The following is a 142,642-nucleotide window of genomic DNA, read 5'->3' as shown; positions in this document are numbered from 1 at the left end:
AAACACCCAGAATTTGGAACATTTTGATAGGATAAGAGTGTGAGGAGGGAATTTCTCCCTCATATGAGGGGATTTCTCGCGCACATGAGGGAATTTCTCCCTCTCATAAGAGCCCATGTTAGCGCTCAACGCGGGGGAGGTCTACTGAATGCAATGAAAATTGTAATTAAAAATGTACAAATATTGAAACATCCGTTTATGTTTTTGGATTACCATTGCTTCAATTTAAAATAAAAAATTAAAGTACATATCCGTCGAAACCACCGTCTCTTAAAATTGTGTAGAGAATCCCTTAAAAAGAATTTTTGGAATCTGAGCAGTAGTCGATAAATTCAATATTTACCAAAAGTTCCTATTAAAAACTGATAATTTTGTTTTGATGTTACGTATAAGTTCAAAATACTTAACTTGCATAGCATATTGCTTCGAAGCCAGATCAACTTTGGTGTTTTATTAATTGGGGCAAGATCAAGGGCGAATGTTGAGTTCACTCCATGTACTCTTTCGATTAGTGCAGCGTTTGAAATATGGCATTGTCACAGACTTGGCTCTTGGAATCTGGTGTTCACGTACGTGTTAAGAGGTCTTATAAAATGTCGACGAACTCTTTCAATCGTTTAGACGTTAGAGACTCATATACCACAAAATAGGTATGTCGTATTACCCAGCAGCCATCCAGTGTAATATAGATGATGAGATCTTCTCATTGTCCTATCAGGTACACAATTAAGTGCAATACGATATTTTACACACGATCCCAAAGCACGATGGAGCAACCGAGTTATATCGTAGCTCTTATGAGAAGGGCTGATTCACCTACACAGAAGGTAAAATGAACACCACAGGTAAACTCAACATTCGCATTCAATCAACCTTTCTCACCATTGCTACGTTTATGTAGATCAAGGGATTATTCACGAGGCTACTTTGTACAGAGGTTAAGGAACGAGGTTACTAACAGTCCCGAAACTTAAACTTTGGTGCAATTAATGTCGACCAGTTTAGAAGAAATCGCTTCACGTTTATAGTGTAAAGACGAGAAAACAATTTTTTCTAATTTTGTTTCAAGAATTTAATTACTTATTTTCACCATTGTTGTAGTTTTATTAATTTCTTTTCATTCTACATTTTTTTTAATTTGTCGCATTTCGAAATTTATATCGTAAAAGCGTTTGTAATGATGTTCACAGTTGGGTTAAAAATAAATAAAAAGTTCAGGACGTATTTTTGAACTGACAGAGGCTTATAAGGCCTATCTTGAAATGGGCGAGGGAAATGACTAAAGAAAGGAATTTTGCAATATGATAAAAAATACCTTTTGTGTTAATTTTATTTCATAAAATTTGTTCATGGATTGTTTTTAAATGTATTTCTATTTTTTTGGATATCTATATAAATTTATCACAGCATTTCTTCTACGGTTTTAGAATATTGTATATTCGTAATATTAGTAAAAGATATAATTCTGTTCTAGCTGTGACTTAACAGTTTTTTTTTGAAATTAGTTCATAATACTTATTTGTTTTGTAGCTACTGTCTACATATACAATAAAATATTAATTCTGAGTTAGACCAAACTTCTCTAACTTTAAATCGATATGAAAAGTTCTGAAATTGTGTTTTGATTTTATGTGTTTGTGCTAATTTAAAACTTGATCCTGTTACCTTTTTTGGTAACACCACTTTGGACAGTATTTCTCCATCAATTTTTGATTTTGCGTACTCATCCTTGAATTCCGCTTCCAAATCTTAAACCACATTAACGGATTTGTTACTCGAATCCTCGGTCCTATAAGTTGGCGTTATACTGCAGCGTCTCTACACATTCATTGACTTCAACCTCGATTATGACTCCATTTCATGTACTATTTATTCCCCTTACCTTTAAGCCCAACTTCGCTGGATTGTCGATTATTTTCCGGAGTTTTCTTATCTTTATTAAGTTATATTTTTTTCTTGTATGATTACGATCAGTATCGGTGCTTGTTATAATGGCCTTTTAACAAATGACACCTTTGATACTCTTAGTACTTCCTTTCTAACTCTGGTGGTAGTTAATCATTTAACACTCAGGTTATCTCACTACAAATACAAATCCCTTTGTGCCTATATCCCGATTTATTGCAGGACTATTTCCTCTCTTGCCTTATCCACTTCCTTCTGATTAGGTCTTACTCAGGAACTTCTGTATCGTTACTGAATTCGGTAATCACTGGTCCATCGGGAATCCCGATCCAGGAATTGATGCTGGTTATATTGGTATGTGTAATTATATAATAACGAGAAACTATATAACTATTTAATAACGAGAAAATTACAGAATAAACCAAATAGTAAACAAATAAAATACATAATGAATTTTAATTATATAACCTCTTTAGTAACTTATTAACACATGTAACTGGACTTATCTAACTTTGTGGTTGGTTTCATGCAACCCTTGAACATTTCGGATTTACCTGCTAAGTCCAATGTCATCTTCATAGCATACTGATGTATGGTAGTTCGACCGTTGCTGTCAATTCACTTTCTCGTCTGTCAGTTAATTATAATCAGGAGTTGTATTTTTTTTAAAGCTTACTTATACAAAAAACATGATGCTCTGTACTGATCTTATAAAGATGTACATAGGGTATCTCAGCTTTTTGTTGGTACTTTGCTTAAAATCTCGTTGTGGATCCTATAAGATCATGTCAATAAGCAAAAATTTCAAACGTAATATATAAGCAATTAAGTACATCGTATAACAGGAAATATCAACTGTGATATTAAAACCCTAATTTAATATAATTCCTGAAAAACTGTATTTAGGCCAACGTCGAATACCTTACGCATAACTGGCTACCGATTTGATATTGTCCATGTCAACGTAATAAAAGTCTTGAGTCAGTCCGCTATAAATGTACACAATCAAAATTATCTTGAAAAGTAATTGTTACACTATCAATGGGATCGATTAGAGCAACGAAAATATGAATGGACAAATTTAACATATTTAAAATGAGAAAAAGTTAAAGTGCACGCTAACTAGTCCTTTATATGTGTGTTTACTTACTGTTCTTGGTAGTTTGTATTATGACGTGCATTTTGTAATGTTTATCTGTTAAACTGTCAATTATCAATGGTTTCCTTGGCAATAAATTGGTTGTAAGTGTAATTCTGCATTCATATAGGTACGCTAAAGTGTTACTGCTTGTTTTATTATATTCTGACTTTTACTGTGTATGACTATCCGAGCCGACATAATATTATGTTTGCAGTTTTGCATCGCATATTAGCGCCAATGACGCCGCTAGCTGGCTAGCGTCGAGCGGTGGCCAAGGCAACGTAAGGGATGAAGGTTAGAAGTTTTAATTCAAATTTAAAAGCAAACACAAAAATCATATTGTACAATAAACAGTGCGGGATGGTGCGGATGTTTGTTGGACGCAATCCGGATTCGATTGGCTGATTGGTGGTGGATAAAGAAAGGACAACGGAATTATTATGACGGAATTAGTGGACAAATTTTAATTATATAAATGAAAAAGTTCGTGTTCGTGTTCAAATATATCTTCTTAGCTTTTTAGAAAATTGTGAATTAAGACTAGTTTGGAAATTACTTAATAATTATGTTGTGAATGAACTATCTTATTCTATACTCGAGAGGAATTTACAAGTTTGAGGTTAAGTTAACCTTACTTTAATTCGCTTATTGGCTGATATAGTCCGTTTTTTCCCATGTTGTAGTGACTGTTTATAGTGCTGTTGGTAAAATACATGTTATGTAAGTCTAATAATACCATAATATTTTAATATGAGTAAAAATAATAATGTAGAAATGACTGTGAGACAAGAGGGCATGAAAAAGTGTAAAAGTGTTTCCAATTTGAAAACAAGTGTAAGTAGGTTGAGAACTTATTCTGACAGCAACAGTGACTCTGATAATCCTTTTGAAGACATAAGAACATGCAGAAACATAACTTTTAGTCGATCAAGATCGTACTTGGATGAAGAATTTCAGTTGATGCCAGTAACTCCTCGGCTAACTGACAAAGAAAATGTACAATTACAAGTAGATTTACCTAATTCCAAATCTATCCGATCAAAAGATAAAAAAATAACAAGTAGAGTAGGGTTGTCTTTTAAAAATAAATCTTCAGAGAATGTGTTGAATAAATCAAGATCATGCGTTTTTAATATCTCATCCGAGACACCACACAATCAGGGATACTCACCCTATGCTACTGAAAACTCAGATATATTTCATTTCTCTAAGAATGGAGCCAGTAAAAGTCTAAACACAATATCTAAGACGCCTTCTAAAAATTCCTTATTGGGAGATTTTAATTCAATTAATTTGAATTCCTCAGTTAGTTGTAACACCCCGTTTGATTCGAAAAGGTGTCAAAACACTTCAACTCCTCTCACAATTAGAAATAGTACACCTCAGACTTCATCTTTCAAAAGATATTCATTAATGAAGGCAGCTGTAGAAGCTAAGAAAGATTATGAAGATATGTTAAAAGCTGCCTCTTTAAAGAAAAGTGTTAAGAAAAACAAACACAAAGATTTAATGCTCAACGATTCTCCAATTATGAGTGTGGAGGACACTACTGGAAAGACGGATGAGTCAGTCCATAATGATGATAATTGTACTAAATCCACTAATCAGCTTTCGGAATATAATAAATCACCAGTTAATAAAAATTGTACTTTTGATACAACTCCAATAACTAAATTTTCAAAAAGCAACAGGTGTTGCCAGTCTATATTGAAAACACCAAGTTTCATCAAATGTGTAAGCAAATCAAATGATGATGTAGATAAGACTCCTGTGTGCAACAGAGAAAACTGCACACCATTCACAGGTGTTAAACAGTTACACAAAAGTGCATTTAAAGCAATTTCAAATAATAACAGTGTAGTAAATAATACAAAAGGTGTGGAAGAAGATGATGATGACTTGCCATGTACGCAACCAGTATCTTCCATTATTCTAAAAGGTGAGAAATATACATTTACAGATTAAACTTACATTCTAAGTGGGTTTAAAAACTATGCAAAGTATTATTTTATTTTGCTCTTGTGTATGATGTATAAAGGAAGGAATCCATTGTAGAAATTGTATTAAAATATTTATTCGTATTTGAAATAAGTAGTTTTGGTGTCGTGTAAGATGTCAGATTATGAAGGTAACACATTTGGTAAACTTTCATAATTTATCTCAGAACTCCATTTGTAGATTGATTGATTAGTTTAGTTGATTATAAAGGCCTAATTAATTTCTAAAGGTCAACACAAATGTTAACATATTGAAATAGTATATAGATGGTTTTAGAAAAAGATTGCAACTTTTTAATTGTAGGCTATGGCTACTTCCGATTTAAAAGTGGAATTAGCAAAAATAAGGCCTATTTTGTAGTTGATTTTTATGGGTGATGTATATTAAACATGACTAGGGAAGATTAAGCCTAATTTATCTTGTTTATTTATTTCCCAACGGATTACATAATTAACTTATAGAATAAATTTTATCATTTAGATAGCATTATGCTTGCATGTAGAAATGGTGTCAGTTTGATATCACTAAATACACTTTGTAATTGTAAGTGACATGTCAATTTAATAATAATTTTTAATAATCACTTAAGGTTGACATCTAAGACCTGTAAGGATACAGTACATACAACAACAAGAGAGGCATGTACTCCACATGTAAATTAATTTGGCAACAGCAACTCTCAATATTCTCGTGAGGTTGACACTGGTGCTGTAAGGGTTAAAAACATTTATCATAGCTTGTGAGATATTAAAAGTCAATACCTACAGTATATATCCAATATGCAATACATTACTTTGCATTACATGCATTACTTAAATGAGACCATTGTTAGTAGCTATTTTTGCTTTACCAGCATTGATAGTAGCTATTTGCTTTAATAATGGCTTTCCTGTAACATTTTTTAAATTTACATAAATTTATGTTTAGAGGCACACAAATTAGTTGCCGGCCTCACATCTGAAACTTGAATTTAACGTGGGCTAAAGTTTAAAACTGGATTATCAATAGCAACTTGTCTCAAACCCATAAATGTTTCACTCTGGAAACTTAGATTTGTGTCTAATATACTAATGAATTGTTGGAAATACGATTATTTGTTGATAACAGTAGTTTTTACAGCATAGATTATCAATAGCAACTTGTCTCAAACCCATAAAAATGTATCACTCTAGAAACTTAGATTTGTATCTAAATACTAATGAATTGTTGGGGTAAATACGATTATTTGTTGATAACAGTAGTTTACAGCGTAGATTATCAATAGCAACTTGTCTCAAAAACCCATAAATGTTTCACTCTAGAAACTTAGATTTGTGTATAAATACTAATGAATTGTTGGAAATACGATTATTTGTTGATAACAGTGAGTTTACAGCATAGATTATCAATAGCAAACTTGTCTCAAAAACCCATAAATGTTTCACCTAGAAAACCTAGATTTGTGTCTAAATACTAATGAATTGTTGGAAATACGATTATATTTGTTGATAACAGTATAGTTGTACAGCGTGTAGATTATCAATAGCAACTTGTCTCAAAACCCATAAATTAATGTTTCACTCTAGAAACTTAGATTTGTGTCTAAAATACATAATGAATTGTTGGAAATACGATTATTTGTTGATAACAGTAGTTTACAGCATAGATTATCAATAGCAACTTGTCTCAAACCCATAAAATGTTTCACTCTAGAAACTTAGAGATTTGTGTCTAAATACTAATGAATTGTTGGAACTATACGATTATTTGTTGATAACAGTAGTTTTACAGCGTAGATTATCTATAGCAACTTGTCTCAAACCCATAAATGTTTCACTCTAGAAACTTTACGATTTGTGTCTAAATACTAATGAATTGTTTGGAAAATACGATTATTTGGTTGATAACAGTAGTTTAACAGCATAGATTATCGATAGCCAACTTGTCTCAAAACCCATAAATGTTTCACTCTAGAAACTTAGATTTGTGTCATCTAAATACTAATGAATTGGTTGGAAATACGATTATTTGTTGATAACAGTAGTTTACAGTATAGATTATCGATAGCAACTTGTCTCAAAACCCACAAATGTTTCACTCTAGAAAACTTAGATTTGTGTGCTAAATTACTTAATGAATTGTTGGAAATACGATTATTTGTTGATAACAGTAGTTTACTGGCATTTTATTATCGATTAGTCTCAAACTCATAAATGTTTCACTCTAGAAACTTAGATTTGTGTCTAAATACTAATGAATTGTTGGAAATACGATTATTTGTTGATAACAGTAGTTTACAGTATAGATTGATCGATAGCAACTTGTCTCAAACCCACAAATGTTTCATTTCTAGAAACTTAGATTTGTGTCTAAATACTAATGAATTGTTGGAAAATACGATTATTTGTTGATAACAGTAGTTTACAGCGTAGATTATCAATAGCAACTTGTCTCAAACCATAAATGTTTCACTCTAGAAAACTTAGATTTGTGTCTAAATACTAATGAAAAAAAATTGTTGGAAATACGATTATTTGTTGATAACAGTTAGTTTACAGCATAGATTATCAATAGCAACTTGTCTCAAACCCATAAAATGTTTCACTAGAAACTTAGATTTGTGTCTAAATACTAATGAATTGTTGGAAATACGATTATTTGTTGATAACAGTAGTTTACAGCGTAGATTGATCAATTAGCAACTTGTCTCAAACCCATAAAATGTTTTCACTCTAGAAACTTAGATTTGTGTCTAAAATACTAATGAATTGTTGGAAATACGATTATTTGTGTTGATAACAGTAGTTTACAGCATAGATTATCAATAGCAAACTTGTCTCAAACCCATAAATGTTTCACTCTAGAAACTTAGATTTGTGTCTAAATACTAATGAATTGTTGGAAATACGATTATTTGTTGATAACAGTAGTTTACAGCATAGATTATCGATAGCAACTTGTCTCAAAACCCATTAAATGTTTCACTCTAGAAACTTAGATTTGTGTCTAAATACTAATGAATTGTTGGAAATACGATTATTTGTTTGATAACAGTAGTTTACAGCATAGATTATCGATAGCAACTTGAGTCTCAAACCCATAAATGTTTTACTCTAGAAACTTAGATTTGTGTCTAAATACTATTGAATTGTTGGAAAATACGATTATTTGTTGATAACAGTAGTTTACAGTATAGATTATCGATAGCAACTTGTCTCAAACCCACAAATGTTTCACTCTAGAAAACTTAGATTTGTGTCTAAATACTAATGAATTTTTGGAAATAACGATTATTTGTTGATAACAGTAGTTTACAGCATAGATTATCGATAGCAACTTGTCTCAAAACTCATAAATGTTTCACTCTAGAAACTTAGATTTGTGTCTAAATACTAATGAATTGTTGGAAATACGATTATTTGTTGATAACAGTAGTTTACAGTATAGATTATCGATAGCAACTTGTCTCTCAAACCCACAAAATGTTTCATTCTAGAAACTTAGATTTGTGTCTAAATACTAATGAATTGTTGGGAAATACGATTATTTGTTGATAACAGTAGTTTACAGCAATAGATTATCAATAGCAAACTTGTCCTCAAACTCATAAATGTTTCACTCTAGAAAACTTAGATTTGTTGTCTAAATACTTATTGAATTGTTTGGAAATACGATTATTTGTTGATAACAGTAGTTTTACAGTATAGATTATCGATAGCAACTTGTCTCAAACCCATAAATGTTTTTCACTCTAGAAAGTAACCTTAGATTTGTGTCTAAATACTAATGAATTGTTGGAAATACGAGTTATTTGTTGATAACAGTAGTTTACAGCGTAGATTATCAATTAGCAACTTGTCTTCAAACCCATAAATGTTTCACTCTAGAAACTTAGATTTGTGTCTAAATACTAATGAATTGTTGGAAATACGATTATTTGTTTGATAACAGTAGTTTACAGCATAGATTATCGATAGCAAACTTGTCTCAAACCCATAAATGTTTCACTCTAGAAACTTAGAATTTGTGTCTAAATACTAATGAATTGTTTGGAAATATACGATTATTTGTTGATAACAGTAGTTTACAGCATAGATTATCGATAGCAACTTGTCTCAAACCCATAAAATGTTTTACTCTAGAAACTTAGATTTGTGTCTAAATACTATTGAATTGTTGGAAATACGATTATTTGTTGATAACAGTAGTTTACAGCATAGATTATCAATAGCAACTTGTCTCAAACCCATAAATGTTTCACTCTAGAAACTTAGATTTATGTCTAAATACTAATGAATTGTTGGAAATACGATTGATTTTTTTGATAACAGTAGTTTACAGCATAGATTATCAATAGCAACTTGTCTGAAAACCCATAAATGTTTCACATCTAGAAAACTTAGATTTGTGTCTAAAATACTAATGAATTGTTTGGAAATACGATTATTTGTTGATAACAGTAGTTTACAGCGTAGATTATCAATAGCAATTGTCTCAAACCCATAAATGTTTCACTCTAGAAAACTTAGATTTTGTGTCTAAATACTAATGAATTGTTGGAAATACGATTATTTGTTGATAACAGTAGTTTACAGCATAGAATTTATCAATAGCAACTTGTCTCAAACCCATAAATGTTTCACTCTAGAAACTTAGATTTGTGTCTAAATACTAATGAATTGTTGGAATACGATTATTTGTATGATAACAGTAGTTTACAGCGTTAGAATTATCAATAGCAACTTGTCTCAAAGAATACCCATAAATGTTTCACTCTATGTGAAACTTTAGATTTGTGTCTAAAATACTAATGAATTGTTGGAAATACGATTATTTGTTGATAACAGTTGTTTACAGGCATTAGATTATCGATAGCAACTTGTCTCAAACCCATAATTGTTTCACTCTAGAAACTTAGATTTGTGTCTAAATACTAATGAATTAGTTGGAAATACGATTATTTGTTGATAACAGTAGTTTACAGCACTAGATTATCGATAGTCTCAAAACTCATAAATGTTTCACTTCTAGAAACTTAGATTTGTGTCTAAATACTAATGAATTTGTTGGAAATACGATTATTTGTTGATAACAGTAGTTTACAGCATAGATTATCAATAGCAAACTTTGTCTCAAACCCATAAATGTTTCACTCTAGAAAACTTAGATTTATGTCTAAATATTAAATGAATTGTTGGAAAATACGATTATTTTTTGAATAACAGTAGTTTACCCAGCGTAGATTATCAATAGCAACTTGTCTCAAACCCATAAATGTTTCACTCTAGAACTTAGATTTGTGTCTAAATACTAATGAATTGTTGGAAATACGATTATTTGTTGATAACAGTAGTTTACAGCGTTAGATTATCAATAGCAACTTGTCTCAAACCCATAAATGTTTCACTCTAGAAACTTAGATTTGTGTCTAAATACTAATGAATTGTTGGAAATACGATTATTTGTTGATAACAGTAGTTATACAGTATAGATTATCAATAGCAACTTGTCTCAAACCCATAAATGTTTCACTCTAGAAACTTAGATTTGTGTCTAAATACTAAATGAATTGTTGGAAATACGATTATTTGTTGATAACAGTAGTTTACAGCATTAGGATTATCAATAGCAACTTGTCTCAAACCGCATTAAATGTTTCACTCTAGAAACTTAGATTTATGTCTAAATACTAATGAATTGTTGGAAATACGATTATTTTTTTTAACAGGTAGTTTACAGCGTAGATTATCAATAGCAACTTGTCTCAAACCCATAAAATGTTTCACTCTAGAAACTTAGATTTGTGTCTAAATACTAATGAATTGTTGGAAAATACGATTATTTGTTTGATAACAGTAGTTTACAGCGTTAGATTATCAATAGCAACTTGTCTCAAACCCATAAATGTTTCACTCTAGAAACTTAGATTTGTGTCTAAAATACTAATGAAATTGTTGGAAATATTAACGATTATTTGTTGATAACAGTAGTTTACAGCATAGATTATCGATAGCAACTTGTCTCAAACCCATAAATGTTTCACTCTAGAAACTTAGATTTGTGTCTAAATACTATTGAATTGTTGGAAATACGATTATTTGTTGATAACAGTAGTTTAACAGGCATAGATAATCAATAGCAACTTGTCTCAAACCCATAAACGTTTCACTCTAGAAACTTAGATTTGTGTCTAAATACTAATGAATTGTTGGAAATACAATTATTTGTTGATAACAGTAGTTTACAGCATAGATTATCGATAAGAAACTCAATATTGAATATAAATTATCAAGCACTATTAATTACCTACGTAGTTAATTAACTTTGTCAATTTTAGTCATGTAACATTGACAAATAACACTCTTTTGTATATGAACAAATTCCCTTGGAGACAATATTTTTAGGATCACAATTCCAAAATATTTTATGCTTAGATTATTAATTGAAAATATTAAACACAAGTATTACCTGTTATTCAACATTTTGAAAGTACAAATAATGTCGTCTATTTATTTATCCTTAATGTCTTGGTTTGAACTTTTTCAGGAATAGTTGCGTATGTAGAAGTACGATCTGGTAAGGAATGCCGTTCTTCAGGGACCAAAGCTGAACTACAATCGCTTGGAGCTAAAATTGAAAATAATTTTACGAGAAAGGTGAGATCTGTTTACTCTACTTGTTTTGATTAATTTTTGTTATAATTATCCCATTTGTCTAAAATTTAGTGATCTTCTTATTAAAATTAGTGTATTTGAGTGATAAACCTAAATATAAAATAAATTAAACTATGAATTGATTAAAAGCATTATTAACTACTTAGTTCCAATGAGTAAAGTTATGTTAAGTTTTTTTGCTTGTTCTTATTTACTAATAACCTGCAAAAAATTGATCAACTATCAAGTTTTCTTAAAAATGTAAATTTTTCAGGTTACTCATTGTTTTTTTCCATGGAGGAAAAATGTCTACTTATAGAAGAGCTGTTGAATGGAAGATTCCACTTGTATCAACATTGTGGATTGAAGCGTGTAAACAAGAACTACGGATGGTACCACTTGAGGGTTACGAACCCTATGGTTTAGACAAGTACAAGGAGGCCCTGCCCTTGTATAAGCTGAAGACTAAAGTGACAAAGCCAACGGTAATATTTGTATTATGTAGTTTATGTTCATTAGAGGAAATAGCTTACATCTTGTATGTGGTTTTATTAAAAAGCATATTTGTAATTCAATGATTGTTTTAATTACTCCATGTTTCATGATAGTTGAGTTAACTTAACTATATCAGGATATAGGATATCAGGTATATGAATGCATTTATTGGAACAAGTAACTAAAAAATATTTTTTTGTTATAAAAATCTTAGTAGTAATTACAATTTTATTGTTTAGCTGATAAAATACTTGGTGGGAAGAGGGTTTATCTACATGAAACTCAATTCCCGAGCTGTGTTGTTCCTCTTACCCCAAACTTATTTAACAGGAGAGCAACTTTATTGTGGGTACTGAATGCAAGGAATTGTTTAACAGGTTGCATTATTGCGCTTGATTTTATTGTGTTGCTTCTATTAAATGGCAGTGCACCCAGTTTGATCACATAATGTAGTGGTGGTTCTGCCCTTTTAAACACACCTGGTCTCAGATCGCACCAAGAATTAGAAGTAAGATGGATAGTGACGGATGCTTGCAAATGGGAAAGGTCTTGGTGTAGATTGTGCTGAAGGTGTTGACGGAGGCACAGAAAGAATTTTGAGTTTCGCGCTGTGCAAAATTGTTGCAATTGATTGGAAATGATCCAGGTTTTTTAAATTCTACTCTAACCGGGGATGAATAGAATCCCCAGTTAGAGTTAGAGTAAATTCTTGTATTTTCAAGTAAGATCCAGAATCTAAAAGGCAAAGTTCCAAGTGGCACACAGTCTTCTCCTAAACCCAAAAAAGTGCACATGAGCTAATATTGCATCAAAACAATGCTTCTGATGTCCGAGGTATCATCCATTTTGAGTTTGAACCGCCAGGACAAACTTTCAACGCAGCCTTTAACTTGGAGGTGCTCAAAAGACTGAAACGCTGGCTCACGTGGTTCAGGCCTGAAATCATAAATGTTTTCATGCTCTACCACGATAATGCCCCCAGCCACAAGGTCTTCATCGTTACCAACTACGTGACCCCTGTGGTGCCCCAGTTTTCTTACAGGCCTGATTTGGCTCCGTGTGACTCTTTGTTCCCCTGTCTGTAGAGAGAGAGAGAGAGAGAGAGAGAGAGAGAGCTGAATGGAAAGCACTGGGAGTTGGTGGTGAACACCCAAGCTCACTTTACAAGGTTCCTGAGAGGCATTCCAGTCGAGTAGTTCCAGGATGCTTTCCAGGCATGGCAAAATGTATTGATGCAGGAGGAGATTTATTTTGAAGAATTTTAACCATCTATACCAATCGGATGAATAAATCTATTTAAAATCTATGTTTCTTAGAAGATATTAAATTACTTTCATGACGCACCCTCTAGTTATGAGATTGATTTTTATAGAGCATTAAGAGCTATGTAGGTTCTCAGTAAAATGAAAACTATCCAGCCAAAACAGTTCATTTTATTCTACTACAACCAGAGATATTACTCTGTTGAAAATATGTTGAATCAAAAAGGCCAGCTTTAACATTTTTGTTGTCTTCTGATTTTTATATTGTTCAGATTAGTTATTTTGTTAACCTTTAAATAATAAATCATCTTTCTTAGTTTACATTAATAGTATAGTATTTTAGAGTTTGGTATTTTTCAGCTTTAATTTTATATGTATATATACATATAAAATGTATATAATATACAGGGCTGCTGAAAAGTCCCGGGACAGTCTAATAACTTTTGAACTAATTACAATATAAGAACCAAAATTTACATCAAGCTTTTGCTCATATAAAACTATTATTTTATGTATTTTACCATGATATCCTGCTTATGGGGGACGTCCCGCTAGGGGTTGGTGAAAATTCTTAAATAGAAGCATAGGTCGAGTCGTACATCAAATTAAAGCTCTTTTAATTAGAAACATTTTGGCGAAAATCTGATGTAAAACAGTTGACGCATTACAAAATGGCGGACACTCAAAGATTATAAAATACAGAATTTTTCAAATGCAAACAATCTGGTTGTTAGAGAAAACTGAGACACTTAATCTTTTATTTTACTTCTTTTACTTCAAATCACTTACCAAAACAGTTATAACAAATGTTCAAAGTGTTTGCCTTCAGTTTGCTGACAATATCCCAATCGATTGTAGAAGGCTGATATCGCATTGTTTATCTGGAAATTCCTTATCAGCAGGTAAGGTTATTACCTTCCTTATCTGGAAGGTAATCAGCTGGAGCAAACAAGACCAAAAAGACAACAATGAAATTGCCAGCTGACAGATACAGTTGTTTTATCAACTCAGTCACTTAGAAGTCTTCAAGCCCTAATTTTGCAAGTAGTTTCAGTAGTGCTAGTTTATTTTGCTATGGCGCTTTCCGAGAGAGAAAGAATAACTTTATTAATGATGCGCAGGTTTCAGCGCTCTACAATCGATTGGGATATTGTCAGCAAACTGAAGGCAAACACTTTGAACATTTGTTATAACTGTTTTGGTAAGTGATTTGAAGTAAAAGAAGTAAAATAAAAGATTAAGTGTCTCAGTTTTCTCTAACAACCAGAATGTTTGCATTTGAAAAATTCTGTATTTTATAATCTTTGAGTGTCCGCCATTTTGTAATGCGTCAACTGTTTTACGTCAGATTTTCGCCAAAATGTTTCTAATTAAAAGAGCTTTAATTTGATGTACGACTCGACCTATGCTTCTATTTAAGAATTTTCACCAACCCCTAGCGGGACGTCCCCCATAAGCAGGATATCATGGTGAAATACATAAAATAATAGTTTTATATGAGCAAAAGCTTGATGTAAATTTTGGTTCTTATATTGTAATTAGTTCAAAAGTTATTAGATCGTCCTGGGACTTTTCAGCACCCCTGTATATAGTAAGTTTTTTTTTAATTGATTCAGTATCATCATCTGAAAGGTCATGTGACACATAGAAATAAATAAAATAATAACATTTTTGCCAACAAGAATGAAATAATTGCCACTACTAGAGTTAGTATTGTTATGTAGAATATAATTTGTGTAGTATGGTACAATGCTTTTTTGTGTCCATATTCATATTTCTGACAGTTTAATATTTTTAATTTGTAGATTAAGCGGGCTGTAACTGACAGCAAAATACTTTCCAAGCCATGGAAACAAAATAACAGTGAAACAGACAAGGCTGAAACAAACAACCAGCAACTACGTGCTTCTAATGAGGTGAGAAATGTTTGTCACCACTTATACATTTGTCTAGCGACTACTACACTGCTTATATAGAAGACAATTACCCCCTTAAATAGTTGTTGAAACCGTTATCATACTTTTTAATTTTTCTTGGAAATTATAGAGTATATACAAATTATTTAAATAAAATAAGAAACGCCTATGTGGATGGTGTAGTTAAGGAGCTGGTTCAATAAGTCAAATGTTTTAAGTAGTAATACTCTAGGAGAAGAGAGTCAATATATATTTTATAGGCCACCATGCAACTTGGACTTCCTTGAAGTTGAAGAATTTTTCTAAGAAATAAATTGATTGTCAGTCACACTAGTTTTGGTGGAGATTGAAATGGGAAAGTACCAAAAGGGTTAAAAATATAAAATTATATTTTTGCTCCGATCATATCTTTCTCAGTTTGATACACTTAAAGCAAACTGTCTACATGTAAATAATTTTTAAAAAGCATCAGATAACCAGACACAGACCCTGGAAATGGCGACTTCCAGTATCTTTTTCTAGTTGTCTGGAGGTCATATAACTAATATTTGTGTATAAATGTTGTTGATTTTAAGTGTAGAAATCTAATAAAAAAATATGATCGGAGAAAAACTTTTAGTTTGATATTTTTAACCCTTTTGATATCTTTCCATTTCAACCTCCACTAAAGTAGCATGGCTTATGATTGATTTCTTTTTTAGGAGAAATTCCTCTATCAATTTAAAGGAAACACGTTGTATGCTTATATAATCCAAATTGGCTCTCAGCTCGTAGATTATTCTACAAAATTGAATAGTGATAAATTGTCCTGTTAAAAAGTAAGTGAAACATGTCTAAAATTGAATTGTTCTAACAAATATTCAATGTAAATAATGTTTAATATGCAATATTGATTCAGTTAGTTATTTTTATTCTCCATTCAAAATTTTAAAGCTGTTAACAGTGTGTCCGCACTATACAGACATCAGTTGTTTTAGCAAATTTTTGACATTTTTCATAAAATATGTTATCTGTAAAAGAATTTAAGAAACTTATGTAGTAAAATTTTCTTTTATTTAGGCTGATGGTCTCATAGATGCTCTTCACTCAGTTGCGGGAGATTTCAGGAAAGCGGCAGACCAATTCGAGAAAATTTTGACTAGGTAAGATTTGTTTATTTTTATTTTCTAAAATAAAGAAAACTTAATAAGTTTTTCTTTTTGTTACAAAATAAAAACACTTTTTGTTAATATTCTGTTTTAACTTGTAGTTTATACAAATAGTCTGGTAATTAAGTATTCATTATTTTCTCAATGGTAGTATATATTGTAATGTGCAACATTTACCTTTTTAGAATTTTTAATTAATCATCTGAAGTAGCTTAACATTTTCTGTTTACAGCCCGATCCTCCAGAAGGGAAATACAAAATTAACTACCAGTAATCAAAAATCTTCAGAAAAGGAAAATGATAGTGAAAATATAGCAGGTAGAAAGAAACGTAATAAAAAGTTGGTCTTTCCTGAACCTACTAAAGAAAAATGTAATAATGAATCTCAGCAGTCTAAGAATGGATCTTGTGATTTCAGTTTAGTACTTAATTGTACAGATGATACAGAACAAGAAATCAGAGTCAGCTATGACTCAGATGACTTGTTGACTTACGCAAAAAAGGAAGCTGGTAATCCTAGATGCAGTGCGCCCGCTCGGCTGCTTACAAGTAGGAAGTGTAAGAAATTGCTATCGTCATGTCATAAATTAATGAAACCGCCAGAACAGAAAGATGGGGAGTCGTCCAACAACAATTTACCAAAACCCGTTCAACATGTTTTGGTACCTGTTAGATCTCCTAACACTAAGAAAAACATTCGCCGATCAACAAGAAATAAAAATACAGATTCTTCCAATACGATTGAAATACATAATAATAATTTGGAAACTCAACCGAAACCAAAGAAGAGGAAACTTCTAGTGCCGTCGCAGGTTATAACCACGTTTGAACAAGATTCTGGAGAGTCCACCCCAGATTTTACTCCTTTATGTCCCTATAAAGAGTCTCCGTGTAAAAAACAAAGAACAGCTACAATCACAAAAAGTAAAACTGTGAAAGCAATTCCAGTACGGCCTGTTGTATCGTCGAGCGATGCTGAAAGTGAGGACAGTCTGACACGAGCTGCACGAAGGGAATCTTCTGCTCTGTTCGTCAAAAAAGAGAAGAAAGTTATTTCACAGCGCAACATTCCCACTATTGTGTGCACCAGTTTACATCGAAGGTAAGTGTCGTCACCAATCGTACTTAACTGGAATTATGTAGTTACAGTTTGTGCAGTAACGTAAATTTAAACCCAGCAGGGATCACTTCTGGCTGGTTTATACCTTCCACTTGAACCTACCACTGGGCACAGCAAAAACAGATGTGTCTCTTAAATCTGGACAACTCTATGGGTGTCCAGGAGCGGCATATCACTAACCGCTAATGTTGAGATTCTGGGGTGCAAGGGTAATTCGATAGGTCTAGTCTACTACGGAAGATGACTGTTGGAGTTAGTGGGATTTGTCCCTAACCTCAGAGGTTCTTGCTAGCCTCAACAAGGGTACACCACCCCCTGCCTGCTTTGACTGGAGAGGCTGGTTCAGAGTTGGCTTCCTCTTCTTCCGGGAGAACATGACTTTGAGATTAGTGCCCTAAATAATTCTTCCTCATAGATCTCGATAGGAGGCGGCCCCTATCCCCAACCTTAATTATCCAGAATATCCTGTCACTCCTAAAGCAGTGCAAAGGTCTATATAGGACTAGGTACAATTTATAAGCTTCTTGTCCTGGAGAACAAAAAAAAATATGTAAATTTAATACAGAAGATATGATTCATTTGAAACATATAAGTTCAGTAGTGCATGGTCAGGTAGACAAAGGTTTTGGAGCTGTCCACCTGAAGGTTTTACAATGTTGAATACTTTTGTAAAATTCAGATGATTTTCTAAAACTGATTTTATTTTTAAAAAGAGTTTTTTCAATACTTGAAACTTGCTAAAATCATAGTGCCTGTAATTGAAACTTGTAACCCTTTAAGCAGCAACAACGCAACAGTCACATTGCCATTCTAAAGCCACCTACAGTAACAGTGTTACTATTACGTTTTTGTAGTAATAATCTTAATTCTTTATTAGCATATTCATTGAGAAAAGTGATGAGTCATCTTAGCCTACAAAATATGTACATTTTAGTGTGTTCATAAAATTTATAATAAGTTAATTTAGTATTTTGATGGTTGGTCAAGGCTTGTATTGAACGGACTAAAATTCTTCACAGTTCTCAGCTGATGTTAATTCCACAGGTTGGATTTGGTTAGGTAGGTAACAAATCACCATCAAATCAATATTTCTTATGCTAATTTGTTGCAGCTTACTTAACAGCAATTTCTGGCTTAAGCTGTCGAAAGCCTTCCTATAATCTAATAGGATAGCAGTTGCTGTTTCTCCTTGTTTAAGGGAATTTTTTAGGTGTTCGGTTATATTTATTATAGCCGTGGATGTAGAGCGGCCAGCTATAAATCCATGCTGTTCTTGTGGCAGGAGACTATTGGTTATCAAATGATACAGTAACTTTGATAAGACAATTTTTCAACAATATTAGAGATGGTGGGTAGAACTGACATGGGCCTATAGTTTTCTTGTTTCATTTTATCTTCTCCTTTGAGTTTTGGATGTATCTTAGTCCGTTTTAGCTGGCTTGAGAAAATTTCTTGTGCAAATGACTTGTTGATTATATTAACTACAGGATGTGCTCTTCCCCTAAGCTTTTACAAGATTTGAGGATATTTCATCAAAACCAACAGATTTTGACTTTAAGTATTTGATGACATTTATCACTTCTTCCATGTTGGTGGACTAGAAGACGAGGTTTTGAATGTGTTCATTGTAAGGAGCCTCACATGGAGTTGTGCTCTTGAGTTTAGTGCTAGCCAGATCCTGTTCAGCAGAGTATGACATTTATATTAAGTTAATCTGCAATTTCAAAGGGGTCAGTGGTCCGTGTCTATGCCACCAATTATTGTAAGCTTATGCTGACCGCTATTATGTTCTTTGGGCCACTTTTTACTTTTCATGACACCCTAAATTGCTTTACTCTTATTGCTTGCCTCAGTTATATAGGTTTCTTATGGCTTTAATATGGAGTTAGTATTCTTTTTTCTTTATGGCAGCATATATTTTACTCTCAAGACTCCCTGATATTTGGTGAGAGTTGTAGGCCAGTCAAAATATTTCCTTTTTCCTAATTATTCGATTCATGGTGTATGAGGTTGTGTTTTTTTCTTTTTTATGTTTGTCCTTTTCTTAGGAGATACTACTTCCAAGTGGTAATATTAAAGAACCAAATGCACTATATGCCTTATCACCACTTGTCTTTCAATATTGTAGATTTCATCCAGAGCTCCCCCTTACACTGGTGTTGTTGTAATTATCTTAAAGCAGTGTGAATGTATATGTTACGATCTACTTATTTTTGTTAGTAAACTACCATGCCTTATCCATCCCTTGGTGATTTCTAGATACAAATTGTTAGGTATCAGAAAGAAGCATGTTTCTTGTGTAATGAGTAGTGCTACTGGCGTGGGCTGGATAATTCCCACCAAATGCTAAGATTAGTGATCTACGTCACTGCTAGTTCGACTGTTTCACGGCTTCTAGCAATATATTTCTTGATTATTGTTATGTTTTTTTGAATAAAAGCTTTATATTTTGGGATCCAAAATGAAACGAAGAAAGCATTTAGGAAGTGTCCTATTGGATTTTGCTAAACAGTAATCTTATTGACTTATTGAATATGGAAGATTTAAAAAAAAGTTTATTTCATATAAACAAGTGTTTAAACATTTTTCTCACTAAATGTCATAACTTTCAAATAAACTTAATAAAAAGTGCCACTATATTTATATTTAATAAATAAAATAACTAATTTTTTGGGGCCTGTCGGATGTTTGGAAAGTTACTGCTCAAAGAGTTAAAGCATTAACATTCTTGAACAGATGGAAATTACACAGCACCACACTTGTTAAAAAATACTTGGGCGTGTCAACTCATCAGCAGATATCACTTGTGGTTTTTAGTTTCTCTGCTATTTCAACACTAGTCAGGCAGGTTTAAAATATATTCTTTTCCTCTTTGAGTAGAAATACATTTCCGTGGGATGGTGGGTATTTTTAAAAGTAAAAGTAAAGTAAAGAATGTCTTATTTTACCAGGCGAAGTTAGGGCTAAGAAGCCCTCTCTAACACTTAACCTGGGGACCAACGGCTTAAAGGTGACTTCCGAACCACCACCAATGGCCGGGCAGGCGGGCCGCTTGCAAGGACAGGATCGCTCAGCGGTCACCTGTCCAAGCAGCAGCCACGCTCGGCGTTGCTTGATCTGGTTATCTTGCGATAACCGCCGTACCCACTACACTGCGCCATTGGCATTATTTTTACTGTTTTTCAAATAATTTACCAAAAATTCAGCTAGTTTTGAGTAGGCTTGGGACTAATTACGAAAACAATCAGTAAAGCCATTATTAGTTAGGTTTAAATATAGATGCATTTTTTACATAGTTTGCAACAGTTATTGAAGAAAAATACTAGTTATACGCTCTGTGGATTACGTAATAGGAATGAAGAATAAAGACTGTCTCTTTTAACAATGGTAGTGTAAAATGAATCATATTATAATAACCTATGAATTCACCATGTTAGACAGGCCAATAAAATCAACTCTGAGTTGAGACATAAGAATATAAGACACGTAGTGTTGTGTAATAGGCTTCACTGAGATTGCATTTAAAATTTCAAGTTTCATTCTTGATAAAATATGATGTTTGTGTAGTGATGTGGAAGTGGTAACGTCGATAGTGTCAAGGCTCGGAAAGTTCTCTGTGGAAGGGAATGTGTCAGAGCATACAACACATGTTGTGACCAGCGGGCCACGCCGTACCATCAACCTGCTCAAAGGCATCGCTCGTGGCTGCTGGGTGCTTGATGTCCAGTGGGTATGTTGATTTGATTATGCTGTTTGTACTTTTAACCTGTTGACGAGTGCAGCAAAACATACACAAATGAGTGCGCACGGCATTTGCCGTTTGGTCCCGTATGAGGGAGCACGGCATTTTCCGTTGCAGACTAATGACTGTCAGTTCGTTCTCACTGACTTATTGCGACGTCTAGCGGAGATTTTTGGAACTTTTCAGTTGTTCCTAATAGTGTCGCTGTACAGTGTTGCTAGTCCTGTATCGTGGTGGCACCTGGTGATAACTTTTAAAACTATTTTACGGAGGCGGCACACAAGACCCGCTACGCCTCCAAGGTCGCCATTTTATAAGGCCACTCCCCCACAATGACACAAAGAAGTGTCAACTACTCAGGCAGTGCTATGTGTGCATGCAAACACACCACTCGAACTCGTCAAAGAAGAAAAGAAACCAACTATGAATGTTTAACATGTAAGGTCGCCCTTTGTATATATCCTTGTTTTGAGCAGTATCACACACTAGCAATGTTTTAAAACGAGGTTATTGCTTTTAACAATCTACAATGTGTTTTTATATACATTTAAACTATAATAAACAAGTTTGTTAACATTTAAAAGTTTTTTTTGTTTTACTCCCTAAAAGTCTGTCACTGGTCAATGAGGCACTCAGTATGGACCGTCATAGCGGCACGGCAAATACCGTGCGCACTCGTCAACAGGTTAATAGGTGGCTCAGCGTTAGTAGTAAAGCCTATCACTCGTGGGGCTTAAGAAATTTATTTTCTATCTGTCTGTCCGTACGATATCTTAAAAAACGAACTGACCTTTAGGCTTGAAATTGTGCATAATGCTTCATTTCTATTTGAGAAACACTAAGTTTGAGTATGATGCATGTCACTCCATACGATTTGGCTGAGCGATAGTAAATAATTTTACATTGGTGTTATTGGTAACCAAGATGGCAATAAGGAAATCGCAGAATAAATTTTATAATAAATTATATTTTATAATAAATTTTTGTATTATTATATATAAAAAAAAACTGGAAATAAATCATTTATTTATTTATTCATTTGTAAACATACTCAGTATACTCAGGTTTTAACATGTGATACATTAACACATGTAGACTGTAAAAGAATGACATGATTCCAGATTCCAGGAATCAAGTCTATGACAGTATCAGATTCCTGTACTAAGAGGAAGGTGAACTGGAGCGAAACTTAATATTCACACGGTTTCCCTTTATATGCAGTACAGATTTTTTTTCCAAACCAAAGTAGATGTTTCATAGAATCTGGCATAGACTCAGTAGATCGAAAGCTTTAAATATATTATGATGCTCAATCACTACATACTGTAACATTTCAGTATAGAAAGTCAGTGACGAAAATCCTTCATCATGACATTCAGTGGGTTGACTAAAAGTCCTTTATTTTTTCCTGTGAATAATTCATTTTAAATTATCATTAATTTGAAAAGTGTGATTTTCGTTGTAATAATTAAAGGTATTTACAGGTTTATGAATCATTAGAAGCAGGCAAGTGGCTGCATGAAGAAAGATTTGAACTCATTCAATTTGGACCGTCGGTTAAAGTAAGTTTTTGTTTGATTAGGTTTATGTTTATATTTATCCAATTAAAAGATTATCGATTAAAGAGGGTAAAAAACCAGATTTTAGCACGAGTTTTGATAGAATAAGAAGTGCAGAATTACCTTTACCAGATTAGAAAGTTCCTCCTTTTCATATAGAAATATTGAAATAAAAACTTGTCCATTTATTTTAATCTCTATGTTAAGAAGAAGATTGGCAATCTTTCAATCTGGTAAAGATAATACTGCTCCTCCTATTCTACTAAAAGTGTTATAATTAAAAGTGTGTTTAGTATTGTTGAGGTTTAATTTAGTGTTTTATGACATCTGTAGCTTTCCTAGAATATTCAGTTGAAGATTTTATTTAGTATAAATTACATGTTTATGAGTCAAAAAACAGAATTAGTGTAGTGTGTTTATCTTTTACTTGGGGAAAAAATATTGCTATTTGTGCTATTCTATTTTGGTTTAATTCAATGAGTTGTGTTGAATTAATGGTACAGAATATGTTTGGTACTAAACCATGGCTCAGTTATGTTCCTAAGATCTTGATATGGTGTTTTTTTTTTTTTTTAAATTAAGAAATAAAAAACTTAACTAATGCTGATTAAAAAATTGCTTTAATTCTGTTATTGCAATCCAGCTAACTGGTGGCTTTAAACCAACAAGGCTTTACAAAACTGTTAAAATACAGTGTACGGAATTTTCTGCCCTACGTTTGTGCAGTATAACTGTTAGTGCAGAAGAATTACACACCAGTTACGAGGGTAAAATTGGCAAACAAACAAGTTTATACACCTAAGTTTAAAAAGCTAAACTTAAAGGAAGGGAAATGTCAAAATCAGAATTAATTAAATGTATAACACATCAGCTTAGATTATTAAAATCGGTCTGACTCAATCTTAGATGATGAATTGATGCTTTGACTAAGCAAATATGTGGCAGACTGGACTTAATAAAAATTATTTCTGAAATTATGAAATTTTAATAATATGTCTACTAAAAAAAATAATTTGTATGAAAAGAATATCTTTTATTACATAGTACAAGTAAATCAGAGAACTAATGACTACAAGAAAAATATTTTAGGACAGAATGGATATGTTATTTTATAAAATTGTCAATTTTGGTATATAAGGAGTAAACTTCAAGAAATTTAAAGCAAACTTATGATCATTGATGTGAAAAACGTATTTTTACTGAGGTGGTGAGTAAAAAAATTAAAAAAAAAAAAAAAGATGAGAATGGCCTTTAAAACTGGTTAAATGATATAAGTGCCTAAAACCAATATAAGTGCTATATCTTTGCTTTTTTTTATAATATAGCTCCAAAACAATATTTAAAAATGTGCATTGTACAAGGAGTTGCTGATTTCTACTTGAAATAAATATGAGTCAGAAATGTATTACCATGATATTAAAAATCAAAAAGATACGAAGGAGTTTTGAATGGTATTTCTGTTCAAACTTTCATAATTCTGGCTTCTGTAGTAATACAGTACTTAATAATTTTTATTATTGTGTAAAATTAAGCTATTATAATGTGGAACAGCAAGCCAGAGTGGAGCGTCAGGCGTTTGGGGCCGGAGTTCAACCTGGAGCTGTTCCGGGGTGTGGGTCCACTGTACGTGTGCCGAGCCACCATTCCCCCTGCTGCCGATCTCATGGAGTTGCTCCGTCTGTGTGGGGGTACCGTTGTCAGCTCTGCCCGCACCGCACGTATCGTCATCGGCTCATCCTCGCCTCTGTCCCCTAACGGCCGCCGGCCACCACTTGTTGTCAGTGAGAAATGGATCCTTGACTCTATCACCAAGCTCACACAGCTGAATCCATATGACTACATCGTCGGTGACTCAGAACCTTGAGTAAGTACGTGGAGTTGTGATTCATTGATTAAGCTTTCATTTATTGATTAGTTTGTAATCTGTTCTGCTAAAATCTCTCCGTTTCGCATACTAGTATTTTCTGTGATGACATTCTGCTTTATTGGTGTTTAACTGCACAATCCTTAGGTTAAGTTGATGCTTTATCGCCTTATTTATTCCAAGAAATAATATATTAATGTACATTTATCTTTCAGGTACATTTGGATCACATTGGGGACAAGATTTACAGGTAGAGTGATGTTGGAGTGAATGGTACTGGTTAGAAATTAGCTGTAGTGGTGTGATGAAGTTTCTGTTAAACTTAAGGTTATATTGATCTTGTTAAATTATTTTTAAGTTTTATTCAACTTTTTCTCGTTAATCGTACAAAAACTGGGTAGTAAATGAAATCTTTAGTGATAATTACTTGATATTTTTAATTTGTTGAAACTAATCAAAATTACATTAATTTTAATACAATACGTAATAAAAAATGCATTCACATTACAAATTTGGTGGAATAAAATATTTTATAAAAGATTTTTTACTTCAAACAGGTTCAGTTAGTTGTGACTTCTCAAATTGTTCAAATTTTATTTTAATTCAATATACTAAAATATACGATAGAAAATTATCAATTATAAATATATTATAATATATTTTTAATATATTTTATTATAAATATATTATTAAGCAATAATATATTTTTGTCTTACTTTGTATCGTGATTGAAACAAGACAGATCTCTTATCTAGAATATTTACAGATAATGTATTGTAAATGTGCTGTACCACAGTGCCCACACCATTTTTCTCATGGGCTCTCCCCATCATTTCTGCCAGCCCATGGATTAAATTTTAATTCTTGTATTATTAAAGATGATAACTTAATTCTAAAAACTAATATTTGAATCAAGGCCAGTGGCAAAATTTAAATTACTCTAAAAATGTATCTTAAAGTTTGTAATTAAACAAAAGCACATCTTATTTAGTATTAGTTGTGTATAAACAATGGACTATTAATAATATTAGTTTTGTGGCCAGCATAATATCACTAACATTTAAATTTTCTGGTTCTTCGATTTGGTGTGAACTGAAAAACTCACATAATAATCCGAGGGTTACTAGTACTTGATGTACTGAAATAAACTGCAATTATTTAATATTATTTTTATTTTTTAATTATTTCAGCAATCAATATCTTTACAACTATTTTAGATATTAAATTATATTAGAAATTTTAAGTGAACACAATAATTATGTTGTTAGGTGAATTATAATAAATATTGTAAAAAGAACTTAGTTTTGGAGAAATATAAATGAAAAAAATAAAACGTCTGTGATATTTTATTTTTTGTAATATGGTATAAACATAATTTCTGCACAGGATCTTTGATTGCAAGGATAATTACATATATTTTATTAATCATAGAAACGAAATGTTAAACTCTCTGGCTGGACCTTAGATATAATTAGAATTTTTATATATGTCAATGTAAAACTTAGTTTTGTAACTTCTATTAGATATTTAGGTTGTGTGTTGATAGAGTAGTTATAACTTATTGTTGAAGTACATATGTAGGGTTTCATTATGTTATTTTGTTTTATTTAAACACTTTTGTTTAGTTATTCTTTAGCTTAAAAATTATTATTAAGAAAATAATAATTCAAAAAAGTACCTGCTCTCATTTATATTCAAATTCAATAATATAATATCAACATAAACTAAATATAGGTATTAGGGAAATACGTACAAACCAATTATTTAAATTGCAAATACTTGTTTAATTAAATGGTATTACTGAACAATATAGTTGTCAATTAAATTACGACATTATGTCCTATTTTAAACAATGGCTTGTACAAAGTGTCTTTTGCCAAATGATTGTTGAATATTGTTTTCATAACTTTATCAAACTGTCAATCAAGTTGTTGTCGAGGAGAATATATTTAATTTGCATATTATTTTAAATTACATGACAAGTCTGAAAAAAATCTTGAGTTGCTTAGTACAAGCCAGTATTTATTAAAACATATATGTATTTAAACTATTGCATTTTTAAAGAAACATGACTAGATAAGTTTGTTATTCACAAGCTGTCAATTACTATATTTATGTGATAATACAATGCTTAAAGCATTTATGTATAGTTTTACTGTTGTTGGTATAGAAATTTGGCATAAAACATTAATTTGTTGTACAGATTTGATTATATATTTGGAGATTAATAACTTATTTGGCATATAATGTTATATCTTGTGAATGTATAAAAAATCTACAAATATTAGGAGAGTGTATTGACGCTTTTAACTGGTTTAATCAATGTACAAGATCCTCTTGACTGAAAGAGATGCATGTTTATATAATTCTGAAAATATTGATATTTTAAACTTATTTATTTTTGTATACAGTTAGGTAGATTTTAAATCACAATAGTGGAAAGCTGGTTCTAAACCAATAATGACTGAATTACTGAGTACACAAATAGTAATCTTAAGGTTATTTTTTTATAAATTATTCACTTTATGAACAATGTAAATTATATTTAAGAATATATACCTATAAAAATTGTACTGCTTATTTTTTCATTCCCATCCTAGTTTGTATAGTTTTGCATGTTTTGCACACTTTTATACTGTTTATAGGAAAATATTTGGTATAGTTCAACTTCTATCTATACTGAAAAATGATTACAATTGTGATTTAGGCATTTTTAAACTGGCTATGTATGCAAGATGTAGAGTATGTCAGGATGGCCAAAATATTGAAGGCGCTACTCTTTATGTGTGAAGATTTCGTGTCCGAGAGGTTATTGTAGTGAATATGGTCATCGTAGCCATTTACTCTAGGCCTACATACAATACATTTTTTTAAACAAAAATTTATCTCTGACACTTGAATAACTTGGTCCATTTGAAATCTTAAATATCTTCTTTTTTCACATTTGCTCAGCCATTGATCCATGTTTCATTCACCTAATTATTTCCAGTGATAAACTGGTTGTGAATTTCACATGGATATTTATGCAAGATGCAATTTAAGTTGTTTTCCAACGAGAGTTGTAGTAATTATTATTCTCATTGTATATTAGAGTTGAGGAAAAGTAACAATTTTACCATCTATATGGTACCTGTTCTGTGTTGGTTTGACTCAGGGACCTTAGGTTAGTGGCACTACTTCCCATTTGGCATACTAGGTATGGGACTAGGGGCACATCCTTTAATATGGAAGTGAAGTTCCTCATCCTTTGAACTGGCGGCAGCCAGCTGGAGGAATATTTTTGCTGGTAAACTTTACGATTAGTAGTAGGCTACTTCATTGAATCAGTTTTTGTTAAACGGGTGGAAGTCACTTTTTTCTAAAATCAAAGTTTCTTTCCAATTTAATGTTGTCAATGGTGATGAAAGTTTTAGAATCACATTCCATCGATATCAATGATTTTGGAGGACAATCCGATGACAACGCAAATAACGACCTACAATCTCGTATTAAAGAAAGTAATCCCAAAGCTTTTTTTCCCACCAAAAAAAGGGGAGCAGAGTCCATAATGGTAGGGCCTGAGCCAGGTTGCGGGATAGTTTCCTCCAACAGCAAAGCTCTTGAAAAAGATTGAGAAAAGAGAATAATAAACATTAATTGGAGTAGAGTTTCTTCACTGGTTCTTCAAAATATTGAGAGAAATTAATACAACGCTAGGTACATAAAAGTAAAATTGTAAAGGGTTCAGCTGTATAAGGTGGTATGCTGTGAAGATGTTGCGAGAAGTTTAATATGAAAACTGAGAAACTAATCGCAGTCCTGCATACTTATCAGAATGACCTATGTGAAAAACCTCTTGTAAGAAGCTTCTGGTATTGTCAATGGCATCTATAGAAAACTGCATTTATGTTGAGGATTTGGACAGATATCTTAAAAATGTTTGAAAACGAAAGTGGAACTCTTCAAAGTTTTGATACATCTATTGAGAGAGTAAACCAATTCTATAATATGCAGCAACCTTTTATTTTAATTTAATTTATTGTTCATTGTAGAAGTGTATGTGTACAATGAAGCAAGTTGTTATTTTTTTAAATTGTATAGAGTTCATTTATTTATGTTGTGTAAAGAAATTTAAATATTAATTTGTGTAACTGCCAGCAGTTTAGTTTAGTTTAGTTTGTTATGTAAAGTTCATATTAAGAGTACATTAATTTTAGTTAGGATGGCTGTTTTGGGAATAATTGAAGGTTTTGTACTTTGTTTGTGCTATCTCATGTCCTGTAGCTGTCATGTAAAATTGAAAAAAAAAATAAATTATTTTTTTTGTGTAGAATATATGGACTTGTCTGTGATATGTTTGACGTATATGAAAGGATGGCAATGGATGAATGTGAACGGTGTGAGAGAGATTATGTATGACATAACCTTTGCTTAAAAGTTTGCTTGAGAGGAAATATCCAGATGAAGGGAAAGCAGATGAAGTTGTCTATACAAGGAAAGAGAAGTTAAAAGTAAAAATATGTTATGTTATTATTGACAGACTTAAAATCTGAAAGGCTATTACAACACCGTTGCTAACAAGTCGCAATTTAAGAATGAATGAATGGAGTATCTCTTAAATGATTTCTTACATTCTGTTAGGTCTTTACTATCCACTGCTACAAATGTGACACTGCATGAACGAATGTTTATTCATTCCTGAAAATTTTCAAACAGCCAATCTTTACCAACCTGGGTACTTAAATCTGAAAAAGTGTTCTTGAAGAGAAATGTAAGACAGGGCAAGTACGATCCGCTGGTAGATGAGGTCAAGCTAATAGAAACTATGCAACTATATGTCTAACACAGATCAATCTGTTATGAAAGTAGACCAACCGGACTCTAATATCTGAAGAATCACAAATATCAAATCAGGAAATATCTATGTTGGATGAGACAAGTAGCTCTCCGCTGGATGGTGATCGTCTTGCACCACTTACTCATTCATCTAAACAAAGTAATTCATACGCTCTGTCACAATATATTGATTCAAGGTCAAAATATCAATGTTGTAATGATTTTTGATAAAAAGTGAGATACAATAAGAAATTTTGAGTTGGTAAATTCCCTGAAACTTAAGAATAATTACCAAAATAAATGTTGCTTTTATCTGTAATGCCCCGGCCCAAATTTACGCTAGTCGACATTGACTCTACCGTTTTAGACACGCTGCTAAACCAGTCCCAGCGTGTACCCAGAGGCGGATCTTGGTGAGAGAACAACCAGCCTTTTTTGACACACTACATTAATTAAAGACACTTAACCCTACATCAAAAAATTACCAAAATTATTCCCCCTAAATCCTAGCATTGGCATACGTTACATATTTTTAGCAAATGACCCCCCCCCAGCGCAGCTCGTCAAACATCCTCTCCTAACCCATCCTAACAACCTAACCACTCATCATCATTATCCTATTGGTATCCAGATAATAATTACAACAAACCAATAAACCAACAACATATAACTATAATATACTCATTCTCTTCGAAAAACTATGCAGATAGCCAACAGGTCACCCTGCTCTGGTCTCCACCTGACGTGACTGCGACAACTGACCCTGCACGACTATGACCCCGGACACCGACCTTATCTTTCTGCTGCCCTTTGCCCGACTCCCCCCCTCTCTCTCTGTCTCATACAACAACTCATCAGCTGCTCCCTGTTCACTGGGTTACCCCGCCAACATAAAATAACCTGTGGTGAAAATCACCACATATCTTTGAAAATGTACAAGGCATCCCTAAAAATTAAATAAACTATAATTAATAAAAAAAAAAAACTTTAAGGCCAATATTGGCCTGAAGGCCATATCTAATAAAAAGGATATTATAAAAGGCCAAATCCCTTTGGTATAAATGGACTCTTGAGTAAAATTAACTATTCATATTCTTACATAAAAGAATAAACTTTGAACTATTTTGTACACAGTTTCCATCAATGTTGTCCTTTATTGTAACATGTGTCCAATTTATCCCAACATACTTCAAAGAGAATACCACCACTGATAGTAACTGTGACTCCATAAAGTTTTCAATACAGTTATCACTTTCAAAGAAGATATTGTCCATTTAAGTTGCAAACACAACTTGTAGTTAGATGGTGCTAGTTCTAATCTGAAAAGCAGCTTTAAATGTTGTTGTGGTGCAACACAATTCCATTCACACACACATTCTCTCTTTTCCACACACAACACAATTCCTTATACACAATATTCCTATCTTTTTTTTAAGTATTCAGCAGTTTTGTGTGTCCGTTTTCATCACTCAGTATCTTGTATCGGATTGACCGGACAGCTCAGTGTGCTACTGCTCAGGGTGAATGACTGAGAAGGTTGTCTAACTGTCAGATTTTCACCCTCAGTTTTCAGGATATTGAATGAAGATATTAAAACTCAATCTTATGATGCAATGAATGATTCAGGCAGAGGCTATGTGATAGAATAAGTAATAACACAGTTAATCTATACATATTCTATATTTAGGATTGAAAAATCTGGTGTTCAGAGAGTAAAAAGATAAGTCTTGTGGAGCTCCATTTATTTAACCCTTTACTGTGTGCTTGTCGGTCATTTGGACCACACAACTACTATTTTAGTTTTATAGATTTTGGTCTTTTACTTCATCCTTCTGAATACTTTTTCAGGTGAGTCTATGAAACAGTGATGTAGGATGAGGGGATGTTCCAGGTACAGTTTGGCTTTTTGTCTTTTCACAGAAGAAAAAGTGCAGTCTTTTCCATCGCATGGATCTTTAACAAAGCTCGATTCCCATGAAGACAATTTACTTCGAAATTTGATAGTGTGATAAAGAACAATGAGATAACACGGAAACCAAATTCTCAATGCTGTATCTGTGGGCCTCACATTTCCTGAGAGCACTCAAAAACTCGATAATCCTGATGTGAAGATGAAGATTTACAAAGCAACAAATAAAGGATAACATTAAGTTTGATAAATGTTGAGTGATATTATTTGAAACTAGGTTCAGGGAGTATAAAAATATAAATCCTTGATTTATATCTCTCTAACTTATATTTATTATTTCAAAATCTCCCGCAGTATCATATTTTTATAGATATTTATTATAAATACAGTGATGTACTAAATTGATTTGCCTAGCATATTACAATACTCTACAGTTCCTACGTTTTTGCCATCTTTTATTTTTAGGTTATTTGTAATATATAATTTTATAAAGATTTAATCAAATGAAGAAAATGTTGTCTTGATAGCATAAAATAAGAGTTGTTCGTTGTTATGTATTTCCATAAGTGTGATAAAAACATCTGCAAGCTTCCACTGACATTACAAACTCCATACACCAACTGGTGGGTTAAACTGGTTATAAATAATGCTGCTTGTGTAACAATGATGCTGCATAATCTTTTGGAATAATACAGGGAGTGTTTCTCATCACTGGAAAATACTACAAACACATGTAAAAACTTTACTATGAGACGGGAAAGTCGCATAATACAAATATCAGAAAGTCACTGTCATTTATCTTATAATATGAACATAAAATTAAAATATTTTGGTTACATGTAAGTTCTCTTCATACAATTAAAAATTACTAAGACATATAGAAAGTTATGATTAGCAGTATGTCAGGTATGTTTGATTAATTTAAGATAACTAGAATTAAATATTTCTAAAACAAAAATGTTAATAGTCCAAACTTTTACTCTACTGTACTTGTGTAATGTGATATTCCTAACCCATGAACAGTTTTCAGGTTGTGCAACTTTTTTGGGAGTAAAAGTTCGCTGTGCTGTGAATTTTAGATCATGTATAAACAAAGATAGGAGTATGCCACACCATGTGTTTGTTGAGTGACAGCTTCACTGTGATTGGATAAACAATGCTGTGTATACCTCATTTAATTTTTGAGATGTTCTGTGGACACACAGACAGACAATAACACAGAAAAGACATTTTTACATTCCCGGAATACAAAAGAGAAATCGGCACAATTTCCAGCAAACTGATGTGATAGGCTTCAATGATGCTCAGTCAAATCCCATGGATGGACATGCAGCATCGTAGAACTCACTCATTCTTGTCCAAGTAGAAATAAAGTTTCAAGCAAAGCTTAAAGTTTAAATGGCTACTTAAACTGTGTGCGTTAATATTATTTTCTTATCTTAAAATGTCATATTATGATTGTACTCTGTTTGTTTACAAATTCATTTATGCTACGACTTCCTCGGTGCCATCATAGTTAACAATAAGACCAATGTAAACATCTTTGCTAAAGCTCAGCCAAATTCTGTTGCTGACATGCTCCATCATCGTTCTCTATGTTTACTCTGTAGAAATTAAGCTTATTCGTGCATAATTTCAAGTCTATAGGTCAGTTTGTTCTTAAGATATTGTGCAGACAGACAGACAAAAATGGGATTTATTTCTAGTCTCTTGAGTGTTAAGCTTCGCTAATGCTCAGACAATAAAATGCAGACAGATTATGTATATCATAGTTTGTACTTCAATGTTATTTGAATTTATAGACTTAAGTACAGTACAGCAATTTTATTTTTGTGTGTACTTGATAAAATTACTTTTGTCTTAATAGAATGTATTACTATTTTCTGGGAAACCACTACTAAAACCAATATCATATGTTTATTACAAAAAAAAGCATAAATAGTTGCATTTTAAAATTATTTTATTACAGAGCTAAATCAAAAAGTAACTTTAAAATGTGCAACATCCCCTCTGGCTTAGAAGAAAGAGTTTTGTCTTGCCTTCTTTTCAAATCAAATCAAATCATTTATTGTCAAGATGTAATGTACATACATATAACAACGTCAAATAACTAGTTGTCTAAAATAATCTATTCCAAATTGTCTCTTAATACAGTATAAAAATCATTAACACTGTACAGGCAAGATTTGAGTAACAATTTTTTTACTCAGTTCTTAAAAATAGTTCTACTCAATTCTTTTATATCTGAAGGCAATGCATTGTACAGCTTAATTCCTTGATACTTGAAACTGGATTGGGTGCTTGGCAAATTACATTTTGTGTTACTATATTATTTCTATTACGTACTTATATAGTGACTATGAATATTACTATGGTTAGAAAGGTAGTTAAAATTATCTTTTACATACAAGAGCACATATAATATATAAATAGAAGGCACTGTTAAAATAGTAAGTTTTAGAAAAAGAGATTTACAGTGTTAACGGTTTCCTACAATACATAGCAGCCTTATTGCCCTTTTTTGTAGAATGAATAGCTTGCTTGCAGCTTGTGTGTAACCCCACAAAACAATCCCATAGGTTAGAAAACTGTGGACATAAGCATAGTATATATGCAGCCGAAGGTCTGAGGAAATAACACCCTTTAGAGATCTAATTAAGAAAATGCCCCAAGCAATCTTAGAAGCAGCATAATCTATGTGAGCTTGCCATTTAAGATTAGATTGGATGTGTACTCCAAGAAACTTGAGACTGAAATAATTTTCACTGGGCCTATAAGCTGGTGTTATTTGTAAATCCTGAATGTTTTTGTTATTAACACATAACTTGTTAGCTGCACACCAATCATTTATAATCAAAGTCTTTGAACTACTCAAATTGGTCTGAAACATTTTCTATTGTCATTCTTTTATTTAATTTTCATAAACTATCATTAAGAAGAACCAACAATACTTTTACATTCAACATCTGATTTAGAGCTGACTGTGAGCCCCAGGTCATCAGCAAATAAATAAGTGCTTACACCACTCTTGCCAAGATTAGAAGGCAAGTCATTTAACTTATATATGCAATAAATAGAGTTGGACCTAAAATGGAGCCTTGTGGAACTCCATAATTAACAGGGTGAGTTTCAGAAATAGAACCATTTAAATAAACATATTGACTCCTATTGGAAAGGTATGACTTATAGAAATTTACAGCAAGTTGACTGAAACCACAGTAGCTCAACTTACTTATTAGGATCCTATGGTCGACCTTGTCAAAGGCCTTGGAAAGGTCATATGATCTAAAATTAACAGCATTTTTCACTTCCAAACCCTCAAAACAGTCATTTACAAAAGACTGAACTGCATCAGTAGTGCTCCGTTTGGCCCAAAACCCAAACTGACAGTTACTAATTAACCCATTAGTTTCCAGATAATAATCTACCTGCTTGTGAACTAGGCATTCTAAAACCTTTGGCATAACTGGAATTATCAAAATGTCAACTAAAGATGCATTAGTAATTTAAACGTTTAAATTTTACTACACTGGTGACTTTAAGAGTTGTTAAACTAATGTTCTCGTAATCCTTTCAAATATTTATAAACTCCATCATATTGAAACCTCATAAGACAAAAACTGTTATAAGCACATAAACTTGTTTCTGAAATTATGGACTTGGTTTAGTTATTTGCAATCGATCAGAAATTGTGTTTGTAAACATATTAATTTTTAATAGTTCAATGTAATTGTATATTTATGAAAATTTTATGTAGCCGTTATCTTGAAACCAAAAGATATATATATATAAATACAAATATTGATTAATGTTTGATGCTCCCAGCTTGTGCAAGCGTACTTTTAAAGAGGTCCTGTTCATTTATGCATTTATGATTTAGTTGAAAAGATACCGTTGGAATTGTAAAAAAAATTATAAAATAGTTAGTATCTTGTGAATTTTATATAAATAACTGTTTTTTTTCTGTTTTGTTATTTGATTTTACAAATTTTCAAACGGCACCATTTTGTTAATAATATAGCAAATCATACAATTATCTTTTTGTCTAAAGTTTTTTATTGACGATGGAAGGTATGAAAAGAAAATAGGATTTCAGACATTTGCCATTGTTATACCTATGTTAATAAAATATGTAACATATTATTTTGAGTTTTCCTCTTATCTGTCATAGTCTACAGTATGTGCAAAGTTTAGTTAGTACTCGCACACACTCACACACACTATAACTAAGCAAATAACAGTGAATAAAAAATTGTAATTGAAAAAATTATTCAGAATGGTTTTTTTATTAATTGTTTCATGATGACAGCATACTGTGGAAGCACAATAAATTCCAAACATTGTGATGTTTTGGGATAACTAAACCGAATATCAATCAGTTTGGTTTAAATAGTTTGTAAATTTTGACTTTGTTTACCAAATAATATTATGAGTAGTATCAATAACCATAGAATGTACTGAAATTAAATACAGCTTATTAAATTTATACTTTGATGCTGTGGAGTGGTCAATTACAAAGTAGTTTTTGGAAGAAAGTTAGTAGGATAAGGAGATTGTTTTAGATCACAGTAGAGATAACATTGAGAGCTCCCTTGTCATTATAGTTGGCCATCAAGTAGGAGATGTCCTGCTGCTAATGCTAACGGAGGTTTGTTGACCTCGTCATTAACAACAGGTTCTGGGCCAGTTCTGAACTCAGTGTGAATGAATGGTGACCCGGCCAACTCACTTCAAGTTCTTCTGTCAGATTCCAAATAGTTTGTAAGTATTATTAACTTAGGTGATGTAATATTCTTTATGTTTTGGTGCTCTAATATCAAACATTGCTATTAGCCATGGGCAGTAATAATACACTACTATTCTTCTTATCACTAAAATTTACAACCATTATACACTAAATTGACAATAACAATTTATTTGTGTGAAATAGTTAACATGGTGCAGCAATGTGCCAAATTATTAACCATTAACTTGAAATTTAAATTATTCTTGGTGTAAAATTATTATTGAGACATATAAAGAAAGGTTTCTATCAGTGAGTATCCCTGGTCAATTTAAAATAATTTTTAGAATATTTGGAAGTATTCGAATTAATAGTAATTTTTTAGCCAATTCAGCTATAAAAAATATTTTCTGTGATATACTGTTTGGGAAGATACAAAACTATTTTACAAGCTATTTTTCTCTTATTGGTTTACAAATTTATGTATATACACCTGTATATAAAATAATTTAATCCCACTGGATTCCAATATTTAGTTTTTGAATTTATTTAGTGCTCTTAAAAAAATCTCTATTTTAAGAGGAGACTGTACTAGTGACCATCTTGATTTTTGCCCCCTAGTGGGGGAAGGGGATTTGATCATTATATTTGGTCAAAGAAATATGGAACATATCTCATTTTAAAGAAATGTTTAATAAGCATACAAACACATTTTTATTTTATTGATATTGTAATTGTTTTTCCAGAAAAAATCTAGGACTTTGGAACTTCATAATTTAAATATTAAAATTTCTGCTTTACAAAAAGTGATACAAATAATAATAAAAATAATTATGTGACTAAAAATAAGAGCTTAAAATTGTTTTTGAGTTTAACACTGTTCTTATGAGATAAAAAAAACATGTTTGTTTTTATAACAGCTGGCTCTAAAGTAAACAATTTAATTTTGTTATCTTTTTAGCTGTGGTACCAGAAAGAATCATGACAGCAGTAATATATTGTAGAATCCTGACAATCATATTGGCTTGTGCTATGATGGTGAATCACTGTCTCTGCAACCCATCAGCCACAGTGAGCCAAGGGAGGTTGTCTGGCTCGTGGATGACGACGAGGGGTGGGCGGCGTATTGCTGCGTTCAGAGGTGTGCCCTACGCCGCCCCTCCAGTAGGTCAACTTCGGTTTCAGGTGAGGACTATGTGTTAACACTTTCACTGCGGCTTTATACAGAGTGATCTAGAGTACTCTTACTTTAGTTCTACACCGAAAAGCATCTGCTGCAGTCAACATGTTACAACACGTATCTTACAATTTATTGTGATTTTAATTGTATATATTTTTTTATGGTGACATTGTTTGTACAAGTATTTGTGATCTATATGTTCCACCAAGTACTAAGTACATGTTTGCTACCAAAGGGAACAGTAGTGTTGTGTGATGACAGTATTATCAGGTATTTCAGTAGCTAGATAGCCAAAGTGTTAAACATTTCATTATATGAGTTCTGTTTTCTTTTTCAAATGAAAATCTAAAATAGTCAATGAAGCTATTTTGAAGGAAACATAAAAACACAGCACTGAATGTGGCTTAAAAAAGACAATCAAATGTTCGTCTTAAACCAAATTCCAAAATTAATAGATCATTTTTGAGTTTAGTCGAGTTTAAAGTGACTGCCATTTTTAAATATTAAAATTTTGTTACAGTCATAATAGGGAAAGCCAGTCACACAGTCAAAGGCATCAGACTTAGATTTTAGGTTACATATAAAATGCGTGTCTTAGAGCATTTTGTATTTGTAGACTTTGGACTGTAACAGTCTCCCATTACATAAGTCTTGTTAGGCTCCCAAAATCTATGGAGTCTGTGAGGAATAGACAGTGTAAAGAAAAAAAATCTTTTTGTAAACAAATTAAATAATACATCAAATTGTTGCAGAGCCCCAAACAACCACAACCATGGAGCGGAGTTAGACAAGCCAGAGAAGTTGGCAACAAGTGCATACAGTATAGTCGTATTCTCGGTTTGAGTGGTGAAGAGGACTGCCTATATCTCAATATATACACACCTAATGTGAGTAAAGTGTTTTTAATTTTAAGTGATAACACTTAAAAATAATTAGCTGAGCTTTAGCGAAGCCCATCTTGTAAGGCTGGAAAATCTTGTAAATAATTTCGTTTTAGTCTGTCTGTCCACACATATCTCAAAAAAGAACTGACCTATAGAATTGAAAATGTGCATGAAGCTTCATTTATACAGGAGGAACACTGAGTTATGTGATGGTACATTTCACTCAATGGGATTGGGCTGAGTGTTAGTGAATATTTCTACATTGGTATTATGTGTAACCATGATGGCAACAAGATAATATGGGAATAAATATATTTGTAAACAAATTCAATACACCCATAGGAGATTAAAACCTGACATATTAACATGTGTGGCTTAACTATCTCAACACGTACATAATTTTATAGTGATTTCTTGTATAGACTTTTATTATTTACTGCTATGAAACCCATTTTAATGAACAAAAATGTGAATTTTTAATCTGGCAAGATATGTCGAGAAAGATTTCATATGTAAACTTTAAATATTGCATGAAACTTCATTTCTACAAGAATGATTTGTATGATCTTTAATTTTTATGTCAACCTCTGTTTTGTATGATTGTCTGTCTGTCTGTATTTGTCCGCAGGACATCTCAAGAAATGAATGAATGAGCTATAGATTTGAAGTTTAGCATGTAACCTCAGTGAAGCCTGTTATAACACAAGGTGTAGCATTCTACCTTGTCTTTAGTTTTAAAAGTAAAGTAAAGTGGCTTACTTTACTTTACTTTAGTTGTGATGTGATCCACATTATTTGGATCAAAAATCAGAAATCAAAATTATTTGGTGACATATTTTGTAAGTACTTGAAATTATCTTATTCTTTTGAATTTAAAACCTATTCAGTATATGGAAATGTATTAAAAAAATACCAAATCTACTTATGATTTTTAGAATTTTTATGTTCAATTATTGTTATGGAAGGATCTAATCTATTGAAAACAGTGTTAATGTTTTATATTTTCAAACATTTGTATTAGTTATTCATAAATAATATCACACATTTGTGTACTTCCATCGTCAAAAATAACCTTCAAACAAAGAATCATTTAAATATTTCCTAAGTGACTTTACAAGAAAAACTAAAAAGTGTTTGAATGCGTATTAATTATGTTCCTAAGATGAGACATATCCTGTAATTCTAAGATAATACCACCAAAAATAAGCGTGTAAAACTGGTAAAACTCAAGGTCGTTCCATTACATCTAACTCCTAAGGCTCTATACCATGCATCGGATACAGAACATAAACATATTTGGGTCTTATTTCAGCTAGGTGGAAGTCGTAAGCTACCAGTCCTTTTCTTCATTCATGGAGGAGCATTCAAGATAGGATCAGGTGGTACTTTCCTACATGGCCCTCACTTCTTACTTGATGAAGACATTGTCCTTGTTACTATAAACTACAGACTTGGTGTTTTTGGTAAGCACAATTCAATGTAATACAATACTTGATGCTTAGGGGTTCAAAAGTGACCCCTATAGCTTAGCCACCTTGAAGTAATTTGAACATTCATGCCAATGGCGCAGTGTAGCTGGTAAAGCGGTTATCTTGTGATAACTGAACCAAGCAACGTAGAGTGTGGCTGCTGCTTGAATGGATGACCGCTGAGAGGTCCTCTCCTTGCAAGCAGCCCACCTGCTTGGCCATTAGTGGTGGTTTGGAAGTCATCTTTAAGCCGTTGGTCCCCAGGTTATGTATTAGAGAGGGCTTACGAGCCATAACTTGGCCTAGTAAAATAAGACACCTTTTTTTACTTATAAAATACTTTTTGAATTCAGTCTAGCAAGGGATCATAATGATATCACATCCTAACTGTTTGGGATTTGTATAGCAGATTTATTTTATAAATTATTGGTGTGCAAGTAGATTGAACATGCTAAAGTCTCAATTTTATTTATCTAAAAGATCCCAAGCTACATTATCAATATGTAACAGAACTTTTTTTACTTTTGAAGAACACTTAATAGATAGTGTTTACAGAGGGTTTCTTATATTATACAAATTTTTTTCAGAAGCATATTATAGTGATCAAATTAAACTTTTTTTTCTATAAATCGGGTATTATGTTATTAGCTTGCTTTCTGTTAGGAATTGATCACATTATAACGAAATAGCGAATTCTGAATCTCATTGTTGCATACATATGTAAATGATGTCACTACTCAGCTTTTAGATATCAGTAACAACTGAAAGTACATATTTAAAATTATTGACCTATGCAAAATGTTGATTACCAGGATGTACTAAATTTGTTCATACCGTATACTACAAAATTTGGTGTTCTGGGATTTTATGAGTAAATTGAAAAAATTATCAAGCTTAAAATGATTAAGTGATTTATGGTATGTATGTGTACTGTGCATTAGTTGGAAGTGAAGAAATTATATTTTATTAATTGTTTTTGAGTATTTCTAGCACACTGTAAAATCTATTGATAAGAAATATTCCTGTAGTATAACTAAAATGTGCTGTACAGTTGCAAATTATGTTAGAAACTAACAAATAATCTAAGCAGTTTGTAAAGAAAAGGCACAATGACCAAAGGATGCAGTGATTTTCTTAAACTTCTATTTAAATATGGAAAATGAACATACCATTACTAAAACTGATAACAACCAGCAGTTAAACTTATAAATTAATAGTGAAATACAATATAAGGTCATTTAACGTGCTTGTGAATGTTGACTTTATCTCCAGTTCACCTTCCTTCTTCCTCAGCTCACATTGTCAGAGATGTTCCAGGAGTCAAGTCTGTATCTTCGCTGCACTAAGTGGAAGGTGAACTTGTGCTAAAGTCAATATTCACATTGAATCAACCCTTCTCCCCATAGTTATGGGTTAACACGCTTCTTGCATCCTGTAATTTCTACTTTATAATCTACTTCTGAACTTACAAATTATTAATTTGAGTTTGATGAAGGATTCCTGACCCTGGAGGACAGCGTTCTACCTGGTAACCTTGGACTGAAGGACCAGAGAGCAGCCCTGAGATGGGTGCAAGAGAACATTGAACATTTCGGAGGAGATCCTGCAGCTGTCACATTGTTCGGCAACAGTGCTGGAGCATCCAGCGTTCATCATCACATGCTGTTTAATTCTGGAGAAGGTTTGAGATAAATTTCCAAATGCCTTTAATTAATACTTAATTTGATTCTTTTGCTAATCTAGTACAATGCTGAAGTATTACACACAATTTTGTAAGGACATTTTGTGTTTAATATATTTTATTGCATATCCTTGTTTAGATTTTACAGTGTAACTGATCTACGAAGCTATAAAGGTATACAATATATTTTTATTGTCGCTAGGCACAATCATAAAACATGTAACAGACAAAGTCAACAGATTATATAATATATTATTTTTACAATATGGTATAAGTCATTCCTGTAATGGAAGAAGAGAAAAATGAATAATATCCTAATAAACACTGGTACACAAATTTTTCAAAACTGTAAAATATACAAATTAAATTATGTAGTTATCTAATAACAAGATTAAACAGAGTTAAAACCTTAAAGTACTAATATCACAAGCTATATAGTCATTTATGGAGTGAAATAATTGAATTTTAAGTTACTTTTCCCATAAGGTACAAAATATCCCATCATATTTATGGTAACTTATTGAAAAGATTTGTTCTTAAAACTGTTTTTAGTTTCATGTTTTGTCTATTTGTAAAGCTATCAACATTTTCTTTAATTTGATGTAATAGAAAATAAATATATCAACTAGGCAAAGTCATAATTTGAAATTCTTTAAATATTGATAAACAAGGTTTTCGCTTAGACAGATTCTTCAACTTTCTAGGCCTTCTTCTGTGAAATATTTTTTTTTAATTGCACTATTTCCCCAAATAGTAATACTTAATACTATACTGTAAATAAGAATGGGAAAATGCATAATATGCTGGTACTAACATTTCTTGACTGACAATATTTTTAGTTTGGTTAAGTTTGATAACAGAGAGTTTCTGAACTTGTGTAAAAAAACTATGGCAAGAATTAAAAGAGACTATTATTTTGAGTACCAGCCTTTTTACACAATTCCATTACCTTCCTATTTCCAGCCCCTTCCTCATGTTATTTTGTTTATAATATTGACAATGTAAACATAGAAATTATGTAGAGTTGTATCTTACACATACTCGTAGTTTTACTTGTTTGCTCTAAATTAACTTCCTATGAGTCTCTAATAACGAAAGGAGAGCGTACCCTCTAAATTTTAGTTTGTGTTGTCCACGTCATAACAACAATATTAAAATACATGTTATTTTACTTATTTGTTCAAATTATCTTCATAAACAAACTATCTTGGAATAATTTTATAGATTTGAATATAAAATTATGAATGTCCACTTTTCCCTTTATTACAGGACTGTTCAGAGCAGGTATCTGCCACAGTGGGACTGCTCTGAGTGCTGGGGGCTTCCAGAGACCTGGAGCCCAGAGACCTCTAGTGAACCACATAGTGAACCAGACAGGCTGTCCGTCTGAAGACAGTACTGTTCTTGTTGACTGCTTAAGAAGAGTCAGACCTTTCAGACTGCTCAGAATCGTAAACTCTTTTTTTGTAAGTATAAATTTAACTTAAGTATGAACTAGAGAAGGTTGTCAGATGAGTAAAATGCTCTCGATTTGCATATTTTTTATTATGACTTGTTTTACACAAGAATGAAATGGATGTCAGATCAGTTAACAGTAAGCTAGTGGCTTTACAGTCTCAGTTTCAAAATTTGAGTCTGATTTGCAGGGTTTGTAAGGGAAAAAACACTTAGGTTATTTTTGACTGACCTGACTTAAAGGTAGTTCAGATTATAAATTCTGTTTAGAATTTAACAATTGTCAATAAATTATAACAATTGTTATAATATATATATATATATATATATATATATATATATATATATATATATATATATATATATATATATATATATATATATGATTAAGTTATCTATATACATAAAAATCCAAATTTACACACACAAAATTCATAGCCATAACACGTGTAATAAAAATTATGCTGGAATTGGACAATGTCTTTTAAGCAAAATCCTTAACAAAAATAATTTCTATTCCTGGCTGTTGGAGAATCCATTTTATAGCTTAGATGAATTTTTCTAAATTAAAAATATGGATTTTTAATGATTATTTTGTTTTTGTATTCTGTTACAATCACTTTTATGCTGTATAAGCTTAATTATTGTTAGTTTTCAGATTTTGATGTGGCTGTAATAATGAGCTGTATTTATGACTTTGCCAATGATGTTGTACATTTTTGTGGCAAATAAAAATGATGAAATGAAATGAAATTGTTATCAATATTGTACAACTATAACTGTGTCAACTCTCCCCCGTGTTTTTGTTCATTTAGAACAAAAAGCTTAGAAACTTTCCATTGCACATAGTCCTAAAAGGACCATTGTGATTGCTTCCTTAATGACAGGATATTCTGGATGGGTAAGGTTGGGGGTTGAGAACACCTCTTGTTGAGGTCCTATGCGGAGGGAGGGAGGCACTTTATTTCAGTCAGGTCACCTTGGAAGAAGGGGAGACCAGCTCTCTACCAGCCTAATTTTCTTCTTCAGAAAAATGTCTTCTTTATGCCGATGACACCACACTTTTTTTATCTAGTCCTGACCGAGAACGTAATGAATTGGTAATCAATTATATGAAGGAGCGTTGTGATCTTTGGTTTTCATTCATCCAATAAGCTTATCTTAAATCATGATAAAACTGAAATGAAGAAATTATCTTTAGTTTAAGTAAATCTACTTTGCATAAGACAGTTAAACTTCTTGGAATTAATTTGGATTCTAAATTGATGTGGGACATTCATACAAAGCATTTATGTACTTGCCTTTCAAGAGTTTTATTTCTGATCCGTAAATCAAAAATGTGTACTCATTTAGATTTAGTGACCCAAGCTTATTATGCATTTTTTCATTCATGTTTGCTTTATGGTATTGCTCTTTGGGGTAATTCCAGTGCAGCCCAAAAAGTTTTCATGTGACAAAAAAGTGGTCAGGTGTATAAAAGGTCTGGGGGATAGATTCATGTCGAACTATATTTCCTGAGCTTAAAATACTCACATTACCTAGTCTATTTATTTTCTACAGTCTCACCCATGTCAAGGAAAACTTAAATAGTTTTATTTCAAGAGGTTCAATCCACTGTTACAACGCCAGACTAGATTTTTTGGATTTAAGATATGCTAGACTGAGTAAAACCCAAAAGTCTTTTAGCTTTGTTTGTATACAACTTTTTAATAAATTTCCCTTAAACATTAGAAACCTTCAAATTAATGCTTTAAAAAAATTGGTTGATTAGTCAAGAATTTTATAGTGTAACTGAATTTGAAAATGGGAATTTCTCTTTTGTAAAATTGTAATCCAAGATGTTATGTAAAAATGTGTTTCTTACTTGAGTGTTTATATTTATTTGTGTTTGTAATTTATGTGTTTTATTTATTTATATGTTTTTAACTTATTACACACATTGTTATACATTTTAATTGTAGATATTGTGATTATTCACTTTTGTTGATTATAAATGTATTTTATTTGACCCATTTAATTTGATACGTAATCTTTAATAAGGTGAAGGCTACACTAAGGCTAAGTGTAAGTTTGACTATGTCTATCGCAACCACTGTTGATTAATTACAATAAATATATTTCATATCTCAGTCATGTCACTTGGGAGAAGGGGAAGCCAGCTCTGTTCCAGTATTTCCAGTCAAAGTGGGCAGATTATAGCAATCCCTAATACACAGGATAGGAACAGCTGTTGACTAAGGGAGCTCTACCCACTCCAACAGTCATCCTCTGCAGTAGACTAGACATAACGATCCACCCTTGCATCCCAATAGCTTGGTTATTGATATGCCACTTCTAGCCATCCATAGGGTATTCCAGATTTAAGTGATGTATTGCTTTTTGCTATACCCAGTGTAGGTTCAACTGGAAGGTATAAATCAATCAGAAGTGAACCTTCCTTCTCGGGTAACTCTTCCTTACTCTTCTTATTAAATTCCTGCAAAGATCTACTACATCTTTGGAGAACGTGCAGTATAAGGCTAAAAATAAAAATAGCTTGTATAATTGTAGCAGTAGTGTTAGTAGAGGTAGATCAAAATTAAATTAATAATATTTCAGCTGTTACAACATCTACTTACTTCTTCTGACTGAGTTGGAAGGACTATTTTTCTAAGGAACTAAATGTGATAAATACATTTTATTATATGAACTGTAATAACTATTGTTGTAGCCACCACACGACAGTTTGAAGAGAAATGTGGAGCTGTCCCCAGTTATAGAGCCAGACTGTGTAGAGGATGCATTTGTTACCAGTGACCCTTGGACGAAGACCTTCTCTATGCCTATGATCATTGGTACCAACAGATATGAGAGTCTTTTTACAATTGCAGGTGGGTAAATTTCAGGACCAAACACCAAAGTTATTTAAAAAGATAAAACTACTGTGAACATCTGGCATTGTTAATTGGTATATAAAAATAAACTGATACAGTAGAGTATTGAGGGACATGACAGAGCGTAACGAATGAGGTATCACACAGATGTACAGGTAGAAAGATGTACTGCCCTTTTACTTCATGACTCAGATCAATAGAATAGAATAGAATAGAATATATTTATTGCAAACTCTCCAATAATATAAAGTTTTTATTTTTGTGAGGCCTTTCGTACTCAATGAGTACATCTTCGGACTCACACAACTGAATAAAAGTAATAATAACAATAGTAACATAAACAATTTTGTACTAAATAAAAACATATGTCATTAAGAATACAAAGAGGTAATATTCTATGACAGCACAGTATGTTATATGTATATATACAAATAAAGTTTATATTTAGTTAAAATCAAATAAAGTAATGGTGAATTTTGAAAAGGCCCAGGTTCGTTGTTTACCTTTTATATATACATATAACATACTGTGGCTGTCATAGAATATTACCTCTTTGTATTCTTAATGACATATGTTTTTTATTTAGTACAAAATTGGGTACTTTTGGGATTATACCGACCACACCCAGACATGAATCGTTATTTCACATTTTCGTTTCTACTGATTACTAGATTAGCGTAGAACAATATTTCGTCAATATAAAACAGGAATTGTCTTATCGCAAACACCCTCCCCATCCTCAGACAGAGGTCAAAGTCGAGCGTCCTAGTAGATAACGTGATTGCAGAGTCTCGCCGCCCGTTCAGCTGGTGCATCGCTTTGTTGTACTTCCGTGTTTTACCTCTACATTTCTCCAAACACAAAAATTCAACAAAAACAAACATTTACCAAACTAAAACTTTTTATTAAAAAAACACTCAAAACTTGTTTTTATTCTTGATCACATTCCGCCACCCAAAATGCGAGTGCCTCCGGCATCAGCGCGGCATTGACAGCACCTTCGGTGCTGCCCCGCGCTGATGTCGACGAAAGAAAAACATCCCTCGAGATAGTACCTATCAGTAAAATATCAAATTCTAGAGGGGGCTAATCAGAAATATAAATTGAATTGTAATGGAAAGTCAATGATGTACCGTGCAAATCACGTGATGCCGCGCGGCCTGCCGTAATCAGGATTCTCGAGAAAGATAAGATAACAGCGACAACAATACCGATCACAATACCTGGAAATGCTTGTAAGTTTGTAATTTTTGTAATTGAAGAGTTGTTTTTTTCGTTCTATCATGTTTGTTTCTATAAATTTCTATTTTTGTGTTCTTCATACTGGTGTGGTCGGTATAATCCCAAAGTACCCAAAAATGGTTTATGTTACTATTGTTATTATTACTTTTATTCAGTTGTATGAGTCCGAAGATGTACTCATTGAGTACGAAAGGCCTCACAAAAATAAAAACCTTATACAGGGTGACAATTAAGTCTGGAACCTCTTTTTTAATTTTTGAACCACAATAGAAAGAAATATCAAAGTTCACACATGCTTAACTGGTGATAGTAATGCACACATCTGCCCAATTACCGACCAGATAATCCCTTTGGGGGACGGTCCCACAAGGAGTCAGACAAAATTCTTAAATAGCAGCATAGGTCAAGTTTGGTATCAAATTAAAGGTCTTACTTAGCAGAGTACAATTCCGCAAACCGGACTTCAAAAGGGTGGATTCATTCAGTAGTTATAGCTATTTGAATTTTAAAACAATTGAATAATGTAAATTTATTAAGTATTACAAGTAAACACCAATTTTTAAGTACCTGTGATCAAAGTAAGTGTTCAAAATGTTCCCCCCCCCCATCATCTGACAATGTAGTAATCAAAGCCAGGAATCAATAATTATTACCAATAACACAACTACTGTTAGAATGTGAAAGTGGCAGATTGAGTCATACACAGCATCCACAGAAACTTAAACGTTTGGGTAGGTATTATAGGAAATCAAATTATGGGCCCATTATTTTATCAATGGTAATTTAAATGGTGACTCGTGTCTAGGCAATGCTCCAAAATGAGATAATTCCTGCACTTGAAATTATTCCTGCAAGCTGCTCTTGGTCGACAATTTCAAAGAATTTATTTCCAACAAGATGGTGCGCCACCACACTTTGCTCTCCTTGTTTAGAGAATACTTGGATACAATATTCCTTCACAGATGGGATTGGAAGATGTGGTGCAGTAGAGTGGCCTGCTCGTTCCCCTGATTTATCTCCGATGGATTTTTTTCTTTGTGGATACCTCAAAGATAAAGTTTATCGTACTAAGCCTCGAGATTTGGCACACCTAAGAAATCTCATAGTCCAAGAAGCTCAAGACATTCCTCCTGACTACCTTCAAAATGCAGTGGATGGCTTTTTACAACCGCCTAGGACATTGCCAGACGATGGGAGGGGAACATTTTGAACACTTACTTTGATCACAGGTACTTAAAAATTGGTGTTTACTTGTAATACTTAATAATTTACATTATTCAAATTGTTTTAAAATTCAAATAGCTATAACTACTGAATGAATCCACCTTTTGAAGTCCGGTTTGCGGAATTGTACTCTGCTAAGTAAGACCTTTAATTTGATACCAAACTTGACCTATGCTGCTATTTAAGAATTTTGTCTGACTCCTTGTGGACCGTCCCCCAAAGGGATTATCTGGTCGGTAATTGGGCAGATTGTGTGCATTACTATCACCAGTAAGCACGTGTGAACTTTGATATTTTCTTTCTATTGTGGTTCAAAAATTAAAAAAGAGGTTCCAGACTTAATTGTCCACCCTGTATTATTGGAGAATTTGTTTAAATTAATATATAATTTCCAATAAGACAAGAGCTTCAAGAATGTATATTTATTGCGTTGACGATATATATTACATTGCACTGCAATAGTCAATAATACCAATTTTTCACAGTACTTATCTTAAAAACTAAATCCATTCACTTGGCTTTCCATACAGCTGCATGCAGGCACACATTCATACACATACAAATAAACAAAATTCGTGGGATCAACCCCCAGGATTGCAACACCCCAGCGTATGTCATTTCTAAGTGTGCTCCATAAACTCGCCAACTGAGTAACAAGCACAAAACACCAGGTACACCTGTAGTAAGGAATGCCTTTTACTATCCTATTTATATCTATCTTCAAATGTACTTCAAAGTAGTAATTCTAACCATACTCTCCGATACGTAGGTTATCATTTCATGTTGTTTAGGGTCACATTTCGAAAGCATTATTTGTTTAGTTAGGCAACAAGTTTATAGCAATATTAAATAAACCGATTCAGCTGAGTATCAAAGAATCCAACAGAATATAACGTTTTCGTTATTTAGTTACTTCCAACTTCACTGCTCTTTGACAATGTTTACTCCAAAATCACTAGTGTTCTTCTTTAACCAAGAGAAACCTATACACAAAGTTTCAAGTCTCTAGGACCTTAATTAAAAGTTATTGTGCATGAATGGATAGACAGACAGACATTGACATGATTTTAAGAAAGACCTGTTGGGTCCTTAATAATATCATTTAAAGGTTGTTTTTATCAGTACATACGTAATGAATTATTTCTATATTATTGATGTAATGATGTAATACATAATGAGGTATGCACATGTAGATTGTAAATATTAAAAAAAATGTTGCTTCAAATAGTAATTAGTAAGATCTTTGTTTATTTCAGATTACTTGAAGGATGAGACAGACAGAACCTTTGAAGAGTTTAATAGAAACTACGATAACGTACTTCCTTATAATTTAATGATTGAAGACAGTACAACAGATCCCATTGTTGTTTCACAAAGCTTGAAACAGTTTTACTTAAAGGATCAGAACTTCAATAGAGAACATGTCCTTCAACTTGTCGATGTAAGTTGTTGTTCTTACTTAAATATAATCATAACTTTTATCATTGGTTTTATTACTGTTGCTTTATTAATTCATAATGTCATTTTGCAAAAACAGAATCATGTAAAGTGGTGTTTAGGAAAATGGGTATAAGGGGAACTCTTCCTCTGTGCTGTAATGATAGAAAAATAAGATCAAAATGGATATGTTTGATCATAAACAGAAAGAACACAAGATTGGTTGGAAACCAAATTGTAGGAAACCAAATAATTTTGTTTATTAAACCTACATACTGACTTTAGTTATGGTGGGAAGGGTTATTTCAGGTGCGAAGAGGATTACAACTCTTTACACCATAGCAAGTTTGTAGAAAACTAAGTTGGTTCACCATGCTTAGAGATTATGTCTACAACATTGTAGTGCACTCAATTGTGCAACTGATGAGAAAATAAGTTTTAAAACTTTAAAAATTACAAGTATGAATATTAAAAGTTAGCTTGGAATGTTTACTAGGACGTAATTTGCTGATCTGCAACCGTTTTGGGTAGTTTCAACACATTTATAGCTATTTAAATTGGTTTGGAATTGCATGGATGTTATGTTCGACTTTAACAGTGAGAGGAAAAGTGAGAGGAAATGATAACAAATAAAAAGAAACACTTATTACTCTGAAAGCATTAAATAGTACAAATTGGTAAATTTAGGTTGAATTCATATTATAAAAATAATGTTATTGTAAGATTTGGTTGTGAAGATTTGAATATTGGAATATTCACAAATTTTAATAAATTTATCTGGGCATATGATATGTTTACATTTAAATTTAACACAGCATGATTTTATTGTATCCTTTTATTTATCAGAGCTGCACAAAGAAAATTGACATTTTGTATTTTTGAGGAAAATAACTATTTATGAGAGCAATATTTGTTATTAAAAAATGACTTTTTAATAATAATTGTTGAAATAATTTGTGGATAAGAATGGCTCTTGTTACCTTATTATATTGTAAGACAACTTTACATTCAATGTATGATTAATTGTGCAGAAAAAAAAACTTAGACATAAGACTAAAATAAAATACTAGACAACATAAGCATTCAATGTATGTAATGTATGACCTGTATGTTTAGGGAAATTCCTAAGTCAACACACATAGATTATTTTGTACAACAATTCTACTTAAAAATATTAATTCAATTTTAATTAATAAGCTATATGAATGTTTCAGCTATTAAGTGATGGCTTATTTAATTATGGCACCAGTAAAACAGTGATGAACAACTTAAACAATTCATACTTATTTTCGTTTAATTACTTGGGTTCAAAATCACTCTTGAATTTGTTGGGCTACAACAATGTTTATGGTGAGTGTTCAGTCTTATTTCATTTTATAACTTTAATCAAAACAATCAATACTTTCAGTTATTCATAGGATCATAACATTATTTTGTCTCCTCGCTCATTTTGTAAGCATATTAATTTATTATTGAAAACTGTAAGTCTTTGATGGAAACATTTAAAAAACTAATGCCGTCAATAAATAATTTTACCTATTTTACATTTTACTCTGTTTTTTTCTATGTTATCTTGGATCTCTCATTTTTCCAAAGTAAGTAGTAATTTGATAAGTAGCATGTGATTTTAATGTGTATTAATAATAGTGTGTATTAATGTGTATAGCATGACATCAGCTATATAAAATAACTTTAATATGATATTGTAAGTATAAATATAAAAGATGAAAGAACTTTTTGCAATAAATAGATTTTTGTTAACATTTTTATATTTCGTTCTTTTGATACTCGAAATAAATCTTTAAAAATTCAATTCAATATATATATTTTGTTCTACACATACTTAAAGTATTGAGTTTGTATACACTTTAGGTAACTAATCCAAAAAAGGTTTAAGTTATTTAAATAAAATATTTAGTAAAATGCTATTTTAAACATTTAGTAACTTTGTCAACACATTTCTCTTAAAATGATAAAAAACATGTCCTGTTAATACTAATTTAATCTATATTAGTTATTTTTAAAAGCGTTGATTTGGAAATTCAAAACTAAAATATTATAAAAGTTGGTACCTGTAAATTTTGAACACATTTGCTTAAGGTGCAGATGTGTGGAACAAAATTAATGATTTGAAATAAATGTTTGTATAAGTAACCTAAGAAAATGCAGTTATTTGTTTGTTACTCTTTTCTATTCCATATAAAATTCTTATCACTGCATTGGTTGCTTAAGAGTAATTTGGTGTACTGGAAAATACTTATGCTACTTATTTAAGTGTTAAACGTCTTTACTATCATTTTGTCTAGCTAACTTTAAAAACTCCTTCCCTCACTATAATAGGTGAAAATAGTGTTTTAATGAACCATCAGGTCAAGGAACGGATTTGTTTGCACTCCGTTCTGTTATTTAAGACGTATTATTTTTATATCTTCCATTAATTTGATTATTTTTTAGTGCTGAATGACTCAAAAAAATGTTTAATTTAATTACAATCAACTGATATATGAGTTTTAGTTTGTCAATATTTATTAAAAAAATTCTGTTTTCTATATATATATATATATATATCAAATTCCACGAAATATATAGAAGCCTTATAATCTTTGTTTTTCATTTAAATAAGTGAAATAGTATATATATATATATAACATTTTTTCATTATTTTTTACTAGTACAATGTGCTGTAGAAGTGGGGGGAGAACTTCATGAATCACCCTGTATATATATATAATAATATATATATATATAAAAATTTATATATATATATATATTATATATATATATATATATATTTGAGCACAGTCTCAAAGACCTTGTGAGATAAACATTGCTTCAATTCTTACACAGGGATAGGTTTGATCTCTTGGAATTGAGCCATTTACACCTTATAGACATAATGGGGTTTAAACATTTGTGTTTGGGGGAAATTGTGTAAGTAAATAAATCTGTAATAGTTTAAATTTTGATTAATTGTTTAAAATGTATGAAAGCTCATTATAGGCTTTTGTTTATTAACTAACCTTAAAGCCATTTTAAGTCAATATTGTGAGAACCTAAGAAATGTTGGGGAAAGTTAAGTTTTTTTAAATTTAGGTTAGCAAACTGTCTGTTTTTTAGACTTATAACCAAATACTACTTAAAAACTAGGAAAGTTTGTACAAAGGACTTCTACATTTGGAATTTAGGTTTTTACAAAAAAAGCAATTGATCTATCTAACGTCTTTAGTGATAAGTACTCTGGCTGCAGGGAATTAATAAAAATATATTAAAACTCATGTACAATATTAATTTATTAACAACTAAATTACTGTTATTTTCAGGTCCAACTCATTTAGATGAGCTTTTTCTCTTTTTCCCTTTCCCACTGAGGCAGGCAGAACGAGATGATAGCTTTGCTGAAGCTGATGAGATATTGTCAAAACGGCTGATTAAAATTTGGACAAATTTTGTAACTAACTTGTAAGTATTTAAAAAATTACTTTAGCAATTTTTGTATATATTTTACAAGTATTACTTTATTATAATACCTGTATAAGAATTCCTCTGAGTTGTTCTCAAATAACAGGGTCTAAAGGTTTGGCCCTGAAATGATTCTTACAGCTTTCTTTTGAGCAGTTAAAATGTAATTTATCCTACTGCAATTACGCCATAGTATGAGACCATACCTTATATGTTAAAGACAGACTCACTCTATATGAAAAAAACTAAGTTACATTGGCTGCAAACTGAATCACCTTCCAGAGGTATTAAGAAGACTGAATAGACAAGACCTAAGAGGGAATTGGGCAAGTGGTTAATAAACCAACCTCTCCACACATTTGCTGAAATCTTCAACAGAGATCGACACTTTCTTATCTGTGATTGACCTAAATATCATTAACGTAACTTAATTACTTTGTAATAATCCTGTTAAGCTTCAGAAAACACTTGAGACCAATATATTCTCTATGAAATTACAAATAAAGAATGGAAAAAGCACACCTTCTTCTCCTGTAGAAAGTTGAGATAAAAAAGAAAAGATCCAACTATCAACTAATTCTGTTGTTCAGAAAATAGTCTCTTATGAATTAATTTTATCAATTGCATATGTAGTGAGAATGCTTAAAACTGTGAACATGGAGAAATGTAACATGTTATTAGTGTTACTCAACTCAATGGAATAAATCTCAATAAGAATACACTTAGGACATAGTTTGGCTCTCTTGATGTAATACAGAATGTGATCTTGGCAGGCATCAATACTTGTGCTGGGGGCAGGGTATTAAAGCACTAGTGCTTACCTTATCGGTGCTCTACTGTGGATCCTGACAACGCATTAGCATTTTTATATTGATAAAAAGTACTGCAAAGTACTTTAATTTAAATATCAGAAACACAATTTATATTTGTTTGATTTTATATTTTAAATTTTAGTCTTGTTTGAAATATAGGTCTATTTACGAGTATTAGAAAAAGTCCCAAGTGAAGATCCAGTAGCAGAACAAATTAAGTACCTTTTGGTTATCAGTGTGAAATGCTAATTTCTGAGCCATCCCTCCCAGCAGAAATATAACTGTGATTAAAGAAAGAACCCCCACAAATAAAAGTTTTTATCTGATTCAAATGAAATGTATATTTTGTAAGCAAATACTAGTTTTTGATGTTTCACTAATTTTTTCACTTTAAAACTTGTAGAGAGCCAACACCAGAAGTATCTGAAGTAGACTGGAATCCTGTTTCTTCATCTGACATGCAATATCTCAACATCAGTGATCCTTTCACTCTCAGGATGGAATCTAATTTCTACAAGGATAGAATGGACTTCTGGGACACTCTGTCTCTCAGAGATAAACCACTTGCAGGTAAGTAATACATTCACAGGGAATCAACCCCATTAAGTCATGGGTCTGACTACAGTTTTTTGGTAAACAGACAGCCAAAATACCAATTCAATTAAAATATAAAAATATCACATTGATTGATAAGTTATATGTCAATTATTATTAATAAAGTAGGACGATTAAAAGTTGGATAAAGGGAAATTATATTCTTTTTTTATGGAAAGTAAGATACCTAGAAAACATGTATTTTTGTAATCAATGTCAACAACTAATTGATTTGTTATACAGTCTTCGAAAATAAATATGTTTTTTGTTAATAGCCATTATAAATTTTGAATGCACTGCATTTGACCTCTGTCATAATTCTTGGTAAAATTCTCAATGATTTGAAAATACAATATTCAAAATCAATTGCATAAATTTAATAGTAGTTAACATTTGGTTATTTTCTATTGGAAGGGTTCAAAATTTGTTATACTGAATGTTTGGTTGATGACTAACACAGTTAAAAATCATGTATTATATACAAGGGCGGTTTGATAAGTCAGTGACTTTTTGAATTTCCCGCTCAGTAACTTTAAGTGCAATAATGCTGCAGTCAGCTGTAATCTATCTGTGGACAAGTTTATAATTTTGAGCAAGCTGCGTCGTGCAGTTGGTGTTTGATAGCCATTCGAAGCAGACAACCTTTTGAATTTTCACAAAAATGGAAAAAAGTGAATTTTTTGTGCAAAATAAGCATTGAAATCCATCTCTGAGACTAAGGAAAGACAGAAAATACTACAAGGATTTGGCACCTTCAATTTTGATGGTTAAGAAGTGGTTTATAGAGTTCCGTTGTAATCATACCAGCACTAGCGATGCTGAACATTCAGGTCACCCAAAAGAAGTAATCCCGCCGGAAGTCGTTGATAAAAGTCAATGATATTGGACTGTTTGAGAATGAAAGTGCTCGAGTTGGCTCATGCTATAGGTATCTCAACTGAATTTTATACAAATACATGACATGAAAAAACTCTCCGTGTGATGGGTACCGCGATTGCTCACACTCGACCATAAGCACAACCGTGTGACCACTTCAAAAGAGTATTTAGTGATGTTCAGCCATAATCCGGACGAGTTTTGGTGTCATTGTGTAACTGTGAACAAAACATGGATCCATCACAACACACCAGAGACCAAGGAACAATCGAAACAATTGCTCGGGGTGAATGTGAACCAAAGAAGGCCAAGGTGAGTCTGTCACCTAACAAGGTCATGGCTACAGTTTTTTTGGATGCACGGGTTGTCATTCACATCGATTAACTTAGAGGGTAAAACGATCACCGGTGAATATTATTCAGAACTTTTGGAAAGATTTGACATTGATTAGAAGTAAAAACGGCAGCATTTGGCGAAGAAGAAAGTCAATGCATGTGTGCACACTTGTCTAGTCAAAATGGCAAAGATCCATGGATTGGGCTACAAACTGCTACCCCATACAGCATATTCTATAGATCTAGCCTCCTGCGACTATTTCCTGTTTCCAAACCTGAAGAAATCGCCGGGCCGTAAGAGATTTGGGTCGAATGAAGAAGTCATTACTGAAACAAACACCTATTTTGAGAGCCTTGAGAAAACCTATAATTTGGAGGGAATAAAAAAATTAGGAAAACGCTGGACTAAATGTATAGAGTTAGAAGTAGATTATATTGAAAAATAAAATGTTTATTTGTTGAAAAAAGTTTGTTTTGTTCAAAAAGTTACTGCCTTATCAACCTGCCCTTGTAATTTATATTTAGTAATTTATAATGCCTTTTCAGAGCAGAAGAAGAAAAGTGAGAGTTTTAAATTATACTGCAATTGTAATGCAAGTGTGTACTGCTGGAAATTGTGTTAGTAATGGTGAAATATCATTTATTAATACAAAAAATTAATAATAATTTATTGGTTACCTCCGTCAAGGTTTGTACATTTTGTAGCATAGCTATATATGTTTTCTTTTTGCATCATCCCCAAACTTTACAGGTTGATCTGCCAGGGTGATTACATTATTTAAATTCTCACAAACACGTTCTCACGGCACATCTGGTAGTGTCCTGAGTTCTTCGAGGAAAAGCCTTAGAAAGACATAACGTCGAAACACATGTAGTACATTATAAGATTTGTAGTTCATGATGGGGTGAACAATAACTGTTATTTATGTCGGCATTTCTGGGGATAGAAGAAAATTGATATTATCATAATACTTTCTTTCCTTCCCACATAGTGTAGGAACAAGTATTGTTATGGTTCAAAATGGAATCTTGATTTTCAATAGAAGTATTTACATGGGGCTCATCCTTGTCAAAAAAGTCACTCCCATAAAAATGTCTATCAGAACATGTAGCATTAGCTGTAACAATCTAACCAGACTAGTTTAGACAAAGTTGGGTGTCCAGGCCTAGATGAATTTTGCATGAATGTTTTCTTTTGAATATACATTCTGTGTGAAAATGCAATTGTAACCATTATCTCTTTTATGTTCCTAAACAATATCCCAACGAGCTTACTTCTATGACTGTAATAATAGCGAACTACAATGTCTAGAGTATGTCAAGCGGGAAAGTTTGTGCCAACTATGTTATTAGTACTTATTTTATCTGGGGTTTCTATTTAGCAAGTCTTGCTAATTTTGTGAACCTCCTCCAATCTATTTTAGTCAGTGTATCAAACACACACCAGAGGTTATTTATAAATATTTTGAAGTGTATATTTTGTTTCTTATCTGTACCAACGCTATTATTGCTCAATTTTTGTTATCTTTATCTTTGTAAAAGTTTAATAATGCTGTTATTTTGCAGAACTTCCAAGTTGCTTTGACCAAGGGCAGTGATACTGATGGAAACTAAAGTTGGTTGCACTAAAACAGTCTATACTAATTTGTTCCAAAGAAAATGTTTTTATTTTATATTAGAAAATATAAGTGTATAGCAGTTGAAAAATTGTTTCTTTATAGCTCCTGTTTTTTGTCTTTTGTAATATTAGTATGAACACTGCTATGACTACTTATGAACATTTATGACAATTGTATTGGCAGTTAGTACATAGACATTATCAAATTAAATATGTTGATTATTAATTGTTCTCCCCTTTAAAAAATTATAACAAATAGTCATAATTGAACAAGTTACTCATAGTTTAATTAATAAGTAAGTAACAATTTTGTTTATAAATTCTCTGAACTTTAGATTACCCGGTCACCAGTTCTCAATGGCTTGTGTAGATAGATATGTTATCATGAGAGGTACATTATATGAATAAACTGAATATAAATTAAAAACAAAATCTTCAGTCAGCAATTAATATTACTGTAGACTGCAATTACAAAATTTCATTGGCATGTGTTATTTGTAAGTTTTCTTCATATATGTAATCTATGATCTCCTACTTGACTATACACAAATTATAAAAAATATGATGAATTAAAAATAAAAAAGGTCAATTTTCAAAATTCCTTTAATTTTTTACCGTCTAGATAGCAAACATTGTAGAGTAGGGTATATCACATACTCCAAAAACGCAACATTTGTATACATTACTGCCTTTTGAGTAATTCAAGTTGGTGGTTTTATTTTTGTAGGTATAAAGGAGCAGGTTTCAAAAAATTGTAGTAACATTATCACACTTTATTCAGAAAATTGATATAAGAATACTTACATTGACAATGTTAGCAAAACATTTGAGTCAAACAACTCCAACAAGTATAAAGGCAACAAGAATATGACAGCTTCTTATCCTAGTTCTAAATATATGTCAGCGGTACCTACCATCAATATTGCCTGCAGTTAAAATAAAAGTATCTCATTATTCTCTTAGAGTCGTAGTGTAGAAGCGTACTAGCCAACCTTCCAATAATAAACTTAAAATTACAATATCTGTGGAACTTCAAACAACACAATGAAGTAACCCATAGATAGTTTTCTTTCCTGCGTAAATGCCACAAAAGTTGTCAAGTGTACTTTACTTCTACACTTGAAGCGAAATATCGAGTGTGATCGTAGAAGCGCGCTTTACCGATTTATCTTTGGTGCGGTGGAAATTTTTACTTATATACATACTTCCTCACCAAATCATTATTGTTTTTCTTTGTTATTTTATGTTTTTAATTAGGAATTAAATCCAAGCTTCTTTTACAAAATTGTTGTCCTTCACTGTGTGTTTGTCTTTTCCATTGTATTCTTGTTACCTCTTTCTTTTTTGTTGTTGTTGATAGTTTGAAGCTTGGATCCGATTTTTGAAAATGTGATGGAATAAAATTTGTCGAAGTTATCGGAATAATTGATCAGGTAGTTGTCTTTTGAACGATATCAAAACAGTGGCATGGTGAAGTGTGTGAGTGTGTGGTGACGGTGAAGTGAGGGTTTAGACCATTTCGCTGGTGGTGGTGGTCCGCTCCTGTACCAGATACACCTGTGAGCCGGGGACAGTGCTGGTGGTAACAAATGTGCGGTGCTTGGCTCGGATCAGTGACAGGTTGCTCTCGGCTGTGTCTGCTCGGTCCTCAGCGGCTTCCAGTTCTCGTTGGAAGCGGCGCACTCGGGTCACGCTCTGTTGTGACATGCCCTCCTGTGGAACAAAATATCTTGCATGAAAGCTGCCGAATATTCTATTGAGATTTGTAATGTCATTCAATGTTAAAATATGTATTTTTCATTTTAAAAAATTAGAAAAGTACATACTGTTTCCTGGAGCTGCCTCTTGTAAATGTTGACCTTCTGGTTGACCTTGTCCAAAGTCTCTTGTAACAGTGAAATGTTCTTGTTGTCCTCTTCACTCTGAATGGCGAACTCCTTGACTTGGCGTTCCTTCTTTCGCAGGATCTTGATTGTCTCAGCGTGTCTACGCTTCTCCTCATCGAGTTCAAGTTCCAGATCACGCAGCTGGACATGAATTAAAATTAATTAATTAATTTTAATAATAAAGTATGGAAAATGTACTTTTATCTTGGTAACTTAGGTGAAATTTAATTTTTTAAGTGGACTTAATTTTAGAAGTTAAAAATAAAACATTAAAAATGTGAAGAATCTTACCCTAGCCTCAAGCTTGCTGATGATGCGCTTGCCTCCAACAATGGCATTGGCCTCAACCTCCTCCAGGCGGACGGAGAGATTCTTGACCTCAATCTCCAGAGACTTCTTGATGGCCTCAATCTTAATGATACGCTCTTGTTCTTCATGAAGGATCTCCACAGTGTGCTTCAGCTCTACTTGCACTCGCTGGTATCTTTCATCAGAGATCTAAAATAGAGTTTGATTTTAAATAATTGTTGTGTAGAGGGAAATTTAACAAAGTAAATAATTTTTGTAAAACCTATAAAATTTGTAAAATATTGATAACTAAGTTACCTTGAGCTCCTTGGTGACTTCCTCGTAGTCAGCAGCGATGACTGACAGCTCCTGTTCAATCTTGGTGCGAGCGGCAGACAGGTTGACATTGATGGTAGTCAACTCGTGTACTCGGCTCTGAGAGTCCTCGTACAGCTGCTCAGCTGTTCTCTTGGCTCTCAGGGCAGACTCGTAGTTGCCACGGATCTCCTCCAGTTCAGCGGTGATGGATTGTACCTTTCGTGAAGCGATGGCGTACTGATCAAGAGTGACGGCCAACTGGCGTTGGACCTCATCGTAGTGGGCCTGCAGCTCCTGTTCACCATTGCAAAATAACAATATTGTTACTTCTGTATTGTTGATTACATAAATATTAGTCCGTCTATTTTTTCATTGTAAGAAACAGAATCAGAGAGAAACAAAAAGTTCAATAAACGTTTAAATCCTTACTGTGAGTGAGAGAGACTGCTTCTTGATGGTCTTCTGGAGTTCGATGTTGTTCTTGTTGGCGACATCCAAGGACAGTTCAAGCTCGGTGATCTGGATCTGCAGCTTCTTCTTGATACGAGTGACTTCAGTCTTCAGCTTGGTCTCAGCCTCAACAACACGGGCACTCAGCTGTTCAATCTCAATGCTGGTCTGCTTGCTGTAACATTCAAATGGTGTTTATTGTACATGAGGAAGTATGAAATTATTTGTACCAATTCCAAATTGGAGAGTTTTCAGTATTGTTCAAGTGAAATAACAACACTTATTACTTTACTCATAGAACTTCTTAGGTTGTATTGTAACATGATAAGTCTTGCAAAAAAATAAAACCTATCCCAGAACTTACAAATATTGGAGGAGTTGTGATGAATTATTGATTGAAACTATACAGAGGATGCGGTTATCCTCTAGTTATTTTCTTTACTTCATTAATCAAATCCCATGGGAAAGAAGAAAAATTTATATTATTATTATTAATTATTTATATTAAATTCTATACAATCAAATTAACCCTTACGGAGTCAGGATCTTGTCCATAAGCATAATACATCAAGTAGCCCTTAGAGTCAATCACTCCAATAATAATAATATTTTGTATATTATATTTTATAATAAATTCAGTAACTTTTGCTTTATAAACGGAATGTTATTTTTATGTCTAAAAAGGGGCAATGCAGAAATTATGTTGGAATATATGTCCAAGCAGTGTGTTAATCCTCTGCGTGTTGGTCAGTGATAGAGTGTGACTCTAAAGCGGTTTGTATTTGTGCTAGTTAATCTCGTTTCTACTCACAGAGATAAAAATACTGAGATTATCCTACAATTGTATATGTAAGTTATACAATGTAATGTTCAGGGTTTAAATTTGTAATTTCTCTTCAACAAAATCTCCAAGAAAATATTTGCTCAAACAAAGCATGCCAAATGATGCGGTACTTGTATAAACTGGAAGATTGTCTTTCATTAGATAGATTTAAAATGTATCTAGGATAATTAAAAAGGGAGATTTTGTACTAAATTTTAGGAAAAATTGGATTAAAATGCAGTTTATGAAGTGTCAAAACATATTTGATCAACAGGATGGCTACACCATGTTTATTTTTGAACTTTAGTATGAAGGATTAAGAAAATTTAGGGAATGATTAATGATGACTTCTAGCGAAATCAAAAATGTTGGGAAATACCCCTCTTAAAGGGGTACTCTCTACTCAAAATGTTTTGAATGGGACCAACCCCTGTTTGACACATCACTACCATGTATTTATGTTTCTATTTATATTCTATATTTCTAATGCAGCTAATAACTTACTATTATAGAAGTTAAGACAATCAGTTTTACTTCAAAAAATAATTTCTTTTTAGTGATTACTATTTTTAGTGATCTTTTTGAGTAATATGCTACACAGGAAATAGCAGTCATACACATTCACTCTCTAGTTTCTTAATATAAATACACCTTTCGTAAATATCGCTAAATTAAAAATCACAATAAACCAATAACTAGACATTATTTCATAAGGCCTTTTGACAACAAGGTTTTCTTCATCAGATACTTCATAAAAGTTAAGAATTTTATCCATACAAGCACCATGTTCAAAATAAAAAAGAATACATTTGTACATTGATTTTTCATAATGGTAATACTTTACTGAATTAGTCATTTTTAATAACTGACTAGAAGAAGAATTCAAAAATATAGTGTCAGTTATGCAACATTTTAAAAAAAATTTGCAACTCTATTTAATTTTATCACTACGTATAGACACTTTCTAAATAACCCAGAGTCTTTTCCCTAATTTACTTTACTCTAAATAATTTAAAAATCTTATACGTATTAAAAAAAACCAAAAACCAAAAAAAAACATTGTTATAGTTTTTACAAAGTGGTGGGCTAACACGCCAGGATATAATTAACTCAGTACCTCTGGTCCTTGTAAAAGGAAGCGGAGTTGTAATCAAATCGTTTTAAATCGTGATGTAACTCGTTCAGTGGCTGAAATAGTTTTTCTTCACCTTCAATACGTTTATTGTATTTAGCAGTTATCCTTCTCCTTGCTACTCCATAAACTTCTTGTGCATGTTCTTGTTTCAGAGTTTGAACTACTTTATGGGTTGATTTGTGTAATGTTCTTTGAAGACTGTCAGTGAGGAGTTTATAGGCAATTGATAGCCTTGATTTCCCTCTCAGTTCGTTACTAGCACTTGTGAGAGCAGAATGGTGGTAACGAGGCTTTAGAACAATATCAACCATGATGAAAAAAGTGGAAGCTACGCTTCAGGTAGTTTAGTTCTTTAATGGATATTCAATCAGGCACTTTACCACACAACCTTTGTAAGCTTGTAGATGGAACTCAACTATAAATCAAAATAATTACTGTCTGTCGAGGAATGCTGTGAAGTACACAATTATAAATGAACACAAACGGTTTCCAGTCACTGCCTAGACTCAACAAATACTTTTCACCATTCCGAAGCACTTGACGATGACAGTAAAACAAAACACTCCCTCCCCAAACACAATGGTGAAGAGAACTAACGCACGGTTCCACTAATTACAAACACAGCTGGCAAATATCACCAGTTTTGGTCCAATCAGCGAGGTTGGGCGCCTTCTGCTACAACAACAGGCTTCCAACACTATTCTTGGATGCATTCCATAACCCAGCATCGCTATTTGCAGCTGATGACTATCGTAGGTTTCAGACAATCAGTTTGGCTACTTCAATAAAATACTTTCTTTTCACGGATTACTGTCAACGTCTTGAATAATGTTGTATACAGTGGCTTTGTCTGATCTTTGACGTACTTACGATTAATTTAACTTCATAGAGGAGACTTAAAAATAGAACACATCTGCTTACTGTTTACCAGTTCATGCAGCAGTGCAGAGGTATCTTAGCTGGGCAGTTGATAGGTTAGAAAAAGTTTAAGAATTTTAGAGCATTCCTCCTTCCTAAATATATTTTTTATACATAAATTCAGGAAATGATTATTTCCTAAAATTCTAACACTATATCAGTTTGTATATATCTCTATAACCTGTTATAGATAATTTCTAAGTCCAGATCATAATACACTAAAAATAATAAGTTGTAACAGTGCAATTTACGCTAAACATATTTTAATGTAAGTATTTAGTTAAAAAAAAATAATTGCCTCCACTTTGCCAATGTTTTTGACCTCTTATTTAAAACAAATAGACTATTAAATTTATTATGTCACAAATTTATAAACTTAAAGAAGGAATAAATAGAATTTGATCAAACATCATAATATAAATAAGTATTGTTGCTGCAAAGTTTTACATTTACTACATTTTTAAGATCCAAACCCATTCTTTGGTAACAGTTTAACATTTTCTGTATTGCCTCACTCTGTAACTAATAACGACAATAGTATTAAAAAGCTATTAACATTGTAACACTGCTCCATTTATATTTGTATATTTTATCAATACTAAATATTTTACTAAAAGATATGTTTGTTATACCTAACGTTTTTTAAATACGTGTTAGAGGTTGAGTCCCCCCATTTTAAATGCCCGTAGCATTTGCATTTAATATTTGGTGCTTTCTAAATTTAGATTAGAGCATGAGATCAATTTTGATTGTTGCATCCTTCTTTAACTGATCAATTTGATTTATTCTAGCTATCAATAAGAGCAATTCCAGTTGGGATTCCATTGTATCACAAAGACCCACTTTTACTGTGACGACTTTAATTTCTTTATCCATCTCCTCATTGTCTGAATAGAGTTACAAATATTGTAATTTGTTTATATCAACCGTTTAAAAGTATTCTAATACAGTATTGAGGTGAAAAACTAATCAAAACTATTGGTTTAATTTATAAATGTAAGAATCTGTTCAGATGTGGTCCAGTTTATTACAGGTTTTACTTAATTTTAATATTGTATATTAAAATTATAATATTTTATTACATTTTCTTATAAATCAAAAGACATACATATCCAAACAAAGTATGAGAACAATTAAGTTATTTTTGTGTCCTAGCTTGTTTTTTATATAGAATAAGAAAATAATCATATCAATAGAAACATTTAAAATTATTTGAGATTGCGTCAGTCATGACTTGTTTTACACAGTATTCAGTCAGTTTTGACCCACCAACAACTAAAATATTTACTTTTTAAAAATTATTAAAGATTGCACTTTATGCACTTGTATGTTTATTTAAAACAGTGTTTTACAAGTTGTAAGTCATTATTTCAAAGCCCTAAACTTGTATCATTAATTATTTTAGAAACTAAACAAAAAGAACTGATGTTTTGATAAGAGTCTCTTATTCTCACATATCCATAAAAGAGTGAAAACCCTTTCATGGATGTGGCTAATACATTTTTTGTAACTATTATTTATTTGTTTGTAATTTTTGGAATATTTAACATTAATTAATAAAAACTGATTTTAATTTATCCAAAGTGTAATAATGTATGAGCTGTACTATATAAAGAACTAAATAAATTGGAAAATAAATTCTATTACATAAGAAACGTACATCAATGATTTGGTTCTTTACATAAACGATGACAAATATGAGAGTCAAGAGACAGTGAAAAGATCAAGATCAAGATCAGTATCAGAAGATTCAGTTGTATTAAACCAAATCTTAACCTAAATAAATAGCTAAGATTTAAAAACTATAATAATAGTCAGTTAGTCACCATTTTGGTTGGTATGAAATAAATGTTTGTTACATTATTTGAAAATTTTTATGTTAACAAGAAATGAAAAATAATAATTCCTACATAAAAAAGTTTTCAATGTGAAAAATAACATAAAAGATTTATCTTTTTTGTTGATTCCTGGAGGAAATTGAAGTTGACTGATTATATTATAGATAACTTTTTTTTATGCTCCATGTTTGTGTTCAAATTAAAAATTTATTAAATCATAAATGTCATGTTAAGTTACATTTCTTTAATATGTATTTGTGTGGTATGTTTTTACAAAATATCTATCATAAATTTAAAACTTATTTAAGAATGACGAAAACTTAAAAAAAAAACACAACAAGAAAATAGTATACATTGTAAAAATACTAACTAAATTGGTGCTAATATAAATAAAAAGAATTTGATTACATAAAAATAGTAGCATGTTTATAATTAAATCACCAATTTGTTAATCTTTTTATGTTATTTAAATTTAAATTAAAATGTATTCTTTCACATTAACAGTTTTTAATACACAAATTCCTAAATGCCTGTTGTTTGTGTTTTAATATTCAAAACTTATTACAACTCTATGTATATTCTTCTTAAGTTTTAATCAATAAATAACACTTAGTTCATTTATTTCAGTACCTATAAAATTTTAAGGAAGGTGCTTTGTTAGGTATTCAGTCAGCATGAGGTCAAAACATTGTTTGTTTTCAAACGATCTTGGAATTAATGGAAACAAAAGAATCCCAGCTTTTATTTTTGGTCTTCTTATGTTTCATATGAGCCCTAGATGTAGCACTTAGCTGTTGGCAGAAAGGGTGCTTACTTATGCCAACTTCAATAGCCTACATCGAAGGTCACTATCAGCTCTATTTTAGCACTTGCATTTCTTAACTCTTTCATCTATCATTGTACCGTATTACAACGTCAGATGCAATCCACAATGGCTGTTTTGTAAAATATGTTACACAATGTTACTGATATAGTATTTTATTCTAAACATTACTAAAAATTAATAATTGATTAATTAATATAAAGTTGTATATTTGTTGATGCAAGGATGGAGAAGTGGACAAAAACTTGAGCTATGCACTAAAACCGTACACGAAAGTTAACCAGCATGCGAATACATGCTAGATCAGACTGACCTAAGTATATTATATTGTTTTAATCTAATTAAGCATTGTTTTGTTTTTTTCTAAAAACCAGTTTTGAACAGTGTGTTCCTAAATTAACATAATTATAATGAACTAAGTAACTGTTACACAATTCAGTTTGTAAAAGCAAATTTTTTATATTACTATAATACAAAGGCAATTTTTAAATAACTTTGTTAATAAAAAAATCTTGATGAGATAAAATCTGAAAGAATTGGTAAACATTTTAACTACAAATTTAGGTTTAGGGCATATGATTTTTAAGTGCCTAATAAGAATAAATAATTAGTGAAGACAACTAAAATTTGGATGACTCTTTCACAAACAATAGGTATTTTATGATACAAATAATGACAGTTTCAATTTCTTGGGCCCCTAGGCATAGCAGTATGTGCGCCCACTTCCCCTAAAAATATGTTTTGTGGATTTTGTTTATATTGTTGTATCAAAAGGTGACAAAATAATTAAATTTCTAATTTTTATGAAAGATTGTTTAAATACATTTGAGGCTAATGGGCCTATTGGTAAATTCACCTTTGGCTATACAGTTATTACAGTTTTTTAGACATGGTTTATCAAATATCAAATGAAAATAATTAGGTTTTACTTTCTTATGTAAAACCATGGCAATATTTACAGATTGCTGCGTTATTTGTTTTATAGCATATATAGTTTTTATTCAAGTAGCAGATCTTTATTTTAAAATAATTTATTCTAAACTCAAGTGGCAAGATAATGATGTTTTCTTATATAGAGCATTTATTTTCTGTTTTGCTACTGTCTGTTAAATTTTAAAACAACATGTAGGTACCAGCATATTTTCCACCAAATTAACTATAATAACTATAAGTTTACAGATTTAACCATTTTAAACTATATTACTCCTTTGTTTTTAACAATCCTTTTGTTCAAAGTTAATACTAATTAGACATTAATAGGTAATTGCTATTTTAGGATTGTCTAGATTGATCATTTCTCATATTATTTATTGTTTTGTTCATAACATTTCTTTTAGAAGATATGTAAGACACCAATATTTACTTACTTAAATTTGAAATTTGTTAACAGCTTTCTTTTCTGACTTTGTGAGGAGGGAAACTCAACAATTAGAAATTGTTAACCCTTTAGTGATTTGCAAAGTGTCACATTTAGTTGTCATTGAATCATACAACAGTTGTTTAGTTCTCTGGAATCTATAGCAATTGATTCAGTTGTATTTGAGGTAGTATTTTTCTAATTTGGAACCTTGAACATGTTTGATCAAGTTTGGAAAGTCCAGTCCAGAAAAATTTAAATTTTTAAACACAATTCACATTTTAAAAATATAATGAAAAAAAATAACCTTGGTCTATTTTAAAATTGATAATACTGATAGTGAAATTTTATTTATAACTAACTGTAGAAACTTCCCATTTAAAATATGTAGGAACAATATTTTAATTAAAACTTTACGAATTTGTTTGAACACTGTACATTGTAAGTGTTCTTTCTAGTTGTAGCTGTGTTGCATTGCTTTGTAGTTCGCATTGATATGGAAATTATGTGGCAGAAACTTTGATGAAACTAGTTCTGATGTTAAAGGGCTATTATACTAAATCTTTTTAGTATATCCTTTTTTGGAGTTTATCCATAGTTTTAACTCATTTCAAATATAATAATAATTACCTAATTTTCATGAAATAAATTTAAAATGTTGAATAGTTTTCTGTAGTACTTTATAACAGCTGTTTCCTTGTTTGCCGCTAGATAGTGCACAACATAACCTTTCAGTGGCAACAGTTTTTAGCATTGGGTGCAATATGTTACCAGTGACTGATACATGATCAAAGGTATGCACTTTAAATTTATTAGCTGATAATTAAAATATAAGATGACACTCATATAACGGAACCTACCATATATCTGCTTTCTGTAAACCACACGATAAACTACGCACTCAAATGATGTTATTGTGGTAGTGATTAGATTTTTATATGCACAAGTAATCCTTCAAATGGATCACACTTTAACTGCTCTATTCTTGTATTCTCTTTTCACCTTTTCAACAACCATCACCGGTTCACTGCCTTACGAGGTTCAACAATAAAGTGTGATGCTACTTTTTGCTCGCTACTAGAGGTTAGTTATCTAGGTTATCGTACTGATAATCTCTTATCTAATCTCTGTCTCTTATCTATTCCATTACACTGATGTAAAACAACGTTTTTAACAAAGGCCAGTGCTGTTAACAGGTGTCACAATAGATAGCATTAGTTAGTGGTATAACATCTATTATTGAATAAAATTTTGTGGAAATGTTACGGTGAGTTTAGAGAGCTTTAGTGATCGTTTGGACCAACATTGACAAGTATTTTGGTAGCACAGAGTAGTTACTTAGGGCTGAATTGAAGTTGAAGATTACAATGAACAAACCAGACCAACTAAATCTGATGATAATATAAGAAGCGAGATTCCTAGAGCAGAGTCAAGAGTGCTACTTTTAATAATATTATAATTATCATATTACATAAAATTGTTAATATAAGTTTTCCTTTGATCAGTCTCATAACTTTATTGTCGGACCTCTTGTATCCCAAACAGTTGTCTACAATAAACAATCTATGTGTTTTCATGTGTCACTCAATACTGTTAGAATTTTAAGTAAGAGGGCGTTTTATGTATTCATGCAAGAACACAGAATAGTGCTTACAACCTTAGGAAGTGTTTCAGCTTATACATAATCACGAAATAAGTTGTGTTAGTTTTGAGTGTAAGCTTTGTATTTAAGTTACAGATGTTGCCAAAGGCCATTATTACGCCAGTTAGTATCAAATTTTCTTATGGCGATTATCCTATCTACTCAATAGTATTATAACCAATCCACCAATTTCTTAATAGATACAACAGGGCAAACCTTACATCGTGGGAGAGTTTGAATGATACAAACGTAGAAAGTAGATACTGTTAATTCTGGTCAGTTGTTATTAATTTAGGTTCTTTTCCGTTAATTCACTACAATTAGTTTTATGGTCTGGAATTCCGTTAGTTCACAACCAATAATGTTTGTACTTAAATTAGATTAAATTTTGGTTTTCTTTAGCCAATTGTGTTAGTTAATAATAGTAAATACCTGGAATGAAGAGATTTAACGGAAAAGAACCAACTCGTCTTATCTTATCAGTGATAAACGCGCGCCGCTTATCTTTTGCCTGTAATGAAACCTGCGTCAGTTCTGTCTGAGTTTTGTGAGTTGATCTGGGCTTGGACTTTGCAAGCTCGAATTAATTTTCTTTTAAAGAGCAAGCAGCGCAAAGCGCTGCGCAGCGGGCAAGAACGGAATTCCAGACCATAAAACTAATGGTAGTGAATTAACGGAAAAGAACCTTAATTTAACTATCCTACGCCAATTTATTTCATTTTTTTTCATATAAGAGCAAACCAGCCAGAATCGCCATACAGTGATGAAGTGTAATTTACTACGGTTTGTAACAGGCGTGAGAAATGTATCATCTACAGTAAAACTTTTAATAATATGCACAATTCAGTTTTTTGTTAATTTTAGTCGTAATTAGTTAAAATTATGTCAGGAATTAGATATATAATGTTCTATTTATTATAGATTAGTTCAATATTATTAGAAATTACTGTCACAGTCTAAGCTGACCACTATTAAATTAGGTACCTGAATATATCGAATACCGAAATTCGGGAAGGTTTATAATATTCACATGTGTATTGGGTTCAATATACACGTGTATTTCAAATAAAGATACTCATTTTTATATTTATTTCCTTTATTTTAAAATTATTTTTTCAAAGACTTCTCCAAATATTCCAAGCAGCATTAGCTAACGCTTTTGTTCGGCCCATTTATCTATTGGCCCGTCATTTCGCGGTCGACAAAACAATACTCATTTTGATTTCTGTGCTTAACCTAGCACACATACTAATTTTAGTCCAATATTTGCGCAAACTGATATATATATATATATATATATATATATATATATATATATATATATATAAAACAAGCAGTTTATTGATAATTTTATGATAATATATTCGAACTGGCTTCTGGAAATAACTTATAAAATTTGCATGGTTGCATGAAGAAAATGGAATTCTGCAACAATTCCAGTTTCTTCAGGTTACATGGACCTATGTTCTTAATGTCCCTCAAAATGTTATTTTCTTAGATTATTTAACCTTGAAATGTAATGCCTCCATTGTGTATTAATAATTCTGTATGTCGTCCCTGTTGAGCCCTAGATCACTGGATTTGCCAACCACTGTATCATATTCACAAAGTTTCGGGTGCTCACGAACAATGAGTTTAACAGATGTTTTTAGATCCCTGATCCCTGTTTTCTCTCTGAGTTTCATTTGGCAGGGTCTTCAGTAATATTATTTTGTACTTTGAAAATCTTCAACCTCACACTTATAAATTCCCAGATGTTAAGATCTTTAAATGCCTAGCGTACCTGAAACTTTGATTTCTATCGATCCTTTGGTTTTCAAAACCATCCATACAAATTTTGTTAAATGTACAGTGAGTTTTTAACAAACGTATATTTTTAAATCTTCTGGAATGTATGCATGTAAAATAGTCTTACAAGTCTACGTCATCATGTAACTGTACGTATAGTAATTTTTTTAACAGGCCTAAGATGAGCATTTTTCTAAACGTATACAATTGTATACCCTCATTGGTAGTTAATTTAAAATTTCAGTTTACAATAAATACAAATATTTTGAACTATTTTGCTATAGCCAAATTATATTTTGAAAGCCATTATCTAATGATTTAGATTAGAGGGCCTCAAAATCTTTTTAAATTTTAATCTGTTGTTGAAACTCTTTGTGTTTAGTTCATGCTGGAGTTGACATGTCGGTTGTCATGTTAGAACCTCTAATATTGTCATCAGTAGAACAAACTATACGGCTCAAGGTAGAACCTCTTGTGGCACGTCACTGTTAGTCAGTGGATGTCACAATGCGACGGTAATCTGTCGAAGGCTTTTAAGGAAGTTACTGCTTACCGAATGGATTCAATTTCTTCGTCCTTCTCTTGGAGTCTCCTCTCGGCCTCATGACGGAACTGGCCCAGCTCGGCAGCTAGCCTCTGGGACCGGCTCTCCTCAGCCTTACGGCCCTGCAATCAACAGAGGTGTCAGACACAGTCAAGGATAGCTGGCACATAGAACTCGTATAAGATTTTAATAAACAAAGATGTAAACTTTTTATCATTTGGTACAGACGAGTACAAAACATTCATACCCTTTTCCTCTTATAATCTAGAACCTTTAATTCACACGTCTTTGTCTCATGAAATTTAGCCTGACATTCACAGATTTTTTCAAGATTCCTTCATTCATTCCAACTTTTCGAGGTTGTGGTCTCTGCAATCTTGTGTTTCGTGCTTATTAAAGATATCAAGTGTAATTTTCCCATCAAGATGGAGTGTAAATTGAAATTCGGTTAATTTTTATAGGATAACTAACAGAATTATGTGAATGGATTCAGAAATTGCCCAGCCAATCTAGTTTTCTATGTATTGATAACTCAAACATGGCAGGAATGCAAACAGAAATATGAATTTGTCATATAAACATTGGGAAAATGTGGTAATTTCCAACCAATTTTTTGGATTCTTTTGCCTTCCAAATCTTTAGAACAACAATCAGTTTATAAATTTCAGAGAAATAATTTGAATGAAAATTCTCATAGAATCCAGAATAAATATTCCTTTAATTCGAGGCCTGTTTGGAAATCTTAGAATCGTAGACCTTTCAATTTCAATTACAAAAATCTTTTCAACTTTCCGGATTGTACGCTATTTACACTGACACATACTGTATATGATGAAATTCATCATACCTACTTTATAATATTTATCACGAAAACATCACTATGTGCACAGTAACATATTTCCTTGAGTAAGTCTACTTATAAACCCGATATATATTGGTAAGTCTATAGATCTATTATTCACAATCGTGAATAATCAGTAAAACTGCTTCACCCTTAAGAAATTGAAACTGGTGATATGAAACTTTTTGATTTTTTTAATACTCAACTATCATAAAACTTACAATAGTAGTAAGGTTACCTGATTGGACCAAATGAATGTTGAGCGTATCTCTTAACAGAAGTGATTTTGAAATCAGAAGAAAAATTATGCACCATCAGTGTCGCTTAGCTCAATTAAACAATTGTAGCCCCCACAATAGTTCTTCGTGGACACCCTCTTAAAAGGAGGTGAGATGGAAACGAATTGATATTTCGTCGATAAAAATCATAAAACATTTCGTTCCAGTACATAGAATTTCTAATCATTAAAAAGGACCATTTATTTATAAATTAAAATTAACAAGTACTGAGGTTCAAACTAAAAAAATTTCTGCGTTAAAGAAGACAATTTAATACTTTGTCTAGTGAGTATATGATTCGAGATTGTTGATGTGTCACATGTTGTAGGCCATTATAGTAAAATGTACCACTTTCTCTACTAACACACTTTAGATCGAAGTTTCCACTATTTTAATTGTTTCAAAAGGATTGAAAGTTTTATTCTAAAAAAAAGAAAGAAAGAAAAACAGTGCGTTTTTCTAGTGAAAAATATATGAATACTGAATTTAACAATCAAAGAACTTACAGCCTCAGCCTCCTTGTAGGCAGCAGTGAGCTCTTCCCTCTCGTTCTCCAGGCGGCGGAGTTCCAGCTCCAGCTCATGGAGACGACGGTTCATCTCAGCCAGAGTGTTACGAGCATCGTGCAAGTCGTCTAGCAATACACATGTTTTAGTTCTACTTTTTGAAAACCTCAACAAAAGGCAAATACTTTGCAACACTTATATTTAACATTCTTTGCTCGCATCATAAAATTAATTTAATTTAATACTTGAAATCATTCATAAGGAAATGTAAGCATGTATCATAGAGTTGAATATTTTAAAGCATAGAATGTATGCTGTGTTTCAATAGTAACAATAAAATATATATCGATCGTTCTGATTGATTTAAGAAACATATTAAAATGATTAAAGTGGTTAGTTATAAAATGGACCATCAGACATGCGAAATAGATCTGATTTTACGCATCGACGATTGAGACGTGTAGTATCAAACCCGGCTATCTCCAATTTCTGGTTAAATTGAGGTTAAGACTCGAGACACTAAATTCAACTGATTCTCCATCATATTTCAAAGTTTGTTAGTTTCAAAATCAACTAAAACCCCCTTAAAATTTCGTTTACATATTCCTATTACTATCTGCCTCAACTATCTCCGTACCACTTTGTTGAATTCAAACACGACCATCTCCATCAACCAATGGGAGTGCAGGAAATAGTCACGTGACTGGTTTGCTCTTTGTCAAAACATAACCTTCTTTCAGTGAAGAAATTTCAGTATCACTGTGTAGTGGAAGCTAAGTTTTATGAGTTTTAAATTTTTAAATCTTAGTTCTATTGTCGAAAATATAGTTTATGCTGTGTCTCCTAGTAAGTCCAGAAAAATAATTCGGCAACCGGACAAGTAGAAGAATACAGTTGCAAAACAGATGAGGTGTGTTTAGGCAGAGGTTGAAACCTTTCAATATTCGTAGGCTAAGCTTACAATGATTATCAAGCAGAGAACCGAGGACTTTACAACTGAAACTGCATTACCTGTCAGCAAATATGCGTTTTTCAGAGTATTAATCGTGACCAGAGTGAGAGTATCTATGTTGTTAAACAATTTTGATGATAAATGCGCAATGACTACTGAAAAAGGGGATGTGATAGAAAGTCTCGCTTTTTCGAAGAGAAAAGAAGTCAATCAAAGGAGTTGTCTTGTTACTAAACTATACTGAATTACTCTATTGTCGAGCAAATCAGTGCGTAATAATATTTGTCTTTAGTTGGTATAAAAAACAACAATCTCCCAAAGTTGGAATCAAACATGACTATCTCCATATTTTAAGCTTCTATTACTAGTTTACGATAAAACCAAGGCAAAACTATTTTTTCGAATACCTTTCCAAATTTTTTATTGTTTCTTTTTAAACTAATGGCAGTAATATCATGTGTTAGTAAATATACGAAACAGTTTCTTCGCTCTCCTGTAAACTTATAAAGGTAGAGTTAGCCGATTTTGATACTATACGGCTCAACTGGTGTATAATTGGTATAACTCTTATGATGTTATACAAGAGGAGCCAACACCACTATTCCAGATGAATGGTGTTCTGATGAGGACATTTCGTTTAGTAAACTTTATCTTCAAATTGGACTATGCGATATTTGTTGTTAATGTAGAATAAGACAGATTTATCAATGAGTACTTGGATTATACTATAAGCTATGACAAGTTTTGAACTTCATAAAGTTATTAATGTCTTGATACAATTGTATTTTTCTGAATGTGGACGTCCTGCTGCTTATCTGTAATTAGACAGGCCTTGATAAGCCTTAATGTTTTGATATCAAATATTGCAAGAGAGTATTTGAATGCGTATGGCCAATTTTGTTGACTGAAACTATTTATGTCATACATACTATACGGTATATTGAGCTTTAACCCAAAAACAGTACTGCCACTTCGAAATATTTCGAATAACTTAAGTTTTACACTTAAGTAATAGTCATTACAAGACTATCAACTAACCTGATAAATGGGTACCGGTATACATTTATTTGACAAAATTACTGTCAAAATCTATCACAAGTTTTGTGTTTATCCTATGTTATCTTAATCAGTATATAATCTAGTACGAGGACATACCTGAGAGCTTCTTGTTCTCTCGGGTGAGAGAGTCCTTCTGCTCTCGGGTCTTCTCGAGCTCATGGTTGACTCGCTGCAGCTCAGCCTGCTTGTTGCGGAGGTCTCGCTGGGTCTGCTCGAAGAGGGCGCTGGTCTCCTCCAGGCGGCTCTTCAGGTCGATGTTGATGCGCTCCAACTGTTCTACTCGCTTCTGCAGCTCCCTAGCAGTGTTGTTGGCCTGTCAGTGAACAATCTGTTATTTCAGTGTTCTTATTTGTTTCAAGTACCAGGTTATTGCAGTGAACATTGTTACAAATTATGACCATAGAGTGGCTCAACATTTGATGTATAAACAAGTCGCCTTTTTACATAACCAACAAACAAGTGATGAAGTGACATATAATGTTTCAATGTGCAAGTTTCAAAGAAATATTCCGGGATTGAATTTTATAGATAAAAAAAAATTATAATTGAAGGAAGAATGAAACCCAACACTAAAATTAATAATTGTGTAAAATTAATGTATAAATAGATTAGTGAAAATCAGATACTTTGGTATTATTCGGAAACCACTATTTCTCAACAGTTTTTCTTGCCGGGTACCTAAAAATTTATTTTATTAAAAATAACAGGCTTTATTTAACTTACTGTAAAAATGACATGTTTTATGGCGATAGGTTTTTGTTTTCTGTCTCCCAAAAACTATCCCATAAACGATATCGGCGAGAAGGAGGCCACTCTGTCCCTAACTACTTCTTGTTATTACGCGACATAAGTACGTTTATATTGGGTTACCATAAATATATTACTAGTAGTACTAAAGTTAAAGAGTGACTTTACGAGTGCTCACGTGATGTAAGGTCGGGAAAGTACCGAACGAAAATGCCCCTGCCCATCACGCGGACTTCAGTTTGGTGCCACCCTGCACTTGTGGCGAAAAAAGAAAACATCCCTCGAAATAGTACCGAAATTCAAGGTCAGATCACGTAAGTGCTCGTAAATGTCGACTTTAATTTTTTATATTTATAATACGTACGTATGTATAGCCTATCACAAATAGAAGATAGAGACAGAATGGCTTCCATCTCGCCGATATCGCCTTCTTTCGGGAGGCAGAAAACAAGAAAATATCGTCATAATCACGTTATTTTCACAGTACGTCAAATAAAGTCAGTTGAAGTTTTTTTAGGTCACCGGTAAGAAAAACTGTTAAATAAATAGTGCCTTCCGGATAATAAAAGTAACAAAAATTGCTAAATACCAATTGCGAGATTTGTGATAGTGTATTCGGTAACTGTATTTTTGGAACATATCAGTCTTAAATATTTATCACAAAACTGATCAGAGATATTGGTGAATCGATAACGTTATCTTCAACCCCAACAAGACCAGTGGCAGTCTGCTGGTGACCAATAATTTATGTTTACTAGCTTGTTTTGTTGGCCCCTAAAATATTACAGCGTAAGAATGGTAAACTAATATTTTAATTACATCAATATTAAAAAAATAATTTGTATTAAGCCTAGATTACAAAATCAACAGCCTATACAAATTGATGGTTTTAAAACTATAAATGTTAATGATATTGAGTGGTAACTCTAAAATACATAACATTAATGCTGGATATTCTTAACTCCAGCTCTTTAATAAAGGCATATTTCATTTCATTTCATTAACACAAAACAAAAAAAACCTTCTAGAAGAAATAATCAATTCACAATTATTGATCTGAGACATCACAAGACTCACTGACCTTCTCAAGATCAATGATGAGAACTTCAACTTCACTCTGCAGGCGAGACTTCTGCTTCTCAAGGCTGTTGATCTTGACAACCAGAGATTCGATGTGCTCTTCCTGCTCCTGCAGACGAGCGGAGTACTTGCGGCTGAAACAACCACACAGTAAGTGATCTTTCCAAAGTTCTACAGTTTCATCTTTTGCTTACCACAAAGATTGAAATTAAACTGTGGTCTCTAATTTATGACTCACCGGAGTTCCTCAACCTCCTCAGCGCGAGCGTGGGCCTCAGTCTCGTACTTGGACTTGTAGAGGGAGACCTCTCCGTTGGCCTTGACCAGTTGCCTCTCCAGATCCAGGCGGGCCTCAGCCTCCTCCTCCAGCTGGACTCGGACAGACTCCAGCTCCACCTCAACCTGGCGCAGGCTGGCCTCCAGCAGGGAACGTCTCTGCAGTCCAAATATTATGTAAGCATTTGGAAACGTTTCTGAGTGAGTTGTGACTTTCCAAATCATCGTTTGATGACAAAACTTTTTGCTGGGAGACTCACCCTCTCATCGTCCTCAAGTCGGCGACGGGCGTCCTCCAGTTGTCCGGCAAGTTGGCTCTTCAGATAGGTAGCGTTCTCAATGTTGACCTTCAAGTCCTGGACTTCTTTCACTAACTCAATATTTTCCTAAAATCACGTATTTATTGTTAGAAACTAGTTGACATTTTTAAACATCCTTAGCACACTTGTGCCACATTGGTTATTTAAATACATTAAATATGGCTTACTTTATATATTAAATTTCAGAGAATAATCTACACGCTGAAGTTTAGTTCCTTTAGGGAGGACAACTGTTTCAAAATTTGAGGAACTAAACAAGAAGAGGTATATGGCGCTAAGGTTGCTAGTTTTATTTAACGTTAAGTTAGACAGGCTGCATGGTAAAAACAAGCTGATATGTATGATTACATTCATGTAATTTATAATCCAAGGCAACTCAAGGCCTTGATATACAGGGTGGCCCATAAGTCAGTTGTCACTTGCAATTTTTTAAGACGATGTTTGTATAGAACAACATAGAAGCCACTTTGAGCGCCTACAATAGGTTAGATACTCTTTAAATTAATAATTAAAAATAAATAATAATAATTACATTAATAATACAATACTTTGTACAAATAAAGTATTTGTAATTTTCTGGTAACTTTGTATTTTCATTTCTGACAACTGACTTATGGGCCACCCTGTATTTTGAAATTCCAAATTATCTTATTTTTTAACTATTTTAAGCTGTAACATCTCAGAGAACTGAAGCATCAGTTGGTGTAAGTTCAACGTTTTAAACTCTTATGTTATGTGTAAAACCTTCCTATAATCTTAATTCTGTCCATGGGCATGTTATATAAACAATTGAACATAAGTATTATCGTAGTATAATAGTAATGATGACCTACCCCCATCTACTCAAAGAGGTTTTTGCAGCATTAATGCTCTTTTTTTACTATACAATCTCTTTATTTCAAATTATTTGTATCGTATTAAAATTAAGCCCTCTAAAATAACAATTTATGACTTTATAGTAACAGTAACACATTTATAGATTACATACCTTAACGTCCAAGTATAGTTCAATATGTCAGCTTGAAAATAAAAAAGTAATAAATATAAATTGATGTACAAAATTCTAGTGGTGTTAGTTAACTACTTATTTTTATGAATCAACAATTGTACGTTTTCGACAAGATAAAGTCCTTAAAGAAACAGATAAGTTTCTTCTTTACTTTATCGGGTAGGTTTTTTATAACGACAAACTGGTACTACATGTTTAACTACTGTCGTTATAACACTTGATGAAAGTTTAGTGGTCTTACTTGGGACAGACGAGTCTTGTGTGAAGTGATGTCGATGACGGTTCGGTTCAACTCTTCGACGCGGATGTTCATTTCATGGATGCTAACCTCAAGCTTCTCAACTTGCTTCACAAGGACGATCTGGACAAAGGTTCAACATTAGAAACGAAATCCCATGACTTATATAGTGGAATAAATACTATATTTTAAATGTTGGTTTTAATTTACTGTAAGTAAACCAGAAAAAAACAATACATCCATCTAATGTCTGGTTTAATTGCCATGATATTTCATATATCAGATTTATTACAAATCTAAGCTTGCTAAGTTTTTAGTAATATTCATAGATCGCACTGCATTCAAGGATGTATTAAGCAAGTCCCTAGCCCTCAGCAACACAGATTAAATATATTTAGAGATCTTCTGTCACAAGCAGGAGTCAGATCATTAAAATAATTTTCAGAATGTATTACACTAAAAACCAAACACAAATCGTTTGAACACAAAATAAAACTGAAACAAATTGTACTGTTCAGAGCATTCCAGACAGTGGACGAATTTATGGAATGTAACATTCCATAAACCACTTAATTCAAAATTTAAGGTTTAAGTTGGTGTTAATTTTAAAATATTGAGATCTCTCTAAAAAAATTGTAGAAAAAACCGTCTGAAAACTGGAAATGTGTTTTTAACATTGGCTACACAATGGCTACAAACATATTGAAGCCTGTTTATGAAATCCCACAACATTTGGATAATTTTAATATAAGGCATGGCTAAAAAACACAACCACCAGTAGTTACTATTTTCAGCGTCGTAAATTTGAAAGTAAATCAATAATTTTACAAAAGTACAGGTTAACTAGATGTAAATACCAGAAAACCAACAATATTTTTAATTTATCCCAATTTTAACACTAGTATTTATACCAGTGTTTTTGGTAATTCAATAAAAAATTAAAACCCCCAAATAACATATTTGTTAAATTGTAGCTTCATAAGCAAACGATTGTTCTACAAGGATAACATATTTCAGGGTCTCATCATATATAGCAAATAGAAACATTTTGTGATAACCATATTTCCATTATACTATTTTTGTTATTTGTAGTGTTCTTGTTAAACTAATTTTTTGACGTATGTGTATCTCACGAACTGCTTTTTGCAGCATTACAAATTTCAAAAGTTAACGATTTCAAAATAGTCACTGTCTCAAATTTGATGCTATATCAAAAACAAAACAAGGCAGCTATACTAATGTTTGAGAGAATTATTTGTACTTATTGTGTCTTTCGGTATTAACCATTAAAGATTACTTTATACTAAAATGCGCATTGGCTAAGAAGTCGAAATGTATGAAGAATACAATGTCTGTTTTTTCTCTAGTTTTGTATAAATATTGTTGCACATCTTATGATTTACATTTATATTATACAAGTTAACTATTTAGTTATATTGAGCTGAAATTAACACCTCGGATACAAAACATTATGTTTGGTTAGTTCAGGAGAATATTCGTTTCTTATAAACGTTATCCTGTTATGCACGTTTTAGTGGAGTTTGTTCCTGTTTCATAACTATTGCCATTTTGAAATTGTTGAGTTACAATACTGTATGGCTTATGATTCTTTTTAAATTTAAATAGAACATAGGGAAAGGTACTAATATAAAGAGGTAAGCTATAATAATGTAAGGGAATGTACGCGTATATACCTACGAGTAATAGAAGGTTCTGAAAACTTAATTAAAAGCTTTGAAGACGATTGAATATATTCCAATGCCGGTTAAACCATTCCTTGTCTTCCAGTGTGTCTCAAGATATAGGATACCTTAAGAACGAATTGAGCTATGGACTTGAAATTTTGAATGTAACGTCAATTCTACATAAGATTAGAAGATAAGAAATTTGATAGTACAGTGCCCGAGCAGTAGAGCTGTGATTTTTTTGGTTCCACAAGGAACATATTTTCTATTTAAAAAATGTATTCGTTATGGAGTTACTGAACTTTGTCAATTATAAGATTTACCTTTTCTTTGGAGGATGACTCAATCTGTGAAAGGAGTTCATAAACTTCTTGCTGGAATTTCTGTTTCTCCTTATCAGTCCTGCAACAAAATAATTTTGCTTGACAAAAGTTTATCTGTTTTAAGAGTGAATGTACATTCACCCATAGGTTTTAAAGATTTCAATACATTCACATTCAGTTGTCTATCTAGCCTAGTGGTTACACTAGTATTTTACCACTAATATGAATGGTATTTTCCCATGTGGTACTCTCACTTCATTACGTTAAAGCTAATGAGGTTTAATTCTAACTGCGTTTTATTGGCTTGTGTATTAGGAATTGGAGATATGTTGCACATTTTGAGCTTACAGCTATAACATGTTCAGAGGCAGTTACAGGGTTTGACTTTACAAAGAGTCAAAGTTATAGTTTTATCTTAATTCTTAAGATTACGTGGCTAGTATTCAGACACTAATAAAAGTTTTCAGTTTTCAAACCACACAGCGTCAAAATATTGCTAACACAACCACAACCTTGTACTATTATTATTATTATATATGGTTATATTTTCATGGTATTTAAGGACGTGCAATGATCTAGTTTAGTGCACATAAGTCTTTTTAGCCTAATAATGTATGTTTAAATCGGTAAATAATGTACTTTCCGTTTGTTTACTTGTTTTGCGAAGGAAAACTTGGAATACAAATCTATGAATTACTACTGTTCTTTACGACCAGTTTTTGACCACAAAAGCTATAAATTATAATTATACTATATCACAAACCTGTGTAAACATGACTTTAGAAATGCAAGGTTGAAATTATAGTTTGAGGGTATAGGGCTCAAACCTTTGTAGGGCTTAACCACGATTTAGGTTAAAAACCGTGATAAGTTTAAAATCAGCGTTCTAAACATTAAGCAAATACAGATTGTTATTAACTATTTTTTGAGGGGTGAATAGGGATTTAAACCTTTGTAGGGCTCAAACACGATTAAGGTAAAAACTCGTGATACGTTTAGAATCAGCGTGGTAAAATTTAAGTAGATGTTGATTGTTCTTAGCTATTGTTTGAGGATCAAACCCTTTGTGGGGCTCAAATATGATTTAGGTCAAAACCATGATAAGTTTAGATTCAGCGTTCTAAAAATTAAACAAATACAAATTATTCTTATAGCCGTAAAATTCTGTTTTGGTGTCTTTTTGGAAGGTTTGGATCCCAAAACCACTGATTTGTATAAACGAGAACATTAGGTTATGTAAAGAATGTTGCCTAAAAAGATATTTCTCCAAAAACACAGAAGTGTGATTTGGGTTAAAAACTTTTCATTTCGGTTTGTTTGGTACGTATCCATTCCCATTTGAATGTGATTTCGCATAGTTGACTGAGACCATTGAGGTTGCTGAGGCAGCTAGTATAAGATGTATAAGGAGCGAGGTGTGAGTGGAGGTATAGACGTGAGTCATATGATTGTTAGTCGCTATTCTTGTTCTCCCATTTGCATGAATCAGTGCAATAAACTATATCGATTGGGATTTCAGGCTGAGCGAGTTACAGCAACATTGGCACCGCCGCCATTTTCTCGGCCAAAGCACTGTAATAACCAGGCGTCAGCTACCGCTGGGCCTAAAATAGCTCCTTCGTCAGGTGTCGTGTAGTTACCGTCGTGTAGGCACTCAGTTCGCTCGTAAAACCGACACGACGATGACATTATTACTGGATTTAACGTTCGTAGAAAATCAGTTCCGGACATGCTCGTGCTGCGCATGATCAGAAACACGATGCCGAGGTCCCGTGCACAAATATGGCGTCGCCAGAGCTTGGCTTGCTGACCGAGACTGAAATAGTATCACGCACACACTTCCCAAATTCCACTGTCATGAAGAGCAAAAGTGACACTCGTTGACTTGCAAATATGTTTTCTCGAGGTTTCAGGAAACTGTCCAATATCTGTGAAGATGTGAACACACGCTAAAGCGTTCACGCGTAATTGGCTGAGTTTAGCGAAGTGGAACTGGAAGATCTCATTTCTGCCTGTCTGTCTGTCCGCACGATATCTCGAAAACGAATTGACCTTTAGACTTGAATTTTTGCATAATGATGCATATCATCCCATGGGATTTGACTAAGAGTTAGCGAATAATATTTCATTGGTCTTAAGAGTAACATTGGTCATGACGGCAACAAGTAAACAACAAAGTGAATAAATTTTTAAACAAACGCAATACACCCTTAATAAATTCAAACATGTCCTCCTCCGTAGACTAATGATTATAGTTTCGGCTCTCTAACCGAGAGAGCACGGGTTCAAATCCCGGGGAGGTCCAATCATGTACTTTGTAAAAAAAAAAAAACCAGTGCACTTCGAAGCCGGCATAGATGACGCTGAGGCTTAAATGAGATTAAAAAAAAATTCAAACGTGCGACATAATAACTCATGTAATCTAAGTATCCGAACGTATACATAATTTAATTGTGACTAGTTGGGAAAATTTATATTATTTAAACACTAGTATGAAACCCAGTTTAAGGAACAAATATCTGAATGCGTCATGTGGCAAGATATGTCGTAAAAGGTTTCATATGTAAACTTTAAACGTTTGAATGAAACAATTTATACAAAAGTAAGTTCAATGATTCGTGTTAATTTCGTGTTTTTATGTTTGTCTGCCAGTCTATCAGTCCGCTGGAAATCTAGCAAACGAAATGAGCTATAGATTGAAATTTTGCATGCAACCTCAGCGAAATTTCTTATACAACACGTGTTGTGTCGTACTTCTACTTTGTTATTATAATTATATAACAATAATATAATTAATTGGATTTCTTTTCGTGCTAGTAAATATAATCACAGAGTTGCCCTCTATCCTATAAGAATTCTGACAATGCGTTTTCAGCAAAGTTTGGTATTAAACATGTTCATTTGGGTTTCGCTTCTTTATTATTAAAAACTCTCATCAGAGGATATTATAATGAAAAATAACTATTAGAGCTTTAAATATGTGAACTCGCTTAGTCCATGTTCAATCTATGTATACGAACTAATCCGTAACTTTAATGTGTATTGAAAAAAGTAAAATTATGAACACTGATCTGCTAGTTTGTCTCACAAATCAAGGTCTTGGGCGGATTAAATATAATATACGTGTGTTTCAAAATTTATGTCCTGAAACTAAATGTGTTGTTACTAAAATTTGCAGTGTTGTTGTTGTTAAACGTTAGTTTCAGATTGGATACATTATATATTTCGTATTATGAAAAAGTAATTTTATACTTTCAATGGAAAAGTTTATTCTCAGCCAGATCTAAAAAAGTTGTAGCTATGAAATAAAAGCGATAACCATCACTGGAAGTGTAAGTGATAGATGGCGTGGTGGTGAACAATATATTTGATTTTGAAGGTCAAGGTCATTGAGACGAGACCGGTTGACATTTTCATGTTCTCATATCAAACCACCTGGAAGGGGTTATCATTTTCATGACCTGATACTTTGTTGAAGATAGATCGGTTGCGAGGGTGTTGGGTGATTCCGCTTGGATAGCGACACTAGTGTCGTCAGCGTATTGAACTAAGTGGCTCTTGATGGATTTGTTCGGGTCGTTGAAACGCACAATAAACAAAAGTGGATCAAGTATAGAACCTTGGGGAACACCTACTGTGACAAGTAAACATCTAGATTTATCCTTGCCGTTTTTATGGCAGTCTGAACATATCGAGAACGACCTGCAAGATAAGATCGATACCCAGTTGAATTGTAATCCATGAAAATCATAATGCCATTCAATATCGATGTCATATACTGATTTAAAAAGTTGTAGTGTTCAAAGGTCAAAGAATAAATGATAATCAAAAGATGCAGTTTTACTTTCACAATGTTGATAAAAAAACTAGTAGGTTAATACCCACTGGAAATTCAATAGTGAAAGAAATGCCTCCATTAATATATAAAGTTTAGTTGAAATGGTGGCATAGATTTCTAGTGCCTAGTGCATCAACTTATTGCACACTCAAACTTCAAGTGCTTGTTACCAGGCCACACCTATGCAGCCTTCTATGTGATATGAGAGTTTCTGCCAGATACTGACATCAAATTTATCTCCTGGCTGAGATATCTCTAAGTCCCTTCTCTTAACCTCAACCGTCTTACAAACCAAGACAACTTGTTTGCCAGTCTCTTCGTACTGACTGCATTACATACACTTTAACAGTGAGTAAATGCAGAGCTAAATAAATTAAATTATGCTAATGTTTTCTGAAACTACCATGTTCAGTAATGAAAAAAATGACTTGTTTCTTTGAGAATCTAATCCGTTTGTAGTTTCATGTTTGCCAACTTTTTTCACATCGTATAACTTTATTTTCTGGTTCAAACCGTGCTGAATTTAAAAATCTTGCGATATTTAAAACATTGTGATGGAATGTTAACTAAAGACGGTTCACCACAGCGAAGCCAGTACATCTAAAGATTTTAAATTATATTAATTTCAGATGCGGCGTGAACCAAAACACTTCGATGATAGCCATTCCACCACGAAAGGCTGAGAAATAATATCTTTTGCCATAAATGTATACGATGTTGTGTTTTCGTAACCGACAAAGTCATTATATAAAGGATATTAAAAAGTTCTTGTAAATCTCAATTACTCTTTATTAGTTTTAAATAAAGTGTAACTTTCTACATAACACACGAGTAGAACACAAACAGCTGTTCCATCTGCGTCTCTTCACTTCCTCAGAAAGGCGTCTCACGAGGAGTCAGTAGGAAATCTTAAATAGAAGAAGTTATACATAATTTGATGGGACGTAAGTGTGGGATGAACGACAGTATTATGTAAAAAACATAATTTGGGCAACCCTGGAAAATAGTAACCCGTATTTTTTAGTATAAGATTTCAAAACATGTCGTAAAATTGTAAACTTAAGGCTCGTAAAAAATCAGTTAGGGATACATATAAATAAAATAATGTATATGTAAGTACGGCTCCCTGAAAAAGTAATTTTTACCCTTCCCTCACAAAAATTCGTAAAATAATATTTTGGGACATCCAATAGGCACAGATTTTTTGTTCAACTCCATTTGTCAAAATTCACATTTGAGTCCTTGTTTTAGTAATACTTACGTATAAGGTTAGTTTTATTTAGTACACAACATTTAAAAACATTAGAGGAGCTGTATTGAAGTGACCTTCAGTTTTACCGCAAAAGAAAAGTATTAGTTTTTATTGTAAAATGTATATACTTATTGAATCTTTTTAATTAAAAAATTACAAAAAGGTTTCAGATTTGTTTCTAGAAATAACCAATAAAAGGATTCACACATAAAAAGCGTAGGATTGCGTATTGTTATAATGAGGTATCTCCCATAACTCATAAACAATCCCAAATGAGGACGCAACAGAGTGTGAGGTTTAACATTATTCTTATGAGGCAAGGCAGACGCGAGTACAGCTGGCTCAAAATAATTATCGTGGTATAAGTTGTAAATTAACTTAAGTATTTTATACTTATAAGTTTACAGTGACAGGGAATGTAGGTAACTCTTTTTGTAAAGGATTAAATTATAAATTTAAGAATAATTTCGTCAATTTTTTTACTTGTTTGAAAGTTAACTTTAAACCTAAGTACATACAATTCCAGATTAAATTCAAGCTATTTTTCTATGCAATTGGAAACTATTATTTTAGTATACTGTTACTACATTATTAAATTAAACTCTGTAATATGGTTTATAAATTATTTACTTAGTCGTCTCTGTTAAGAATAAATACATCGTTTTTACATGTAATAGACTACTGAGGACAATCGCTTCACTCATGGACAGGGAACTGAACATTTTCTGGGTATTTGAAAATGGTAAACTTTAAACGTGTGAAATTACGCTCATGGATGTATTGTATAAATAATATTTCTTTAAATTTGTTCAACATTTCGTACGTTATAAAACGGTACTGTAAGCTGTTATATATGTACGTTACTTTAAACCGGGTTTGTTATAAAATACTTCGTAAAAAAATACATTTATATATTTACTATGTACTTACTTGTTACAAAATACAACCCAAATATGTCGACTAAAATTTAGAATTTATTCAAATAGGACAATGCGTTACAACTTAATTATTTTTTGAACCCCATGAGGTTACAAACGAACGCAACGGTATAAGTTTATAAACGAAAGTTATATAACAATATTATATCCAACCATCGCTTATTTATAACATTTTGATATTAAATAATCCTTACCGTCGCAATTAAGCTACAGTTAGAGAGAAGAGCAATTTGTACCTCTAAAATTCATTTAATAGTATATTCACTCCTTGATCGTATAATCATTTTAGAACGTACTAGTGAAACTTACGTGGCAATGATGGATTACGGTTATACCTAAGTTAACATGAAGAAATATTATCTTACCATAAAATAGTTTTGCTAACAGTTTTGAATTTCTTTTGCGGTGTCCGATGATTATTGATGGTTCCTACTTTCTAATTAGAAGTTAACCGGAGAGAGTGTCTGTTTTTGTTTGTGTAATAATTTAAAAAGTAGTAAACCTTACCTAGCCTTGGCCTTGGCCAGCTGATCCAGCTGTTCCTGGAAGTCATTGACGACTTCCTGGTGCTTCTTACGCAGCAGCGACGCTGTCTCCTCAGACTCCAAGTGGACATCTTCTAGCAGCCTCCTCAGCTTGTTCAGCTCTGTGTCGCGCTTCTTGTTGATCTCGAACTACAACAGATCACAATTAATGAGGTGCGGCATGTTATGGTGTTTACATCTGGCATGCAAGACGGGGCTCAACTAATGGTTGGGAAAATGATCTAACTTGGGCTTCCTCATTTCCCTGATTCTGGATTGATACAAAATATTGATTAAAGATAACAAAAAAATTTCGTTACAAAAAGATTAGCTACAACTAATTTACAATCTTCAAAAAAGAAAACTCCTTTTAAAATCGTTAGGTAATACATTAATTTGATGTATTTGTTAGTGTTCATTCGAAAAATAAAGTAAGGTTTTCTCCATTACACAATGATATCCTACAAAATGTGGTAGTATATTAAGAAACATTAGAAAATGCTTGTTTATTATTTTGTACTTTCTAAACATTTTAAGGAACACAATGTTACTGTATTCATAACAGTTTAAAATGGATAACGATATACATTCAACATAGTTGTTATATCATTATAGAAAAGTTGTATGCTTTTCGTTAAAACTCCTTTTATGTTTTTTGTAACTCTTATGGATCGTCCTTATTCAAAATTCAACATCCAGTAGCTATCATGTTTGTGTGCCTACTTCCTTCTTATCTTCTATGAACATTTTCGATATCTTGATGAAATCTTTCTCTTTGCTCCTAGTCACAGCACTAAGGTTTACGGGAAAGTAGTTAAGATAGTAAACTTCTTCTTATGTTGTATGGACTTTTTTGAATAACTCTGAAGTTTTCCAACATACTGGCTACAATAAACTTGTATTTAGTGTTATGGTTATTACGAATCAAACTGCTTACAACAAGCTTAAAGTATAACCAAGCTGTTTTATACTTATCATTCCTTTTGTGTGAGGAAGTTGCCATACTTTAGAAGTAGCGGATATCAGGTTCAACAAATACACTTTCATTAGGCTGGTTACTTATTGAGGCATTATTATACTTCAGGTTTTAAGTTTAGCTGGTGGATTTTCAACCTTCTTCCTTAACTTCGCCTTAGAGAAACAACTGAATTGCAGACAACTTTATATCTCTTTCTTTTGGCAATGGCTTAACAAATTACTTCGTAAGTCCTACTTTGATGTAAAGTGGGGGAAGCATATAGTTTAATTTTAAAGTAAAAATGGTCAAATTCTCACAAAATTATTAATATTTCTTTGCTGCTTTTTTACTGTATTTTTACCTGAAATGTAACAGAAAAATGTGGTAAAATAGGACATCCACTAAAAGCCATTGTTAATGCCTACTATAAGCAACACAAACATGAAGAAGAATTTAAATTTTATAATATTAAGACAAGTAACCTACATGTACATCACTGAGTTCAGACAGGTGCACTATAGGAAGAATGCACTTAATAATTTTATTAAACCATATTTATTTGAAACATTTATTTTTCATTTTCTATGTTCAAGGCTGTTATCTTAAAGAGCTCTGAATTTAACACTTAGAATATTTTCTAAACCTAAAATAGAATACGGTAACATGTAAGTGATAAATTGTTTTTTTTGTTTATTGATGTGTAAAAAGTTAATATGAGTTTATTATTACTATGTACAATAGTATAAAATATTTCAAGTTGAAAGAAAGCTCTATGCAGCCCGCACCAAAATAGTCCGATGACATTTAAAGCGGTGTGCCACATCGCTACTGATCACCAGCTGTTTCTGCAAGACAGGCGAATGAAATCAAATGTTTATATCTGTTTATGGTAACAAATAATGATGTTTAATAATTCCAACATGTGTTGAGACGGATCAGTAAGTTTCCATTCACGTAAAACTGGCAACACCGCTAGACCCAGCGGACTATTTTCGTGTGTGCTACTCTAGTGAGACTCACCTGACTCTCGGCGCCACCTTCAGCCTCCTCAAGCCGCTCGGACAGCGAGATGACTTGTACGCTGAGGTCTGCCTTCTCACGTTCTATCTGTCAACAAACACTGTTTGTAACATTATCCAGATCGTACAGATTCACGATTTACTTGATATCTTAACACCTATTGCTCTAGAACCCTATGACTAGAATCTATCTAACAATGATATACTTATAATCTAGAAATCGAGAGCCAATTTGCTCTGTATAAAAGAACATAACCTAGATAGAACCTAGGTTTTCACTTTTTGTAGTAGATCGTCAGCCTCGGCAGTTTTGGTGGAGAATATCGAAAGGGTTAAAGGTAGGACACGACAAGTATTTTCTCAGAATATATTTTTCTTAGAGCTCGATTCTCTCAAAACCACTGCCACACACATAAGTAATACAAATGTTGAGTTTAGCTCCAGTTCACCTTCCTCTTACGTGCAGCATCTGAAATCTGATGCTGTTTCAGGCTTGACTCCCGAAATATGGAGTCATGTTCGTCTGAAGGGTGGTCATCTAAAAAATAGTCGGTGACAAAGAAAGAAGTAGTTCAAAACAAACCCCTTCCCCCGCATAAATAATAATTATATCACCGTTAGACTACTAGATAATCATGCTGAAAGTCGCAACTGCATGTCGTTAGCTGACGCTGGTTTAACTTTTATTTTCGTGCCTGACAATTGGTTTTAGGTGTGCCAAACTAAGGAAATGTGTGCTGGCGATAAATGTAATTCTTAGAAGAGTGTTCTCTATCGATTTCCAGAAAAAAACAAATCGTGTTTCTTATAAAATGCAAATTGGTTCTTGGTTCCTAGTATTAAGGTCATGACTGTTATGGTTTGGAGGCAAACGTTTTTTTTACAATTCTCCCTCACCAGAACGTTAAAACTCACTTTGTTAAATGAACACGAACAAACTATACATGCCTTAAAATTTGCTTATGGATTTAAATGACTTCATACTCTTTTACGAACTCAATTCAAATAATGTTTTGTTGTTTTATGAATAAGCTATTTACAACGTGCATAATAAACTAAATTGAGTGAGACATTTTCCTTAACGCGAACTAATAAACAATATGCAGTACCCATTTTGTAAACATTTTAACACATATTAACATTAAAATGTCATATAAATGTTATAAAGATTATGGCCCGAATTTATAACATATGAATTTGGTACAAATCCATTTCCAAATATTGAGAAGCAGTCAGGAGCCAATTTTGCTTTAATACCACATCAATGCAATTCTGTGATCTAATAATTCTTAGGTTTCAATGTGAATTCCGTGGATGAATGATGTAGCCAAGATTAAAAATTAGCGTAAAATAACAAAAATTAAAATGAGTCAATACTAAACTTGTAAACAACAGATCAACATTTATAAATTTAAAACGTGAATGAAAGTATAAGGATTTGCCTGTTCTATGAAAGAACTAGCAATAATATATACTATTAGCATATTATTATAACATTTACAATTCATTTTTTTCTTATCATTGAAATGACAATATCTAGATTTTTAACCAGAGTCTTATCTCAAGCGAAAACATTGGAAATGTACAGGAGGGTAAAATCTAGAATCAGGTAAAATTCTGCTATTATTTAAGGAATTATGGAATTTTTTGGAATATAGAAAACTATGCTTTATTATTTATAAGAACTTTGGTTAGTTGTGTAAAACCAGATTTCCAATTTTAAGTGGTACAGTAAAAGTTAAAAATAAGGTACTTTCGATTGAAATAGATTTGTGTATCCACAAAGTTAAAGCTTATGTTTGCTAAATGTCAAACACACCTATAAATAAAAAGAAATAAAGCCGAGAGAATAATTTAAACATCAATTGAATTATTTGTTTACAGAGGAGGGTGTAAATTAACGTTGCAATATGGTAGAAGTGGCGCCACACACGGCAGATACAGACATAGTAAACTATGTTTATGGTTCCTTTCCATTAACTTGTCTCGAGAAGAGTTATACATACTCATATGTACTTGGTGTGTATGGCAACACATAATTACACGCGAACACATTCTGGCAGAAAGTGTTGGGCAGTAAATTAGTTATGAGTCAGGTGGGCGAGTTTCTAGAAATAAAACGCAGAGAAGCGAAGCTTGTATACGGACAGAGACGGCTGTGGCTTCAAGGTTATACATAGCTTACATTGTGGCTACTCGGCTTAAAATGCTAAAAATATTTTCTTTGTTTAACACTTTCCCTGGGACGAAGGTTTTTGAACAGACAGAGACGGCTATGGCAAGGTTAAATAGCTTACATTGTGGATACTCGGCTTAAAATGCTAAAAATATGTTCTTTGTTTAACACTTTTCCTGGGACGAACGTTTGTGAACAGATAGAGACGGCTGTGGCAAGGTTAAATAGCTTACATTGTGGATACTCGGCTTAAAATGCTAAAAATATGTTCTTTGTTTAACACTTTTCCTGGGACGAACGTTTGTGAACAGATAGAGACGGCTGTGGCAAGGTTAAATAGCTTACATTGTGGATACTCGGCTTAAAATGCTAAAAATATGTTCTTTGTTTAACACTTTTCCTGGGACGAACGTTTGTGAACAGATAGAGACGGCTGTGGCAAGGTTAAATAGCTTACATTGTGGATACTCGGCTTAAAATGCTAAAAATATGTTCTTTGTTTAACACTTTTCCTGGGACGAACGTTTGTGAACAGATAGAGACGGCTATGGCAAGGTTAAATAGCTTACATTGTGGATACTCGGCTTAAAATGCTAAAAATATGTTCTTTGGTTTAACACTTTTCCTGGGACGAACGTTTGTGAACAGATAGAGACGGCTGTGGCAAGGTTAAATAGCTTACATTGTGGTTACTCGGCTGAAAATGCTAAAAATATGTTCTTTGTTTAACACTTTTCCTGGGACGAACGTTTTGTGAAACAGATAGAGACAGCTGTGGCAAGGTTAAATAGCTTACATTGTGGTTACTCGGCTGAAAATGCTTAAAAAATATGTTCTTTGTTTAACACTTTTCCTGGGACGAAGGTTTTTGAACAGACAGAGACGGTTGTGGCAAGGTTAAATAGCTTACATTGTGGGATACTCGGCTTAAAATGCTAAAAATATGTTCTTTGTTTAACACTTTTCCTGGGACGAACGTTTGTGAACAGATAGAGACGGCTGTGGCAAAGTTAAATAGCTTACATTGTGAATTACTCGGCTGAAAATGCTAAAAAATATTTTCTTTGTTTAACACTTTTCCTGGGACGAAACGTTTGTGAACAGATAGAGACGGCCTGTGGCAAGGTTAAATAGCTTACAATTGTGGATACTCGGCTTAAAATGCTAAAAAATATGTTCTTTGTTTAACACTTTTCCTGGGACGAACGTTTGTGAACAGACAGAGACGGCTATGGCAAGGTTAAATAGCTTACATTGTGGATACTCGGCTTAAAATGCTAAAAATATGTTCTTTGTTTAACACTTTTCCTGGGACGAACGTTTGTGAACAGATAGAGACGGCTGTGGCAAGGTTAAATAGCTTACATTGTGGTTACTCGGCTGAAAATGCTAAAAATATGTTCTTTGTTTAACACTTTTCCTGGGACGAACGTTTGTGAACAGATAGAGACGGCTATGGCAAGGTTAAATAGCTTACATTGTGGATACTCGGCTTAAAATGCTAAAAATATGTTCTTTGTTTAACACCTTTCCTGGGACGAACGTTTGTGAACAGATAGGAGAGACGGCTATGGCAAGGTTAAATAGCTTACATTGTGGATACTCGGCTTAAAATGCTAAAAATATGTTCTTTGTTTAACACTTTTCCTGGGACGAACGTTTGTGAACAGATAGAGACGGCTGTGGCAAGGTTAAATAGCTTACATTGTGGTTACTCGGCTGAAAATGCTAAAAATAATGTTCTTTGTTTAACACTTTTCCTGGGACGAACGTTTTGTGAACAGATAGAGACGGCTATGGCAAGGTTAAATAGCTTACATTGTGGATACTCGGCTTAAAATGCTAAAAATATGTTCTTTGTTTAACACTTTTCCTGGGACGAACGTTTGTGAACAGATAGAGACGGCTATGGCAAGGTTAAATAGCTTACATTGTGGATACTCGGCTTAAAATGCTAAAAATATGTTCTTTGTTTAACACTTTTCCTGGGACGAACGTTTGTGAACAGATAGAGACGGCTGTGGCAAGGTTAAATAGCTTACATTGTGGATACTCGGCTTAAAATGCTAAAAAATATGTTTCTTTGTTTAACACTTTTCCTGGGACGAACGTTTGTGAACAGATAGAGACGGCTATGGCAAGGTTAAATAGCTTACATTGTGGATACTCGGCTTAAAATGCTAAAAATATGTTCTTTGTTTTAACACTTTTCCTGGGACGAACGTTTGTGAACAGATAGAGACGGGCGCTGTGGCAAGGTTAAATAGCTTACATTGTGGTTACTCGGCTGAAAATGCTAAAAAATATGTTCTTTTGTTTAACACTTTTCCTGGGACGAAGGTTTTTGAACAGACAGAGACGGTTGTGGCAAGGTTAAATAGCTTACATTGTGGATACTCGGCTTAAAATGCTAAAAAATATGTTCTTTGTTTAACACTTTCCTGGGACGAACGTTTGTGAACAGTTAGAGACGGCTGTGGCAAGGTTTAAATAGCTTACATTGTGAATACTCGGCTGAAAATGCTAAAAATATTTTCTTTGTTTAACACTTTTCCTGGGACGAACGTTTGTGAACAGATAGAGACGGCTGTGGCAAGGTTAAATAGCTTACATTGTGAATACTCGGCTGAAAATGCTAAAAATATTTTCTTTGTTTAACACTTTTCCTGGGACGAACGTTTGTGAACAGATAGAGACGGCTGTGGCAAGGTTAAATAGCTTACATTGTGAATACTCGGCTTAAAATGCTAAAAATATTTTCTTTGTTTAACACTTTTCCTGGGACGAACGTTTGTGAACAGATAGAGACGGCTGTGGCAAGGTTAAATAGCTTACATTGTGAATACTCGGCTTAAAATGCTAAAAATATTTTCTTTGTTTAACACTTTTCCTGGGACGAACGTTTGTGAACAGATAGAGACGGCTGTGGCAAGGTTACTTACATCGTGAATACTCCGCTTTAAATGCTATTCGTTTGGTAAAAAAGTTCTCAGGGTTTTAATAGGCTTCAAGATGGTGCAACGTCAGTAATGCTGACTAGGTTCAATCGAAACAAGAGCCAGAGGAATCATCACATTTTTGCCAACGTGTATCGATTCAGTCAACGTAAAAATTTGGTGCTCGGGATTCCATGAAGTCGACGAAAGGCGTTTTTGCCTGGTCCATATTAGCGAAGGTTTTACCGGTGGAAAAGGTTAGTGAAGTGCTTGAAAAGGTGGTAGTTGTATAGTGAGAGGTCTGGGGAGTATAGGGGTCAGGCAGAACTTCTACGTTCAATTCGTTTAATCTTCGGACGGTTATTTGGATAACGTGTGGACGGGTGTTGTTGTGAATTAGGATCGGACCTATTTGTAAATTTCGTCGATTTTCTTAAAATAGGACTTTATTGTGATGGCTTGGACAGGTTCCAAACATTTTAGTGGATCACGCCGGCTACAGACCACCATACTGTAACCATAGTCTTCTTTTGGTGGGTTTTCGCCTTTTGGAAGTGATTTGGAGGCTCGTTGGCGTCCAACCACTGCCCTGAACATCTCTGGTTATAGTACAGGATCCAATTTTAATCGCACGATTCGATCCACAAAAGGACCATTTTGGTTTCGCAGAAGCGAAGAAGAAAAAACCTCGAACGTGACAATTTTTGTCGATCGAAGTTATGGTGCACCCAATTTTCAAGCCTTTTCACCTTTCCAATATGTTTTAAAGCATGTAAGACTGCTTGGTGACTGAAGCCTAGTTCTTGCACAATCACTTGAGCCGTTTGAGATGGGTCAGCTTCCACCTGGGTCCTCAATTTGTCGTAAACAATATTAACATAACAATATTAACATAACACCCTGAGAAATTTCGTGCCAACCTAATACCAATATTTGTTTTGTGTAGCATTATTGCTTGGACCAATATTGTGGTTATATTTGCCGAATGTATCATTAAAGGATTCTCGTAAGGAAAATAAACATGATTTTGAGATCCTGTCGCGTTCAAAACTTTTTGTTTACATTTGTTTTTGTAGACACTATGCCATATTTGCACCAAATTATCTAAACATTTAGCGCAATTTTTTGAACTGTGTTTTATATGAGTTCGTTGATCGGTGAAATCTGGAATATTGGTGTTTTCTTAAGCGTATTTCTAAGTTTCGAGGAGATAAAAATTGAATTCAGAACTTACAGAAAGAAGTGTGTGCCTATTGCTACTATAGACATTAATATAAACTATAAAATAATAGAAGCAGACTTTACATAGATTAAGTGTACTAGATCTTGAACAGTGTAGTAAGCCACATACACAACGTACTATAAAGCACTTTAAATCTTAATTTAGAGACATTCAAAGTTTTTCTTTTTTTTACAGTCCAAAAAGATTGGAATTCACTATAGCTAGTGAGTCAGTTTGAGGGAACTACATCTCCTTTAATCACAAGAGCTCAAAGCTGGCAACATTATTTGGGGTTTAAATTAAGTTTTAGTCCTGTCACAAAGGGAATCATAGATATTGCCAAACTATCAGCTTAAACACCCAATATGCAATGGTTGTGTATTTAAGCTAATCAATACTGTAACTACTAAGGGGACTTGTCTTTTACTATGATTATTAAATTGTCATTTTTCAATACTCACGTTATTTTTTGTAGGATCTGAATATATTTTAAACAGTATGTTGATTATACGATTGTGACAAAGTTCCTTGCAATTTTTAATGATTATTAAAAAATTAGTTTTATCTTTAAAGAACGTTGCTCTACAATGCCCATAACTAGGGTTGTTGCAATATGAGGCTAGTTCCGATATTTGTTATCGATATCAATATCAAGCTTGGATATCGATACACCGATATTATTGAATCCAAATATCGATATCCTTAATATCGACCGATATCGATAAATAAGGAAAGGGGAACGATTAAATTGGTGTATACAACCTTTGATTGTATGAGAGTGTGTAACTAGTATAATCAAAGATACAACTTACGAGTTCATTTCCAAAATGATGTTTTTAAAACAAGTACAACTTAATACATTAAAAAATACCATTATTTAAAGATAAAAAAAGAAATTCCTTAAATAATTCAATTTAACATTTTCTAACTAAGAATCATTTGAAGCACAATTATTAAAAAACAATTTCCAAAATATAAATAAAAATTACAATTTTAAATTTCAATATAAATCTATAAGAATCTAAACTGGGTTTTAAGAACAACACTTTCATTTTAAAAAGCAACTATATTATATATGCTTAACTGAACCAAGCATCGTCTGGTTACTTTTTACTTAATCTGCAAAGTTAATTTCTTTGCTGGCGTTGCATTTAACAACTGAACAAAGCAAGTTGTTTGAGTTTTGCTTTCGTAAAACGAATAAAGCCAAAATAATAAATAATTACAACTTTTCATTCAGTATGATATCAAAACCCCGATATTTGTATATTTCTTCCGATATCACGATAATATCGGATAACTTATATCGATATCAATATAGGATATATCGAAACGATAATATCGATATATATTGATATCGATAATATCGCAACATCCCTACCCATAACTAAGATCTTAAAATCTCTTAAGAGATATCGCAAAAAAGCAGAGGTAAAAGTTGTTTAAGATTTACTTACGCTAAAAACGTATTATTTAAAGTACATTTTGAGAAAATATTAACTTAAAAAATTTGCGCAAATGCTAAAGACCGCCGTCTTAAAACTTTTTACTGGTTGTGACAGTTTAGCATTATATCGCATAAGTACAGCCATTTCTTGTATATAAGTTTTGGTTTACGGTGGTTGTTGGTTTCTGGGACCAAATGCAAAAAATGGTTTGGAAATTTCATTATGCGGGTGATTACAACAGGTTTGAAATTCGCCAGCAAAACCACCATTCAAAAATTAATCCATCTATTAAGGCATTACATAAATGTAATTCTATTGAATATAAATTTAAAACTAACAAAATATTGTAAATTTGAACGTAGAAAATTGTTTCCGTTAATAATATTACCGTAACCTGTGAACATTTCTTTATCGGCTTTCTATTGTACAAACCAAACAGTCTACCTGCAATATCGCAGTACAGTAGGCACGGCTATTATCGCGAGATAACCGAATCAAGCAACGTCGAGCGGTGCTGAGTAACCGAATCAAGCGAGCGTCGAGCGTGCTGCTGCTAGGATGGGTGACCGCTGAGCAATCCTGTCCCTTTGCAAGCCACCTAATTTTTAAATTTCTAACCCGTAAATTTTTAAACTAACCAAAATATTGTAAATTTGAAGTAGAAAATTGTTTCCGTTAATAATATTACCGTAACCTTAACATTTCTTTACATCGGCTTTCTATTGTACAAACCAAACAGTCTACCTGCTTAAATCGCAGTACAGTTCACGGCTATTATCGCGAGAACCGACCAAGCAACGTCGAGCGTGGCTGCTGCTAGGATGGGTGACCGCTGAGCAATCCTGTCCTTGCAAGCAGCCCGCCTAATTTTAAATTTCTAACCCGTAAATTTTTAATTTCTCTCATAAATATATAATATAATATTTGAGTTTGTATACAATTTTTAGGTTCTTTACATTAAATTAGTCCCCAATAAAACACAACATAACGCTATTTGTTCAGTTAGCATCGGGGATTTTTCAGCGAAACTGTTTGTCAGTCAAATAACGTTAGGGATTAAAAATACAAATTTGGAAATAATAACATAACTAATAAACTAATTAAAAAAGAAAAGTGTATTTTTTACATTCTCCAAATTCAATGAGGTTGCTATGATTTCATTTATTGATCTATTGTACTCAGTTTTGGCAACTTCGTATGTGTTCCTTATGGGAAACTTACAAATTCCGAAGTGTAATATTTGAGACAGACTAAATCCTTTACACGTGTGGAGGTATAATACGAAGAAACCAACCAAATTTGACCCAGAGTAGAATTATAATGTTAAGTACAGCTTTTCATTGTTCTTGAAAGTTTGTTTAGGAACTGGTGCACCTTCAAAGAGTATGTAGAGGAATGGGTGTTTACAGAAGTATGCAGGTCCCGGGAGTGGAGATGAGACCGGCAAAGCAGCGGGCCGGGGTCTGTGTGACGTCACGATAGAGCTATTAATAGACCCGGCGTAGTAACTCGAGCTGAGGGGTTTACTTGGCGATACTGTACGTCTGGTACGGCTGGGCGTCCTACTAGTGTAGTCTAGTATCCTGGTACAGTAACTCGAGCTGAGGGGTTTACTTGGCGTTACTGTACGTCTGGAACGACTGGGCGTCCTACTAGTGTAGTCTAGTATCCTGGTACAGTAACTCGAGCTGAGGGGTTTACTTGGCGTTACTGTACGTCTGGTACGGCTGGGCGTCCTACTAGTGTAGTCTAGTATCCTGGTACAGAAACTCATTCAATAATCAAAGCCTTTATTGGCAAAAACTTATTGTTTCATAATTACTTTAAGAGACGCTATTATTTTGGAGCACTTTCAGGGTGAAAAAGAACCTCTTTACTGCTGCGTTTGAAGGATTGCAGATAGAAATTTGGAAAATACAAGTATTCCAGGATCAAAGGATTTATCCTTTTTTGCAATCACAATTTTTGGATCATTTTTAGAAGAGGAGCGCAATTTCAAAATATATTTTCTACAGAAACAGGACAGTTATTTTTACGTTTATTGAACCTTATTGGACAGTTACTATCTTAACGAAGCAGAATCATGAATTGTAGACCTTATCTAGGTAATCGTTATCTTTCCTTATCAGCTGGCGCGAGTGCTATCTGCTGCGGTATGCAAACCGCTATCTGGCATCAAACAAGCAATGTTTGTTTGTATGATGTGCCAGATAGAACGACCGCCACGTTAATGTCGTGTATTAAACATAGTATTTTGCCTGGAACAACCATAATTTCTGATTTGTGGCCTTCATACAACGGTATACCAAATATACGAGTACCTGGAATGCAGTTTCAGCATCTCACTGTGAACCACAGTCAAAACTTTGTGGACCCAGCAACAGGTGCAAACACGCAAATGGTAGAGTCTATTTGGGCTTCTGCCAAAAGAAGAAATAAAAAAGAATGTGGAACGAGAAGAGATTTAATCTAACCTAACCTCCTTCTATTGGCCTCCACAAGTTTAAAAACTTGTCTAATATGTGTAAATATATATTAGTAACAAATATTGTTAGTTTTTACTGTCCATATTTATTTTGAAATTGCGGTCCTCTTCTAAAAAAGATCCCGATTTGTAAATGGTAAATGATGCTCCATGCCCCGGAAGGAGTGCGCTATATCTAGTCTAAGAATTTGGGGAAAGAGATTCTCCAATTGTAATACGTCACAATAATAATGATACTACATTTATTGTATTTTTCACAATTTTATATTGTATAGCAATCGTCACGTCAAATCATATACCCTAAAAGAACCCAAATCTACACATACACACAGTCAAACTTACGTTGCGTACATTCACTCTTGCAACAGTCATACTACTTTAGATCCAGCACCTTTCAGAGATTCCAGCGGCTCATGATGAAATCATCAATTGAATAAAACGCTTTACACACCAAGAGATTGAATTGTTGGAATTGTTATACTTTTTATAGGACCTTGTTGATTAGTCTGACGCCCATCTCTTGTGGAAGATGTTGTGATAGTGACAGTCTGTCACATTTAATTCGGAAGTTGTCTCGTCTCTGGTTTTATCATCGGAACGTTAGAAAAACTAGGGGTTTTAACACAAACCATGTTATATTTTTATTCTGTAATCGTATCAAAGTTGCAATGTGCTCTATCACTAAAACTCTCAAGAGTTCATCCTTTTTTGGTAAAGGTAAACAGCAGATCCCCTTTAAGAATTTGTATTACAACATCAACAACCTAAATGTAATATATCTGTTGGAGATTAATAACACTTATAATACTCCAAATTTAGATTTCGATGTCTCTTTTCTCGGGGAGGGGGGAGGATCCCATCTAAATTTTGTACATTCCAAAAAGTATGTATAGAAATGTAAAGCCCAAGAAATATGACCCCCTATCCAATTTCATTGTTTTTTTTGTCGTTCATGTTATCTACGGCTAATGCTAAGAATGGTATCCTTACTATTAAAATACGGCCTTTGTTTTGAATTTAAAACAAGCTATCTATCAAACCTCCACCATATTAGTAAGATATAATTTTCAAACAATTATGGCAGGTTTCTCACAAAACATCGTCATATGCTAGTTTTGACCTAGTTTAAAGACCTTCTTTCCTTAAAACATTAAAATATTTAATTTTTTATATTTATATGGATCACACGTAAATTATTTAAAATATTGTTAGATTTCACTAATACCATATTTTAGTTCCCATTAACTCAGAACAATGTTTGTATGAGTAATAGAACGTATTTTGCTACTCATTGTTAACTAAGGGCAAACAATGTTTCAATGGATAGGTTTCGCCATTGATGTAATAAATTATGAGAAAGAGCTGCATCATAATTCTAACAATAAATCGAAGGCTATAGAGCTGGAAGATGATAATACTGTCTCAATTTAAATTTTTTAAACTCGCATGATTTGAGAAGTACAACGCGTTAGGATGATTTGTCTCAAGGTTATTCAGCTGAGGGACTAAATCTTCACCCTTACAAAAGTAAAGATCCATAACAATTTCTTGTAAACAGTTTTATGGCTGTTTCTATATCAACATGGTTAATATCAGGTACAGTTTATGTCCTATTCATAACCTCATACAATTCTAGCCATGCTATTTAAAATTTTACTCGTTTACTGTTACTCGATACTATCTGACTCATGCTGGTATTAAAAGTAAAATAAAGATGTCTTATTTTACCAGACGAAGTTAGGGCTAAGAAGCCCTCTATAACACTTAACCTGGGGATCAACGGCTTAAGGGTGACTTCCGAACCACCACCACCGGGCAGGCGGGCTGCTTGCAAGGACAGGATCGCTCATCGGTCACCCATCCAAGCAGCAGCCACGCTCGACGTTGCTTGATCCGGTTATCTTGCGATAACCGTTGTACCCGCTACACTGCGCCATTGGCCATTGGCCATTGGTATTACGGTCCCTCGTTTAAAAATTTAATAATTAGAACGTAAACTATTGTTTAGTGAACAATACAATTACGAAGTAAGTTAGTTAAACAATCAAGCAACAATAATGCTTGAAGTGACTAGTGAAAAATTATTTAAATACTTGTACACAAATAAATTGTGGCTGGAGGTTCTTAAATATTTTTTTCCAAACGAATATCTTCCTTATTATTACTTTTATTAAATACTGATCTGTATAGGCGTTACGCATTTGCTTCTGTGTGCATTAGGCACAACCAATTCGTGATCCAACGTTGTTTGTCAGAAGACCCTTAAAGACAATAAGTCAAAGACAGTGCATATTTTATTTTAAACAATTTTTTTATTCATCATTCTAACTCAATTGATTTTCAGGGAGTCAGCATTTATTTATTCGTTATGCTACCGAAATAAAATTTGGAATTATATTTATTTTATTTATATCTATGTATTGATATAAATTGTATTGAGCATAATTTCAATCTGAAGTTAAAATACAAATTTGACAGTAAATAAAAAAAATAAGTATATTGTAATTAATAATTTATTGCGATGTCAAGCACAATCTCCTCCTCACGTCCAAAGATATTTGAGAACATAAAAATTTTACTTGTCGTGATTAATACATAGATCTCATTGTAATATAAGAGATAATAGAAGTAGTATGAAAATCATCTGAAAGCTTCTGGAAAAATTTGTAGAATGAGATAAATTGATTATTTTACATTTGTATTGTACCGTGAATCAGAGGTAATTTAAGTTTATTTAATAATATATAAAAAAAAAACTGGTATCAGATCATTCAAATTTTATCTATCAGCTACAGTACTTCTGTTGAAAGTAATGTTTGTACAAGCATGGCAAAGACAAGTCGTGGGTATATCGGTTAAATGCCATTACATTTTTTACATTCTTTAAAGTTAATTTTTGACATGTGAGGTTTGAATGGTTGACCGGAGTTATGGGGATATTGGCAGTTTCCTATGATAGGCGTTTCACAAAAATAGATGTTTCACGATCAGAAATGTATTGTTTTCAAACTGGCTATTAATTTATTCCATTTTTAATATTTAATGATGATTTAATTTTCGTTTTTAGGTGACAGTATTTGTTGTTGACTTGATGACGCACTGCTTGTTTTTTGTGGTGACCAACCACTGTCCCTCATAGAGCGCTTTATTTTGATTTGTTTATCTGGCATATCTTGCCATTATGTTATTGTTTTGTCCACTTATAGAAGAAACCGCGTTTCAGACCTTTAGACTAAACGTTTCTGAATCTTGAAGATAGTAAATATTCTTTACAATCTTCAAATGTTCAGATGTTTGCCATCTGTTTATACCAATGTTTTGTACCATTGTATTTTAGGGAAAATCGAATTTTCTAGCCAGCTTGCTATCAAAGATGACAGACTAGAATTAGCTTATAATTATTAGAGTGAAATAAATTTTTATATTAAAATATTAAGTACTCTGGGGTAATTAAGGAAATTGCAACACATGAAACCCGTTCTGTACAGGTACTGACTAATATGTTGAATTTGAAGATGTTTCAACTCAAGGTTTGAACAAACAATTGTGCTCTCTTGATTAAGTCATCGCTTCATATCTCACGTAACAAATTCAAGTGGAAACTCTCATGAGAGTGTAGCAATTCCCATTATTTGTCTGTAAATATACAACGATACGAGATCAAGGATATTCACACTGTCTTCTACATTCCATAATATTCTATAATATATTCCATATTTTACTCACCCTTGCTCGCAGCTCTCGTTCGCTCTCCAAGTCCTCCTGAAGGAGCCTGATCTTGTCCTGCAACAATGTAATATGTTAGTCCTGTATATTTTAAGAAGTTTAAAAAGTATAGAATGCTTTGTAAAGGAAGATTTTTAAATGTCCACCTAATTTTTGTATTGGAAAGGGTTCAGGCTATAACAAAGCCAAGGGTATTAGTAAAGAATGTAACCCCATTGTGGCATTGTTAGAAAACAAGTAAGTTCCAATATTTAATAAGATACAGATTTCGAATTTGGCTTTGTTGAAACCGAAATGACATAGTTTTATGGTATATAATTTCAGAATGGACCTTTACGTTGAAAGTTAACCGTAAATCAATGTTTAAATTTATTTCTGTTTGCATGTTGTTACTATCTTCACCTCAAATGTTTCATGTTTGTGTATAATTATGTCATAAATTATTCACATCTGACTTATGCATGACAATTAAGTTTATAAGATGTATTAACTATACAAAGATGAAAGTGTCTGTTCGGTGCATTAAAATAAAACTGTTTCTGTTTATGTATTTATTACTATAAATAAAAAACTGTATGATTATTCATTGGTAAAAGTTATACAATGTTACAATTTAAAAATCATTGACAAGTGTATACAAAATAATTAATACGGCTGCAAAAGATTTTTATATAATTTTTTGTCTTGTATTAATTTAACAGTTGATTTTAAAGACAATTTTGAAGAGCTGTAAGTAAAAATTAATATAACTTGATTATAGACTTAATGGTTTAGGTTATTAACCAACATTACCTTGATTAAAAGTAATTTAAATCATGAGAAATTTTAAGAATTTAAAAAGAAGTTTCAAATTTCAAATTTATTTCATAACTTAAGTATTTCTTCATAATGTGCTTGATTAGTACATTATGTACTTTTGTAAAGTTACTTTATGTGTTTAAGAGGGTAAATATTAAAATAACAAACTTTTTTCCAAAAGGCAACAATAACTTACTTAGTTATTGAAGAAATAACAGTCCAGGGTCACTTGTAATTATGATTATGAATATTATTTTGCATTTATTGTGAATAAAATTGAGTTTATCCAGACATATGCGATCTGTGTTGTTTTTATATTACAGTAACACTTTACACTGAAGTTTCTTTAACATAAAGATACTGAGTGTAAAAATATAAATTTATTCCACTTAACAGAATTTTAGGGGAACAATACAAAAACGTTAAGGATACTGTACATTCCCAAATTGGGCAAGACAGTTCGTGTTTTAACAAGGACTTATCGACTTACATGTTTATGATTAGAAGACGCGGGTCCGCGTTAAGCAGAAACGCACTTTTTTGAGGCTTGTAAATTGTAAAATAACAAACTATGTTTTGTTTATTACATTGCAAATATTTCTGTGTTTTGTCAAAGATATGGATTTTTAAATTGCATGATTACTCGGTTTTTGGAACACAAGGACTTTAAACAAGGTGTTGTTTAGATACATAGTAAATTTGTTTTTCAGAAGAATATGATAATTTGAAAATGTGAGACGTACTTGATGTATAAATAAAACATAATAACATTATTACTTCATAATAAAAATAATATTATTATTTACAAATTTTTATATAAATTTTGTTTTTCATATGGTTTAAAATGTATTGTTATTTTATCTAAGAGATTAATCGTAAAACATATATCTGTATTGTATACAAGTTTATGAAACCGGAGAAACTTCTCTTTGTTTATTATATATATTTTAATTCAATAAAAAGGGAACTAAATTAAAAAACGAATTTAAATACATCAGTATAACATTTAAACTAAACTATAGGCTTGGGAAAATGTTTTATTATATTTCATCATTAAGTGTAACACATATATAGCAAAATTGGAATTCATAATAACGCAATCCAAAATTGATTCTAAACTACCTTTAATAACCTTATTCTTCGGAATTTTTTCACTATAAAAGGTCATTATAATTCTCGCGATCTGAGTAATTTATTTATAAGTACCAGGCGGACCATTTTTTAACCTTTTGTATTAAACCATGTCATAACAACTGCAACACATGTTGGTACCTTGCTGAAAATGTTATAAATTGTGACATCTCGTATATTAGCATCAGTATTTATTTTTTTATTTTTTTGTCTCTGTGGCATTTCTTTGCTTTACTATCGCCAATGCAGTGCACCATTTGTTATCTAAGTTGTTCAGTTTTTGTTTTCGTTGTTGTCAACATGATTGCTTATAGATTCAATGTTCTGATTATTTAAATTATTACGAAACGCAGGAATTGTTTTGAAGTAAAGAATTGTGAAAAATTGAGTTTTTAGACAAAGAGAAATTCACATTCTTGAAGTTTAGACAAAGTCGTTTCGAAGTTCTATTCCATACGATTATGACTCTATGATTAGTAACTATTGGTTTTGTATAGAATTAAAACTATAGAAATTGTAAATTTAATAATTTTTTCAGTCCAATCCTCAAATTAAAATCAATTAATTAATAAATTTGCTGTCTTTCGTGTTCATAATTAAAATATAAGTTTTGATGGTGAATTTCATTCAACCTCTTAATTTCAAACAGCCTGATTGACCTACTAAGAGTCATTGTTCCGACAGGCATTTTAATTTTATCCTTATAAGAACATAGTTTAACTTTCAACACTTGTTTGCTCTTGTATAGTCGATTTATGGGGGATGGTTCATTAAAATACTCATCCAAACGCTTTTCTGTAAATTTGAACATTTTTATTGGTTATTCAGGAAAAATCTCAAACATGTTTACGTCATCGTTTAAATATTCTAAAATTATACTCCTTACAAGAAAAACTAAAAAGGAGTTCTATGCGTTGTAATAACATATTAAAAATTAGCCATTTTCCTTAATTCGACGGCCAATGAAATAAAGGCTAACAGTGATCGTGGTTGTTCTTACCTGGTAAAACTTAAGGTTGTTTGAATATAAATAACCTGATCAATGTATTTTTACTGTTAAATAATTCTGGACGAAAAACTTTTATTGCAGTTTATTTTACAGTGCAATGTTTATTTTGGGGTGTTTAATTGGGGAAGTCATGTATCCAACAATTCCTAAATCACTGTTTCACATTATATATTTTGCTAAAATTGTTTGGTTATTTAACTAATATATTTTTTGCCATTTAAAGTTTCTATTAATTCCAAATCTTTACCCCTCCACCCCTCTTATCTAGTCTCTATATAGGTGCTGTCACAGTGCAATGTGGATAAAAATAGGACAACATATGTATAACTGTTATAATTACACACATGTAAATGTTTAAAGAATATGGATTTTGGTTGTGACATCCCATATTAGTATGATAAGATATGTTTAATTTAAAACCAACAAATAGTCTACACGATTGAGTTTTATATGCCAATGGTTAGTTTTGGTCTTCTAATAAAACGTAGGGACGTATGGGTATGGTATATTTTTATATTAAAAATGCAAAGTCAAATGGACAGAAAATGAATGATTTTGGTATATACGTGTATTATTAAATTACGACCTTGTTTTTATTTCTGGAATACTAAACACAATGGTGTCTAAATTCATTGATCTACTTAAATGGTGTAGCAAAGGTGGAAACTACTGTAACGTGAATGAAATGTTGTGAGGTTATGTTGCCACTTTATTTTTTTAATAATCACGGTTTTGTGCCAAAACTGGAATTTGGCAAAGTACGGCTTTTGTCTGGAATAGTACGACGGCGCTGGTATGCAATATAGATACAGCGTACGTGAAGCGGGATAGCGAGCGCGATGAAGGCGTTGGCAAGCGTCCTGCCCGCGCTATTCGTGGAACTAAAGTAATGAGGTCAAAAACAGCTGTGATTCAGATGCTTTCCAACTGAGTCTAACCTCAATTTAGAACCGAGGCGATTCTGTTACTTACCGGCCAGACTACTAGACACTTTGCCTGTTGCAAGATTTAATTCTACAAAAAGTGTTGAAATGTATATCATGTGATTTTTCTTAATAAATGCACTTGATTAAATAAATATTTAACGCTAAAAACACAGTTAATGTAAATCATTAAAACTGAAGCTAGGTTATGTAACATATTTGCAAACTTCCGATGTTAATTTTTAGTTTAGCTTGGTTATTGAGTAATTAAGAACACAATGTAACTACTAAATAAAAGAATTGCTTATAGTGTTTTTAACTTTTGATTAACTTTGTTTACTGGAAATAAACTCTCTTGATAAACACTGAATTATTACAATTTCTGTGAACAATGAGGTAGTGACAGGCAAAATAATCTCTAGCTGATTTAAAAATGCCTCAAAATAAACCGTAAATAATGTTAAAATTTGAAAGCTTTAGGCAATGCTGAGTATAAATATTCGTTTACATTGTTGTACATTGTTGAGCAATCACATTGTTAATACAAAAGAAACAAATGGGAACTAAATGTTTACTATTAAATACTTCTAATACATGCATTTTGAAGTTATTAAATTCTTTTAATACTCATGTACTACATAATGAATTTGCAATACTCAATTACTGACAATTCAATATCATAAATAATGTCACCAGTTACGGAGATTTTAACTCTCTATAAATAAAATAACAGTCAAGCTTCATATTGATTGTAAAAGTTTTTTTTAGTTCGTAAACAATTCAAAAATTGTTCCTTGAAACCTTTTAAAGGAAGGAGAAGTGCTGGAATGAATATCTTAACAAAAGACTGTACTTGAAATTGAACCCTAAATATGCATGTCAAATAACCAAGTATTACCAATCTTCTTACATTTTAAATAAAAAATATAGAGAAGAAGGTTAAAATTTACATGATGATTGCAAAATTATCGAAAGTCAGAATCCGTGTAAAAACCGACGTGGTCGAATTAGGTTAACAAAGAAACCAATTTAGTCTTTGTACCAATTGAGTGTTAGTGGTAAATCGATTGGTTTTTTATTCGTTAAAATAATATTTTGTTTAAAACAAGTGTTATGTCTCCAAAAATAATCTTATTTAGTGGTGAATAAGATTTTTAAATATTTTACAAAGCTAATGTCCATTTGTCTGGTCTGTTAAACCCAGCACTTCTTCCATAGCCATTGGAATTTTCGTACCGGAGGAGAATTATATTAATTTAACAGTCCACTTAAGTATATTTGGTCTATTTTAACATTTACATTATTTACAAATTAAAGCAACTGATTTAGATTGAATTAGAGATATAAGGAAAGTATCTCATGTATACGAAATGTAGAAAACTGTTATCTATTTATAATTAGAGCAATAATATCGTATTCTAGATCAGTCTATTGGGCCATTCGGTTGTATCTCTGAGAAAAGTGTACATGAAGTGTTCCGAATAAAATCGTACATCTTTGATTTGTATCGATACTTTGTAAAAAATTAAACGAGTATACTTTACTTTATGTGAATTATGTAATAATAATAGTAGTGTGTAGTAAATTTAAATAAATTAGGAATTAAAATAAAGTAAAATGTTCAGTCAAATAAAAAACACTGCAAAATAAAAATAAATTGAAGCAATCGTGTTATTTAATACAGAAAAATGTTCCGATCTTTGGTCAAATTGATTATTTCAATGTATTCTTTGTTTGCATTATTTTCATAGTTGTAATGAATATGTTAACAAATATCCTACCAATTTATTATTTATGAAAATAGGTTGTTTAAATAATATTATATGTACTACTATGAACTTAAAGAGTTGTATACCTATATCTTTTGGGAAATTAAATATTAATCTATTATTAGCAAAACCTTTGCACACTGTAAATTCGGAGCGATGCGGGTTGTACATCTAATTAGTATTATTTTCATCATAATTATTTTATTTCATTCCTCAATACGTTTTATCTCGTTAAAATACATTTGAAAAAGTAACATTCTAAATTTGTGTTTAGAAATTAGTACCGTGAATTGTAATACTTCAGAGATTTAACAACAAACCTCTATACATTAGTTGTTTAAAAAAAAGGCTTCGATGTTTTAGTTGTAATGGCACGTAAGACAGAAAGCAAATTTTATTCTCTTGAATTTCCATAGGTAAAACTTCAACCCTCTTTGTTGTAATTACGCAATACAGAGAGTTTTTAGTGTAATTGACTTATTCGAAATGTGTATTGTTTTTGACGTATATATGTTTAGCTACAGTTAAACTGTGTATTAGGTTATTAGACAGTGTTTATAGTGAGTCTGAGGTTTTGCTAGTGTAGCCGAAGTGTAGCCTACCTCAAGCCGGGTGAGGGCGCTGATGTCGGCCGTGTACTCGATGCTGACATCGGCGTTGGCTCCTCCAGTTGACCGGTAGGTATAGGACTTGGTCGTCTTCGTATGAGACATGTCGCTGTTTGTATCTGCAGTTTCACTCACACCAGTCACTCGGGCCCTCCGACTCCGGGGAATGTAGCGCGCTCGCGGGTAAAGTTCGTCTCAGCGGCGTCGGGACGCTCGGACTGTCGACGCCTGCGCACTGCCCCCTACCTCGCCGCGCCTTGAATCACTCGGGATTCCTCCCTATTGTGTCACCGGTCCTATTTCGGGCTCCATCAACAAGTGGCCGTATCCTCTGGACTCCGGTCGTTGTGGGTGTCCACCCGGTACCTTCCAGGTACGAGAGTACGCGAAGGTTGGCCCACGTCCACATCAGATCCACACCGGTACAGGTGGACGTGATTTATCAAACCTCGGTTAGCCCCGTGGACGTTATCCTTTGTTTGTTTTGGGGCGCCGCATTGTTTGATATTCAGGCTTGTTTTCAAATAAAACAATGCAGGAGTACGCCACATCACATGTTACGCAACAGGCTTCGCTGGGGTTGCTAATACATTTCCAAATATATTATTCTAGGAAAGTCCTGCAGACAGATACATATAAACGATCATACGGAAAATGTGGACTCTTGTTCAATACGCAGACGACACGACTATCCGTGTAAGACCTAAGTCAAAAATGACTTGGTAATTGAAACTCGCATGGAAATTCATTCACGTATTCAATTCTTTGTCGAAAAAACCTTACAATAAACAATCAAAAAATTAACTTTATTAGTTTGAACTTGCGACAGCAAGAAAATAAAAATTTACCAGTGGTCATAGTAAACGATTCTCTTATAGAGGAAGTCGATTATACTACATTCCTAGGAATGCACCTCGATAGAGGGCTGACTTGGAGTGATCATATCGACGTGCTATGTTCCAAAGTTGCCAATGTTATCTTTGCTCTGTGGAACCTAGCAAAATATTGTACTGAAGATGTTATAAAAATGGCCTATTATGGGCTAGTATACCCCATTTCTTTCTTGAGAAATAAGATTGTGAGGTGGCTGCGCAAAATACAAATTTGTTGGCTACAAAAGAATGCAGTTAGAATCATTGAAAATCTAAAATTTAGAGTCGTGTAGAGATGCCTTCAGGAGTTTGGGATTACTGACTTTGCCCTGCCTCTATATCCTGGAGGTGGCCCTGTATTGTAGATACAAATTCGATTTGACACAGGGTGCTCAGCGCAATTTTATGGTTGGACACACGCAATCATAAAACTAATTTTGTCTATGTAGAAGTAAAGTTTCATGAAAAATAAAAAGTTTTCAGATGAATCCGTTTTCGAGATATCTTTCCATATGATACATTCATATTTTGGTTCGTTAAGTTAGGTTTCATAGCAGTGGTAAAATAAAAAAAGTTTCAACGAAGAAAGATATATCAATGCAGGAACGTGATAAAAAATTTCCTCACCTATGTTTAACACTGCACTTCCACTATTACGTTTTTCTTTTAACTTGATGAATAATATTGCCACATGTTAAGATCCCATATGATAGTAATCAGTTTGTTTACATATGATACTCATACTGCTATTTTCTCGTTGCATTAAGACCAATGTCAAAACATTCGCTAACGCTTACCTAAATCCCATAAGAGGACATGCATCATCACCGAACTCAGTGTTACCCATATAAAAATGAAGCTTCATGTACACCTTCTAGCAGTGGAGTCAATGGATGGTTTCCACATCTAATGAAAAATGCAACACTATAAAAGCGAATCAGGCCAAGAATGAATTTTGAGGCTAGTTTTTATTAAATCATCTTAAGCGTCAAGGCATTTTAATTGAATTGGGTAATATGTTTACAAAAAGAACACCTGCAACACGTGACGGCAAATTTTCATAAACCAACTTTCTGTGCATACCAATTAGGTAGTTATCTCTGCCTCTCGTATGTTTTGCCCTCTGGCTAAGGCACATTTAGACATAAAAAATAACGTTTTTATAAAATGTAAAGACACGGAGTTAACAATTTTTTAAATTTTCCTGCATTATACCACTTTAAATATTACTATATGTTAACGAAAACACTACTTTTCCAAATTGTTTATTTTTTCGGACGAGGCCTTTCGAAACCAAAGGTTTCATCTTCAGGTAACTCCATAATCTGTAGTGTTTTCATTAACATTTAGTAATATTTAAAGAATTTTCCAATTGCTCCAAGAGTCTTCAATTATACCAATTCATAGTAAACGTGATATTTCGACTTGTGCAGTATTTCGCAAAGGACCTCAAGACATAAATTTCTGATACCAATTTGACGCAAGCATGTTCGTTCTGATTATTTCATGTCAACCCCCGATTAAAGTGTATTACAAGGAACTTCGGAGCGTAGACATTCTCTAATATGATAACTGCCAACATAACGGCACGACCACTATCAGAGTCTTACAAGTTCCACACACTAGATTTTTATGAGTTTATCATTTGATTTTTCATTGTCAAAAGCCTCACCAATATCGTAATACACACTATAACAATGCTGAAGTAACAAAGTGGTTCGGAGCTCATTCCGGAATATATTGTGTTAAGGAAGTGTACGATAAAATATTTGAGCTCTCCGACACAACTAGTATGTTTGGTTCTGTAAGTATGTTTTGCTAAGGTCGATTATATTAAGGCCTAATGTGTCGCAAACTTATGTTGATTTTAGAAATTTTGTTTCCTCAATATGGAGTGCCCCATAACTATAATTTAGTAAACACAATGCGTACACAGGGGAGAATCTTCACTGGAAGTTCTTTAATTTTCACTGGTCTCACTATGTTCTTTAATCTTTTCTCATCTCAGGGAATTCTTTAATCATCACTGGTCTCAGGCAGTTCTTCAATCTTTGCTGGTCTGAGAAATTTCTCTAATCTTCACTGGTCTGAGGAAGGTCTTCAATCTTCACTGGTCTCAGGCAGTTCTTCAATCTTCACTGGTCTCAGGCAGTTCTTCAATCTTCACTGGTCTCAGGCAGTTCTTCAATCTTTACTGGTCTCAGGAAGTTCTTTAATCGTTGCTCCCTACTACGCTCGCTGCTACAGGACAGTTTCTACGAGATGCGTTACCTGGAATCCTGGTGTGCACAGCTAGATCACTATCACCCTTCGCTGCTAAAGGACAGGCTCTATGAGAAGCGTTACCTGGAATCCTGGGGTGCACAACGAAGTGTCCTTTACTTAACTCAGCATCCGTATACGTCTCGGGTAGATACAAAGAACATGTTTAGTCCACCTCAAACACTTACAAAAGTGCCACCTGACTTAAAAGGCAAAATACCTCACCTCGGTTGGTGGAAGAAACCTTTTTTTCTTTAAACGTTTTGAAGTACCAATTACCTTTCAATACCAAGAACTTGCCATATCAATGAATAATGATACTTCTTTATATGTGTAAAATATATAATTCCTGCATCCGAGATGTAACTATTTAAGAATTGATTTATTAAAAAATATGACACATATTACAGTGAGACACATAACATTGCTATGGTGGGAGAAGTTCATTCAATGCGAATGTTGGGTTCAGCTCTATTTAACCTTCCAAGAGTCAAGTCTGTGATAGCGTCAGTTTCAGGCGCTGCACCAAGAGGAATGTGAAATGAAAATATAGATTTGCAAAGTCTAGAAGAGACGTGCTTTGTATGATAACTCCGCTTGAAATTATTACAAAATGCAGTCCGAAGAAGTTTACTGATTCCATCCTTAAGATTGACTATCCGAGTACAGACTCAGACTCTTCATGAGCGAAATGTGCATGTTTTATCTTAAATTAATATTTATACGAAAAAAAGAAAGGATATAAGAAGAGAGAGAAGGGAGTTTTTAACTTCTTTACTAGTTTGGAGGATGTTTTTTTTTCTATGTGGGTGTAAGCAATTCTTTCTTTGAGTAGGGATTTAGACGCAAAAGAAATTAAAAATAAAACTTCCATCGCCATTAACAAACTTTAAACTTTGCTGAGAATACCTATATACAGTTTTCTAGTTGTTCTAATTTTAATTTATTTTTTAACCATTTTTCGAAATTTATCTTTTTATTCCTCGTGCAATGTACTAAATTATTCGAAATTTTACACAGATTTATTCATGAAATAAACTAAAGACAATACAACATATGACGTACCTAAAACGTCTTTGAGTCTTTGACTATATATCATGAGTAATACTTACAGTAGTAAGCACGTATCACACACACACACACACACACACACACACACACACACACACACACACACACACACACACACACACACACACACACACACACACACACACACACACACACACACACACACACACACACACACACACACACACACACACACACACACACACACACACACATTGCATTATATTGTAAATAAGTCACACGTGCTTCCAAGCACCTGACTCTGTAAATGTATGTACATTTTGGAAATAAAGGTTTTTGTAAACTCTGTAAAACACACACACACACACACACATTGCATTATATTGTAAATAAGTCACACGTGCTTCCAAGCACCTGACTCTGTAAATGTATGTACATTTTAGAAATAAAGGTTTTTGTAAACTCTGTAAAAAAAAAAAACACACACACACACATCTTGTACTGTATCGACTCTCCCCTATATTCTGTTTCATAAGATACTCGCACTGGCAAGTACACATGAGGACGGACAGAATAAGGCTTAAAAGTAGATCAGCCTCTTCTTTTCATAAAAAAGTATCGTAGCTATGGTGGGAAGGATTGATTGAATATGAATATTGCGTTTAGCTCCAGTTCACCTTCCTCTTAGTGCAGTGTCTGGAATCTGACGCTGTCACAGACTTGACACCTGGAATCTGGAGTCAAGTTCGTCTGAAGACATCCAAAAAGTTGGCGACGAAGAAGCTCAAAACTAGCTCTTTACACCGTTTCGACATCAGAGACACCTAAACTACAAAAGATAGTGCAATCTAGGTGAAGAGGCATTCTCATTTTCTCATCAGGTGCAAAAATGAGTGTGGGATGGGTTAGACATGATCCCAAAGCACGGTGGAGCAACCGAGTTTTCCACACACAACCTAGCTTTGGTGGGAAGGTTTGATTCAATGTGAATGTTGAGTTTAGCTCCAGTTCACCTTTCTCATAGTGCAGCGTCAGGAATCTAAGTAAGAGAGAAGGTAAACCGGAACTAAACTCAACATTAAAAAAACAAGTATTCTATATTTGAACAATTTATTATATACATATAATTGTTTACAGTTAAACTGCATATAAATCAACAGCATCAACTATGATGCAGGTTACACTGCAATAAATCCGTTTGCAGTCGTACACACAGTGAATCGAATGTTTATCGAACGGCTGTGGTTTGCATTGGAACGGTTGACTTAACCAACAACAATGCATTAGGAATAGCTCGGCTTGTTTGCATATTTTCTCCCAGCTCTAAAATAGCGTTACTCACATTTTACTGCTCTTGATATATTTAGAGATTGTTTAAATCTTGCATACGGATTGGGGTCAAATTGATTTGTGTTAAAGGAAGCAAGGATTTATGGGAGAAAACTGAAACAGGATACGGACACATTTTAAATAGATAGTGCCCAACTACGTTAAAATTTGTTACCTTTTCAAATTAGATATTACTAGTTGAAATAATAATACAATATGTCTACGCAGTACCAAAGTGTTATGGAGGGTTAGATGTTATTTAGATAACAGCAATTTTCTCGCATCTAGTAAGTAAATTACAATTTTAATTGTGATTACAAATTTTAATTACTCATGATTTAATTACTTTAAAAAGTCTTAACAGTTATTGTAATTTGTATAAAGGAAAATTAACCTTTTTAGTGCCACGGGTAAATATTGTTCTCGTGAATAATCCACTTTCAAAATTGGTTCATTTTTTTAAGAATAGTATTTCACATACAAAAGTAAAATATACATACACACATATACTTTTAAATACAGTTTGTGAGTTTTATTTTACGATGCAGAGTCAAATTTGCTTCGAGACTGTTTTCATTTTATATTGCTCTTTTTTATTTGCTACTGGCATACAATTCCAAATTTATTTTCTAAATTGTAATATTGCATAAATATTTGTAGTAGATACCTAAATGGCGGCTAAAAGTATTCTAAGATGCTAGACTCTCATAATTTCGAATGTCTTGTTTGTTCAATTTACTAACTGGCCACACTACTTGTAAAAGTGGTCAGTATATTTCCAAAAACGATAGTGTTTATAATTTTGTTTGTACTGATTGGAAGTAAATTCATTTATTCATATGTATTATTTTATTCAGTTAGACGGAGTAGAACGGTCAGGAATTGAGCTACAGTGTTTGTGCTACTAGGATAAGTTATCTTTCAACTCTGACGTGAATCAACTTATCAAGTGGTTGTGATTCATATACACTACTTTGAAGATAAGAAAACAGTTAGATTTATTCAAATGTTTAATTATCCTAATAATATTATAGATACAAAAGTTCCTTTGTTTTTTTTTTTTCACGCGTACTCTATTTAACAGAACAGAGTACGCGTACTGTACTTGAGTACGTACGTACTCAAGATGGTACTGAAATTTTACAGAAACATTTTATGTATTCCTGATATGAATATAGGCCTATTCTTATTTCAAAAATCCCTCCGGACTACGACCCACTGGACTCTGAAGCCGCGAAAATCCCATCTTGGTCTCTAAAGCTGATAAATATTAATTAATTGAAAGAGCCTATTAAAAATAATCAAATGTTCCGTGTAAACATTAATTGCAGCACAACCATGGTTTATTAATTAAACCACTATTTTCAATTTGGTTACATTTATAGTGTGAGAGCATAGAGTAAGCTCGATACTAACATTACCACGTTTTCTGCAGACGCTTTTAAGCACAGGGTAAGAAAATATTCAGATAAGGAAATTTAAACGTTTGAGTAAAAGTTTACTTTTAATTGTACATTTTTAATAAATATTAAGTATTATATATAAAAGACAGAGTTAATATCTAACTTTTTCTACAAATTCAAAGACTAGACCCCATCTTAGTTGTTTTTGTCAGAGGGAGGGCTTCTCAGATCTGTGTATGAATGTTCTTGATCAGGTGACAAGGAAAATAAAATATCACACCAAATTACCAAGACTGGAGTAAATTGCAATTTCCATAAATAGACTCTTTTTGACAGATTTTCTTGATCGTGGCAATAAGGCAAACTCTGCATTGGCGTCTGATAACAACATTCACAACACAACATTGAACGTTCACTCGAATAAGGAGTGCTCATACACGTGCAAAGCCTATGGAATTGCGATCGAAGCCGCAGATATATTTTAGTTATTGTATAAAAAATAAACAACTTTAAAAATCTAAATGATGATTTAAGATAAATGACTAACGTAAATATGTCTTAGAAACTGCCCAACTGTCACAAGTGGTTAGCTTCACAACATATTGAATATAAGATTAAAATAATATTAAAAATATAATTACTATATACGATTTTCATTATTAAATATTTTTGTATGCGCTATAACATAAACCTACTTTAAGTCGGAATAAACAATTATTAATCATATTTAATAAGGGGTTAAAGTGAAAAATTAATATAGCGAGCTGGTACGTTAAAAACTCTCCCTTGCATTTTCTTATACCGAGTAATTCACCTACAAAAATGAACAAATACAAAATAAAAATATGAATAAATTAAATAGTTTATAACTCTCCGTAAACTCCTAATATTTTTTCTAAAACTATTTCGACCTTTCACGCACACTGTACATTATATTCCAGCACTTTAGAATGTAAATTCATTTTTTTACTACAAATATCAATGAATTGAAAATAAATTAGGTGTAATTGCATAAAGTTCATGAAAATCCGCTAGCCCTTGTCACAGATTCAAATTAATGTCAGTTAAAATAAAAATATGATCCATTATAACTGTTTAGTGGCGTGCAATAAATGCAGGACTTTTAAGGAAATACAAAAAGTTAAAAGGTTTTAAAAAAGGACAATGTGTTGTTAAAATTTGATTTTTGCTTTTTACAATTTTTGTATATGCAATTTGAAATAAATTTATTTTTATATGCAATTTGGTATACCTATTTTAATAAATACACGCGGAACCCAAAATTCGGCAAAAACAATTAATTTTGTCGATATGATGCTTAGCATATGTTAAACGAGCGTTTTTAAACTACCATACTGTTTGAGAAGTTTTATAAAAATTTCCACTACAAATCAAAATTACATTTTTCATCACTACAATACATTATTCTAAAATATGTATGGAGGACAAAGGAAACTGATCACAAGATATGTAATTTATACCAATACGTTACGAATACAATGTGCAGTTATAACAGATACTTTAGACTAGTGACCGAGGACAGCACGTGTTAACTACGACCAAATTTGAGAGCCAACACCAGAGAAGACACGGACTAGCAGAGGGTCGGTATTTGTTTGTGGCTGTCCCAACACTGGATCGGGTTCAGAAGCCGAGGAGAAATATTTATAGAGTTCCGCATCCACGACCTCTAGCAGGTCACTAGGATTGATCGACACTGTTCGACAATCAGGCATACCAATTTCTTTAACGTTTATAGAGTTCAACATCCACGACCTCTAGCAGGTCACTAGGATTTATCGACACTGTTCGAAAATCAGGCATACCAACTTCTTTAACGTGTATAGAGTTCAACATCCACGACCTCTAGCAGGTCGCTAGGATTGATCGACAATGTTCGACAATCAGCCATACCAACTTCTTTAACGTGTATAGAGAACCGCACTCACGACCTCTAGCAGGTCACTAGGATTGATCGACACTGTTCAACAACCAGGCATACCAACTTCTTTAACATTTATACAGTTCCGCATCCACGACCTCTAGCAGGTCACTAGGATTGATCGACACTGTTCGACAATCAGGCCTACCAACTTCTTAAACGTTTATAGAGAACCACATCCCCTACCTCTAGTAGGTCACTAGGATTGATCGACACTGTTTTATAGTCAGGTATACCAACTTCTTTAACATTTATACAGTTCCGCATCCACGACCTCTAGCAGGTCACTAGGATTGATCGACACTGTTTCATAGTCAGGTCTACCAACTTCTTTAACATTTATACAGTTCCGCATTCATGACCTCTTAGCAGGTCACTAGGATTGGAAATGGAAAGAAAGTAATTTCCATTTCGTGTAAGTTCCATTCAAAATTTAAAGTCTGTAGCTTAATTCGTTATTTGGATAACCTGTGGAAAGCAATGGAACAGACAGAGGGACAGAAGAGGGATTTTGATAGCACTTTGAGTAACAAAAGACATTCCATTCAAAAATAAGTTTCAAATTTGTAGCTCAATATGTTCTCGAGATATCTTATGGAAGTTTGGCTTTGCTGATGCTCTGCAAAATTTCATGTATGCCATGCACAACTCAATCTGGCTCAATCTATATTGAAATAAAGATTTATGAAAATCTTGATGGAGCCTGTAGCCTTATATTTGTGATATATTCTTGAGCGATGGACTTCACCAAATGCTCAGCCAAATCTTATGAAAAGAAATGGCCCATAATCGACCTTCATCTTGCCTATGTAGAAATAAAGCTTCATGAAAAACTTCAGCTCAGCCAAATCGCCTGAACGGACATAGACCATAATCAATCTTAATCTTGGCTTTGTAGAATGATGCTTCATGTAAAAGTTAAAGTCTATACCTCATTTGAGATACATGCGTATAAACAGACAACAGAAATAAAATTTTGCCTGCCGCTAATGGTTAAAGCTCAACCAATTATACGATAGAAAGCCAGAGTGTATTTTAAAAGAGCTAATACTCTATTAGAAACTCTTTTCTTTGTTTGAAGTTTATTTTTGACGATGGAAGCGTCGTGAAGGAAACAGGATGTTTCCAGACATTTGCCATCGTTCAGTGATTTTTTGTTTCACTGAGCGATGGCAAATGTCCAAAAAAAATCCTTTTTCCTTCAGAAACTCGTTTTAGTTATATACAAGTATTATAGGTAGGAGTGCGCCACACCACGTATTACGTAATAGGCTTCGCTGATTCTGCATGCAAAATTTGAAGTCTACTTCATTTCATCAGGCCTTAGTCCATAGTTTAGTTTACTCTCGAGATATCGAGTGGATAGACAATCAGACAAACGAGAACTAAATTTTATAGCCCCTCGAGTGATTAAATTAGTGATTATGAATTTTTCTACTCAGCTGCAACACGCGTGACTTGTTTCCAGCATTTTTATATTTTAAGAACCAAGAACGTAATGAAAGGAATACGCAAACATTTTAAATGTGAGTTAATTTGATACAATGTGATCTTAAACTCTGATCTTAGAAGATGTTTTTCGATCTCAGATAAAAATTTGTCACATGAGTGATTTTTAACAACTTTTCTTTACATATATATATATATATATATATATATATATATATATATATATATATATATATAAATGGATGAATGTTTATGTGTTTGTCCTTTATGGAATCGTGATCTTTTTGACCGATCGTTATGAAAATTTGTATGTATATGTATTTTTCGATGGAGAAGGTTTATATTCTATCCCCATTGGTGTAATTTGCTACCAGGCAGTGCTACAAAACATAAAAGTTTTCAAAGCGCCTGCAAGTTATAAACTGCAATCACGACACAGTTACGTATATTAAGTAGCAAAAAACTATTTGAAGGCGCTAAGATGGTGTATATTTGTCTTAAAAATAAATTATTGATTGAACTTAAAACTTGAATAGAAGACCACTTTATAATAAAGTACATGTAAGGATACAAATATAAAAACATACACTATTGACAGATTTTCCTGATCGTGGCAACAAGGCCAAATCTACATCGGTGTTGTAAACATAATTCGCTTGAACCAGAAGTGCTCAACCACGGGCAAAGCTTACGATAAGCGTGCGAAGCCGCGGGAAACAGCTAGTAGAATATAAAAACTAGCTACTAGCTGAAATAATTTGTTGCTGTTAATTTAGTATAGTTTAAAAAAACCCTAGAAAGAATGCGGGTTAAAACAGTTTCAAAAGGTGCTGGTATATTTAAAGAGGCCATACTTTAAGTATGTGAGCAGGTGAGTTCACATGGTCAACGGCCGGTGATCACCCGTCTATTTCTGCAGCATCCAGATTTCACACAAGTTTAAAAATAACAAACTGCCATCAAACAAGCTGTAGCCAACTAGTGTTTTCTTTCAACAGCTGACTTAATCAAATAGAGTCATCCTCCGAGCTGAGAGAACTAATAAATGACTTGTTAAATATGACTTCTGTTTATGTGAACACGTACTAAAACATTATATTTATACTTGCATGGAGTAAATATATAGTTAGTTAATGGATTTAAATGGATTTCTCACAAATTTGGAAGTAAGAGGAGTTTTAGAACAAGAATCTGCATATAGAATCCCAGAACAAAGAAATCTTGTGCCATTCCTGGTGATGTAATACTAATGCTCACCATTATCCATATCTCCTGGAACTTGAAATTCTGGAGATAAGGTTCTGTAACTTTCAGTCACATATGTGAAATATGTGGTGTTCAATTAGTCAGGAAGTGAACGATTATTCGAAGCAGGCGAGGGGGTAGGTCAGACAACTGTCTGATAAAGTAATGGGGAATGGCTAATTTTTAGGAGAATTTAAAGAAAGCAGATTAAGTGCCTGAGAATATTTAGGTGTTAGGTTCAATCGGTATTTGGTTGGGGAGACTTAAAAACATTATAATCAAAATTATTTTTCAAACCTTATTTAATGGCAGGAATATTAAAATAAATATCATTATTGTTGGCATTAGAAATGATCATTTAGGCCCCATTAATAGCAGGTCTACAGAAACATGGCTCGAAATAACGTCGAATAAATGGTTATATAAGAAGCGAGTAATATGGACTTGGCTTGGGCACTTTATTTCCCAAGCCCAAGAACGTAGGGGTCTCAAGTGATCCGGACCCCCAAATTTTCAATTTCTCAATTACTTTTTTAGTAAACGGTTATTATTATTATTTAAATAATTCAGTATTACTGACATGTACTACAGAAAGATCATTCTCAACTCTCTGTCCACTGTGGGAAAATATCAGTTCTCTGGAGCCCCCAAAATTGGCCTGGCTAAGTTCTTGCCCAAAACGACTAATCTAAAATTTCTATCATTCGAATTATTATCCCGAAAAGCGAACAAATACATTTCCCTTCATTCAAATACAAATACATTCTCTCTTTAGGGAAGATATCTTATAGTTGAAACAAAACATGAACTCAATTACAAATCTGATAGTAAGGCAACTTCTCTAGTCCAACCCCTGGTCTGTTGTTGTGGCTCTTAGTTATGTGAGCATGCATATAGAGATATCTCAGATATCTTCAGCATGATACAAAATCGAGAGATCGGTGAGGGCAGAAAATCCTGATAGAATCCTGAAAAAAAACGATCATCCTGATAGATTGTTTTATATATACAGCGTGAGTTAAAAACATGGACACACTCAGTTTACTTTTTGATGGATAAAAATGGAGGGATGGAACTCGGGACACCCTTTTTAGGACATAGAAGTGAACTTTTTAGTCACTTTTACAACTTTGCCCATTTCCCCAAAATGGGATTTTGGGTTGGGGTGGCTCAAAATTTTTAAATGTAAAAGTCCATAAAGTGGCACCTTATTTGAAAGGTCTTGACAAAAGAAGAACAGTGGAAACTAGAGCTTTCGATCTCAACCCAGCACAAAATGGCGGCTGCTCATTGAAACTAATTAATTTAAAAGCATGGATGGATCGTGCTTAACCTTCAATCGACAAAGATAAAAAAATGAAACTTGGGAAATCCCTTTAGGAAACAAAAGCGAACCATTTCCCCAATTGGGCGTTTTGAGGGGCAGTTTAAAATGTCTTAATGCAAAGTTACAATAACGCTTGAAATTACAATTACGTAAAGCAATAAAATGGATAACTTACTAACCTGTGCTTTTTATATAAGATGTTCAAACTGTTGTCCCAGGACTGTTTGTCAATGTCCAAGCGTGTTGTAGAACCTTGAAACGGTACGCTATATAGATTCACACGGGACTTTTTGTATTCACACTACTATTCTGTCCTTAAGGTCATTAATACACTGAGGTTTTGTTTTATAGATAGATCTGGCGATCTTGGTGGCCACTCGATAATTCCTCTGGTAACCAGTGATTTGGAAATACCTATCCAGCGAATTGGAAATGTAAATACTCGCGGAAATACAGGCCATAGCGTAGAGGTGCTCCGTCCTGCTGGAACCAAACTTCAATACAGTTATTAGTTGCTACTTAGATAGCTGGATAACCCTGATTTTGTAACATTTTCTGGTATAGCTCGGCACTAAGATCTCCATCAATAAAAAAGGTCCCAACAAACTGATCTCTCACAATGCCAAGCCAAACGTGGAATTTTCCAGGGTACTGGGTATGTTGCTCTCTCATCCAATGAGGGTTAATATCAGCCCAATAACGAGCATTGTGTCTTTTAACGTTACCGTTTAATGTTTCCTGGAACTGTTGGATTTTTTTACCTCCTGATTTAGATAAAGGTTTACTATTGAAATAAGTGTAATTAAATAAATTCCTTACTTCATCATGAGATCTCACCCGATCTCTGTAGCCTCGCATCATCAAGATCATAAGCTCTTGTTCACTTTATTAACACTCCATTTCAACATAAACTATCACAAAAAACGCCTTAACTATGTTAATTCCAACCAAAAACTGAACATGATGCAGGACTTCCTCAAAACTAATAAGATAAGAGATGCCTGCCCTGCAGCAGGTAATAATAACTGTTCATGTTTTGCCTCAGTTTGTAATTAATTTCATTGAGCTGCCATTTTTACGGGGTTGAGATATAAAACTCTGTTTTCACCATTCTTCTTCTTTTATAGACCTTTCAAATGAGATGTCACTTAAAATGTTTGAGTTGCGTGAGACTTTGGTTAGTAAGGTGGAATTAGGGGTGGAAAAATCAGTTGATTAGTGACTTTCTTATGGATTATGAAGATTAGAAAGTGATATAGGTATTTACGATGTTCCATATCCATCCACATTGGAAAAAGTTTTAAGACAACTTATTTTTTGTACAATCAGGCTGGGATTTCTAAGAAAATGGCAATCGGTATGAAAATAATGAAAAATTACAACTTCAGGGTTTTCAGACCCTTGGAGATAAACCGTATTTGTCAGAGATATCCTCTGAAACATTCGAACGGATTGAAATTGGATTAATCAGGTTTCCAAGAAAAAAGGAATACATATTTCTCAAAATACATATAGTACAACTACTACAGTTATTAATGCAATACGTAGATACTTTTACAAAACTTGTGAACAATATGCTATTGAGAAAAATACTGATTCCTCCAAGGCACAGCCTGTTTAGAGGCTTTGTTGATATTTGATTTTTTCAAATGACAGCTATAGTTACAAATCATATTAATAAATATATTTGATACATACTGTACTATATCGCTAAACATAACATAATTTGTTATTTATTTTTTATCTCCCAAACTATTTACAATACAAACAAATAACAATAATGAATAGAAAACATTTCACACATAAAATCACCTTAAGAGCACTTAAAAAACAAAATAAATTATATTTTAAACAAATATAAGAAAAATTTAAAGAAGACATATTATAAATATAGATTAAACACTATAATGAAACAAAAAATGCTCAATATTCTGAACAGCGAGTCTTAACTTTTTTTTAGAAAGATGTTTATATTATTTAAATCCTTTATAAAGTTTGTTATTTTGTTATATAGAGAAGGCGCTAGAAAATGTAAGTTTTGTTTGGTTTCGGTGCAGACGCAATTCCTACTACTATATTGTTAATATAAACTCAATTTTCTCTACAATTCCTGCCTAAGAGGTCAATTAACTCCACGACATTTTCATTGATGCTAGGAAACACTTGTCAACAATGCAAAGTACCCGACAATGTGTCTAAATGTGTCTAACAGCAGAATGTGATACGATGGCACTTAATCTCATGCCTGGCACGAGTGTTTGGTCTGCGATTGGCCAGAGAATCCGCGAACGTAAATTTTCATAAGTCAGAGGGACCCGTTTATCCAAGATCGAACTAACGAGAATCAGAAGATTTTGCTGGAATTCACTCACTAGTTTGTCACTGTAGTAAACTTTCAGTGGGGACAGTGACAAACTCCGTTAAAGAACAGGGTACACTTTCCCGTATTTAACTGCACAAATATAGAGGCGATCCACACTTTGCATGTACCCATTCAGAATCTTAGGTATGTTGCGATATAACCAAGAAATATCCCTCAATTGTTTGCAAATATTTCTCTTGAAACCTTTTTCAGAAAGATACTCGTAGTATTTATTCCATACACAGTTTCTCAATACTAGTCAAGGATGCCGAAGGCTTGATATGGTTTTAACAGAAATGAACACGTGTTATGTGTAAACTCTCATTTAGTAAATAAAGGATCAACTCATCTCTGCACTGGTAGGTCTGCATGCAGCGAAATCGTACGCCGGTGTTATCTGTAAAAGACAAGAGCCTATAGAAGAGAACGTGACATACGCAAAAGCCTGGGTTAGATGATTTTACTTATACGGCGAATAAGACCAAACTGATACTAGTCTCAAAGTAACGATGGACAGGCCTGTGACCTTGTCTTCTCACAATGAATATTATGAGCTATTTTGCGTGAACCCTGATTTCACGCAAAACGCGAAATTTGTGAGTGTTAAAATCTTATTGGGTCATGGCCTGATAATATCCGTCAGTGAAGCGACGGACTTTTTCCGGATGTTTGCTATCGTTCAGTAGTACAAGAAATCAGTATTACTACGTTTCGAGATCTGCTATCTGATATCTTCCTCAGGTGGCTAACTAACCTATACAACACTATTATCTAGGTTAAAAATAAGATACTAAAATCAATATTTAATACCTGTCACTAACGAGGGTTGTACTAAAAGATGATAGATGATCCATGCAGGCACACAGAGTGTTATTATCGGCTGTTAAGACAATAAAGAATAGTATAAGGCAATCGTATAAAGTTTAATAAGATGGGACTGAAAATTAAGGGATATTTTTAGGTTCAAGTAGCCTGTCCACAATATTATTGTGCGGATGTTGGACGGAGTATCGTTGATTAAATACATGACGGATTAGATGTTTTATTTTTAGGATGAATACAACAAATGCTTTGTTTTACATGGGGTTTGATAGATTCAAGGATTTATTTGACTTTGAGCACAAAAAAGAACGTCCTAGCTAACTGTGGTTTATTAGTATCTTCCGTCTAAGATCTAGATTAAGTCTAAGATTAAAATTTAGAAAAAGATTATTATCTCCTAAACAAAAAAATCATGTACATATAATAATTGACTGTACGGTTGGGGTGATGTATTTTGCTTATACCGACTTAACAATCGTAGTTTGGATTTTCAATCTGTCTCCAATTCGTTTGCATTGCTTTATAATACGCCGGTCTATAGTTAGATGTGTCAGTCCTAATACCCTTGTCTGCTATGAGGAGGCTTGGCTGGTCTCAATGTTGTTCTCGACCTTCTTCCCATCTATTTTTGTCGACAACCGTGCTGTATTGTGTATGCAGACATGTTAGTAGGTCTGTGCTCACAAGTAGGCATGCCTTGGTTATTTGTTCTCTATATCGAGACTACTGTCTGTACTGTATCACAGTTACGCAGTACCGTACTCGCTGTATTGTGTATGCAGACATGTTAGTAGGTCTGTGCTCACAAGTAGGCATACCTTGGTTATTTGTTCTCTATATCGAGACTACTGTCTGTACTGTATCACAGTTATACAGTACCGTACTCGCTGTATTGTGTATGCAGACATGTTAGTAGGTCTGTGCTCACAAATAGGCATGCCTTAGCGATTTGTTCTCTATATCGAGACTACTGTCTGTACTGTATCACAGTCATACAGTACCGTACTCGCTGTATTGTGTATGCAGACATGTTAGTAGGTCTGTGCTCACAAATAGGCATGCCTTAGCGATTTGTTCTCTATATCGAGACTACTGTCTGTATTGTATCACAGTTATACAGTACCGTACTCGCTGTATTGTGTATGCAGACATGTTAGTAGGTCTGTGCTCACAAATAGGCATGCCTTAGCGATTTGTTCTCTATATCGAGACTACTGTCTGTATTGTATCACAGTTATACAGTACCGTACTCGCTGTATTGTGTATGCAGACATGTTAGTAGGTCTGTGCTCACAAATAGGCATGCCTTAGCGATTTGTTCTCTATATCGAGACTACTGTCTGTATTGTATCACAGTTATACAGTACCGTACTCGCTTTATTGTGTATGCAGACATGTTAGTAAGTCTGTGCTCACAAATAGGCATGCCTTAGCTATTTGTTCTTATATGGGTACTACTGTCTGTACTGTATCACAGTTATACAGTACCGTACTCGCTGTATTGTGTATGCAGACATGTTAGTAGGTCTGTGCTCACAAGTAGGCATACCTTGGTTATTTGTTCTCTATATCGAGACTACTGTCTGTACTGTATCACAGTTACGCAGTACCGTACTCGCTGTATTGTGTATGCAGACATGTTAGTAGGTCTGTGCTTACAAGTAGGCATGCCTTGGTTATTTGTTCTCTATATCGAGACTACTGTCTGTACTGTATCACAGTTACGCAGTACCGTACTCGCTGTATTGTGTATGCAGACATGTTAGTAGGTCTGTGCTTACAAGTAGGCATGCCTTGGTTATTTGTTCTCTATATCGAGACTACTGTCTGTACTGTATCACAGTTTACGCAGTACCGTACTCGCTGTATTGTGTATGCAGACATGTTAGTAGGTCTGTGCTCACAAGTAGGCATGCCCTTGGTTATTTGTTCTCTATATCGAGACTACTGTCTGTACTGTATCACAGTTACGCAGTACCGTACTCGCTGTATTGTGTATGCAGACATGTTAGTAGGTCTGTGCTCACAAGTAGGCATACCTTGGTTATTTGTTCTCTATATCGAGACTACTGTCTGTACTGTATCACAGTTACGCAGTACCGTACTCGCTGTATTGTGTATGCAGACATGTTAGTAGGTCTGTGCTCACAAGTAGGCATGCCTTGGTTATTTGTTCTCTATATCGAGACTACTGTCTGTACTGTATCACAGTTACGCAGTACCGTACTCGCTGTATTGTGTATGCAGACATGTTAGTAGGTCTGTGCTCACAAGTAGGCATGCCTTAGCGATTTGTTCTCTATATCGAGACTACTGTCTGTACTGTATCACAGTTACGCAGTACCGTACTCGCTGTATTGTGTATGCAGACATGTTAGTAGGTCTGTGCTCACAAGTAGGCATGCCTTGGTTATTTGTTCTCTATATCGAGACTACTGTCTGTACTGTATCACAGTTACGCAGTACCGTACTCGCTGTATTGTGTATGCAGACATGTTAGTAGGTCTGTGCTCACAAGTAGGCATACCTTGGTTATTTGTTCTCTATATCGAGACTACTGTCTGTACTGTATCACAGTTACGCAGTACCGTACTCGCTGTATTGTGTATGCAGACATGTTAGTAGGTCTGTGCTTACAAGTAGGCATGCCTTGGTTATTTGTTCTCTATATCGAGACTACTGTCTGTACTGTATCACAGTTATACAGTACCGTACTCGCTGTATTGTGTATGCAGACATGTTAGTAGGTCTGTGCTCACAAGTAGGCATACCTTGGTTATTTGTTCTCTATATCGAGACTACTGTCTGTACTGTATCACAGTTACGCAGTACCGTACTCGCTGTATTGTGTATGCAGACATGTTAGTAGGTCTGTGCTTACAAGTAGGCATGCCTTGGTTATTTGTTCTCTATATCGAGACTACTGTCTGTACTGTATCACAGTTATACAGTACCGTACTCGCTGTATTGTGTATGCAGACATGTTAGTAGGTCTGTGCTCACAAGTAGGCATACCTTGGTTATTTGTTCTCTATATCGAGACTACTGTCTGTACTGTATCACAGTTATACAGTACCGTACTCGCTGTATTGTGTATGCAGACATGTTAGTAGGTCTGTGCTCACAAGTAGGCATACCTTGGTTATTTGTTCTCTATATCGAGACTACTGTCTGTACTGTATCACAGTTACGCAGTACCGTACTCGCTGTATTGTGTATGCAGACATGTTAGTAGGTCTGTGCTTACAAATAGGCATGCCTTGGTTATTTGTTCTCTATATCGAGACTACTGTCTGTACTGTATCACAGTTATACAGTACCGTACTCGCTGTATTGTGTATGCAGACATGTTAGTAGGTCTGTGCTCACAAGTAGGCATACCTTGGTTATTTGTTCTCTATATCGAGACTACTGTCTGTACTGTATCACAGTTACGCAGTACCGTACTCGCTGTATTGTGTATGCAGACATGTTAGTAGGTCTGTGCTTACAAGTAGGCATACCTTGGTTATTTGTTCTCTATATCGAGACTACTGTCTGTACTGTATCACAGTTACGCAGTACCGTACTCGCTGTATTGTGTATGCAGACATGTTAGTAGGTCTGTGCTTACAAGTAGGCATGCCTTGGTTATTTGTTCTCTATATCGAGACTACTGTCTGTACTGTATCACAGTTACGCAGTACCGTACTCGCTGTATTGTGTATGCAGACATGTTAGTAGGTCTGTGCTTACAAGTAGGCATACCTTGGTTATTTGTTCTCTATATCGAGACTACTGTCTGTACTGTATCACAGTTATACGCAGTACCGTACTCGCTGTATTGTGTATGCAGACATGTTAGTAGGTCTGTGCTTACAAGTAGGCATGCCTTGGTTATTTGTTCTCTATATCGAGACTACTGTCTGTACTGTATCACAGTTACGCAGTACAGTACTCGCTGTATTGTGTATGCAGACATGTTAGTAGGTCTGTGCTTACAAGTAGGCATGCCTTGGTTATTTGTTCTCTATATCGAGACTACTGTCTGTACTGTATCACAGTTACGCAGTACCGTACTCGCTGTATTGTGTATGCAGACATGTTAGTAGGTCTGTGCTTACAAGTAGGCATGCCTTGGTTATTTGTTCTCTATATCGAGACTACTGTCTGTACTGTATCACAGTTATACAGTACCGTACTCGCTGTATTGTGTATGCAGACATGTTAGTAGGTCTGTGCTCACAAGTAGGCATGCCTTGGCGATTTGTTCTCTATATCGAGACTACTGTCTGTACTGTATCACAGTTATACAGTACCGTACTCGCTGTATTGTGTATGCAGACATGTTAGTAGGTCTGTGCTCACAAGTAGGCATACCTTGGTTATTTGTTCTCTATATCGAGACTACTGTCTGTACTGTATCACAGTTACGCAGTACCGTACTCGCTGTATTGTGTATGCAGACATGTTAGTAGGTCTGTGCTCACAAGTAGGCATGCCTTAGCGATTTGTTCTCTATATCGAGACTACTGTCTGTACTGTATCACAGTTATACAGTACCGTACTCGCTGTATTGTGTATGCAGACATGTTAGTAGGTCTGTGCTCACAAATAGGCATGCCTTGGTTATTTGTTCTCTATATCGAGACTACTGTCTGTACTGTATCACAGTTACGCAGTACCGTACTCGCTGTATTGTGTATGCAGACATGTTAGTAGGTCTGTGCTTACAAGTAGGCATACCTTGGTTATTTGTTCTCTATATCGAGACTACTGTCTGTACTGTATCACAGTTACGCAGTACCGTACTCGCTGTATTGTGTATGCAGACATGTTAGTAGGTCTGTGCTTACAAGTAGGCATGCCTTGGTTATTTGTTCTCTATATCGAGACTACTGTCTGTACTGTATCACAGTTACGCAGTACCGTACTCGCTGTATTGTGTATGCAGACATGTTAGTAGGTCTGTGCTTACAAGTAGGCATGCCTTGGTTATTTGTTCTCTATATCGAGACTACTGTCTGTACTGTATCACAGTTACGCAGTACCGTACTCGCTGTATTGTGTATGCAGACATGTTAGTAGGTCTGTGCTCACAAGTAGGCATGCCTTGGTTATTTGTTCTCTATATCGAGACTACTGTCTGTACTGTATCACAGTTACGCAGTACCGTACTCGCTGTATTGTGTATGCAGACATGTTAGTAGGTCTGTGCTCACAAGTAGGCATGCCTTGGTTATTTGTTCTCTATATCGAGACTACTGTCTGTACTGTATCACAGTTATACAGTACCGTACTCGCTGTATTGTGTATGCAGACATGTTAGTAGGTCTGTGCTCACAAATAGGCATGCCTTAGCGATTTGTTCTCTATATCGAGACTACTGTCTGTACTGTATCACAGTTATGCAGTACCGTACTCGCTGTATTGTGTATGCAGACATGTTAGTAGGTCTGTGCTCACAAGTAGGCATGCCTTGGTTATTTGTTCTCTATATCGAGACTACTGTCTGTACTGTATCACAGTTATGCAGTACCGTACTCGCTGTATTGTGTATGCAGACATGTTAGTAGGTCTGTGCTTACAAGTAGGCATGCCTTGGTTATTTGTTCTCTACATCGAGTTTACTGTCTTTACGTACGTGTCAAAGTTTTACAGTACCGTTGTATTGTACAGAGTAAGGGAGGAATTAGTAAAGAAATAAAGAAAGAAAGCAGGTTGATTATTAAAGATTTATTCCATATAATATACAGCCACATGTGAAACCGACTCACTAACTGACTGATATATAGATACAAATTCTAACATAGTTCTAGAAATGCTAGAAACTTGAAATTTGGCATGCAGGTACCTTTTGCTGTATAACCAACAGGCAAAGTCTTAAAACCGGAAATTTTTACTTTTTAACCCCTCACAAAAATTAAAAACTTGTCGAAACTGTTCAAAAACTGCAGTTGTTTTTTGCTTTCGTGCCGTCTAGCGACTAAACGTTAGTCGTAGCTAAAATCTAATTTTTGAACAGATTTAGCGAATGATCTGATCTACAAAATAGGCATATAAGTTTTCCCGCATCTCTACAGGTCAACCCGAAAAATGCTCTTAAAATTGAAGTTTGTTGAATTTTGGCAATTTTCGCTTGTAGACATTTGTTTGAGGGCCTGTAGCGTCTAAACCGTAGGTCGTAGCTCGGATCTGACCAACAAGTGCTAATGTGAAGTGATGCGATCTACAATAAAGGTTCAGTGACGTTTTGCTCTATCTACATCGATTTAACCACATGGAAAAGTTTTTGAATTTTTACGTATAAATTTAGCTTCCGCACTCGATAGCGGCCAAACAATTGATTGTAGCTCAAAACAAAAGAGAATTAAAATTTAGAAAATAAAGCGATCTACAAAAAATGTTCAATAATTTGTTGTGTTATCCTCTTATGGTTAGGCGAGAGAATGCTCGAATATTTGACATTCCAGAGATTTGTTCGTTAAAAATAATGTTTGGAGCCCGATAGCGGCCGAACGGTTGGTCGTAGCTCACATATAATAATTGATCCTAAAATTATAAAATTACATTTTTTACAGAAAAGGCCTTGTAACTTGTTGCTCTATCTTCATTGGTATGGCCGCAAAACGCGATTACGTGCAAAGTGTTTGTAATTTTCAAGTGATTAATTTATATAGTGAGCATCTGCAACTTCTCCACGGTAGGGACTGGCAACTTCGTGGAACCTCGACCTCTAGCGTTGTGACGTCATGGCGGTACATAGATGACGCAGAAGGCCGAGCCGGTAACTTGCCAGGTCATCCTTCAAGGCTCTCTTTTATTAGTCGCCCAGTTATAGAAGATAGAAATAACAATCTGGAAGTACATTCCAAAGTATCATATCTCTACACCGATCAAATTAGTTTATACCTGTAGTATACATGCTCATCCGAACGACCAAAGAACTTGTACTACTTTGATTGCCCATTGATGAAAAGCACTTCCGGATGATGTGAATACGAAAATTCAACATAAAAAATGTACACTTTTGAAGAATTTAGTAAAGGGCGAGGAAATGATTTTAACACAAGCAGGTGTTTAATTTTTTAATCAGCATCTCATTAAGGTCGTGCCTGGGTTTATTGTCGATTCGATCCAGGTTGCCCAAATTAATTTCCTGTATAGAGTGTTCATGGGTACGCGGTAATTTACATGGTACATGCCATACAGTAAGTATTTTCTCTCCTTCGTTGTCCGTTACCGTTTATACTATCAAAATGTCACTTTCATATCTCGTAGTGGACGACCCTCACGTGGGGGAGCTTCGCTGCTTGCTATTCCTGTCCACCGTTTATCAGTTTTTAATAAGTCATTCACTGTTGAAGCTTGCTGTCTGAGGAATTCGCTTCCTGACAGTATGAGAAATATTGAGAGCCGTGCTCGCTTCGGGCGATGGTCAAGGACTTGTCGCGGGTCGTTAGGGTAGTGGTGGGTGGTGGGTGGTGTGTGTAGGCAGGAGGAGGGAATGTTTGAATGTGTGAATTTCTACATTATTATAAGTATAAATTTTTGTAGTGCATCAATAATTGAATTCATCAACGAAATATATTCAAATTCTGAATTTATTTTGTTTTACATTAATGTTGTTTCAGACATAGTTCAAACTAATTTCCCAATTTGTTTATTATATTGTTTAGTTTCTAAGTGAGTAACGGATTAAATTTCAGTTTGTAATGAATTTCTTTTACATTAATGTTACCTTATAAATTGATATCTCAGTTAAGTTTTTCCATTTCATTTATTACGTTTTTAGTTTGCAAGACAGTGTTATTAGTCTTGTTTATACGAGTGTGCATAATATCTCGAGGTTGAGTAGACGGGGAGGCCAAAACAGCCCTCACTTCTCTACAAAATAAAATAATTTTCAATTCATTTAAGATGCTCCGCACACCCCATCTCCAATCTCACATGAGTGAAGTGCCATCTACAAGGATACTCCATGTGTTGTCGGTCTGTGGAAAGATACAGTTGGTTGGCTTATCGATCCAGGAATCGATATGTCAACAAAAGTGTTAGCTAGTAAAGATATCTTGGATACACGTTTAATCATGGAAGACTGAATGAATCTTTTCCTCCTGTTTGGACTCCTGTTTCAACTTCCTGTTTTCGGTGTCGGCCGAGGTTGCGCTGTTCTTTGAGTACCCTCTCCAATAAGACATTGATAAATAAATAAATAAGGTCTTTATTTAGTAAGCGTCCATCAGTACAAAAACTGTTTTTCATGAAAACTCTTGTCAGACATATAGACACATGGAGAACAATAACGTAAACCATAAAATAAACGTAAAACACTAAACTACAAAAAAATAAACTAACCTGATGCATATGCATGAGTCAGGCAAACACCACCTTCACACTCCCCTTAAATTTCTTACAGCTATAACTTTTTAAAGTGGGTGGCAAAGCATTGTATTTCTTTGGTCCAAAGTAACTAAAACCCCCTTTCCCCGTTTCCAGCTTTGTCTTTGGTAGGTGCAATAGGCTGTTCTGACGGGTACTACGCACATTAATTTCTTGCCTGAATACCAGCTTATTCCTGAGGTATTCAGGTTTTCCCGTCTGAAGAATTTTGTGGACCAGATTAACGGTTTGCAAGTCGGAGACACCCATGATAGACATCACCTTAGCATTTAATCTGTACTCGCTGATGTGGTCGAATTTTTTTCAGATTGTAAACGAATCTCAGTGCTCTGTTCTGCAGACGAGTAAGTATCATCAAATTTTCCTGAGTCAGACAACAAGCAAAAGCTGGAAGAGCATAATGTATAGCAGAAAATATTGTTGACTGAACAATTTCCAGCTTGGAAGATTCTGACAAAATTGTGATTGATACAACAAAAGCTCGAGTTCTAAAGCTATGCATGGAAGATATACGATCTGTCGAGTTTGTGAGGGAGAGAAGCCTGGTGTTTCTGGGATTGGCTTCTTCGGTGTCTCTCTTGCCTCATTCAAGAAAAAAAGGTCGTGGAGAGTTAGTGAAGTGAGATTCAATCCATATGATCTCTCTTTCGTAGTAGAGAGCCACTGATTGACCTGCATTATATTCAATACATCAATATTTACTTCTGTCACTATCAAAATTAGTTTCTATTTCTTTTTGTTGTTTAGCAAAATCAATTAAGATTTGATAGATATTTAATATCAAATTATTTGTTGCCCATTGTTAGGCTATTTGTTTTTTATGTTGTAACCAAATTTATTTTGTTACTACTTCTAATATATATCTTATTATCAGTCTATAGTCTATCTTATTACTATATTGTAATTATTGGTGTTGCCATTGGAAGTAAATAAACGATAAAATGAAATATATGAGTAGAGCTATGAGAGAAGCAATTGATCGTGTATCTTGAGGGACGTACAGCGCCATTGCTGCTGTAGCTGTGATAGCAGACCACTGACGTTCCTTTGCTTTGTTTCTATAACGCCTTCTCTCAGCGAGTTCACTCATTCCTACGAGGAAACCTTCCTCTGATAGACTGACCTCCGAGATGATAGATGGTATAAAATGACCTCCAGTGGTATAAGGTCTGTCCCATTTTGCCATTTTCGCCCGTAATATATTTCCTGTTTTATTCAACGAGTCCCTGGCGTAGAAAAGGTGATCATACTACTTTAACAGCCCCTATACCACTGAAGGTCATTTATAAGTCAATAAGAGGTCAGTCAGTGGACTATCAGTAAAACAAGTGACATCGACCAGTATCTCATCTATAATATAAAAATGAAACTGTTCGTGTGTAACAGCATCACTCACAAACGGCTGGACGGATTCGCCTAATTTTTTTTAAAATTTGTTCGTCTTGATCTGTAGAAGGTTATAGGATACTTTTTATCCCTTTCCCGATTCAGGATTCCGCCCCACTGGTTACAGAAATACCCGTAAGAAATGCATTGCAGCAAACATATGTTATTAAGTGAAAGAGTCTTTTCAAATTTTTAATCAGCTGTTCTTTGTAAACATATATAATGCGACAAAAAATATATTTATATATAAATTTCTTTACACTTATAGTTTTAAAGCATAGAGTAAGCTTAAGAGAAACGACAAATTTTGTTTAAACTGTTTCTGCAATCATAATATATAAAAATGAATGTTTGTGTGTTTGTCCTTCATAGACTCAGAAACTATTGGACCGATCACTATGAAAATTTGTATTTTTCTATGTAGAAGGTTTATACGCAATGCCCATTGATGTAACTAACCACCAGGCTGTACTGCAAGATATAAAAGTTATCAAAGCGCCTGCACATTATAAACTGCAATTACAACACAGTAGTTACGTATATTAAAATATCCAAACACTATTTGAAGGCAAAGAAATATACGGGCAAAGCTTAAGAGACGCGTGCGAAGCCGCGGGAAACAGCTAGTTTATTCTAAAATGAGCTTCGTCATTTATTCCCCTTATTCAAAGAATACTGAGCCGTCCCTGGGATAAAATACCAATCTGAGTTGAATCCGTGTGCAATGAGGAAAGCTGTAAAACACTTATCGTGAACTCCCTACTTAACTGATAAATACTTAACTAGGAGTTAAGGTACAGGAAAATATCTCTTGACATGATTACTGACACATTCTCTCAAACTTATATTCTACGAAATCTTATCATTTTGTCTTGTCACCGAATGATTTCTATACTTGATAATGGCTACAGAATCTAAAATAATTTTGTTAGCTATGTTAATACTAAACTGAATTCAAACGGCAAATCATGTTATTAACGAGTATACAATTTTAACTTTACCTAAAACCAAACTTTTAATACTGTATATATATTTTTTTAATTGTCTTCGACTGGATTGATAAAAAGACCTCTCAGGAATTCACGTAAACTCCTTGTGCAGTCAATTCCTCTTGATTGGAATGTGTCTGGTTACTGGGGGATGAAGAAACCTTTCAGTGAGAAGTCCTAAAATATTTTGAAACTCCCTAGGGGTTTGGCGCTACTAACTGTTAAGGTTAGTATCAAATAAAGTTTTAAACTTTGTAGTTATGGGTGTTTCTGCCGGAAGTAAACTTTGTTGAATGCTTCTCTTTTTTTTTAATCCTTCCTTATAGATCTTCAAACTTATCGGTAAGATTGATGAAAATACGCCAATTTCAGTATAAGGAAATTCACGCCAACTCACGTCAGAAATGGTCTAAAAATATTGATTGTGTTGGAAACAAAGAAAAATTTAGAAGTGTTTTTCTCCTTTGTGTTTCCATGGATAACTAAGGATTAATTTTACAATTACAAATAAATAATCCATAATGACCCTCGATCTTAAAATGGCTTCTGTGTAGACCTTGAGTTACTCTGTTGAGGCTCCAATCTCTAATAAATAATTATATAGCAATAACATTTTTCATTTACCTTGTCTAGGCTGCTCAAATGTATAAATTTTGTTTGTCTACTCTTCACCCAAATTGCAGAATTAAATGGACACGCAAAATAAGAGCGTTAGTATTGAGTAAAGTTTTAAATTTTGTAGTTTTTGGTGTTTTTGCCGAAAGTAAACTTTGTTAACTCTCTATTTACTTAGAAAATTTTCCCTTATGGAACTTCAAACTTATCAGTAAATATAATGAAAATATACCAATTTCAGTATAAGGATCGTATTGGAAACAAAGAAAAATTTAGAAATGTTTGATTCTCCTTTGTGTTTTCATGGATAACTAAAGAATAATTTTGCACTTCCAAAAAAATCCGTAATTACTCTAGATCTTCTTAAAATGGCTTCTACTTGACTCACTCTTTACTCTCTAATAAATAATTACATCAATAATACTTTTCATTTAGCTCTTCTAGGCTGCTCAAATGTTTAAATATTGTTTATGTGCTTTCCAACCAAATTGGAAAATTAAATAAACACGGAAAATAAGGGCGCGCGCTCAGGAATACGTTGCTTGCACGATTGTCTGTTAATGTCTACATTTAAACAATTTTTGTAGAGGCAGATTTTGGTGCCATAGTACTGACTTGTGGAGCCAGTAACCTTGGAGAAGTATTTAGTCAGCTTACAGCCAACAACTGGTGGCACTCTACCAGAGAACAATCGCCTACTCTGCGTTGGGCGGGCCCGGGCGGCTAGCCAGCCATCGTGACGAGATTCTCGTGTACTTTCATCTAAGTAAGTTCTCTGGTACGGCCCATTACTAGAGGCCTCAAAGTAATGAGTGCTGCACTGAGTAATCTCGTGAGGATTACTAAAAAAACTTTCATCTTGCAGTCATAAAAGTGACGTCTCCGAATACACGAATACTCATGGTTTTATCATTCACCATACTCATTATTTTCGTAAATATATTTTTTTCCTCTGGAGAAATGGTTGCATTATAGTATTTGCAAACAGGGATTGCAGCTGAAGGGATGGTAGTTGCCTCGTACGCACGCACCTCCACACTCACGAGCTCAGAGGGTTGGAGCCAACCCGCAACCTGCCGGTTTCAGTCCCAAGTTATTCAATAACGTCTTAGACTCATGACTTGGCGATACTCTGTGACAATTCCAGTCCATTATACATTGTTTGGTATTGTTTTTCTTGTTATGATATTTACTATTTACACCATTTTAGTTTGATTGGGGGAGTTCACAAGGTGACTAAGGGATCGTAAATGTTACCGATCCTAATTCCCTGCATTTGTGGGCGTGGGTATGAAAACTACCCGGGTCCAACTGCGCTCCCTTCTTGCTAATACTATTATTTATTGCAAACAAATGACGCAAGAATACAATGCTGAAATCCTAATACATATATTGAAGGATATACGATACTTGCGAATAGAAATCCGATCCAGGATCTTGTTTCAAAGATAGGTTGAAAGTATAGCATATGGAGTACTCCAGAGACGATTGCTGGTGAGGTTATTTTTACTTGTTACAACCTGGGAGGGAGTGCGAGTTTTTGGGCACTTCGTTTATGATGTGCGTGAGACGAAGATTGATCGGCGACTTGGGTGCGAGTGGCCGAGACTCCCCGCAGGCCTACCAAACCTCTGGCAACTCGCCAAATCTCAGACCAGCCAACCACCTCTCGCTCTTGTACGTCGAGATAAGACGCGTCCCCTGCTACAAGTCATTTATTTAATCACTCGTTCGGTCCTGTTTGCATTCCTTATCTTTCACCATGTTAATTACTCCTTCACTCGGGCTCCCTAGACAACAAATCCTATTCATGCTGCGGATTCCTACATTCTAGCAACGCTTGGCCGACTTTAATTTAGGCAAATGTGGTTTCTGCGCCAAGACGAACAAAAAAATATCGGGAGTACATGAACTTTAACTTACAGAAATAGAATCGTACAAATAATTATAACAATCTCTCATCGTAATTTACACCATAGATTTATGTACTTATTCAACTACTACGCTATAAGTGTAAACAAATTGAAATTAGTAGTTGTCCTAGACTAATGGTTATAGTCTCGGCTCTCTAACTGAGAGATCACGGGTTCAAATCCCGGGGAGGGCCAATCATGTATAGGCACGAAACAGTGTAAAAATAATAATAAACCAGTGAACATCGCAGCCTACATAGCAGAAGCTGAGGCTTAAAAGAGGAAAAAAAAATAGTGATTAAACATATGGATGTGTTGTCTTAAAACAATTTTTACATTTAATTACATTTAAGCAAATTCTTTCAATTAATATTATATGTTTGCTGTAATGCAACTATAGAGACATAAGAGATTTTCGTAACCTTTAGAGACCACTGTGAGGCGAATCCTGGAGAGAGTTTCTCGAAATAAGAATATTCCTAGGAACCAGTGAAACTAAGATTGCCCATGTAAATTTTCAGTACAATCGGTTGTATAGTGTACACATTTTACTTTGGAATATATCAACCCTTATCTCCATAATTCTGTCCTTCAGCCTCATATTGAGCAAACGAATATACTCCATTGATTCTTGTAAATGATGCACATTTTATTGGTTGAACATTTGCAAACCCTAGTCTCAAGGGGCTGGAAAATCTTCATTTCTGACTGTCCGGGCGATATCTCGAAAACGAACCAAGCTATAAACTTGATATTTAGGATAAAGCTTCATTTTGGTATAGGCAACACTGAGTTCAGTGATAGTGCACGTCACTCAATGGGATTTGGCTGAGCCTTAGCGAACATTTTTACATTTTATGGCAGCGAGAAAATAGCATAATACATACATTTGTAAATGAGTTGAGTGCGATTTGAACATGTGACATATTAACACATGTGATGGCTGATAAACTAGAGAGTGAAAATTCAATGTTAAAAGTCGGTTGGTGACAAGATTTGATGTCAGTGCACACTTGCGTTGTAATACCCTCCCTAGCTCACCTGTTTAAAACACTGCTACGAAACATCTTTTGAACAAAAATGTGAATATATCATTTAGAAACACACAGATTTCTGTAGCATTTAAATTTTGCATGAAAACTTAATTTCTAAACAGACAAATATGAGTTCTATGAATCGTGATTGTACAATCACGGAATTAGGCTTAGCGTAATTGAAGCTTATCACATATAGGTTAGCACAATTTATCTATTTTATGCTGGGGGGATGTAAACATAAACATTTATAGCTAAGAATTAAATGGTCTAAAAATGACTTGAAATGTCAAGCGAAGCCTATTACGCGACACGTGGTGTGGCGTACTCCTATCGTGTACATAATGTAGGAGCACACCACAACACGTGTCGCATAACAAGTTTAGCTGATGTTACATGCAAATGTTCCATGTATATAGCTCATTTTATTAGGCTACGCATGTTTCTATGTCACATGTCAGTGTTGTGTTGGTACTAAGTTTGTTTACAAATTTATCTATGTAGTTATTTTCTCGTTTCAGTAATTACCCATAAAACCAATGTGAAAAATGTTCACTGACGCTCAGCCAAATTTCATGGAGTGACATGCCCCAGCATCGAACTCAATGTTGCCTATACAGAATTATAAATTCGTAAAAAGTTAACTTTATTTTTATATAAATAGATTTTGTTACCCTCCTGAGTGATAAGTTTCGCTAACTCTAAAAAAAATTAAAATAGTTTTTTTCAAAAAAAAAAAAAAAAATCAAATAAAAAAGGTAAAAAGTAGAAATTTCAAGTATATACGTTAGTTTGTTCTCAATATATCGAGCGGCAGTAGACAAACAGACAGACAGAAGAAACATTTCTCCACCTCCTCGAGAGATAGGGTTCGCCAACGCTCAGACAATTATTCTGAATCAAGTCATTTTCTTCATTCGCTAGTGATATAAATGATAATAGTCAATATCGCTCTCACCAATAAGCGCGACTAATATCCTAACTAATATTATATATGCAAAAGTGAGTGTGTTTATTTGTTACGCTTTCGCGGGTAAACTATTCAACCGATTGTACTGAAAATTTACATGGACATTCTTAGTTAGTTTCCCTAGTTAACTAATATTTATATATTAGCGTTTATATAGGCTTATGCCTATTTTTATTTCGAAACCCCAACGGGCTACGCCCCAGTGGTCTCTAAAGTTGCATTAGGTCTACAGCAAACAACTATTATTACTTAAATTGTTTCCTTGATTGTTTTACCTTTTATTAAAACAATCTGTTAAATCTAATTAAATGTAAACATTGTTTAGTAACAACATAGCCATTAACTACTATTTTAAATGTTTTCATTTATAGTGTGAAAGCACCAAAGACTGCATGGTTTTTTGTACACTATGGAAAGCATATACTTCTTATTTCTGTCTTTTCTGGAACCATTGATGATCACAGAGTAAGAAAATATACAGATAATAAAACTAAAAATGTTAGTAAAAATATAATTTTAACTGTATATTTTAACAAATATTAAGTATGCAATACTTGGTCAGTGCTGTAATATACATATAAAAGACATTTAATTACATAAACATAAACCAATACTTAAAACTTTTATTTTTGTGAGGCCTTTTGATAGCAAGGCTATCTTCGTCAGACATGGTTTATGTGTTTTAAATGTAATTAAGTTAACAGTAGCCAATACAAGCTCCATCTTTAACATCTAACTTTTACTATAAATTTAAAGACTTATAAAACCCATCTTAGTTATCTTGTGACAGAAGTGGGCTTCTCAGACCTGTGCATGTATATATATTTCCTTGGTCGGAATACATTATGAAAAGCAGGAGAACCGATCATATGGTCCAGGAATGTACTAAGGTAGGTATTTACTTTTATAATTTCACATATTTGATTAAATGTTCGGTTTCCGAAAGTTTTGTTTTTTACAGTACCAAAATAAAGAAAAATAAATGTTAGCTGTAAATTTTATTTCAACTTTTTATCTAAAAAAGTATTTGTTTTAATTGTATTTTTTTTATTCGTTGTATGATAAAAGACTGTCTACATATACCCTTTTTTAGAACTCTTGCACTTTAAAGTGGACGGTCATTCACAATTTTGGAAAATAGTGGTTATATCTAAGTTTTTATTTGTGTTATACTTTTAAAGTTCTAAAAACTAATTTTTACAACATTTTATTACTTCGCACTGTTTGGCCAAACTTGAAGTTTTTGTTTACAAATATTACATTTGTACGTTCAACCTGATAAAATTAATATATATAACAAGGCAAGTGAATATTTATTTGTACATAAATAAACTTCAGAATTTTATGAAGACAGCAACAATGATTACTTGATGAATTAGTATTAAAATACGTGTTGCGAACTTCTAAGAGACGAATGCTAAACATCAAATAGTACACTGCTACTTGAGAAACTGCCAGATCTAGGGTACAGGAAGATCGAAGGAGAGAGAGATAAACATATGGGACAGATAACTGATTCCTGGTACTTGGAGTGGAGGTGGAATGGGCCAGCCGGCTGCTTATCGCACAAAACAGAAAACGATGTAGTTCATGCGATCTAGCGGTCAGAGTTTGCCATATTGTTTGCAAGCTCAACCTTACAGATCAAGGCCCAAACTTTAAAATAAAACACAAACCAACATTTCATATTTTATACTTTGTAAAAAAGGAACATCAAACTTATTAAATTTAACATGAGCGAGATAGGACCATCCGACCCCCTACTCAAATTAGTAGATATATTTTTCTTTCTTTTTCAAGTAATACCCGATGTTTCGCATTCCTTGGGTAAAACCCTTTCATGTTGCTAAATTTTCACCATAAAATTACCAGAAGTTATATGTATTATACACATTTTATTATACACTTATTGTAGTGTATCAGATGGAACAATGGCGATAGTCGGGCGAGTAAGGCTGCAGCAGCCACAAGCCGGCCCGACTGTGGCCGTCTCAGACTCCGCTGTCTCCCAGAATAGCTCGCCCTCTCGGATTACGTCCCCTCCTTTTATAGCGGC

At 33.4% G+C, this 142,642-nt stretch overlaps 4 protein-coding genes across 4 annotated transcripts; 3 read left to right on the top strand and 1 right to left on the bottom strand.

The window, feature by feature from the left end:
* Nucleotides 1–4,953: 4,953 nt before the first annotated feature.
* Nucleotides 4,954–24,502, top strand: LOC124353173 (microcephalin-like; the record flags this gene model as incomplete). The annotated part of the gene is made up of 9 exons (XM_046803080.1): nt 4,954–4,985; nt 11,570–11,679; nt 11,951–12,161; nt 15,239–15,349; nt 16,409–16,491; nt 16,730–17,599; nt 21,185–21,347; nt 22,844–22,921; nt 24,470–24,502. Coding segments are annotated over exons 3-9 (1,518 nt in total), but the record flags the coding sequence as incomplete, so codon positions are not given.
* A 1-nt stretch (nt 24,503) lies between these two features.
* Nucleotides 24,504–25,296, top strand: LOC124357326 (microcephalin-like). Its single transcript, XM_046809018.1, has 2 exons — nt 24,504–24,782; nt 24,998–25,296. Exon 1 carries the CDS (start codon nt 24,582–24,584, stop codon nt 24,780–24,782), a length of 201 nt encoding a protein of 66 aa, XP_046664974.1. The 5' UTR covers nt 24,504–24,581; the 3' UTR covers nt 24,998–25,296.
* Nucleotides 25,297–36,113: 10,817 nt separating this feature from the next.
* Nucleotides 36,114–57,457, top strand: LOC124357320 (esterase E4-like). Its single transcript, XM_046809006.1, has 12 exons — nt 36,114–36,267; nt 37,191–37,414; nt 38,162–38,296; nt 39,606–39,756; nt 41,258–41,443; nt 42,713–42,909; nt 45,609–45,768; nt 49,494–49,678; nt 50,889–51,024; nt 52,995–53,133; nt 54,349–54,515; nt 57,317–57,457. The coding sequence occupies exons 2-12, from the start codon at nt 37,211–37,213 to the stop codon at nt 57,346–57,348; spliced, it is 1,692 nt and encodes a 563-aa protein (XP_046664962.1). The 5' UTR covers nt 36,114–36,267; nt 37,191–37,210; the 3' UTR covers nt 57,349–57,457.
* A 663-nt stretch (nt 57,458–58,120) lies between these two features.
* LOC124357316 (paramyosin, long form) lies at nt 58,121–109,477 on the bottom strand. Its single transcript, XM_046808995.1, has 17 exons — nt 109,247–109,477; nt 103,015–103,071; nt 89,023–89,109; nt 87,028–87,194; nt 80,493–80,571; nt 78,488–78,607; nt 77,178–77,303; nt 76,880–77,076; nt 76,643–76,775; nt 74,911–75,127; nt 72,804–72,931; nt 71,188–71,300; nt 60,290–60,485; nt 59,861–60,154; nt 59,546–59,752; nt 59,195–59,395; nt 58,121–59,081 (listed from the first exon to the last, which is right to left on the bottom strand). Exons 1-17 carry the CDS (start codon nt 109,355–109,357, stop codon nt 58,878–58,880), a joined length of 2,637 nt encoding a protein of 878 aa, XP_046664951.1. The 5' UTR covers nt 109,358–109,477; the 3' UTR covers nt 58,121–58,877.
* Nucleotides 109,478–142,642: the final 33,165 nt, after the last annotated feature.

This window comes from Homalodisca vitripennis, chromosome 1, assembly GCF_021130785.1.
Source record: "Homalodisca vitripennis isolate AUS2020 chromosome 1, UT_GWSS_2.1, whole genome shotgun sequence".
NCBI classification, from domain to species: Eukaryota; Metazoa; Arthropoda; class Insecta; order Hemiptera; family Cicadellidae; genus Homalodisca; species Homalodisca vitripennis.
Note: the sequence above shows the minus strand (reverse complement) of the source record. Positions and strands in the feature narration are given on the sequence as shown.

Excerpts from the sequence above, each read along its gene's own strand:
- LOC124357326 (XM_046809018.1), top strand. The coding sequence starts at position 24,582 with ATGGAGTTGCTCCGTCTGTGTGGGGGTACCGTTGTCAGCTCTGCCCGC.
- LOC124357320 (XM_046809006.1), top strand. The coding sequence starts at position 37,211 with ATGACAGCAGTAATATATTGTAGAATCCTGACAATCATATTGGCTTGT. Across the intron at positions 38,297-39,605 it reads TCAATATATACACACCTAAT|CTAGGTGGAAGTCGTAAGCT; the intron begins GTGAGTAAAGTG and ends GTCTTATTTCAG. Across the intron at positions 51,025-52,994 it reads GGGCTACAACAATGTTTATG|GTCCAACTCATTTAGATGAG; the intron begins GTGAGTGTTCAG and ends TGTTATTTTCAG.
- LOC124357316 (XM_046808995.1), bottom strand. The coding sequence starts at position 109,357 with ATGTCTCATACGAAGACGACCAAGTCCTATACCTACCGGTCAACTGGA. Across the intron at positions 103,072-109,246 it reads GCGCCCTCACCCGGCTTGAG|GACAAGATCAGGCTCCTTCA; the intron begins GTAGGCTACACT and ends ACATTGTTGCAG. Across the intron at positions 59,082-59,194 it reads AGAGGCAGCTCCAGGAAACA|GAGGGCATGTCACAACAGAG; the intron begins GTATGTACTTTT and ends TTTGTTCCACAG.